The 144,179-nt window shown below is 40.4% G+C and overlaps 2 protein-coding genes and 1 non-coding gene across 6 annotated transcripts in view; all 3 read left to right on the forward strand.

The window, feature by feature from the left end:
• Positions 1 to 22,858, forward strand: part of LOC133610889 (uncharacterized) — a 51,432-nt gene extending 28,574 nt beyond the window's left edge. Inside the window, exons 5-12 of the mRNA XM_061967612.1 lie at positions 1 to 258; positions 3,260 to 3,527; positions 3,593 to 3,785; positions 13,927 to 14,114; positions 16,630 to 16,725; positions 16,820 to 16,984; positions 19,642 to 19,735; positions 19,911 to 22,858. The exon at positions 1 to 258 is cut by the window's left edge and continues 308 nt beyond it. Coding sequence (XP_061823596.1) covers positions 1 to 258; positions 3,260 to 3,527; positions 3,593 to 3,785; positions 13,927 to 14,114; positions 16,630 to 16,725; positions 16,820 to 16,984; positions 19,642 to 19,735; positions 19,911 to 19,974 — 1,326 coding nt within the window. The 3' untranslated portion in view covers positions 19,975 to 22,858. The remainder of the gene's footprint in view (positions 259 to 3,259; positions 3,528 to 3,592; positions 3,786 to 13,926; positions 14,115 to 16,629; positions 16,726 to 16,819; positions 16,985 to 19,641; positions 19,736 to 19,910) is intronic.
• Positions 8,710 to 8,791, forward strand: trnas-gcu (transfer RNA serine (anticodon GCU)). The gene has a single exon. It is a non-coding gene; the product is annotated as a tRNA-Ser (tRNA).
• Positions 22,859 to 29,926: 7,068 nt separating the features above from the next.
• Positions 29,927 to 98,171, forward strand: nlrc3 (NLR family, CARD domain containing 3). 4 transcript variants are annotated; one of them, XM_061967627.1, is made up of 19 exons: positions 29,927 to 30,235; positions 48,298 to 48,492; positions 48,558 to 48,824; positions 58,332 to 60,054; positions 64,158 to 64,244; positions 64,792 to 64,875; positions 67,983 to 68,066; positions 68,160 to 68,243; positions 68,364 to 68,447; positions 71,771 to 71,854; positions 71,988 to 72,071; positions 85,772 to 85,855; positions 88,746 to 88,829; positions 89,033 to 89,116; positions 89,198 to 89,281; positions 94,343 to 94,426; positions 94,570 to 94,653; positions 97,828 to 97,911; positions 98,005 to 98,171. In XM_061967627.1, exons 1-19 carry the CDS (start codon positions 29,929 to 29,931, stop codon positions 98,093 to 98,095), a joined length of 3,762 nt encoding a protein of 1,253 aa, XP_061823611.1. In that variant the 5' UTR covers positions 29,927 to 29,928; the 3' UTR covers positions 98,096 to 98,171. The 4 variants fall into 4 exon arrangements, 3 of the variants coding, with proteins under 3 accessions (XP_061823611.1, XP_061823612.1, XP_061823613.1); XM_061967628.1 differs by having other exon boundaries at positions 48,358 to 48,492; XR_009815933.1 differs by lacking the exons at positions 94,570 to 94,653; positions 97,828 to 97,911; positions 98,005 to 98,171 and adding an exon at positions 93,304 to 93,584 and having other exon boundaries at positions 94,343 to 94,367.
• Positions 98,172 to 144,179: the final 46,008 nt, after the last annotated feature.

Raw genomic sequence — 144,179 nt, forward strand, 5'->3', positions numbered from 1 at the left:
CAGAACGGGCCGGACGCGGTGGCACTCTATCGCAGCCCCTATGGTGCGCCATCGGCACAACATCGAGGGATCCCCACCAAAGGACTCCTGGATGCCGTCGTATACCGACAGAGGGGGTTAGACAAGGACGCACAGGAGTTGAGTAAGGCGCTGACACCAGGACAGCTCCCCCTGCTGGAGGATCCACAAGTACTGCCTGGTGATGAGTCGCTAAGCCGCTGCAGAGGCCTTTACCCCTATGACCTGTCTGCGTTTTCTGTGAGTGTTTTTTGCTTCCCTTTTTTAGGAGTTAGTTTGTTTGTATCAATTAATTATATCAATCAAGTCATTTAAAATTACTTTTCTACAGTATTCTAAATCTCTGCAAATTCCAAAGAGTTAAAAGGAGGCTGAAACTGTCATTTACAGTCAGTTTCACCGTGAGAAGGAGCTAGAGAAGGACCACATTACATACATTCCGGTACATAAATATGTACATTTCAATGTTTGAAAAAAAAATTGTGAGCTGGGGCAGAGCTTGTTATTGCAGCAAGTGATATATTTCATTTCACAGAAAGTCTTCATCTGCCAGAATTTATGTTTAAAGGGGACCATTATCACCAGACTTATGTAAGCGTCAATATATACCTTGATGTTGCAGAAAAAAGACCATATATTTTTTTAACCGATTTCCGAACTCTAAATGGGTGAATTTTGGCGAATTAAACGCCTTTCTAATATTCGCTCTTGGAGCGATGACGTCACAACGTGGCGTCACATCGGGAAACAATCCGCTATTTTCTCAAACACCGAGTCAAATCAGCTCTGTTGTTTTCCGTTTTTTCGACTGTTTTCCGTACCTTGGAGACATCATGCCTCGTCGGTGTGTTGTCGGAGCGTGTAACAACACGAACAGGGACGGATTAAAGTTGCCCCAGTGGCCCAAAGATGCGAAAGTGGCAAGAAATTGGACGTTTGTTCCGCACACTTTACCGACGAAAGCTATGCTACGACAGAGATGGCAAGAATGTGTGGATATCCTGCGACACTCAAAGCAGATGCATTTCCAACGATAAAGTAAAAAAAATCTGCCGCCAGACCCCCATTGAATCTGCCGGAGTGTGTGACCAATTCAGGGACAAAGGACCTCGGTAGCACGGCAAGCAATGGCGGCAGTTTGTTCCCGCAGACGAGCGAGCTAAACCCCCTATCGACCCTAGCTTCCCTGGCCTGCTGACATCAACTCCAAAACTGGACAGATCAGCTTTCAGGAAAAGAGCGCGGATGAGGGTATGTCTACAGAATATATTAATTGATGAAAATTGGGCTGTCTGCACTCTCAAAGTGCATGTTGTTGCCAAATGTATTTCATTTGCTGTAAACCTAGTTCATAGTTGTTAGTTTCCTTTAATGCCAAACAAACACATACCAATTGTTGGTTAGAAGGCGATCGCCGAATTCGTCCTCGCTTTCTCCCGTGTCGCTGGCTGTCGTGTCGTTTTCGTCGGTTTCGCTTGCATACGGTTCAAACCGATATGGCTCAATAGCTTCAGTTTCTTCTTCAATTTCGTTTTCGCTACCTGCCTCCACACTACAACCATCTGTTTCAATACATTCGTAATCTGTTGAATCGCTTAAGCCGCTGAAATCCGAGTCTGAATCCGAGCTAATGTCGCTATAGCTTGCTGTTCTTTCCGCCATGTTTGTTTGTGTTGGCTTCACTATGTGACGTCACAGGAAAATGGACGGGTGTTTATAACGATGGTTAAAATCAGGCACTTTGAAGCTTATTTTAGGGATATTGCGTGATGGGTAAAATTTTGAAAAAAACTTCGAAAAATATATTAAGCCACTGGGAACTGATTTTTAATGGTTTTAACCATTATGAAATTGTGATAATGTTCCCCTTTAATGTTGTTGTTTATAACGAACCAATAAAATTCAATTTAAAAAGAAAAATACACAAAAATATTTGCTGTTGAACAAGCTATTTTTACTTTGACCAATATGATGCATACTTTTCTCTCTGGTTTTCCTTACCCTTGCATGGAAAATATCATTAAGTAAATGCTCCATCATTACTAATATATTTTGATCCCTCGTGTTAATTGGTTGCGGACATAACTGTGATAAACACATTTCTGCAAAGTAGGAATCACTATAAATTGCATATTTTCATAACAAGAGCATAAAAAACTGTTCACGCTTACCGTCTAAATATGTTTTTCAACATTATGAGAGACTTCTAGACCTAAAATAACACCCTTTAGTCACCTGTACACTCACTTACAGCAGTGATTCTCAAACTGTGGTACGGGCTCCATCTTGTGATATACAATGTTTTATTTCCCTATATTCAAGCACAGTGTTATTGTTCAAACTGTGTGTAATGGCACTGAGGCCAAAAATATTATACGTATACACTTGTTAAATAAAACATTGTTCTTGTTTTTAATGAATACTTAGGCCTACTACGCTACTGTATTGTATTAATTCGTCATTATGGTGGTACTTGGAGAGCCCAATTTTTTCTGAGGTGGTATTTGGTGAAAAAGTTTGACAACCACTGCAATATGGTAACGCTGCCTAAAGCTGAGCCAATCAGTGGCTTTGATACTGACTAGCACTCCCTGATTGGTTGGGCAGTACTATCCATTTTTATGCTTGGAAATGCTTAATTTAGGAAAAAAAATGATATAGAATAGCCTATTTTAAATAAAACCAAAAAAATTGGTGATGTCTGCGATGTGGTAATATTTGACTGTACTGTCTGTGACGTATGACAAATGACTCACTTTAGTTGTGTTTTCTAATGTATAATCAGCGGTTTTACACTATGCATTTGTTACCACTATTTGTTACACCTACTCAGTGGCCTAGTGGTTAGAGTGTCCGCCCTGAGATCGGTAGGTTGTGAGTTCAAACCCCGGCCGAGTCATACCAAAGACTATTAAAAATGGGACCCATTACCTCACTGCTTGGCACTCAGCATCAAGGGTTGGAATTGGGGGTTAAATCACCAAAAATGATTCCCGGGCGTGGAACTGCTGCTGCCCACTGCTCCCCTCACCTCCCAGGGGGTGAACAAGGGGATGGGTCAAATGCAGAGGACAAATTTCACCACACCTAGTGTGTGTGTGACAATCATTGGTACTTTAACTTTAACTTTATGAAACCACTCAACAGCCCTTTGAGACACTTGTGATTTAGGGCTATATAAATAAACATTGATTGATTGATTGAATATGGTGGAAAAAATGATATTTTTCAACTGCTACAGGTAACTCCTCCCACTCCTCTGAGGGAAAACAGCTGTCCCCGGCCTCCTCCACCTCCAGAGGGCGTAGTCATCAGCGAGGTGGCTAGTGGCCTCTGGACCAATCACAGCCAGCAGAGGGCCTTCGTGGAGCTGCAGGGGCCCCCGATGACGGAGCTGCGTGGCCTGGTGCTGGTTGTGTTTGACCAGGTGCACAGTGTCATCGCTCTTCCTCTGAAAGGATCTATCGACCAGGATGGATTTTACGTGTTGGGGAACGTCACAGGGGCAGGTGAGAACACAGAGCAGTTGTGTAGTGTCCACCGCTTCGCGTTCTTATCGCTCCTCTCCGCATAGATCAGACCTTCCCAGAAGGCAGTGCGGTGCCGGCAAGAGGCGCAGTGGTTCTGTGCTACGACCTCTTCAGTGTGTGCAGAGCTGGCACCGCTCTGACCAACTCCAGCCTCCGGGACGAGCTGGTGTTCAGTGAGAACCAGCTGCTGCTCCCCCGCTCCACCAGGAGAGGGAGCCATGTGATACCGGCTCTCAGGTAAGCACAATCAGGAACAACAGGGGTCTTCTCATGTACATTTAAAGGCCTACTGAAACCCACTACTACCGACCACGCAGTCTGATAGTTTATATATCAATGATGAAATCTTAACATTGCAACACATGCCAATACGGCCGGGTTAACTTATAAAGTGCAATTTTAAATTTCCCGGGAAACTTCCGGTTGAAAACGTCTAGGTATGATGACATATGCGCGTGACGTCAGTAGTTGAATCAGACATTTTGGAATAGTTCGGTCGCCAGCTTAAATCGTCTTTTTTCATCGCTAAATTCCACAATATTCTGGACATCTGTGTTGGTGAATATTTTGCAATTTGTTTAATGAACAATGGAGACTGCAAAGAAGAAACCTGTAGGTGCGATCGGTGTATTAGCGTCTGGCTACAGCAACGCAACCAGGAGGACTTTGACTTGGATAGCAGACGCGCTATACGACGCTAGCATCGATGATCGGGTGAAGTCCTTCGTCGTGCCTTCGATCGCTGGAACACAGGTGAGCACTGGTGTTGATGAGCAGATGAGAGCTGGCGTAGGTGGAGAGCTAATGGTATTAGCATAGCTCTATCGAGGTCCCGTAGCTAAGTTAGCTTCAATGGCGTCCTTAGCAACAGCATTGCTAGGCTTCGTCAGGCGGTACAGCATTAACCGTGTGGTTACAGGTCCAGAGTTTGGTAGTATTGTTGATATTCTGTCTATCCTTCCAGTCAGGGGCTTATTTATTTTGTTTCTCTCTGCAGTTAAGCACGATGCTATCACGTTAGCTCCGTAGCTAAAGTGCTTTGCTGATGTATTGTCGTGGAGATAAAAGTCACTGTGAATGTCCATTTCGCGTTCTCGACTCTCATTTTCAAGAGGATATAGTATCCGAGGTGGTTTAAAATACAAATCCGTGATCCACAATAGAAAAAGGAGAGAGTGTGGAATCCAATGAGCCCTTGTACCTAAGTTACGGTCAGAGCGAAAAAAGATACGTCCTGCACTGCACTTTAGTCCTTCACTCTCACATTTTTCATCCACAAATCTTTCATCCTCGCTCAAATTAATGGGGTAATCGTCGCTTTCTCGGTCCAAATCGCTCTCGCTGCTGGTGTAATCAATGGGGAAATGTTAGGAAACTTTCAACTTGTGACGTCACGCTACTTCCGGTACAGGCAAGGCTTTTTTTTATCAGCGACCAAAAGTTGCGAACTTTATCGTCGATGTTCTCTACTAAATCCTTTAGCAAAAATATGGCAATATCGCGAAATGATCAAGTATGACACATAGAATGGATCTACTATCCCCGTTTAAATAAAACAATTTAATTTCAGTAGGCCTTTAATATATACTGACCAAGAATATAAACCAACACTTTTGTTTTTGCCCTCATTTTTCATGAGTTAAACTCAAAGATCTAAAACTTTTACTATATACACAAAATACCTGTTCCTTTTAAATATGGTTCACAAGTCTGTTTAAATCTCTGTTAGTGAGCATTTTTTATTTGCCATTATCACAAGATGCCGATTAAACAGCATGATTATTGCACAGGTGTGCCTTAGGCTGCCCACAATTAAAGGCCACTGTGAAATGTGTAATTTTGCTTTATTGGGATCTGGGGGGGGGGTCAGAAAAGTAGTCAGTATCTGGTGTGACTACAATTTGCCCCACGCAGTGCAACACATCTCCTTCGCAGAGTTAATCAGGTTGTTGATTTTGGAATGTTGGTCCACTATATTGTCAGGAACTGGAACACACTGTCGTATACGCCGATCCACAGCATCCCAAACATGCTCAATGGGTGACATGTCCGGTGAGTATGCTGGCCATGCAAGAACTGGGATGTTTTCAGCTTCCAGAAATTGTGTGCAGATCCTTGCAACATGGATTGTTGTTGACGTGCATTGTTATGCTACAACATGAGGTGATGGTCTCGGGTGAATGGCACAACAATGGGCTTCAGGATCTCGTCCCGGTATCTCTGTGCATTTAAAATGCCATCAATAAAAAACACTTGCGTTTGTTGTCCATAACACACACCTGCCCATACTATAACCCCACCCACACCATGGGCCACTTGATTCACAATGTCGACATAAGCAAATAGCTCTTCCACACGACGCCACACATGCTGTCTGCCATCTGCCCTCAACAGTGAGAACTGGGATTCCTCCATGAAGAAAACACCTCTCCAACGTCCCGGACCCTATCGAATGTGAGCATTTGCCCACTCAAGTTGGTTACGACGACGAACTGCAGTCAGGTCGCGACCCTGATGAGGACAACGAGCAGATGAGCTTCTCTGTGACAGTTTCTCACAGTTTGTGCAGAAATTATTTGGTTATGCAAACCAATTGTTGCAGCAGCTGTCTGGGTTGCAGGTCTGAGATGATCATTGAGTTGCACCTGCTGGATGTGGAGGTCCTGGCCTGGTGTGCTTACACGTGGTCTGCGGTTGTGAGGTTGGTTGGATGTACTGCCAAATTCTCTGAAACGCCTTTGGAGACGGCTTATGGTGGAGAAATGAACATTCAATTCACGGGCAACAGCTCTGGTGGACATTCCTGCAGTCAGCATGCCAACTGCACGCTCCCTCAAAACTTGCAACATCTGTAGCATTGTGCTGTGTGATAAAACCGCACCTTTCAGAGTGGCCTTTTGTTGTGGGAAGCCTGTGCAATAATCATGCTGTTTAATCAGCATCTTGATATGTCACACCTGTGAGATGGGATGGATTATCTTGGCAAAGAAAAAATGCTCACTAACACAGACTTAGACCGATTTGTAAACAATATTTGAGTGGAATAGGTATATTGTGTGGATAGTAAAAGTTGGGAGCAAAAACAAAAATGTTGCGTTTATATTTTTGTTCAGTGTAGTTAATACCAGGCAATGCACATTTGTGTCCTTCAGGGTATAGTTTGATTCATCACACAGCCACATGAGCTTGCCTTGTGCTTTTTTTTTTTGATTAGCATGAATAAATATACTTTTTAAGGTATACACACAGCTCCTGATTATAGAGCACAAACGTGTTTCCAGCATTATAGCTACTTACAGTATGTAAGAATCAGACCTTAGAATAACACAATTGTTGGTTACAAATAGAGAGCTTTGTCATTGTCATGGCAACCATACCATAGATCAGCTAGAAACCGATTAGAGTGAACCAGCCAGGGTCATTTTAGCACACGTTTCTTTTCAGAAAGTCTTCAGACTTCGCAACACTAAATTAGTCCTATTTGACTGTGCACCGAGCACTCCTGTCATACAATTCAAATAAATATACATGTATATATGTAGATCTTTATAAACCACAAAACATTTGTATCACACAAAGAGTATCTTTGACTACCGTTTTTGCCATCCATCCATCCATCCATTTTCTACCGCTTCTCCCTTTCGGGGTCGCAGGGGGTGCTGGAGCCTATCTCAGCGGCATTCGGGCCAAAGATTCTAAAAAAACAGCAAGCAGTACTGGTATATAGAGGATCTTTGACTAATGTTTTGCAGTAATGATTAAAGCTCTAGAATCTGAATCTGAATGCAAAAGATCAGATTTGAAGCATTTTGGAGCGTTTAGACAAGCAGAAAACATCAGATCTGTGTCACTAAAGGCCAAAAAAATCAGATTTGGTGTGCAGTGTTAACAGAGCCTTAGAAGATATTTGAGTGATATTTTTTATTAAATCCTTAAATGCAAAGCACTTGTGTCATACACAGAGGATGTTTTTTGCTGTTATTGTTGTTGCTGTAGGTCTTTAAAAACAGAAAAGTACTCTTGGAATTTAGAAAATCTGTGATTACCATTTTTGCTCTCGATCCTTAAAAACAGCACATTGCTTCTGGCATATAGAGGATCTTTGAATAGCATTGTTGTGGTATGTCATTAAAACAGCAAAACTCTGTCCTGACATATAGAAGATGTTTGACTACCATTTTTGCTGTCGATCCTTAAAATCAGCAGATCACTTCTGGCATATAGAGGATCTTTGAATAGCATGGTTGCTGTAAGTCATTAAAACAACAAAGCTTTGTCCTGGCATGTAATGCAAATGTATTTACAGCAGGTCTTCAAAAAACACAGACCACTTCTATCACATATAGAGGGTCTTTAACTACTGTTTTTGCCTAGGTCCTTAAAAAAAGCAAAGCAGTCTGGGCATATAATGTAAATTCAACTAGAGTTTTTGTCGTAGATCTTCAAAAAAACATTTACCACTAGTGTCTTACTAGATCTTTGATTGTTGTTTTTTCTGTCGATGAATCAAAACAGCAAAGCAAATAGTAGTAAATAGATTCTTAAACACAGACCAATTATGTTGTATAGAGAATCTTTGTTTGACGAATGTTTTTGGAGTAGATTGTTTGCATCAGCAGAGTGAAGTTCCTGTCATTGAGGGGATCTTTGTCAAGTGTAAACATATTGCAACTGCTTTAATGTATGTTTTTATTGATGACTATATTATTCATTTGGTGTAAGTAAATCTTCTTTATGGCATGGCAGAGCCTTGCCTTGACACTACATACAAAATGAAAACAGTGAAGTGTATGATTTTTAATCTTCTGAAAATACAATTCCTGGAACAATTGAGTTGAAAAGCCTAAGTAATCAGTCAAAGAAGGGATGTTATTTTGCGGCCCCTGGGCGGTTCCAATCACTCGCATCGGCGCTGCTGGTCCTCCTGGCAGCAGCTTAGTCCAGAACAAGCCTGTTTGAAATGATTCCACTGAATGGATAATGGCAACAATCCAGAAATATTCCCCAGTGCTGATAATAATTACCACCTGTTCGGCGGCAAGCCACATGTCAACTTGAGTCACCTCCAAAGTCCAGCACAAGTTCAATAACATAACCCTTGAATGGTTTTATTACAGTCCGAAATAGGCATCTGATGTGTGCAATCAAACAACATTCACCAGACGAGGTGGCCGAGAGGTTAAGGCGATGGACTGCTAATCCATTGTGCTCTGCACACGTGGGTTCGAATCCCATCCTCGTCGGAACGTTTTGTCAGGCTTGGTTGGTCTTTCCTGACAAATGTGTTTATCATTCAAATACCACAAATAACGAGATAATTATAATTGCAAACACACTTGTTATCAAGTACAGCATGTATACAATAAATTATGCTTACTTATACCGTACACTGTAATGTAATAGTAACTTCTAAAGCTCTGGTAATGTCAGCGAAAGTTATATATAGTCACACTCCTTTTTTTTTTTTTTTTACCTCACGCAGCTCTGGTGCGTTCAAAGACAACCGGACAAAGCGGGACATCACTGAGCTTAGCCAAATAACATTATCAGTGATGCATAAAGACATGTAAGAATTGTGGGATTGTAAAATTGACCTGTATTACCAAATATTTGTAAATTATTATCTAACTAGGGAGAATGAGATCGATAATTTGTTTTATGATAAAAAAATATGTGAATTTGCATGGTAAGATGCTGCAATATACAATAATCCACAGTACTGTACTTACTGTAAATGAATAATAGCATGAGTACTTATTTAAAGAACTGTTTTTTTTAGCTTTAAAAAAAAATAAAAAATTAGAGTACCGTATTTTCCGCACCATTAGCCGCACCTAAAAACCACAAATTTACTCAAAAGCTGACAGTGCGGCTTTTAACCCGGTGCGCTTTATATATGGATAAATATTAAGATTCATTTTCATAAAGTTTCGTTCTCGCAACTTCGGTAAACAGCCGCCATCTTTTTTCCCGGTAGAGCAGGAAGCGCTTCTTCTTCTACGCAAGCAACCGCCAAGGTAAGCACCCGCCCCCATAGAACAGGAAGCGCTTCTTCTTGTACTGTAAGCAACCACCCGCCCCCGGAAGAAGAAGAAGCGCGCGGTGCATGCTGGGATATGTGACGTTTCATTTCCATTTGTGTGTTTATGTAAAGACCCCAAAATGGCTCCTATTAAGTGTGTTGTCTGTCTAATTATAAATAATGCAGACGAGGCGTGTTAACTGAGTTCTCAACGTTTACTCACAGCGTGCTCATAACCACATTCTAACTGCCAGCATACAACGCTTCTCAGGGCTACCGCGCATGCTCGTAACTATCGTTGCATGCTGGGTAGTGTAGTTGTTATATTTGCTAGCTCATAACATCACATTAAGAGACACGCTTACGCGCTTAATTCAATACTCGCCGTCATTCCGGGTGGATTGACAAAAGACCTCCAGCCGCTAGATATTGGTGTCAACAGGGCATTCGAAGCTAGACTGCTAACTGCGTGGGAACAATGGATGACAGAAGGCGAACACACATTCACTAAGACGGAGGCAGCGCCAGACGACGCCAACATCTGCCAGTGGATCGTAAATGCCTGGGCAGATATTTCGGTCACAACTGTGGTCCGAGCTTTCCGGAAGGCAGGATTCACAGAACTGCTGGATAACAGTGACACTGACTCCGATGACTTCGACGAGACGGAACCGTCCATTTTGGATCTCACATTTGCCCAACTTTTCACTTCGGACACCGAAGACGAAGGATTTACGAATGAAGAATAACTTCAGAAAGTGAGCGCTATGTTTATTTTGTGTGTTATGACATTAACGTTCGAGCAACATTATGTTGCTATTGCTCTGCACTATTTTGAATTTTACTATGTTTGTGATTGCACATTTGCGTACATTTTGGGACAGAGTTGTTAGAACGCTGGTTTTCAATATATTATTAAAGTTTGACTGACCTATCGGACTGTTTTTTTGACATTCCCTTTAGCGCAGCGTAGGCGCGGCTTATAGTCCGGGGCGGCTTATTGGTGGACAAAGTTATGAAATATGCCATTCATTGAAGGTGCGGCTAATAATCCGGTGCGCCTTATAGTGCGGAAAATACGGTAGGCCATGAGCTTTAGTTAGACTTAGACTTAGACTTAGACAAACTTTATTGAGCCACAAGGGAAATTGTTCCACACAGTAGCTCAGTTTCAAAGGATGGAAAGGGTAAGGATGGAAAGGATAATGCAGGTATTAAGTAGACTAAAAATGTACCATAGTAGCAATATAAAATATAACATATATGTAATATTTACATAATATATATACAGTATATAATATATACTGATATATTATATGCATATACAATATATAACAAATCCCAATTACCAAGTACAATATTACAGTATATGTAACAGCTGCAGCAAAAAAAAAAAAAGGGCAGCATAAAATAGAGAGTAGAAGCGGTATATCATCTATTGCTGTATGGTGAGTGATTATACAGCTGGATGGAGTGCGGAATGAAGGAGTTCTTGAATCAAACAAAGCCCAAGGACCCTGTTGGAGTATGAGCTCCGCTGTCCCTCAATTGTCTGGTGGAGTGGGTGGGCAGGATTGTCCATGATGGCGAGCAGTTTGTCCAGTGTCCTCCTGTCCCTCACTGACACAAACGCTTCCAACTGCTTGCCAATAATTTAGCCGGCTTTCCGGATCAGTTTGTCAATCCGGTTTAAGTCCCGTTTGCTGGTGCTGCACCCCCAACAAACCACTGCAAAGTACAGGGCACTGGCCACAACAGACTGAAAACAGATCTCCAACAGCTTGCTGCACACATTAAAGGACAACAACACATTTCTTATTAATCTTCATTTTGGGATGTTTCCTACTTTTTGCTTGTAATAATTTGAAAAAAAGGATTATACTTGTATAGCGCTTTTCTACCTTCAAGGTACTCAAAGCGCTTTGACACTACTTTCACATTCACCCATTCACACACACATATTCACACACTAATGGCGGGAGCTGCCATGCAAATGAAACGCCGGACATGACTGAGATGGCGGAAGCTGGGATCGAACCTGGAACCCTCAAGTTGCTCTACCACCTGAGCCACCCTGTCCCCCTGATTGAGGTTAAAGAGGTTAAAAACACACACTCATTGACTCATACCTCCTTTTAACAGGCTGGGTGAGAGATGTTTGCGTTGTGTTGATGATGAAAGGAAGTGAGAAAAAAATGAGAGGGAAAAGTAATTTTTTCCAAAGAGTCGCCATCATAAAACCTTTGAAGCCACCCATGCAGGAACTGAAAGTCTAAATTGAGTTTGTGATTGGACCAGACACAAAGTTACTGTTTCATCCACTAGGGGTGTAAAAAAAAAAGATTTTCGAATGAATCGCAATTCTTAATCAATTTTTAATTTTTTTAATCACTTTTTTTTTCTTCTTCTTTTTTTTTTTTTACTCTGTCCTATCCAGCCACTCGGGTAAATCATATTGTTGATGTAGATGCCCATATCTGCTGTACAGAGTTACATTAGAAAAGAGAAGTGTCGGGATACTTCTCTTGTTGGCTTATTTGTATTTGACTTTATTAAATGTTTGAGTAGGATTTTAGTAAATAAAACCAGTTTTCTTTTAAGTAATGTATACATTTACCAGAGCTGTGTATTAATTTTATAGAGGAATGTAGTTGATCATAGAACTGGCATCCAATGTTATTAAAAAAGTATGAATGCAGCTGAGATAGGCTCCAGCACCCCCCACGACCCCGAAAGGGACAAGTGGTAGAAAATGAATGGATGGATGGAGGATTTTGAATTGAGAATCGTTTTGAATCGAATTGTTATCCTCAAAAATCGAATCGAATCGAATCGTATGATGCGCAAAGATTCACATCCCTAGCATCCACAAATAGTAGCGCATGATACTAATTAATTGACATTAGACATAATAATGGACCCAGGATACTGCCTTGCGGAACTCCCACCTAGTGGTGTTGATGTTACTGAACTGTCTCTCAGATAGGAGCTAATCAGATATACAGTATGTGGAAAGAAATTTCACTTATTTATATAATTTCATGTATTATTATTTGCATTATTTTATGATTTGATTATTTTAGAATTTAATTCATTGTTGATTTAATTCGTTCATGATTTAATGATTCATTTCCATATTTAAAGACACATTTAAGTAATTATTTAATTTATTCAATTTCGGCCCATTTTTCCCTTCATCTTATACTTTTTCAAGTACTTTTCTTTGACTTTAGAATCTGTTTGCTCAGATGGGGTACATTCCTGACGCAGACCAGAAGGCGGGCTCACATTACACCAGTTTTAAAATCTCCGCATTGGCTCCCTGTGTGTTTCAGGATACATTTTAAGGTTCTTCTTATGGTTTATAAATGTTTTTTATGGTAGTGGGCCTTCTTATCTTTCAGATTTGCTTTTACCCTATGGGCCTTCCCGGGCCCTGAGATCCTCCGGCACTCATCTCCTAATTATTCCAAAAATCAGGACACAAAGTCACGGGATGGCATCTTTCCACTATTATGGCCCCCGTCATGGAACAGCTTGCCGGAGGACCTCAGGGCTGCAGAAAACGTTGATGTTTTTAAGAGCAGGCTTAAGATCCACCTTTTTGATTTGGCTTTTAATTATTTTATTGAAGTCATATGTATTTGACTTTTTATCCTATTAGTTATGCAAGATTTTTTTTTGTTATATTTATTTATTTACTGTATATCAATTTTATTTTTTCTATTAATCTTCATATGTCTTGCTTATATTTTATACTTTATCTCTAATCATGGTTCTTACTATTTTACAAGTTTAATTATTTTTATTTTCCAACGTTCTTCAGATGAGCCATCTGCCTCAGGGGTTATCAGCCGTGCTTGTGGGGGCGCTTATGTGTCAGCGTCCTGGTGGCCATGGTCTGATGACCTCCTGGTGCAGATGGCTCCTGTGATAGTGTTTACTCACCTGTCTCCTCTGTACTCAGCCATGCAATCATTTGTCCGTATAGTTGCATATGTGTGTGTGTGTTTGTGTTTGGTATCTGTGTCCGTGCGTACATATGTGATGATGGGGGATCTGGGTCACCGGGGTATTGTTTTTAACTCCGTAAAGCACTTTGCGTTGCATTTCTTTTATGTATCAAAAGTGCTTTATGAATTAAGTTTGATTGATTGATTGATTGATTAGGTTGTACGATATCATGAAAGCAAAATTACTAACCCATTTGAAGATGCATACAGGTGTCACCTAGTAGTTGTGTTGTTCTATGGTTATCATCACACCTGGTTGCAAAACCAGAACTCCAAATAGTCAGACTTGTGTTGTTGTTTTGTGTTAGTATGACGCGTATTATGTGCATATGTATGTATGCAGGTCGGTGGAAGACGGTCTGGTGTCGCTCAGCCGTTGTGTGTGCTGTGAGGCACGAAGCCCCTCTTCCTGGACCACGTCTTCGCCGACGCCTCGCCGCGGCAACATCTGCCCAAGCTCCGCCTTCTCGAGTCAGATCGACATTTGTCTTGGACCGCTGTTCAGCGACTGGCTGACGGCGGAGTCGGGAGGTAGATATATGACACAGCCACTGAAAAGTTATTGGAGGAATTGTACTTTTTATGTTAGTAATGTTTTATTGTTTTTATGTTAATAATGTGTTATTATTCATAACCAGTTCTATTATATAAAAACTATAATATTTAGACAAAAAATATAGCACAATTGAATGGGACAAGTTTGGGGAGATTTCAACAAGGTGGGGGTGCTTGTTATGAATTATAAAATGTTAATAACAAAAACTACAATAGACAAAAACATTTTGTAGCCCAAACGAATTGGACACATTTAGGGGGATTTTGACATGGTTGGGTTTTTTTTTATGAATAATAACACATTATTAATATAAAAAGTATATAACAGTAATAACATAAAAACTCTAACAGTTAGACCAAATATTTTTGCAGCACAAACGATTGATGGGGAGATGGTTATGAATGATCCATCCATCCATCCATTTTCTACCGCTTATTCCCTTTTGGGGTGGCGGGGGGCGCTGGAGCCTATCTCAGCTACAATCGGGCAAAAGGCGGGGTACACCCTGGACAAGTCGCCACCTCATGGCAGGGCGCGTTAATAATACAAAAACAGTAAAATACGAATGCAGCACAAACATTCGGGACAAGTTTGGGAAGATTTTGTAATGGTGGGCAGGGGGGCTGGTTATGAATGATAAAAGGTTGATAACATAAAAACTATAAAAGTTAGACAAAAAATGTTTGCAGCAAATGGGGCAAGTTTGGGAAGTATGGAAGTAGAATTGTCTTACATCAACTTATATATATCAATATGATATGAATACATATGCATATATTAATAAATATACAAATACAAATGTGATATACAAATAAATAAATAATTTGTATAAATAAACGCGTATTTGTAAATATATTTTTGAGATTTGAAAATATATACAAATAAAATTTATAAATATAAAAATGTGACATACAAATAAATAAATTGTATAAATAAACGTGTATTTGTAAATATATTTTTGAGATTTGAATACAAATATGCTTGATTTTGTATTAGTATTTGTATTGAATTTGCATATGTGGATCGCTTTTTTGCTTTTGTGTCGATGAGACATTCCTCCCACAAACCAGATGCATAAATAAATGTGACCTACACACTCCCCTGAACAACCAGCAGAGGGCACTGCAGCCAGAGCGTGCAGACGCTGGCGTGCACACTAGGGAGGGTTATATTACGTCATGACTTTTGGTATGATTTGACACACATTGCACTGATAAGAGATCAGTATCTACATCGGGACAAGGTCATTAAACAACATTGATACAATAAAATAAGCAACTAGCACGGTCTTTCAGATTAACTGGATAAATTAGCATTAGCTAATACAACGCTAACGTTAGCTAGCTCAGGCCCGTTGTGCGTTCTCTTTGTAAAGACGTGGATTGTTTTTGTGCAGAGAACTCCGGGCATTTTTCATATAATGCATATAATGCTCTGGGACCCAGACCGCTCTGGCTGCAGTGCCCTCTGCTGGTTGTTCAGGGGAGTGTGTAGGTCACATTTATTTGTGCATCTGGTTTGTAGGAGGAATGTCTCATCGACACAAAAGCAAAAAAGCGATCCATGTGCAAATTCAATACAAATACAAATACAAAATCAAGCATATTTATATTAAAATTTCAAAAATATATTTACAAATGCACGTTTATTTTTACAAATTCTTGATTTATTTGTATGTCACATTTTTATATTTATACATTTTATTTGTATATATTTTCAAATCTCAAAAATATATTTACAAATACGCATTTATACAAATTATTTTTTTTATTTGTATATCAAATTTGTATTTGTATATTTATTAATATATGCATATGTATTAATATCATATTGATATATATAAGTTGATGTGAGACAATTCTACTTCCATAGGGAAGCTGGGTATGAATAATGATACGTTAATATTATAACAAGTATATAACGTTAATAGCATACAAACTATAATAGTTAGACAAAAAAGAATTGCAGCACAAACGAATAGGACACGTTTAGGAGGATTTTGACATGGTTGGGGGCTGGTTGTGAATAATAACACATTAATAACATAACAAGTACAAAACGTTGATAATATAACATAAAAACGAGAAAATGTTGCAGCGCAAACGTAGCATAAACACAGGACATTTTTGGGGAGATTTTGACATGGTGCGGGGGCTGGATGACATCACTAGTCAGAAAATGTATTTTTGGATATCTTAAAAATGAAAATGTGTACAGCATATACGAATGGAAGTGTTATTTTAACATTTGCAATTATCATCTTCACACATGTGGATTACCAATAATATTCAAGTGTACGGGTGTACCTAATAATGTGCCTAAAGGTCTTATATTATATTATTTATGTATTGTAATTTACAGCTAGCAGATGACATCTAAAAACCGTTTGCATGAAAATAAGACGGGAGTGCTAAGAATGAGTGTATAGCGTACTGTGTGTTATTAAATGAAGTCACCATAGGTGCTAACAGTGTGGCGTGTTTTGTGCAGACTGCAGTGGTCTCATTGAAGGCAGTAGAGTTTCACAGGTGGCAGACTATCTGGAGCAGAAGTGTCTCTGTGGAATCTCTGCTTTATCTCTCCAAGGTGAATTTACAAGCATGTTCTGTCACACAAAACTTAATGAGTGGTAAGAAGAACGCTGCTCAATGTAAGCATTTTCTTGCTGTATTTGTTCAAGGAGCAAATTTCTCCTGTGTGTCTGGCTGGTTGCGCGTGTGGGGTAAGATCCGGGCCTTGTCCGACCATCAGAGGGCCCTCATCATCCAGACGGCCCCCATGAACGTCTCACACGTACAGGCGGATGTTTGCGCTGCCCCCACCACAGATCGCCGCACCAGCACAGGTTAGTAAAGTCACTGTCGACCCTTCATTAGGTACATCTGCAGAATCTCCATGACTTACTGAGACAGCGCTAAAAAACATTGCCATATTTTGTAAACATTTTAACCATATTTTGTAAACTTTGTCAAAACATTTTACATCATTTAAAGAACATTTAACTATATTGAAAAGATTTAACTATATTGAAAAGATTTACCAAAATGTAAATCTTTTGTAAAATTGTCTAACTTAAAACAATATTTTATCAAAAAAAAGAAAGAAAACTTTTACCAATATGTTGCAAATGTAAACATTTTTAAATTAGAAAAAAGATTAAGACATTTCAACAATATGTTGTACACTCCAACAAAATTGTATTGTATTATTAACTATTTTGTAAAATTGTCACAATTTTAACCCTGTTATGTAAAATTAGTTAATCTTTTTGAATTTTTCTACAAGATTATAACAATATTTTAACCATATTTTGTAAAAGAGTTAAACATATATATACATATACATATATATATATATATATATATATATATATATATATATATATATATATATATGTATGTGTGGGAAAAAAAATCACAAGACTATTTCATCTCTACAGGCCTGTTTCATGAGGGGGGGTACCCTCAATCATCAGGAGATTTTAATGGGAGCATTCGCATACCATGGTTTATATAGGGTACAGAGTGGGTGGGTACAGGCTGGCGTAGGGGCGTGGTGATTGGCTCATGTGTTACCTAGGAGGTGTTTCCGTCTATGGCGGCATGCTGTTACAATTTTGCTGCGCTTGTTGAGGGATGACAGGTCTGGACGGTAAATAATAAACAGTTTCTCTTTCAAGCATAGGTTGCATCTTTTATTACCACTATTATAAGGTGAAAGTGACGTCAAGGAAGTTGACGGTTTGCTTGTTGGCTTCAATCGTGATCCGTAGGCCGTTCTCTTTGAAAATTTGGCATATGCGCTTCTTGGTATTCTCGCTGCTCCTTGGCGAGGCGCGACACACTGCCAGTCCGTCATCACGGTAAATACCAAGGTTCAGATTGAGGCTAGCGAGCTGGGAGAGGAGGAAACTCCCAACGAGTTCACACGTTTCTGCTCCGTCAAAACTTCCCATAGTGACGACAAATGTTGCATTGTTCTTTTTTTGCCATGGTGTACTGTTGTGGATGAGAATGGAGTTTTTTGCGTGGATGATGATGTTTCTTTCATTGCCTGTGATTGAACAAAAAAAAGAACAATGCAACATTTGACGTCACTATGGGAAGTTTTGACGGAGCAGAAACGTGTGAACTCGTTGGGAGTTTCCTCCTCTCCCAGCTCGCTAGCCTCAATCTGAACCTTGGTATTTACCGTGATGATGGACTGGCAGTGTGTCGCGCCTCGCCAAGGAGCAGCGAGAATACCAAGAAGCGCATATGCCAAATTTTCAAAGAGAACGGCCTACGGATCACGATTGAAGCCAACAAGCAAACCGTCAACTTCCTTGACGTCACTTTCAACCTGAGAAATAACAGCTACCAACCATTCACCTGCGAAATACCACAGAACTCAGCAAACACATTTGGGACCTCAAAGACAATAATGTTGAATATTCAATAACATGGCAAATTCTTGCATCCAGCACACCTTATAATAGTGGTAATAAAAGATGCAACCTATGCTTGAAAGAGAAACTGTTTATTATTTACCGTCCAGACCTGTCATCCCTCAACAAGCGCAGCGAAATTGTAACAGCATGCCGCCATAGACGGAAACACCTCCTAGGTAACACATGAGCCAATCACCACGCCCCTACGCCAGCCTGTACCCACCCACTCTGTACCCTATATAAACCATGGTATGCGAATGCTCCCATTAAAATCTCCTGATGATTGAGGGTACCCCCCTCATGAAACAGGCCTGTAGAGATGAAATAGTCTTGTGATTTTTTTTCCCACACATACATATATTGCGCTCTACTACGGTATCGAGCACTATTTTTTGGATAACCTTATTAAGACATATATATATAAACTTTATTATTTACTTTTACAATATTTAAAAAAATATTTAACTAAATTGTGTACAATTTTACCAACTATTTTGTAAAATGCTAAACAATATTTTGTACATTATACATATGTTGTACAAATATAATATCATTTTGTAATTTTTTTCAAATATTTTGTAAACTTAATTTTTTTTTAACCATATTTTGTAAACGAAAAATACAGTATTTTGTATAAATGTCACAATTCTTTAGTTTTTTTCACATTTTATGGCATTTTTCCTCATATATTTTATGAGCTGGTGGTTTAATTTGCACTGACTTTATTTGTGCAACGACTTTTATGCCACATACAACAGATAGCTTATAATCAATCATAGGATGCAATGTCATTGTCCACATCAATTGATGTTTATAAGTGAAGATATGACCAAAATGTTTTCAATGAAATGAGACAAGAACTACAAGGGGCCGTTAGGGACATTATTCAGAGTTACCTCTTACAGCCGTGTGTATGAGAGTGTTTCAGTAGTGTGTGTGAGAGAAAAACATTTCAGTTGTTTGTGTGAGAGCATTTCAGTAGTGTATGTAAGAGGTAATTTTGAATAATGTCCCTAACGATGAATATTTATAGTATATAATGAAGAATAAGTGAGTGTCTGTGTGCTACATAGGTTCAACACTGGGCTTACAGATTGGTCTTATAGTAGCAATACTTCTGCTGCTAGCACTTGGAGCTGCTCTATTCACGTATTTCTACAGAAGGAGGTAAGCATTTGTCTTTACAGTTATTTTTACCCTCATTTGCCCAACACACACTTGTATTTTGTGCATTTGTGTGAGTTTGACGATAGATTGTGAAGAAATTAATACCTCATTGATAGTTAGCTCTGCATGCATGTACAGTATGATACATTTTTTTAAAGTGTTACTATGCTCTTAGGCGTCCTTTGGATTATTCCACCATGGAGCTGAGCGAGAATGCAGAGGGACTATCAGATCTATAATCCAGGAATTAGAAGTGATAAGGATGAGGTCATGTCGTGTGTGTGTGTGTGTGTGTGTGTGTGTGTGTGTGATGCTGAAAATGATGACAGTGAATTTTTTTCTAAAGGTCAGTGTGTGCTACTGCTGTGTGAACAGGACTTTGAAGCGTGGTCTTTTGGCACGAAGGTGCAGGGAATTTTGATACTTGAGAGGGAAAAAAAGCTCCTTTTTCTTAATGTGGGAGAAAAACGAGCCGATAGCAGGAAGTTTAATGTCCTTTCTTTCCTGGTGTTGGCGTAAAGATGAACTGTAACCACTGACGTGAAGCAAACTGTTTACATTTTTACTGAAGTAGAAAAGGGATGTGATGTGGAATATAATTTGCATTCTTTATTTGTGGGCTTTGTTTTATGTTGCTTGAGCTTTCTGGCGAAATCCGAGATGAAAAATAGTCCGCTGTGCCTTTTATGAATATAGCTGGGCCCTCACTTGCAAAGGGACCAAGCGCTGCAGCCAGTAGACATCCAAGTCAGTCCTACAAAGGAGTATTAGTGCCACTCTGACTAGAACAATTATTATTTGCATTCATAATAATGTGAGAGTAAAAGTCATCAGATCCTGAGAAGATTTACAGAATTAAAAGTAGCAGTCAAAAGTTTTGAAACAGACACTAATGCTTGTGAATGAGGAAGTGTCTTAAAATCTTTGATCGGCGCTGTATTTTTATTTATTTAAAAAGTTATATCATCAAAAGAAACACTATCAAAATGTACATTTCTAATTAAAAATGTATATTCATAAATATGATACAGTACAGTAGGAAGGGGATTTATATGGCCACATTTGTCACAGTTTACCTGACACATGAAATGTGACTAATTTGGGGCGTGCACTATCCACTTTAGCCACCAGATGGCACTAGAGTGTTAAATATCCTAAAATGGGGTTTAAGATCATTTTGACCACAGCGTTAGTTGCTATGTAGAGTGGCGTTTTCTATCATTTTCAGCAGACTGGATGGCAATAATTTACCCCCGGCCTTTTTCCTCTCATGCGAGATCCACCCAGGAATGGGGCCATATGAATCCCATCCGTATCTTATTCCATTGTTATTATGATGCAGTTTATGTTTTTAAACATCATTATATTTCTTCATTATGATGTATATCGCTTACTATTGTGACTTATGTTGTTCAATTATAATTATTTTCCTCGTGCATTTCTGTTTCCTTGTAATTTAACAAAAAATTACAATGCAGTGGCGTGCATTTACCCTCATAATATTATGATGTTTGAGCTTGAAATTACAAGACTTGCCTCATTAAAATTATAATTATTTTGCCAAACTGTTTTCCTCATAAATTATTATACAGCATATATACTGGTAATTATGTTCTTCTTATTATATTGTTTATTATGATTTGTTACATTATTAAATTTTTTAAATGTACTAATTGGTATTGTTACCTCTTAATATCGTGACTTTGTTGTAATGCAGTAATATTTTGTTATACAACATTGGCCTTGTTTTAATTATGATTATTTTCCTCATGCATTTCTCATATTACGACGTTTTTCTTGTAATATAATAATGTTTTTTGTGTAAAATTACAACATTCTGATTATTACAGCATTACCAATTTGCTCTTGTAATATTATGAGGGTTTTATTTCAGCAATATTATGATGTCATTTCTGCTAAACTACAACATTAACCTCATAGAAATGTTTCATAATTTAACTAGAATATTAAAGAAAAAAATAGTAATATTGTCAAATTATTATTTTTCTGGAAATATGTATTCTTGCAATATTATGATTGACCTAACATAAGCTACGCAAAATTGTGAGTATTTCTCAAAAATTTTATAACAGGACTTTTTTCTCAGGATATTTTGACTTTCCTCTTGTAGTATTGTTGTTTTTCTAAAAAACTAAACAAATAAGAATGGTATATTGCGACCTTATTTTTTTATATTTATTTTCTTTTCATTTCAGTGTGGCTCTAGTCCTTCTTTTTAGTGCCAACACAAAGTGCCAAGAACTGATTTTAAAAGTATTTTTGTTGTATTTTACAATGTCGGCTGTATTTTTTCCCCCACATTTTTTTAAATAATTGCTATTATTATTGATAATAATGATAAACCCTATTGATCTGACCTGGCCACATGGTAGCCAGCATTGCTTGATGTATAATGGCCGTTTTACTGTAAAGTTTTATACTGTATCTTTTATGTTTTAATTTTGTAAAATAGTACCTTTTAAATGTTTTGTGAAATTAGGAAATTGTTGTACAGTCTAAATAATTCATCAACCATTTTAGATTTTGGACAAAAACTTCATTGAGTCCAATTTTTTCACAGAAAAAAAACCCAGCAGAATTAAAAGATTACTTTTGTGTATAAAGTATTCTTGCACTTACACGTAAAACTGGAAAGGCGAGTTCTTGCTTCTTTCTTCCGTCCATTCTAGTCAGGTTTGAAATAAAAAGCTCCATCACACTTATTTCTTATCCTTCATCATTTTTGTTTGGTGTCTGTATTTAGTCGAATCCTTTATTTTCATTTTCCCCTCCTTTATACCTTGCACTTTGTGCTTCCCTTTAGAGGTCTAAATATAGCTTCAAGCTGTGCAGGACAAAGCAAGCTTTCCAGCGGGGATTTACGGGCATCACCATGGCAACATCATACCATAATTGTCACATTATATCCACACTGTGACATTTCAGGTCCTGTGCACGATTATTGCGATGCCCCTAGTGGTCACACAATTGCACTGTACAGTATATGAAATGACCTCTTACAGTATGCCTTCCACCAAAATGATTATATTTTTTTAATAATGGCATTATATTTTATGGTGTTCCTATTGGCGTATGGTGTTAACAGAACATTAGTGGGGTAGCAAAAAATTTGTATTGAGAAACTTACTATTATTATTATTTTTAAGAATCTCTCTCCAAAAAACAAAATATTATTACATTTAGATTATGTCTAATGTTATCCATAATGTTTTTGGGATCATCAAATGTGAGATTGTGCTTTTAAAAAAAAAAAAAAATCATGTGAATTTTTTTTTTTTTTTTTTTTTTTTTTTTGGGGGATTTCAGGCTTTTTTTGTACTAATCCAGTGTCAGATTGTACATTTCTAAAGAAAACATTTTTTTTTTCAAACTGAACATAGTTAAATTTACATGCATATTTAAAATAAAAAAAGGGTCAGAATATTGAACTATTTGTATGATATTGTTTTATTAAAATCTTTGTCAAAGCTTAACCTATTGTGACTATAACAATCTACAAGGTTAATGTAGGTTGCTTCTCTTTCTCCCCCTCCATTTTTCTGCATTCTTTCGTATCTCAAGTTATCATTACGTATATGTATTGTTGCATTTAAACAACTGTATTGTTGATAATAAAGGTAAATTATTGGTATTGTTCATTATCAATAGCGCTATTTCTATTGGTATTTGTATTGATCCATTTGTAGTGTAATAATGCTCATTGTCATTTCTGTATTATTTTTTATTTTTCGCTAACTGCTTATTTGCTATTACTTTTACCATCATATTTGTACATGTCATATTTGCTGATGTTGCTCTATTGTTGTTGTTGTTGTTGTTTTTGTCTCTCTGTCTAATCCCCCTCTTGTCCCCACAATTTCCCCCTCTGTCTTCTTTTTTTTCTCTTTCTATCCCCTCCTGCTCCGGCCCGGCTGCACTAAATGATAATATAAATACATTTGATAAAGTCAAATACAAATAAGGCAACAAGAGAAGTATCCTACACTTCTCTTTTGTAAAGTAAATCTGAACAGCCGACATGGGCATCTACATCAACTATATGATTTGCCTGAGAAGCTGGACAGGACAAAAAAAAAAAAAAAAAAAAAATCTTTGTCAAATTGCACATTTCATTTAATGTTATTATACATTATTATTATTTTGATGTTCTTTTTATTTAACATTGATTTGACTTTTTATATATATTTGGTTTACTGTCAGATACCAGATTGCGAATTTTGTATTCCATTTTTGTTATGTGGGTTTTTGAAAATTGCAAAAAAAATTTATTTCATCAGGTTTTTTTCCCTACTGTCATGTTGTTTATATCATATTTTTCTTAATTTGATTTTTGTCACTATTTAAAGGAGCCAAATGTAAGAATCTGGCCAGAAATGGTACTGCAATCACGGTCCAACTTCTTTAGCCGAATCCAGCTCGACCCAAAACTAAAGAAAAGACATTTTACCAAGGTATGCCTATAGGCTACTGTTTACAACGTTTCAGATTGCCATATAACTTGGTACATGTAGTCCACAATATGCAAACACGAATGAGGAATTCTTTTATCATGTGATTAGGCTGTCGCCAGACATTTCACATTGCCATGACAGCTGTGTTAATGTTGGAACTGGGGATTTCCGATAATGGCTTTTTGCCGATATCCGATATTCCGATATTGTCCAACTCTTTAATAATCGATAACGATATCAACCGATATATACAGTCGTGGAATTAACACATTATTATGCCTAATGTGGACAACCAGGTATGATGAAGATAAGGTACTTTTTAATTTTTTTTATAAAATAAGATAAATTAATTAAAAAAAGTTTCTTGAATAAAAAAGAAAGTAAAACAATATAAAAACAGTTACATAGAAACTAGTAATTAATGAAAATGAGTAAAATTAACTGTTAAAGGTTAGTACTATTAGTGGACCAATCATGTGTGCTTACGGACTGTATCCCTTGCAGACTGTATTGATATATATTGATATATAATGTAGGAACCAGAATATTAATAACAGAAAGAAACAACCCTTTTGTGTGAATGAGTGTGAATGGGGGAGGGAGGTTTTTTGGGTTGGTGCACTAATTGTAAGTGTATCTTGTGTTTTTTATGTTGATTTAATTAAAAAAAAAAACGATTCCGATAATAAAAAAAACTGATACCGATAATTTCCGATATTACATTTTAACGCATTTATCGGCCGATAGTATCGGCAGGCCGATATTATTGGACATCTCTAGTTGGAACCCATTTCCTCAGCATGTCAGCTTATTGAGAAGGAAATAGACATTTACACGACACATATCCACATAGGCTTTATTTGTCCAAAATATATTTTTGCCCTGTCAGTTCGAATACACATCTTTTTGTTTTACAATTTAAAGTTGTATACAATTTGCCAATAAGATTGTTGCTAAAGCCATCATTAATTTAACTTATTCTTTTTTTTCTATGCTGATTTGATTAATTTCTGTTTTTATTTGTATTCTATTCATTCCGGGTTTGAATCGATAACTTTGTCACGTTGAGTATTTTATTGCTTCTATAGAAGAGCAGACGTCTTTGCAGGCTTTCAAAACACCATCATTGCCAAGCTGGCATTTCAGGTGGCTGATAAAGTTTGATGTGTTAAAGCAGCGGTCGGGAACCTTTTTGGCTGAGAGAGCCATGAAAGCCAAATATTTTAAAATGTATTTCCGTGAGAGCCATATCATATTCTTTAACTCTGAATACAACTAAATGTGTGCATTTTTAAGTAAGACCAACATTTTTAGAGTATAATAAGTATTTTTCTTTTTAATAACATTCTTATTCTGAAGGTAACCAATAAAAAAATAAAATACTTCTTACCATTATTGCTGCATGGTTTTTCTGATGGCTTTGTAGTCTGGTTGATACGTGGTTATTTTTAACACTGTGATGACCAGCGGAATTATTCATTACTTATCGTGTTAAAGGCCTACTGAAATGTGATTTTATTATTTAAACGAGGATAGCAGGTCCATTCTATGTGTCATACTTGATCATTTCGCGATATTGCCATACTTTTGCTGAAAGGATTTAGTAGAGAACATCGACGATAAAGTTTGCAACTTTTGGTCGCTGATAAAAAAGCCTTGCCTGTACCGGAAGTAGCAGACGAGTAGCGTGACGTCACAGGTTGTGGAGCTCCTCACATCTGCACATTGTTTACAATCATGGCCACCAGCAGCGAGAGCGATTCGGACCTGAGAAAGCGACGATTTCCCCATTAATTTGAGCGAGGATGAAAGATTTGTGGATGAGGAAAGTGAGAGTGAAGGACTAGAGGGCCGTGGGAGCGATTCAGATAGGGAAGATGCTGTGAGAGGCGGGTGGGGCCTGATATTCAGCCGGGAATGACTAAAACAGTAAATAAACACAAGCTCTATTAGCCACAACACAACCAGGCTTATATTTCATATGCCATCCATCCATCCATCTTCTTCCGCTTATCCGAGGTCGGGTCGCGGGGGCAGCAGCCTAAGCAGGGAAGCCCAGACTTCCCTCTCCCCAGCCACTTCGTCCAGCTCCTCCCGGGGGATCCCGAGGCGTTCCCAGGCCAGCCGGGAGAGATAGTCTTCCCAGCGTGTCCTGGGTCTTCCCCGTGGCCTCCTACCGGTCGGACATGCCCTAAACACCTCCTTAGGGAGGCGCTCGGGTGGCATCCTGACCAGATGCCCGAACCACCTCATCTGGCTCCTCTCAATGTGGAGGAGCAGCGGCTTTACTTTGAGCTCCCCCCGAATGACAGAGCTTCTCACCCTATCTCTAAGGGAGAGCCCCGCCACCCGGCGGAGGAAACTCATTTCGGCCGCTTGTACCCGTGATCTTGTCCTTTCGGTCATAACCCAAACCTCATGACCATAGGTGAGGATGGGAACGTAGATCGACCGGTAAATTGAGAGCTTTGCCTTCCGGCTCAGCTCCTTCTTCACCACAACGGATCGATACAGCGTCCGCATTACTGAAGACGCCGCACCGATCCGCCTGTCGATCTCACGATCCACTCTTCCCCCACTCGTGAACAAGACTCCGAGGTACTTGAACTCCTCCACTTGGGGCAAGATCTCCTCCCCAACCCGGAGATGGCACTCCATCCTTTTCCGGGCGAGAACCATGGACTCGGACTTGGAGGTGCTGATTCTCATCCCAGTCGCTTCACACTCAGCTGCGAACTGATCCAGTGAGAGCTGAAGATCCTGGCCAGATGAAGCCATCAGGACCAAATCATCTGCAAAAAGCAGAGACCTAATCCTGCAGCCACCAAACCGGATCCCCTCAACGCCTTGACTGCGCCTAGAAATTCTGTCCATAAAAGTTATGAACAGAATCGGTGACAAAAGGCAGCCTTGGCGGAGTCCAACCCTCACCGGAAACGTGTCCGACTTACTGCCGGCAATGCGAACCAAGCTCTGACACTGATCATACAGGGAGCGGACCGCCACAATCAGACAGTCCGAAACCCCATACTCTCTGAGCACTCCCCACAGGACTTCCCGAGGGACACGGTCGAATGCCTTCTCCAAGTCCACAAAGCACATGTAGACTGGTTGGGCAAACTCCCATGCACCCTCAAGGACCCTGCCGAGAGTATAGAGCTGGTCCACAGTTCCACGACCAGGACGAAAACCACACTGTTCCTCCTGAATCCGAGGTTCGACTATCCGGCGTAGCCTCCTCTCCAGTACACCTGAATAGACCTTACCGGGAAGGCTGAGGGTTTCATATGCTACAAATTAATCCCACATAACAAACACCTCCCCCCTCCCGTCCATATAACCCGCCAATACAACTCAAACACCTGCACAACACACTCAATCCCACAGCCCAAAGTACCGTTCACCTCCCCAAAGTTCATACAGCACATATATTTCCCCAAAGTCCCCAAAGTTACGTACGTGACATGCACATTGCGGCACGCACGTACGGGCAAGCCATCAAATGTTTGGAAGCCGCAGCTGCATGCGTACTCACGGTACCGCGTCTGCGCATCCAACTCAAAGTCCTCCTGGTAAGAGTCTCTGTTGTCCCAGTTCTCCACAGGCCAATGGTAAAGCTTGACTGTCATCTTCCGGGAATGTAAACAATGAAACACCGGCTGTGTTATCCGGCACAACAGTCAGGGGTTGCATTCTACGGCGGGAATGCGTTATCCAGCACAACACCTGCCGCAACACACCGCTTCCCACCTACAGCTTTCTTCTTTGCTGTCTCCATTGTTCATTGAACAAATTGCAAAAGATTCACCAACACAGATGTCCAGAATACTGTGGAATTTTGCGACGAAAACAGACGACTTAATAGCTGGCCACCATGCTGTCCCAAAATGTCCTCTACAATCCGTGACGTCACGCGCAGACATCATCATACCGAGACATTTTCAGCAGGATATTTCGCGCGAAATTTAAAATTGCACTTTAGTAAGCTAACCCGGCCGTATTGGCATGTGTTGCAATGTTGAGATTTCATCATTGATGTATAAACTATCAGACTGCGTGGTCGGTAGTAGTGGTTTCCAGTAGGCCTTTAAGTAATGTCAGCTAGGATTTATCTGAGAGCCAGTTGCAGTCATCAAAGGAGCCACATCTGCCACATAGGTTCCCTACCCCTGTGTTAAAGTGTGACGTTTTTAGGGCCCGCAATGGCCCATTGCAAAAGGACTCCCACAGGGAGTCCTTATGCAATGGGACATAAGGACCTATTGTTATTGTAACGTTTTATTAGGGCCCGCAGTGGCCCATTGCAAAAGGACTCCCACAGGGAGTCCTTATGCAATGGGACATAAGGACCTATTGTTATTGTAACGTTTTATTATTCTTTATTCTTTCTTTATTCTACCGCCGCCTCTTTGAACACTAATTTGACCCACTTAGCATGCTTCAAAACTCACCAAATTTGACCCACACATCAGGACCTGCGAAAATTGCCTTTTGATAAAAAAAACAAACCCCAAAAATAAAAATTGCGCTCTAGCGCCCCCTAGGAAAAAAAAAAAAAACTAGACTGCCTGTAACTCCCACTAGGAAGGTCGGAAAAACATGAAACAAAATCCTCTATGTAGGTCTGACTTAGACCTAGGTCTCATAATAGTACATCCTCGGGCTAAAATCAACAGGAAGTTGGCAATTCCCCCTTCAAGACAAAAAAGTACTAAAAACAGTCACTTTTGCCTCTTTGAGCTGCAATTTGACCCCCTTAACATGCTTCAAAACTCACAAAACTGAACACACACATCAGGACTGGCAAAAACTGTGATCTATTAAAAAAACCTAACCCTGAATTCAAAAATTGCGCTCTACAGCAATTTTTTAATAAAACGGAGAAAAAACTGCTCCTCGGAAGAAAAAAATTACAAAACTGCCTGTAACTCCCACTGGGAAGGTCGGAGAGACATGAAACAAAAACCTCTCCGTAGGTCTCACTTAGACCTACATTTCATTAATTGACAACCCCCAGCAAAAATCAACAGGAAGTTTGCTATTCCCCCTTCAAAACAATTTTTTAGTAAAAACCGGTCACCTTCCTTCAAAAACTATCTCCTCTGAGGGCGTTTGTCGTTTCGGCTTCAAACTTACACAGGAGAGAGATTAAACCCTTGTGTATAAATTAACAGAACAGTTTTTTAATACCTGCTCCAGTTTTGATTTTATGACCCTTCAAAGACCCGCTTGCGCTGATGCTGCTGCACTGCTGTTTTTTTAAGATGGCTGTTTAAAAGCAGGAAGCACCAACGTGCCCACACAATGCAGACAAGGTAGGTACACTAGACAAAAGTCTTGGGACACTTCAGACTAAAAGTAGACAAAAGTATTGGGACACTTAGGACTAGCACCTGCCAAATACGCGGGCCCGACCAACGCTGCTTGCAGCTTTAATTTTTGTTTGTTTTTTAACCTCCTTGCATAATGTTTACAGAACATTTGGTGCAAATAGCACGCGGAAAGTCTTCCTCTAAAACAGTAAAGAAGTCCCACACAATCGACGCCATTTAACATGCTTATATCTCTCGAGTGTCCTTTAATCTACTTTTATTATGTTATGCTTGTGTAGATATCATCCTATTGCTTGGATCCAGATATGATTCAGATTATAATATCGGTATTTAACTGGCTGAGGAAATAAATGGATGTGTCGCGTTAGTAAATGTACCAAGGAACATAATGGAGACAAATTGGTGCCTGAACACTGAGGCCTTCAACTGCGTGACACTCGGAGCATTGAGCGCCTTTGCAGAGAAACCACAACACAGGAAGAGAACATCAGCGCGCGAGGGGATGCAGCACGACGTGTCATCTGCAGCGATTATTTCAGGCTTTGTTGCTTCTTTTAAGTCCTCGCTCAAGTGGATAGCAAATATAGTGCATTTGAAAGCGTCATCTGCGGTCCACTTTGGAGGACATTATGTGTGTGCGGCAGGGTGCAACCAGAGTGGCAACATCTTCCAAATTTTGAGGACAAAACCCAGCGGTGAGTGTTTTTATGAGCGTGACTGCATGTTCTACAACTTGGCCTTCACACCAAAGCGTTTTTGTTCGGTACATAATACATGTTGCTGTCTCGATTGTTTGCACTGTGATAGTCACTCAAATCAAGCATCACGTGTTGCAAGACTGCGCTTCTGTACATGGCAATTAAGAATACAAATGACTCAGTAGTCACACTGCAGAAAGCCAGTGTTCGAAAACAAGAAGAAAAAAAAAAATACAAAAATTAGGGGTATTTTATTTGAACTAAGCAAAATTATCTGCCAATAGAACAAGAAAAGTTGGCTTGTCGAGACTTTCCAAAACAAGTAAAATTAAAGCTGCAAGCAGCGTTGTTCGGGCCCGCGTATTTGGCAGGTGCTAGTCCTAAGTGTCCCAATAGTTTTGTCTACTTTTAGTCTGAAGTGTCCCAAGACTTTTGTCTAGTGTACCTACCTTGTCTGCATTGTGTGGGCACGTTGGTGCTTCCTGCTTTTAAGCAGCCATGTAGAAAAAACAGCATTGCAGCAGCATCAGCGCTGCGGGTCTTTGAAGGGTCATAAAATCAAAACCGGAGCACTTAATTAAAAAGCGCTTCTGTTGTTGTATTCACAAGGGTTCAATGTCTCTCCTGTGTTACTTTGAAGGCGAAACGACAAACGCGCTCAGAGGAGTACGATTTTGAAGGAAGGTGACCGGTTTTGACCAAAAAATTGTTTTGAAGGGGGAATAGCAAACTTCCTGTTGATATTTGCTGGGGGTTGTCAATTTATGAAATGTAGGTCTAAGTGAGACCCACATAGAAGTTTTTGTTTCATGTCTCTCCGACCTTCCCAGTGGGAGTTACAGGCAGTTTTGTAATTTTTTCCTTCCCAGGAGCAGTTTTTTATCAGTTTTATTCAAAAATTGCTGTAGAGCGCAATTTTTAAATTTGGGGTTAGGTTTTTTCATTAGATCACAGTTTTTGCCAGTCCTGATGTGTGTGTTCAGTTTGGTGAGTTTTGAAGCATGTTAAGGGGGTCAAAGTACAGCTGAAAGAGTCAAAAGTGACTGATTTTACTAAAATTTAGTGTTGAAGGGGGAATAGCAAACTTCCTGTAGATTTTTGCCCGAGAAAATAAATTAATAAAATTTAAGTCTAAGTGAGACCTACATAGAGGTTTTTGTTTCATGTCTCTACGACATTCGTACGGGGAGTTAGAACAAGTTTACTTGGTAGGGGGCGCTAGAGTGCAATTTTGAGTTTTGGGGTTGGGTATTTTTACCAAAGAGTTTTGTTGGAGTTTTTTTATGTGTGCGTCAAATTTGGTGAGTTTTGAAGCATGTTAAGGGGGTGAAAGTAGTGCGCAAAGCTGCGGAACAATAAGAAAGAATAATAATAAAACCTTAGAATAACAATAGGTCCTTATGTCCCATTGCATAAGGACTCCCTGTGGGAGTCCTTTTGCAATGGGCCACTGCGGGCCCTAATAAAACCTTAGAATAACAATAGGTCCTTATGTCCCATTGCATAAGGACTCCCTGTGGGAGTCCTTTTGCAATGGGCCACTGCGGGCCCTAATTAAAGCTGCAAGCAGCGTTGGTCGGGCCCGCGTATTTGGCAGGTGCTAGTCCTAAGTGTCCCAATACTTTTGTCCAGTTTTAGTCCCAAGTGTCCCAATACTTTTGTCAAGTTGTAGTCCCAAGTGTCTCAATACTTTTGTCCAGTTTTCGGCCTAAGTGTCCCAATACTTTTGTCCAGTTTTCGGCCTAAGTGTCCCAATACTTTTGTCCGGTGGTAGTCATAAGTGTCCCAATACTTTAGTCTAGTGTACCTACCTTGTCTGCATTGTGTGGGCACGCTGGTGCTTCCTGCTTTTAAGCAGCCATCTTAAAAAAACAGCAGCGCAGCAGCATCAGCGCAGCGGGTCTTTGAAGGGTCATAAAATCAAAACCGGAGCAGGTATTAAAACGCTGTTCTGTTATTTTATACACAAGGGTTTAATCTCTCTCCTGTGCTAGTTTGAAGCCGAAACGACAAACGCGCTCAGAGGAGATAGTTTTTGAAGGAAGGTGACCGGTTTTTACAAAAATTTGTTTTGAAGGGGGAATAGCAAACTTCCTGTTGATTTTTGCTGGGGGTTGTCAATATATGAAATGTAGGTCTAAGTGAGCCCTACATAGAGGTTTTTGTTTCATGTCTCTCCAACCTTCCCAGTGGGAGTTACAGGCAGTTTTGTCAGTTTTTTCATCCGAGGAGCAGTTTTTTGTGCGTTTCATTAAAAAATTGCGCTAGAGCACAATTTTGAGATTTGGGGTTAGGTTTTTTTATTAGATCGCAATTTTTGCCAGTCCTGATGCGTGTGTTCAGTTCGGTGAGTTTTGAAGCATGTTAAGGGGGTCAAATTACAGCTCAAAGAGGCAAAAGTGACTGTTTTTAGTACTTTTTTGTCTTGAAGGGGGAATTGCCAACTTCCTGTTGATTTTTGCCCGATGATAGACAATTATGAAAACTAGGTCTAAGTCAGACCTACATACAGGTTTTTGTTTCATGTCTCTCCGATCTTCCTAGCGGGAGATATAGGCAGTCTATTTTTTTTTTTCCCTCGGGGGCGCTAGAGCGCAATTTTGACTTTTGTGGGTTTTTTTTTTTTTAAAAAGGTAATTTTTGCAGGTCCTGATGTGTGGGTCAAATATGGTGAGTTTTGAAGCATGTTAAGTGGGTCAAATTACAGTTTAATGTGGCGACGGAAGAATAAAGAATAAAACCTTACAAATTCAATAGGTCCTTATGTCCCATTGCATAAGGACTCCCTTTGGGAGTCCTTATACAATGGGCCATGCGGGCCCTAATTAGCTAACCTCAATGACTCCAAAAATACTTTAACATTTTGAAGGTATTTTTGGGGTCATTGAGGTTACCGTATTTTCCGCACTATAAGGCGCACCGGATTATTAGCCGCACCTTCAATGAATGGCATATTTCAAAACTTTGTCCACCTATAAGCCGCCCCGGACTATAAGCCGCGCCTACGCTGCGCTAAAGGGAATGTCAAAAAAACAGTCAGATAGGTCAGTCAAACTTTAATAATATATTAAAAACCAGCGTTCTAACAACTCTGTCCCAAAATGTACGCAAATGTGCAATCACAAACATAGTAAAATTCAAAATAGTGCAGAGCAATAGCAACATAATGTTGCTCGAACGTTAATGTCACAACACACAAAATAAACATAGCGCTCACCTTCTGAAGTTATTCTTCATTCGTAAATCCTTCGAATTCTTCGTCTTCGGTGTCCGAATTGAAAAGTTGGGCAAATGTGGGATCCAAAATGGCCGGTTCCGTCTCGTCGAAGTCATCGGAGTCAGTGTCACTGTTGTCCAGCAGTTCTGTGAATCCTGCCTTCCGGAAAGCTCGGACCACAGTTGTGACCGAAATATCTGCCCAGGCATTTACGATCCACTGGCAGATGTTGGCGTATGTCGTCCGGCGCTGTCTGCCTGTCTTAGTGAAGGTGTGTTCGCCTTCGGTCATCCATTGTTCCCACGCCGTTCGCAGTCGTGATTTGAATGCCCTGTTGACACCAATATCCAGCGGTTGGAGTTCTTTGGTTAATCCACCCGGAATGACGGCGAGTGTTGTATTTGTGTGCTTCACTTGTTTTTTGACACCATCTGTGATGTGGGCGCGCATAGAGTCGTATATCAACATGGACGGAGCTGTGTGAAAAAAGCCACCCGGCCTCTTCGCGTAAACTTCCCTTAACCACTCGCTCATCTTTTCTTCATCCATCCATCCCTTCGAGTTAGCTTTTATGATGACGCCGGCTGGAAAGGTCTCTTTTGGCAAGGTCTTCCTTTTGAATATCACCATGGGTGGAAGTTTCAGGCCATTAGCATGGCAAGCTAGAACCACAGTGAAGGATGACTTCTCATTCCCTGTGGTGCGAATATTCACCGTACGTGCTCCCGTTGTATCCACAGTGCGGTTCACAGGAATATCAGTTGCTGTGAAATAGTAATCCGTGTGAGGATGGAGAGATTGCGTCTTTTCATGAACCGGATCCTTGTCGCTTAGTAGGAGCCATTTTGTGGTCTTTACAGATGTAAACAGGAAATGAAACGTACGGTAATATCCGCGCGCTTTTTCTTCTTCTACGCGGGCGGGTGGTTGCTTACAGTAGAAGAAGAAGCGCTTCCTGTTCTATGGGGGCGGGTGCTTACCTTGGCGGTTGCTTGCGTAGAAGAAGAAGCGCTTCCTGTTCTACCGGGAAAAAAGATGGCGGCTGTTTACCGTAGTTACGAGACCGAAACTTTATGAAAATGAATCTTAATATTTATCCATATATAAAGCGCACCGGGTTAAAAGCCGCACTGTCAGCTTTTGAGTAAATTTGTGGTTTTTAGGTGCGGCTAATGGTGCGGAAAATACGGTAGCTAATTTTTAAAATACCTTAAAGGGGAACATTATCACCAGACCTATGTAAGCGTCAATATATACCTTGATGTTGCAGAAAAAAGACCTTCTTTTTTTTTAACCGATTTCCGAACTCTAAATGGGTGAATTTTGGCGAATTAAACGCCTTTCTATTATTCGCTCTCGGAGCGATGACGTCACATCGGGAAGCAATCCTTCATTTTCTCACTTTCGTCGGTGTGTTGTCGGAGGGTGTAACAACACGAACAGGGACTGATTCAAGTTGCACCAGCGGCCCAAAGATGCGAAAGTGGCAAGAAATTGGACGAAATTTTTTCAAAATACGAGGGTGTGGGGAAAGCCGACGAAATGGTCAGTCGTTTGTTCCGCACACTTTACAGACGAAAGCTATGCTACGACAGAGATGGCAAGAATGTGTGGATATCCTGCGACACTCAAAGCAGATGCATTCCCAACGATAAAGACCCTAGCTTCCCTGGCCTGCTGACATCAACTCCAAAACTGGACAGATCAGCTTTCAGGAAAAGAGAGCGGATGAGGGTATGTCTACAGAATATATTAATTGATGAAAACTTTATTCATTACTCGCGATTTTACGTACATTATTATACATAAACTGTGTTTACCAATAATTTAGCTTAAAAACATTTATTTTTTTCAATCATTCGAGTAGTCTTGTGTAATGCAGAATTTTGTGTCTATTTAGGTATGGTTAACCTGAGTGCTGAAATCGTGGAAAAATATATGTTCTTAGCGCGCCTGAAATGGGCTGTCTGCACTCTCAAAGTGTATGTTGTTGCCAAATGTATTTCATATGCTGTAAACCTAGTTCATAGTTGTTAGTTTCCTTTAATGCCAAACAAACACATACCAATCGTTGGTTAGAAGGCGATCGCCGAATTCGTCCTCGCTTTCTCCCGTGTCGCTGGCTGTCGTGTCGTTTTCGTCGGTTTCGCTTGCATACGGTTCAAACCGATATGGCTCAATAGCTTCAGTTTCTTCTTCAATTTCGTTTTCGCTACCTGCCTCCACACTACAACCATCCGTTTCAATACATGCGTAATCTGTTGAATCGCTTAAGCCGCTGAAATCCGAGTCTGAATCCGAGCTAATGTGGCTATACCTTGCTGTTCTATCCGCCATGTTTGTTTGTATTGGCATCACTATGTGACGTCACAGGAAAATGGACGGGTGTATATAACGATGGTTAAAATCAGGCACTTTGAAGCTTTTTTTTAGGGATATTGTGTGATGGGTAAAATTTTGAAAACAACTTTGAAAAATAAAATAAGCCACTGGGAACTGATTTTTAATGGTTTTAACCCTTCTGAAATTGTGATAATGTTCCCCTTTAAAAATTTTAAGGTATTTTTGGGGTCATTGAGGTTAGCTAATTTTACTTCTTTTGGAAAGTCTCGACAAGCCAACTTTTCTTGTTCTATTGGCAGATAATTTTGCTTAGTTCAAATAAAATACCTCTAATTTTTGTATTTTTTTTTTCTTGTTTTTGAACACTGGCTTTTTGCAGATATCCGATAATATCGGCCTGTCGATAATATCGGCCGATAAATGCGTTAAAATGTAATATCAGAAATTATCGGTATGGTTTTTTTTTATTATCGGTATCGTTTTATTTATTTTTTTATTATTATTTTTTATTTTTATTAAATCAACATAAAAAAAAACACAAGATATACTTACAATTAGTGCACCAACCCAAAAAAAACCTCCCTCCCCCATTTACACTCATTCACACTCATTCACACAAAAGGGTTGTTTCTTTCTGTTATTAATATTCTGGTTCCTACATTATATATCAATATATTGTCATTGAGGTTAGCTAATTTTACTTCTTTTGGAAAGTCTCGACAAGCCAACTTTTCTTGTTCTATTGGCAGATAATTTTGCTTAGTTCAAATAAAATACCCCTAATTTTTGGATTTTTTTTTCTTGTTTTTGAACACTGACTTTTTGCAGTGTAGTGTGTGTGTGACAATCATTGGTACTTTAACTTTAACTTTAACTTTAATTGGTTCTTAAATAAGGGGCGCAAATCAAAAAAGTTTGTATAGTGAAGCAAATTTCTCCATTAGAAACAATGTAAATATGAATAATGGGTTACAGCTAGAGATGTCCGATAATATCGGCCTGCTGATATTATCGGCCGATAAATGCATTAAAATGTTATATCGGAAATTATCGGTATGGTTTTTTTTAATTATCGGTATGTTTTTTATTTTTTTATTTTATTTTATTATTATTTTTTATTATTAAATCAACATAAAAAAACACAAGATACACTTACAATTAGTGCACCAACCCAAAAAACCTTCCTCCCCCATTTACACTCATTCACACTCATTCACACAAAAGGGTTGTTTCTTTCTGTTATTAATATTCTGGTTCCTACATTATATATCAATATATATCAATACAGTCTGCAAGGGATACAGTCCGTAAGCACACATGATTGTGCGTGCTGCTGGTTCACTAATAGTACTAACCTTTAACAGTTAATTGTACTAATTGTCATGAATTACTAGTTTCTATGTAGCTGTTTTGTATTGTTTTACTTTCTTTTTTATTCAATAAAATGTGTTTAATTTATTTATCTTATTTTATTTTATACATTTTTTTAAGAGTACCTTATCTTCACCATACCTGGTTGTCCAAATTAGGCATAATAATGTGTTAATTCCACGACTGTATATATCGGTTGATATGGGTATCGGTAATTAAAGAGTTGGACAATATCGGATATCGGCAAAAAGCCATTATCGGACATCCCTACTTAAAATAAGTATATTCTCACTAATAACAACTGTACTACTATATGAGTACGTATTTTCTATTGTTTCGTTGAAAATAAACCAGCAAAGTCCATTTGGCTGTCATCTGTTTTAATATGAGACACAATTGTGTCAAAGTCATGATTTTTTTTTTCCATGCCTGAAATAAGAAATTATTACTTTAAAAAGTAGTTTTATACTTGTGAGTGTTGATGACACAGCTTTGCATCAGTTGATATTCTAGTTTCAAGCATGTTTTACTCAATATAGGTCATCAAAATCTCAGCAACAAGCTGTAATATCTTACTGACATAATTTAGGACCAAAACACTTAAAACAAGTAAAACACTTTAACTTAAAATCTGCTCAGTGAGAAGAATGATCTTATCAGACAGAAAATAAGCAAATATCACCCTTATTTGAGATATTTAATCATACTTAGATTTCAGTTTTTGCAGTGCAGTTCCTCCTACATATGCTTGGATATTTGAGTCCTTGTGGAAATTAAGTTAAGAAAACAGCTCGATGGCTTGAACAAGCCTCCTCCTTCTCATGCAGCGGTAAGCCTACAGTACGTCTCCTCTGACAGCCAGCGTCGAACAGATGGAGAAAAAACACATTTTTGAAATTACTTTTGATTTTTATTCTTGTTGCTTGGTTAGAAATGAACCACAACATTAGGGCTGCTGAAAACATCCTGTCGCTACTGGGCTGAGGTTTAAGAACAACATTTTAAAAACAAGACAAAGCCTCTTACAGCTGTTTACTGACGTTTGTCATGTTGGAAATAGACGTCAATTTACCAACCGACGTCACCATCGGGGCAAATTCAAAACGGCTGGATTGGAAGATGTATGATGGAAGAAGGCCTGCAATGAGGTGGCGACTTTGTCCAGGGTGTACCGAAGCAGCTGAGATAGGCTCCATCACCCCCGCGCTAGAAAATGGATTGATGGATGATGCAAAGCAAGATTGTTTTATGAATATCCCGCCATGCTTCTTCCGTTGTTTGAGTTGACATTTTCGGGACTTATGCAGATCCCAAATACACACAAAAAAAGGTACCAAGAGGTAAGAAAAGTTGGTTTTGCACATTCGCGGCCCCTTTAAGCTGAGCAACGTTCCAGTCTGGTGACTACATTTGTTGTATATTAGTGATATGTCATGTGTACTGAACACACATCTTCATTTATTCAATTGAGTTTGTATTTGTTACTGTAGTAGTAGAAAATATCTGCATTGATTCTTATCATAATAATCAGAGGTGGGACCAAGTCATTGTTTTGCAAGTCACAAGTAAGTCTCAAGTCTTTGCCCTCAAGTCCGAGTCAAGTCCCGAGTCAAGACAGGCAAGCCCCGAGTCAAGTCCAAAGTCAAGACTGGAAAGTCTCAAGTCAAGTCCTAAGTCCTGCATTATGAGTTTCGAGTCCTTTCAAGTCCTTTTAACCACAGACTAATATATTAACACAGATTGTGTATGCTTTTCAAATGCTGTATTTATTTATTAAAACAAGTGCATTTTAAATTGCAGGAAAGAAAATTGTGCTGACATTGCACTTTATAATAGCACTATTAACCAGTCATTTTAAACATTAACTCATTCCTTTACAGAACAAACACATTGAAAAATAAAGTTCAAATGTACTTATTTGTACAAAAGTGTTAACATTGAAAAAACATGACATATACGTGAACATAACAAAAAAGTTGTACTTTTTATATGTCAGGGCCCTATGCTGCATTGCATTTGCAAAAGACCAAATTAGCCAAGAGTCTGTCAGTCATTTGTGCACGATGGGGGCGTAGTATGATGCCACCATGGCTGAAAACTCGCTCCACTGGAGCACTGGAGGCAGGCACTGCCAAGACTCTCATGGCCACTCGGAACAGTGAAGGAAGAGTCTTTATGTTCAATGCCCAGAACAAAAGGGGGGAGAGAGTTGTTTTGGGTTGGTGCACTACTTGTAAGTGTATCTTGTGTTTTTTATGTTGATTTAATTAAAAAAAGAAGAAAAAGAAAAATTATTTCTTGTGCGGCCCGATACCAATCGATCCACGGACCAGTACCGGGCCGCGGCCCAGTGGTTGGGGACCACTGAGGTAAACAACCAACAGTATGTCAGAAAGCTAGCTAAAACGGTACACATATTCATAATATAGTATACATTTTAACTGACCTTTATTTTACTATTTTTGTCTTTTTTTAGGTGGCTAAAATACGCGGTGCTGCTGACCGCCGTCTAACGTTACGTGTGATATATTGACTAACGTAACCCTGCTTGAAAAAAATCACTGAACAAAAAGTATGAATAAGGTAGTGAACTGCAACAGATTCCCGTGTTTGCAATAACGTTATAACGTTAGCAGTGAGTTTACAGCCTCACTGATTTAACTACACAGCAAATAAAAGTCACGTTACTTAGCCAATAAACGTTATCTTACATTCAAAACTTACCGTTCTTTGTGCAACTTCAAATGCCGGACGAAGTTGGAAGTTGTTGCCTCTCCATCAGTAATTTTCGAACCGCATGTGTTGCATACTGCAAACCGTTTTGTGTTGACCACCTCGTAATTTTTATACCCAAACAAAATTATTTTAGGTATCATTTTTTGTTCACTGGCGTGTGGTTTGGACATGTCTTCTTCGTTGGTTGTCCTGCAATTTGATTGGATGAATGCTGTGTGATGAAAACAAAGTAGATCTAATTTGATTGGCTGTTGTACTGAGACCACACCAGCTGACACACGCAACGCTGATAGACAAGTACACAATGAAAAATACGGGGCGCTCCCGAATAACTTTTTCATCTTTGGGTTTTGGGGAAAGTAGCAAGTCATGTCAAGTCATGTCAATTCAAAAGGCTCAAGTCCAAGTGAAGTCACAAGTCATTGATGTTAAAGTCTAAGTCGAGTTGCAAGTCTTTTTACATTTTGTCAAGTCGAGTCTAAAGTCATCAAATTCATGACTCGAGTCTGACTCGAGTCCAAGTCATGTGACTCGAGTCCACACCTCTGATAATAATACATTTATGAATAATTTCCGCAATGGGTGTGTCAGGTTTGCACATTTTTTTTCTTATGTTCATGTATTTTATTTTATTCCCTGTCCGACACTCTTGTATTCCATTTCCTGTTCGCCTCTTTTTTGTTCATTTTTTTGTCCAGTCTGGGCGCTGGCTTCTTCACCTGTCACTGATTGGCAATCAGGACACACCTGTCCCTGGTTGCCAATTAGGATGATATAATTGCCAGCTCTGTCCTCTGGTATTGCAACTCAGCAGTGTTTGTTTTCCGTGCACTCCTTCACTGCACTAGTTTTAGGTTTGTTTAGTAGATCAACATATTAACTGCACGCCATATCTTGTCTCTACATCCTGAAGTCATCAACGCCACACCAGGTGCCTTTTTGCTGGCTTGAACCCCCACCCCCCAAAATGCCCACGCACGTGCCTGTTAAGAAGGTTCTTAAGAGCCTTAAATTGAAGAAAAAAAAGGAAGTGGTGTGGTCTTAAACCACAGGTGTCAAACTCAAGGCCCGGGGGCCAATTCTGGTACGCCACTTCATTTTATGTGGCCCCCGAAAGCCTGGAAAAAATGGGTTTCAATAAAATACTTTTTTTATTTTTTATTTTATTTTATTTTTTTAATTAAATGCATTCGTTCTTTCAATTTTGACAGAAAAAAATGCATATTTTAAACTTTAATATTATCTGATCATGCCAATTATATTATTATATACTGTATTGCAAAACTATTTTTGTGAGATAAAAACAAATAGTTACATTCCTGCTTGTCACATTTATTTATGATTTTAAAGCAAGTTATACATATAAAAATCTAATAATCAAATGCAATCAATCAAAAAGCCGCTGCCTGACCAGGGCTCAGAACATCTGCAAAGACTCCTCCCACCCCCACCAAGGACTGTTTTCACTGCTGGACTCTAGAAAGAGGTTCCGCAGCCTCCGAAGCAGAACCTCCAGGTTCTGTAACAGCTTCTTCCCTCAGGCCGTAAGACTCTTGAACGCATCATAATTAAATTATCCCCTCAACTCCCCCCAAAAATGGATTAACTCGCTGGAATAAAAAAGACAATATAACATACATCCATAAACGTGGACGCATGTGAAAAAGTGCAACATATTTATCTGTACAGTAATCTATATATATTTATTTATTTTATATATATATTTATATATTATTTATATATATTTATTATTTATATATGCACCTTATTGCTTTTTTATCCTGCACTACCATGAGCTTATGTAACGAAATTTCGTTCTTATCTGTGCTGTAAAGTTCAAATTTGAATGACATTAAAAAGGAAGTCTAAGTCCAAGTCTAAGTCATGTGCATTTCGATTAATCAGGATTAACCACAGGTTAATGTATATGTATAATGTAAATACATTTTTAGAAAGCGGCCCTCTGAAAGCAGCCATTGCTGTGATGTGGCCCTCGATGACACCCCTGTCTTAAACTTTTGATTTGCTGATCAGCCTATTTCAGTTTAATGCTTGTTTGCAGTAAAATTCTTAAGTTATTTTTTCGTCTCTATTCAAAATTTTAAGATCTAACACCGGAAAAATATAAATTCTTGCAATTTTGAAAGGGTCTTCAAATTTTACTACGGAGTTTATGCAGTAGAGATGCGCGGTTTGCGGACACAACCGCGGAGTCCGCGGATTATCCGCGGATCGGGCGGATGAAATTAAAAACAATAAGATTTTATCCGCTCGCGGGTCGGGTCGGGCGGATTAATTAGATATTTTTTAAATTTTTTTATTTTTTTTGCGGGTGGCAGTTAAACCAATTCGGAAATATATATACATAGTTAAATGTTGTTACCCACATACGAAAAACGAGCAGGCACCTGCTGCATATGCCACAACAGAAGAAAAAAAAAGAAAAGAGATGGACACTTTTACGGAGCGGAGAAGGGACGCCTCGCCGGGGTCCGGGACCGAGGCCCCTTCCCCCGAGAGGGCCCCACCGGGAGCCATAGCTGAGGCGATCCGCGAGAAGGGCCCGACGCACGTCCAGGGTCACTACCGCGCCCACCGCACCGACACCCCGCCTCGTCCGCTTTCGCAGTGCGCTCACGAAAGGGGTGGGGCTCACCCTGGTTGATATAGAGAGCAGGACGGTGGCCATGGAATTTCATTTAAGGTTTGTGATAAACCATCAAACTCATTCGTTAAAAGGACTCTATAGTAATATAAAGCAAATTTTTCTGGACATTATCATGCAAGAAAAGTTTATTTTTGGGATCGCGATCACCGCGTAATGATTTTTAAAGGTTGCATTACATTATTAACTGTCCCATGTGATCAGCCAGTGCGATTGGAAGTCCATGCTCAATTATTGCCTCCGTAAATAAAACTTCGGCATTTATCACATCCAAAGAATCTGTTTGGGCGACGAAAAACGTTGAAAGTTTTCCACTTGTATCGCTAGCAACGGCATTAGACTTGTGTTTTTTTGTCCCAACGTGGTCTTTTACATCGCTAATTCCTCCGTGTCCGATCGAAAAATCTTGTCTGCACAAGGTGCAATTCGCGTAGTTTTCACCCTTTTTTTTTTTTTTTTAATTAATATTAGATATATAACAACGGGCGGATGGCGGGCGGGTGCAGTTCTGATCAAACGTTACATCGGGTGGATGGCGGATGGTTGACGACTTTCTGACGCGGTTGCGGATGAAATAAATTGCCTATCCGCGCATCTCTACTATGCAGTCACTTTTGCATATTGTTTATTATTCATTGTTAGGATTCCTTCAAAATCAACAATGAAAAAGCCGTTGCTACCTGAGTTCTGTTTGTTTGAGGTCATGTTGACATGAGCAACAGACCACACAGGAAGCCATTTGTCTCATGCATCCGTCAAGCGAGTGCATTATATAACTGACAGGCAGCGAAATACTTTGAAAGTGTTTTTATTATTTTCTCTGGTGAGCTGTTTCAAACACTTCGCTGCACCTCATGTGGCGAAATAACTGAACCAAATAAATAGAAACCAGTGCAGTTCTAAAAGTGCTAACAAAAATAAGTGGTCGTATTCGAAGTTCAAATAAAAGTTTCTTTGTGTTGCTCAACCAAAGAACCAGAAATGTCACTAAACATAAGAAAGGCTGCTCGCGCAATATGAATAATACATTAAATACCAATTACATACCAAATAAATCCTAACACAAACATGTATTGTACAAAAAGCAATACCCATTACATATGTCAGCTGTCTTAATCAAAATTAGCTTTTAATTTATTTTAGTAATTTTTTTATGAATAATGATCAAATCTGGCAATTAAGTATGTATTAAAAATGAATCCTGCCTGCATAATTAAGGCACAACAATATGATTTTTGTAAAATGAATACAGTAGGCCTACTGCGATATAATTATATAATCAATTACTATTATGAAAATTTTTGTAATAATAATTTTTGATTAATGTGTATAATTTTACTTTGTATATACTTTACAGCAGAGGTATACAACTGGCAGTCCAGTGGCCAAATCAAGCCAAATGACACCATACGGGCCCCTGAGTTCAAAACTTGGTAGAGGAACATTTTTTTTAGGCATGGTGTTCCTGGGATTAAAGGCCTCACCTTTTCTCCTCCAAAAATATTGCTGGGTATTGTGGCCAAACAGCTACATTTTTGTTTCATCTGACATCACATGGACAAAGATAAGAGCTTCTGGAGGAAAGTTCTGTGGTCAGATGAAACAAAAATTGAGCTGTTTGGCCACAATACCCAGCAATATGTTTGAAGGAGAAAAGGTGAGGCCTTTAATCCCAGGAACACCATACCTACCGTCAAGCATGGTGGTGGTAGTATTATGCTCTGGGCCTGTTTTGCTGCCAATGGAAATGGTGCTTTACAGAGAGTAAATGGGACAATGAAAAAGGAGGATTACCTCCAAATTCTTCAGGACAACCTAAAATCATCAGCCCGGAGGTTGGGTCTTGGGCGCAGATGGGTGTTCCAACAGGACAATGACCCCAAACACACGTCAAAAGTGGTAAAGGAATGGCTAAATCAGGCTAGAATTAAAGGCCTACTGATACCCACTACTACAGACCACGCAGTCTGATAGTTTATATATCAATGATGAAATCTTAACATTGCAACGCATGCCAATACGGCCGGGTTAGCTGACTAAAGTGCAATTTTAAATTTTGCGCGAAATATCCTGCTGAAAACGTCTCGGTATGATGACGTCAGCACGTGACGTCAATGATTGTAGAGGACATTTTGGGACAGCATGGTGGCCAGCTATTAAGTCGTCTGTTTTCATCGCAAAATTCCACAGTATTCTGGACATCTGTGTTGGTGAATCTTTTGCAATTTGTTCAATGAACAATGGAGACAGCAAAGAAGAAAGCTGTAGGTGGGAAGCGGTGTGTTGCGGCCGACTGCAGCAAAAACAAACACAGCCGGTGTTTCATTGTTTACATTACCGAAAGATGACAGTTAAGCTTTACCATTGGCCTGGGGAGAACTGGGACAACAGAGACTCTTACCAGGAGGACTTTGATTTGCATACGCAGACACGGTACCGTGAGTACGCATGCAGCTACGCCTTCCAAACATTTGATCGCTTGCCCGTACGTGCGTGCCGCTATGTGCATGTCACGTATGTAACTTTGGGGAAATATATGTGCTGTATGAACTTTGGGGAGGTGAACGGTACTTTGGGCTGTGGGATTGAGTGTGTTGTGCAGGTGTTTGAGTTGTATTGGCGGGTTATATGGACGGGAGGGGGGAGGTGTTTGTTATGCGGGATTAATTTGTGGCATATTAAATATAAGCCTGGTTGTGTTGTGGCTAATAGAGTATATATATGTCTTGTGTTTATTTACTGTTTTAGTCATTCCCAGCTGAATATCAGGTCCCACCCGCCTCTCACAGCATCTTCCCTATCTGAATCGCTCCCACTGCCCTCTAGTCCTTCACTCTCACTTTCCTCATTCACGAATCTTTCATCCTCGCTCAAATTAATGGGGAAATCGTCGCTTTCTCGGTCCGAATCGCTCTCGCTGCTGGTGGCCATGATTGTAAACAATGTGCGGATGTGAGGAGCTCCACAACCTGTGACGTCACGCTACCCGTCTGCTACTTCCGGTACAGGCAAGGCTTTTTTATCAGCGACCAAAAGTTGCAAACTTTATCGTCGATGTTCTCTACTAAATCCTTTCAGCAAAAATATGGCAATATCGCAAAATGATCAAGTATGACACATAGAATGGACCTGCTATCCCCGTTTGAATAAGAAAATCGCATTTCAGTAGGCCTTTAAGGTTTCAGAATGGCCTTCCCAAAGTCCTGACTTAAAGGGGAACATTATCACCAGACCTATGTAAGCGTCAATATATACCTTGATGTTGCAGAAAAAAGACCATATATTTTTATAACCGATTTCCGAACTCTAAATGGGTGAATTTTGGCGAATTAAACGCCTTTCTGTGACGTCACATCGGGAAGCAATCCGCCATTTTCTCAAACACATTACAAACACGAGTCAAATCAGCTCTGTTATTTTCTGTTTTTTCGACTGTTTTCCGTACCTTGGAGACATCATGCCTCGTCGGTGTGTTGTCGGAGGGTGTAACAACACGAACAGGGACGGATTCAAGTTGCACCAGTGGCCCAAAGATGCGAAAGTGGCAAGAAATTGGACGTTTGTTCCGCACACTTTACCGACGAAAGCTATGCTACGACAGAGATGGCAAGAATGTGTGGATATCCTGCGACACTCAAAGCAGATGCATTTCCAACTGGACTGGACAGATCAGCTTTCAGGAAAAGAGAGCGGATGAGGGTATGTGTCATGTTTGTGTAATCATGTTTTGTTTTAAGTCATGTTTTGTTTAGTTTCTGGCTTTTCACTCCCTTGTCTTGTCACCATAGCAACCATTAGTTTTCACCTGTCACGTCACGCACCTGTTTCACGTCTTGAGTCACGCACCTGTTTTCGTTAATCATGTCTGTAGTATTTAAGTTCAGTGTTTTTCAGTTTGTTTTTCTGACGACCTCGCACCCCATACCGCACCACATTTATGCTCCTGCACACTCTCCACACCCTGATGACCCTTGCTACTCTTTTTTTCATGCCGGTTCCATGCCAAGTAAGTTTTTGTTTGTTAAGCCACAGTTAGTGTTTTGTTTAATTGTTCATAGTTTCTGCCAATGTGCAAGTTTTGTGTTTAAAGTCTAGTTTTATTCTCCGCCACTGTGCGCGCTTTTTGTTTATTCCTTTTTTGATAGTTTAAAATAAATCATGTACCCACCTTCAAGCCTTGACCAGTCCAGTTCATTTGCACCACGGGAGAACAAACCAAGCCATAGTCCAAGTCCTGACAGATGTCGTCAGCAAAAAAGTTTTCCCGCAGATGACATCACGCCGCCGCCTTGTCATGACGTCACCCCACCCACTGGTGATGACGTCAGAGACCAAGATTTTTTTTTAAATTCTGTTAACTTTGTCTATCAGCCACCACCAAAGGACTTTTTTGCCAGAATCAGACACTTTCAGAACATTTTTTCACAGACCCGCTCACTGGGACAGTCCTTGCCCCCCAAGACTCAAGCCCCGCCCCTGTCACAAAATGTTTCTTTTTTTCCGCCCACACAACACCAGGTGGGGGAAAAAGAAATATTTTTTGGACAATTTAGTGGGGAGGATTCTGCCCCCCTCCTGACCTCCCTCCACCCAGCCCTAAAAACGGTTCCAGACCGCGGGGAGCGCATCTGGTATCCGCTCCTTGAGGGGGGGGGGGCTAGGGCTGGGAACTGTACAGGTGGGGTGACTCAGCTTCGCCATGCCAAGCCGCAACCCCCAGCTAGACCACCTCCAAGCCATAGTCCAAGTCCTGACAGTATGTCTACAGAATATATTAATTGATGAAAACTGGGCTGTCTGCACTCTCAAAGTGCATGTTGTTGCCAAATGTATTTCATATGCTGTAAACCTAGTTCATAGTTGTTAGTTTCCTTTAATGCCAAACAAACACATACCAATCGTTGGTTAGAAGGCGATCGCCACATTCGTCCTCGCTTTCTCCCGTGTCGCTGGCTGTCGTGTCGTTTTCGTCGATTTCGCTTGCATACGGTTCAAACCGATATGGCTCAATAGTTTCAGTTTCTTCTTCAATTTTGTTTTCGCTACCTGCCTCCACACTACAACCATCCGTTTCAATACATGCGTAATCTGTTGAATCGCTTAAGCCGCTGAAATCCGAGTCTGAATCCGAGCTAATGTCGCTATACTTTGCTGTTCTATGCGCCATGTTTGTTTGTATTGGCATCACTGTGTGACGTCACAGGAAAATGGACGGGTGTATATAACGATGGTTAAAATCAGGCACTTTGAAGCTTTTTTTAGGGATATTGCGTGATGGGTAAAATTTTGAAAAAAACTTCGAAAAATAAAATAAGCCACTGGGAACTGATTTTTAATGGTTTTAACACTTATGAAATTGTGATAATGTTCCCCTTTAAACGTGTGGACAATGCTGAAGAAACAAGTCCATGTCAGAAAACCAACACATTTAGCTAAACTGCACCAATTTTGTCAAGAGGAGTGGTCAAAAATTCAACCAGAAGCTTGCCAGAAGCTTGTGGATGGCAACCAATGATTTGCCTGAGTGGCTAGGAAACACCGAGTGTAACAAGAAAATGGATTAGAAAGGACAGATTAAAAAAAATTATAATAAAAAAAAAAAATCTATATATATTTTTTTTTTAACTTGGGACTTCCCGCGGGCCGTAATTTGGAGACCCCTGTTTTACAGTCTTGCAACTTTGCTGCATATGCAGATTCGTGCTATCTCTTCTCTTTGACATGCAGACCAGCCCCTGAATGTCCCTTCACGAGAGGACGCTCATGTTGAAGTGTCACTTCTTTCAGAAAAGCTCATCATGGAGCAGAAGGCTCGTTACAATTCCATCCTGGACAGAAGCACAGCCATAACTTGGCAGGGTGACTGCTATGTGTATCTTCAGTCTACTTCCTGCTCGCCACCGTCCAAGACCCAACCCCCAGGTGAGGCTTTCCAATTCAAGACGATATCCAAAATGATTACTTTAATGTTCCCCCCCCCAAACTAGCTCTCGACTGGGTCCAAACCCACCAAGACCATCTGCGGCGCTTCACCAGCGCCCCGTTCCTGCATGGCTTGTTGCTACACTTGAGAAAGACGCACCTGCTGAGTTCCACCGAAGAGAGTCGGATCAAAGAAGCGGGTCGATTGGCTGAACAGGTCAACATGCTCATTACTAACGTCTGCGCCAGAAAAGACTCGCACGCTTCTGAAGCCATCAGAGACTTCACGGAGGGCTCCGATTCTCCAGCGGCACAACTCATCAAGAACTACGGTGAGCAGTTGGACTATTGTAGACAACCACAATGTATCCCGTCTGGTTGTTGATAACATTGCGTATGCACGAGTGCAAAAGAAGATCGTCTTCTTTTTTTAAAAAATATTTATTTATTTATTTGATATGGAAATCATAATACAGGTGCTGAAAAAAACAGGCAATTTTTTTTTCTTTTCCTCTAAATTTAAGAAAAACATGAAGTCCTTAAGCCATACGGAGGCCTTGGGGACAAACCGTGATTTCCACTCCAATCAAATCCTTCTACGAGCTATTAATGATGCAAAGGCGATACTATCCCTAAAAGTCTGTGTGGAGGTTTCTCCCTTCCGGGTTCTTCGGACCACCAAGCACGGACATGACAGTTCCTTTCAGGGTTGAGAACACTGTTTTATTTTGCAATAAATTGTCTCTGGTGTGCTTTTCAGCAATTGTCTCTGCTCGCTCTCGCTCGTGCTCCAACTCCACCTCCTCTCTCCTCCCCGGCTGCTGCCTTTTAACAGAGCGACAGGTGATTAGATAAGCAGGCCCAGGTGGGCCATCTACGCAACTGTCGCTGATCTCGAAGCCGGTCCTGGCGCACCCCGCTTCGCTGCAGGTCCGCAGGCCACGCCCCCCTCCACAGTCTGCTTAATTTGTTGATAGTTGGGTGGAATTCCAAAAATAGTCAGTTCTGCACAAGGCGTCAATTGAAAATTTAGTGCATCTGCAAGATGTTTAAAAAGTTCAAAAATATTAATCCAGTAAGCTTTCATAATTGATTGTCTTCCAATTATATTTTTAGGGATGTCCGATAATGGCTTTTGCCGATATTTCGATGTTGTCCAACTCTTTAATTACCGATACCGATATCAACCGATATCTGCAGTTGTGGAATTAACACATTATTACGCCTAATTTGGACAACCAGGTATGGTGAAGATAAGGTCCTTTTAAAAAAAATTAATTAAATAAGATAAATAAATTAAAAACATTTTCTTGAATAAAAAAAGAAAGTAAAACAATATAAAAACAGTTACATAGAAACTAGTAATTAATGAAAGTTAGTAAAATTAACTGTTAAAAGTTAGTACAATCATGTGTGCTTACGGACTGTATCCCTTGCAGACTGTATTGATATATATTGATATATAATGTAGGAACCAGAATATTAATAACAGAAAGAAACAACCCTTTTGTGTGAATGAGTGTGAATGAGTGTAAATGGGGGAGGGAGGTTTTTTGGGTTGGTGCACTAATTGTAAGTGTATCTTGTGTTTTTTATGTTGATTTAATTAAAAAAAAAAAGAAAAAAAAAAAACCTGAAAAAAAACCCGATATCGATAATAAAAAAACTGATACTGATAATTTCCGATATTACATTTTAACGCATTTATCGGCCGATAGTATCGGCAGGCCGATGTTATCGGACATCCCTAGATATTTTCTTACACTTCTGAGTCTTTTTTGTAAATAGTATATAGCACAATAACAATACATTAACGATATCCTCCTGTCCACTGATTCTGGTAAATATGTTGTCCTGGTGCTTTTAGATCTGTCTGCTGCGTTCGACACCGTCGACCACGCCACCTTAATCACTCGTCTTGAGAACTGTGTGGGCATTAAGGGCGTCGCCCTCAACTGGTTCCGGTCGTACCTAACCGACAGGAGTTTTTGTGTAAAAGTAGACAGTTTTATGTCGTCCACAGCTCCTTTACCACATGGGGTCCCCCAGGGCTCAATCCTTGCCCCAATTTTATTTGCGCTTTACCTTCTCCCCCTTGGTTCTATTTTTAGGAAGTACAGTATTGCATTTCATTTTTATGCCGATGATTGCCAGATTTATTTTCCCATGGCACAAAATAACACGGTTCAACGTCTTATTGACTGCCTGCACGACATCAAAGTCTGGCTTTCAGCTAACTTCCTGAGCCTAAATGAAGATAAAACAGAAGTTATGTTGTTCGGTCCAAGTCGCTCTCCCTCCCCCAACGTTGACCTCGGCACTCTGACCCCGTATCTCAGCGACTCTGTCACAAACCTGGGGGTAAAGTTTGACTCAGATTTTAAATTCGAAAAACAAATCAGCAGCGTCGTTCAAAAAAGCTTTTATCAATTACGCCAAATAGCGAAAGTGAAACCGCTTCTATCAAGACATGATCTTGAGAAATTAATCCACGCTTTTATCTCGACTCGTCTTGATTATTGTAATGCCCTGTATGTTGGCATTAGCCAGGCCTCCCTCGCCCGCCTGCAGCTCGTGCAGAACTCTGCTGCTCGTCTGCTAACACAGACCCGCAGACGTGAGCACATCACCCCTATTTTAGCGTCCCTTCACTGGCTCCCTGTGCGTTACCGAATACATTTTAAACTCCTTTTATTTGTTTTTAAATGTCTAAACAACCTCGCGCCAACCTATCTCTCCGACCTCCTTCAGCCTTACTGCCCCACCCGATCCTTAAGATCAGCCGATCAGCTGCTGTTGACGGTCCCTGACACAAGGCTGAAGCTTAGAGGTGACAGAGCTTTCGCCGTTGCTGCTCCCAAGCTCTGGAACGACCTACCCCTGAGTGTTAGACAAGCCTCCTCTCTTCCTGTTTTTAAATCTCTCTTAAAAACATACTTTTATTCCATGGCTTTTAACACTGAGTGATATCCACCCTGCAATGGCGCCCCATAATACACCTGCTGTGATCCTGTTTTTATGTTTTTATGTTTTTATTAATTCTATTTTAATAATTTATTTTTTATCGTGTTCTGTTTGTGTTGTGTTGTGTTTGCTCGGTACTCGTTTTATCTTTTAACCTGCTCATTGTACAGCACTTTGGCTACCCCTGTGGTAAATTTTAAATGTGCTCTATAAATAAAGTTGATTGATTGATTGAATAAACAGAGGGCCTCTGGGTCCACTTAAATAGTAACACTGTGTAAGTAATCTTACTCTTGATTTTAATCATATTCAACAATTATATCTAACCTACTTACAGTTTATAACCTCGTCAAGTTATATAAAACCATGTGTTAATCACAAAGAATATGACACATACATCTTAGGCTCAGGTCAGGCTGATTAGAAAAATAAGTACTAACCAAATTTACTGTACAAGAAAGGACGGAAAATACATGTACCTACAATTATGTTGTGATACAATTAATAAATTAAAATAACGAATATGTTTCTTAACTAAATTGTCAGTAAAATTAAAGTGCAAATGAAAATACAGCTGCACCGCTTTAGTCATAATTTCTGCGTTTCAGAAACTTCTTTGACTTAAGCTCCAGACTTTGTCTGTTTGTTTGATATCGTCATTACTGCCACAAGTGGTGGAAAAGTGTATTGCTACATTTTCTGACCACTCCTCTTGACATACGGACCATAGCTGAGAAACAGATATTTTTTGGCAGCCTTCTAGGGGGCCAATTTCAGCCTGTCTGCGGTTTTCGCTGGCTGTCACTTCACTCCAAGCACGGGAAAGAAGCACCTCATACTCACTTGTGATTGGACAAAGCGCGCAGTTCTCAGTCACATGTCGACTTTCAATATGATTTGCGTATTTATAAGGGGGCGTGGCCAGGGCGCAGTCTGGGCTTGCCAAGCCAAGCAACCTCCTGCAACAAAGAAATGTGCTTGGATTTGTGCGTACATCTGAATTTTTGCTTGCGTACGCCATTTTCTGGATTTGAACCTATGTCGTTTTTAGTAGGAAAGCTACGCAACTGTTGTTACATGAGGCCCCCAAACTACTAAGATCCAAATATCAAGTGCTAAAGAGCGTGTGCAAACTATAAAATTGCATGTACTAATCGTGGGCATGTTGCATCAAATCAAATCAAATCAAATCAACTTTATTTATAGAGCACATTTAAAATTTACCACAGGGGTAGCCAAAGTGCTGTACAATGAGCAGGTTAAAAGATAAAACGAGTACCGAGCAAACACAACACAACACAAACAGAACACGATAAAAAATAAATAATTAAAATAGAATTAATAAAAACATAAAAACATAAAAACAGGATCACAGCAGGTGTATTATGGGGCGCCATTGCAGGATGGATATCACTCAGTGTTAAAAGCCATGGAATAAAAGTATGTTTTTAAGAGAGATTTAAAAACAGGAAGAGAGGAGGCTTGTCTAACACTCAGGGGTAGGTCGTTCCAGAGCTTGGGAGCAGCAACGGCGAAAGCTCTGTCACCTCTAAGCTTCAGCCTTGTGTCGGGGACCGTCAACAGCAGCTGATCGGCTGATCTTAAGGATCGGGTGGGGCAGTAAGGCTGAAGGAGGTCGGAGAGATAGGTTGGCGCGAGGTTGTTTAGACATTTAAAAACAAATAAAAGGAGTTTAAAATGTATTCGGTAACGCACAGGGAGCCAGTGAAGGGACGCTAAAATAGGGGTGATGTGCTCACGTCTGCGGGTCTGTGTTAGCAGACGAGCAGCAGAGTTCTGCACGAGCTGCAGGCGGGCGAGGGAGGCCTGGCTAATGCCAACATACAGGGCATTACAATAATCAAGACGAGTCGAGATAAAAGCGTGGATTAATTTCTCAAGATCATGTCTTGATAGAAGCGGTTTCACTTTCGCTATTTGGCGTAATTGATAAAAGCTTTTTTGAATGACGCTGCTGATTTGTTTTTCGAATTTAAAATCTGAGTCAAACTTTACCCCCAGGTTTGTGACAGAGTCGCTGAGATACGGGGTCAGAGTGCCGAGGTCAACGTTGGGGGAGGGAGAGCGACTTGGACCGGACAACATAACTTCTGTTTTATCTTCATTTAGGCTCAGGAAGTTAGCTGAAAGCCAGACTTTGATGTCGTGCAGGCAGTCAATAAGACGTTGAACCGTGTTATTTTGTGCCATGGGAAAATAAATCTGGCAATCATCGGCATAAAAATGAAATGCAATACTGTACTTCCTAAAAATAGAACCAAGGGGGAGAAGGTAAAGCGCAAATAAAATTGGGGCAAGGATTGAGCCCTGGGGGACCCCATGTGGTAAAGGAGCTGTGGACGACATAAAACTGTCTACTTTTACACAAAAACTCCTGTCGGTTAGGTATGACCGGAACCAGTTGAGGGCGGCGCCCTTAATGCCCACACAGTTCTCAAGACGAGTGATTAAGGTGGCGTGGTCGACGGTGTCGAACGCAGCAGACAGATCTAAAAGCACCAGGACAACATATTTACCAGAATCAGTGGACAGGAGGATATCGTTAAAAACTTGTGATCTATTAAGACTGCATGAACAAGCAACACACATCTATAATTTGTAACACCTTTTCTGCTATATAACTTTGTGTGTATTATCAGGTTTTAATACATGCAAACTTCAGTAGATAACAAGTGCAAAAGTGGTGCAAACTGCCCTATTTAAATGAGGATTTTGCATGCACTACCGGCATTATGTGCCCATGAAAACACTCATTTCCCTCCACATTATTAGGCTCTCCAACATGTTGGCTTTTGCAATGTTGAACAAGCAGCACACATATATAATTTGCAACACCTTTTCTGCAACATCGAATCAAAATCTATAGACAACAGCAACTATTTTTAGCTCTCTGATACAACACCGCAGCGCATTTATGCGTTTGGAATGATCCAAATGCAAGAAAATGCATATTGCAAGTCTTTTTTCCCACATGTAGATACAGTATCAATACATCCATTTTCTACCGCTTGTCCCTCTCAGGATCGCAAGGGTGCTCGAGCCTATCACAGTTGCACTCTGGCGGAAGGCGGGGTACACTCTGGACAAGTTGGCCCCATTAATCGCAGGGCCAACACAGATAGACATGTTACATCAACTTTACAACTAGTTGAATGACACCTCTGTCATGGTCTGAGGGGATCTGTATTGCTAAGCAACTTTTAGGAGGGTGGCAGGAACCCTGCCACACAAAAACTGACAAACTTTTCCCATTCCCCCTTTTCCAATTCGTTAAAAAGACGCAGGTCGATGCGAACGCCTACGTGCAATTACTGCTATCATGGCAGAAGCTGCAAAACAACAACAACAAAAAGTAAGTTTTGTCTGATGAGACAAAAAAAAGAAAAGGGGAGACGACTCGGAAAAAAGAACAGTCAAGGATCAACATTGGCCCGGCTTTCACACGTTGGCTTGAGCTCAAAGACGGGCAGGGGTTTCAGACCAATACTGCCTTGGCTCTGTTCCTGCTGGACTAGTAAGTAGTTTTTGATGCTCAAATCAACATGCTAATGGTAATGTTTGCATAGTAGCAATAAATAGCCACCAGCTTGATTGTTCGCAGTTCAACTCTCAGTACGTGTGCGTGCACTAAATTAGTCAGATTTCTCAAATAGTTTGGTTCCAAATAAGCATCCTACAACCCATGTTCGGTTTTTGAAAAATCGGACTAAAACACCTGGATTATTTAATTGAAAACCAGATCCCTCGATTGATTGATTGAAACTTTTATTAGTAGATTGCACAGTACAGTACATATTCCGTACAATTGACCACTAAATGGTAACACCCGAATAAGTTTCTCAACTTGTTTAAGTCGGGGTCCACGTTAATCAATTCATGGTACCGCCGGAGGGGACCGTTCGTATGGTGCATGCACCAGTCTCATCGCATGGGATACAACCCGTAGGCAGATACCATTAAAAAAAACATAGGCAACAATTGTAATGAAGATGAAACTGTTTATTTTCTTCACAAATCAAAAGAACAGAACATTTTGAAGTGCATCGATTGGAGGAAAAAAAAAAGCAGATTCATTTAAGATGGTAGCTAAGACAATGTAGAATGTCGTCTTCATTCAGACTCAACGAAATACAAATGAGAGTAAAGAGTATGAAGTACACTGCTAAAAGTCAGTGTTCGAAAACAAGAAAAAAAAAATACAAAAATGAGGGGTATTTTATTTGAACTAAGCAAAATGATCTGCACATAGAACAAGAAAATTCGGCTTGTCAAGACTTTCCAAAACAAGTAAAATTAAAGCTGCAAGCATCGATGGACGGGACCGACTTTGACGGCACATAAAATCCAAACCGGAGCAGTAATTAAAAAAATTTCGTCAACTTTTAATCAGAAAGATTCAATCTCTCTCCTGTGCTGGTTTGAAGCCGACACGACAAACGTGAAAAAAGGTGACCGGTTTTTACAAAACTTTTGTTTTGAAGGGGGAATTGCAAACTTTCTGTTGAGTTTTGCTGGGGGTTGTCAATTTATGAAATAAATAAATAGGTTTTTGTTTCATGTCTCTACGACATTCCTACTGGAAGTTACAGGCAGTTTTGTTTTCTTCCTTAGGAGCAGTTTTGTCTGTGTTTTATTTCTAGGGGGCACTAGAGCGCAATTTTGAGTTTTGGGGTTGGGTTTTTTATTAGATCGCAATTTTTGCCAGTCCTGATGTGTGTGTCCAGTTTGGTGAGTTTTGAAGCATGTTAAGGGGGTAAAATTGTAGCTCAAAGAGGCAAAAGTGACTGTTTTTACAAAACTTTTGTTTTGAAGGGAGAATTACCAACTTCCTGTTGATTTTTGCTGAAGGGTGTCAGTATATGAAATGTAGGTCTAAGTGAGACCTACATAGAGGTTTTTGTTTCATGTCGCTACGACATTTCTACTGGCAGTTATAGGCAGTTTTGTCTGTGTTTTCTTACTAGGGGGCGCTAGAGCGCAATTTTGAGTTTTGGGGTTTGTTTTTTTATTAGGTGGCAATTTTCGCCAGTCCTGATGTGTGTGTCAAATATGGTGAGTTTTGAAGCATTTTAAAAGGGTCAAATTACAGCTCAAAGAGGCGGCGGAATAATAATAATGAAACCTTACAAATACAATAGGGTCCTCTGTCCCAAAGGGACATTGCGGTCCCTAATTAGCTAACCTCAATGAACCCAAAAAATACCTTAAAATAAGTATATTCTCACTAATAACAAGTGCACTTTTCTTGGTAGAAAAAAAAGACACCTTTTTGCTCAATATGTTGAAAAATATTCTTAAATTAAGTAAATGCTAGTGCCCTTATCTTGACATAATGATATGGGCTCGGCATTACATTTCTTGAAACCAGCAAACTTATACTAAAAACTAGTTTATTTTTCTTAATGGAAAGGCAACAAGACAACCGCTCGTTACTCTCGGGGTCTACTAGCCGCTCAGGAAAATCATATGGTCTAAAAATGAATTTTTCCATCGACAACATGACATCATCGCGCCAAGTGCGTGCTCTTTCAGTCATCAGTGTGCATATATACAGCCCGGCCCCCGGCCAAAATATTTTTAATTGTAATTCTGTGGAATTTATCTGAATGTGCATGAACTATTTCTGTTCAAAATTGTTAGAAATGTTAAATGTTTAAATATTAACTGTCCGTTTACTGTACTGTGCCAACTGTGCTACTATACGAGTACGTGTTTTCTATTGTTTCATTGAAAATAAAACAGCAAAGTCCATTTGGCTGTCATCTGTTTTAATTATGAGACACAATTGTGTCAAAATTATGATTTTTTTTTTTTTCATGCTTGAAATAAGGAATAATTACTTTAAAAAAGTAGTTTTATACTTGTGAGTGTTAATGACACAGCTTTGCAACAGTTGATATTCTAGTTTCAATATAGGTCATCAAATCTCAGCAACAAGCTGTAATATCTTACTGAGATCATTTAGGACCAAAACACTTAAAACAAGTAAAATCTGCTTAGTGAGAAGAAATATCTTATCAGACAGAAAATAAGCAAAAATCACCCTTATTTGAGATACTTAATCTTACTTAGATTTCAGTTTTTGCAGTGTAGGTATAATAAAGGCAAATAACAAAGTGTACACAAAGCTGCATTTGGGCATGCCAAACTGATTAACAATAACTCTGTATTTCACACAACTGGCAAGATAGTCCAGAACAATAGCAACTTCATCTGGAACGGTCTTTTACTTCGGATTCAAAACTCCTTCCATCAATCCACAGAGCTATGAATGAGCTTTCTTGCTTCGGACCTGCATCCGCATAGCCATCAGAAACGTAATATTTGTAATCTGTGCCAATATTACAGCAGATTTCAGGTACTAATAATCACCAAAAATGATTCCCGGGCGCGGCACTGCTGCTGCCCACTGCTTCCCTCACCTCCCAGGGGGTGGAACAAGGGGATGGGTCAAATGCTGAGGACAAATTTCACCACACCTAGTGTGTGTGTGTGACAATCATTGGTACTTTAACTTATTGAATGCAGACAAGTCAAACACTGCAGCCAGGCGGAAAAACGGACGCTCAGGCTGAAGCTTGCCCTTTTAGACGGCCCACAAGATTTTCTTTTTGGGGCTGCTACTTTCCAAAAATTATTGACAGCACGCAGCAGCTAACCAACCATCAGTCATATGCGAAGTAAGAGCAAGTGAGCCTCCACACAGCAATATGAACCACGAACAAGAAAGACAAAATAATGTGCTCCATTCAAAAATCGCGATCGACTAGTCGATCTTTGAGACTTTACTGGTAAATCCGTAAAATATTAGGTAAAATAAATTAAATATGACTCAATGTGTTCTTCCTCTGTAGATTCTATGGTGAAGGACCATAAAGAGAACCTTCTGCGATGCTACGAGCATCGGAGAGACAGCAGCCCCAAACGAAACTTCCCCTCCAGAGACTTACTTCTGGTGGAGGGACTTTCCGACTTGCAGCAGAAGGAGCACGACCTGACTCAGGTGGGAGCCACTCGTGGTAGGAAGAGGAACCATCTCAGAGAGCTTAGCCTCAACCGACTCTTGGAACCCCTCACGAGGGTCAGCTTACCTCCGAGGGTCTCCCTCACAATCGGAGTAGGTGGAATCGGCAAGACCACGAGAGTCCGGGACTTCATCCTACAGTGGACTCAAGGATCGATTTGTTCCAATGTCAGCTTTGTCTTGCCTTTCACTTTTTCTGAGCTGAACTTCTTGGAGAAGCTCTCAGCGGAAAGGTTGGTAAGGATGGCATTCCCGCATTTAAGCGACCCTGGTCTAATCCTGAGCAGCTCCTGCCGGACGTTGCTCATATTTGATGGCTTGGATGAGTTCCGCTGCACTTTGAATTTCTCCAATGCTCCCCCCTGTGAGGACCCGAAGAAGGAAGTGCCCATAGAGGACTTGGTGACGAACATTATTCGAGGGAATCTTCTTCCAGGTGTGGCTTTATGGGTGACCTCCAGACCTAAAGCAGCTTCACTTATTCCGGGAGGATTAGTGGACAGGGTGACTGAGGTACCAGGATTTAGCCCAAATGACATCCAGGTTTTCCTAAACCATCACATCCCTGAGTCGGATTTTGCCCATAACATTTGGACACACTTGCAGTGCCATAAAAACTTGATGGTGTTTTGCTACACGCCGTATTTCTGCTGGGTGGTGGCGGACACCATGAAGTATCTCCTCCAAGGTGGTGTGGAGGAACACCTTCCAAGGACTTGCACGGAGCTCTATGCCCACTTTTGTTGCATGAAGGCAGAATCGGGCGAGCCGAGAGGAAGGGAGCCTCTTAAAGTGGAGACGCTGAACGGGAGCAATCGTAAGCTGCTCGGGAATCTTGGGCGCCTTGCCTTTTATGGACTCCTAAAAAATAAATACACTTTCAGCGAGCAGGACCTGAGAGCCTACGGGATAGACCCGCTCTTGACTCCCAATAGCCTCGCCGCCGGACTGATTATTCGAGACGAGGCGGTTTTATGCACAACGTATCGCTTTACTCATTTAACCCTGCAGGAGTTTCTTGCGGCCACCTTTTACTTCGTCTCGTCCAAGCGAGCCATTTTTGACCTGTTTTCCGAGAGCACCATGTCCTGGCCCAAAATTGGTTTTCACAATCACTTCAAAAGTGCCATTCAGCGCTCGCAACAAGCTGAGGATGGCCATCTGGATGTGTTTGCTCGCTTCCTCTCGGGCCTCCTGTGTCCACTCTCGCCTCTGGCTGGGCTTTTGGGCAAAGACGATGGCAGCCAGAGGGCATGGGCAGCAGGCTTTGTACACAACCTCTTGGACGGCGGCCATGCTCTGGTGTCCCAGCGTGCCGTCAACTTGGTGTATTGTTTGCAGGAGATGCAACACGCGGAGATACTGCGGGCCGTGGAAGATGACTTGAGGCTCGGGAGCCTGGCGGGGAAGCTAACGCGCGCTAATTGTGTGGTACTGGGCTACTTGCTGCATGTTTCTCCAGAGTGCGGCGAACAAACAAACCTCACAGCGTCCCTCAACTACACCACTGTCAAATGTTTGTTGCCACAGTTGCTCTACTGCCGCCATCTCAGGTTAGCTCAAACACGCGCGGTGATGGAAGACACCACTACTGTACATCAAATATATAGAATAGAATAGAAAGTACCGTATTTTTCGGACTATAAGTCGCAGTTTTTTTCATAGTTTGGCCGGCGACTTATACTCAGGAGCGACTTATGTGTGAAATTATTAACGCATTACCGTAAAATATCAAATAATATTATTTAGCTCATTCACGTAAGAGACTAGACGTATAAGATTTCATGGGATTTAGCGATTAGGAGTGACAGATTGTTTGGTAAACATATAGCACGTTCTATATGTTATAGTTATTTGAATGACTCTTACCATAATATGTTACGTTAACATACCAGTTGGTTATTTATGCCTCATATAACGTACGCTTATTCAGCCTGTTGTTCACTATTCTTTATTTATTTTAAATTGCCTTTCAAATGTCTATTCTTGGTGTTGGATTTTATCAAATAAATTTCCCCCAAAAATGCGACTTATACTCCAGTGCGACTTATATATGTTTTTTTTCCTTCTTTATTATGCATTTTCGGCAGGTGCGACTTATATTCCGGTGCGACTTATACTCCGAAAAATGCGGTACTTTATTGATCCCTGGGGGAAATTCAGCACCACAGTTTGCTCACAATAGACAATAATAATAATAAATAATATAATATATTATATATAATATATAAATAATATAAATAATATAAATATATTCTACATATATTCTACATTTAAGTGCAGTCAAGGAACATATGCATTATACAGTCTGATGGCTGTATATATAGTCAAGGTTTCTGTAGTTTATCCGTTATACAGGGCTCAATACTGGGGTGGAGTGGAATATATATTAGGTCAGGATAAAACACAAGAGGCTATGTCATCCCTACAAGCCTGTTTCGCAGAAATCCCCTGATGAGCAGGGAAACTTGCGAAACAGGCTTGTAGGGATGATATAGCCTCTTGTGTTTTTTCCTGACTTAATGTGTGTATTTATATATATATATATATATATATATATATATATATATATATATATATATATATATATATGTATATATATATAGATAGTACTTTATTGATTCCTTCAGGAGAGTTCCCTCAGGAAAATTACAATTCCAGCAGCAGTGTACAGAGTTGAGATCGAATTTAAAAAGTAAAAAGTAAATAATGGGGGTATAAATGGAAACAAAATAGAAAAATATTACAATAGAATAAAAATAAAAAGCAACACTGAGAATAAAAATATAACAGTAAAATAAGAATATAACAAGAGAAACTAAACAGTAGTGACCATGTTATGAAAAATTATTGCACTGTTATTGTTTTGCATCCCTTAAAATGAAAAAGCCTTTAGCTTAGCCCCCGCTTTGCAGCCCTAATATATATATATATATATATATATATATATATATATATATATATATATATATATATATATATATATATATATATATATATATATAAATAAAATATAAAAATAGTTATATAATAAATAATTATATAACAATTTTTATATTATATATAAAAAAAAAAAAAAAAAGCTATATATATATATATATATATATATACATATATATATATATATATACATATGTGTATATGTGTATATGTATATATGTATATATGTATATATGTATATATATATATATATATATATATATATATATATATATATATATATATATATATATATATAGCACTGGTTTGGTTTATTCGAAAGATGCGAGCAGCATTAAAATATCTATACACCAATGTCTGGAAAGGAGTGTATAGGAAGATGATAAAACTGATCATTTGGTCACTTTCTGTGTCCAGTAACACTTGTTTAATTATATTAATTACATGTTTTAATGAAATAATTATAATAATGATACAAATGTGTAATTAAGAGTTTTTAGGTGGCTTATTTAGTAACGAAATACAAATCAAAGCAAAAAAGTTGATCGAAAAATATTGTGCTAATGATACCTTAATTCAATAATAAAATCCATAAATGGATAATACAATATAATGATATATAAATATCATTATAAAAATACAACAATATTAAATGATGGATAAATTAAACATGATATCAATATTGAATAATGAAAATGACATGTAAGTACAGCAGTAAAACTCAGAATTATTGTATAATTAATAAAGTAATACCAAGGATATTATAGATTAAACTGGTGTTAACATGGTATAATAGTCAGGAGCATGTATAATAAATGATGAAATAATTAGATCAATTCCTTTTTCATTATATTTAATCTGACATTGAATCACAATTTGCATTAATTATAAAACCTCATGACCAATGTGTTCAAAAATTCATTAAAAAAAAACCCTGAAAGATGTAGAGTATACTTCATATTCTTTAATGCAAGTAAACGTCCCAGCTTTTTATGAGCGATAACTTAACAAATAGTAATGCCTTTCATCTATTTCTTGGACCCTTTTATTTGTCATCTTTTGTAATATTAATAATTAATCATTAATATTAGGGTAGTACCTCAACGGAGCTCTTAACTCAAAACACATGTATCTCAAATTAATGTCTCCAATGAAATTAATAAAATAAATGCAGGTTCCAGCATCCCCCGCGACCCCAAAAGGGACAAGCGGTAGCAAACGGATGGATGGATGGTAGTTTCATTTGTGCTTGCCTCCCCCGCCCAAGTACCATTTTAACATGTAACATGCCTTTTAAAAAGAAAAAAAGAGGAATATTGTATAAAAACACAATAGAATGTACTACTAACAACTACAGTAGCTTTTTGAAGTGATATAATAATAATAATGCACAACACTTACCTTGGAGAGTGGAGTTCTACGGTGTCTTCTCCCAGCTGCTTCTCCTTCAAACACATCATCAGCAGCTTTGTCATATTTTCATGGATTAATATCCGCTGTTTTGATTTTATTTGAATGTCCTTAGCTGGCGTTAGACTCCTTCTGCTTCAGTATGATGCAGACCGGCAGTGCTGAGCTCGAACTGCTCCACCAAGTTACTACCCTTGGTCGGATTTTTGATGATTTGTTTATTTAATTCATTGAATATCATCCACTTCTTCTTCTCGTCACTGTCTTTCACACTCGCTTTCTTCCCTCCCATGTTTGGAAAACAAAGTTATGGCCTTGTGTGACATTTGCTACACCAACTATTGACGGAGATGCTTGTATCTCACATTATTGCTTGTAACTCAAGGCATAACAATGAGCTTTTATTTTCAAACACTCCTAAATTGGGACACTCTTAAGTTGAGGTACCATTGTAGTATAGCAATCTGTGGGCCGCAAATGACCAAACCATGTCGCACTTTGGATACCTCACGACGCAGCTGTTGATTGTTGCTAGGCAGAATGCATTTGTAACCCAAAGACCGATAAAAAAGGCATATGCAGTACGAATTACAAATTATACAGACATTAAGGAGATCCATCATCATACGGCGTGATTTGTTTTGTACACGATCAAACCATTGCTCTGTATTATATTTTAAATATTTATAGGCTATGTTGCGTTTGGACCAGTTGTTCCTCCCAGGGAATTCAAGTTGCTGGTCACTCCCAAGCTCTTTTATGACACGTAAAGCTGAGTAGAAGAACCACCAGAGACAGAATAGGTATTTTGTAATTTTATTTCCAAAGCCTTTGGAAATAAACTTGAGACCAAATCCCGTACAGAAGTGCTCACTCGCACAGCTAAATTGGTCTAACTTTTCATACGGCAAAACTTCTACTTTTATCTCGTCTCTCTTGCCCCCACCCTCCTTGTCCATTTCTCCACAGCTGGGCAAAGGGAAATATAAGAGAAAGAATTTATTACTACTCCCCCTTTCTCCTCGCTTATTCCAGGTCCCTTTTGTTTATTATCTAAAGTCGGTTTTAGACGAGAAACAGAAAAGATCTCCCCCCTTCACATTCTCAAAAGTTGGCACACAGTATTTGCAGACAACCAAAAGATAACAAATAAAGAACACTAGCTGTTTTGTAATATGACTATAGTTTAAAAGAAGTAACACACAAATATGGATATATCTAATTATCTGCCTCCGTCAGCTATTATAAAGAAAGAAAGTAAAATACCTCCCACAACAAAGAAGTAATTTATATTTTGACACAACAGGTTAGAAAGTAATCACTTCAAAGACGATGTCATGGAATTACTGGGAAGCATCCTGAGCGCCAAAGACTGTCACATTCACAAAATAAGGTAAGTCAAGTAAAATTGCAACACTGTTATCACATGTGTGTCAATTACTCAATTAATATGGACATTTGTTGTAAAGGGAATAATATCATTGGAATATCAGTAACGCCTTCCATAGAACACGTACTCTGGTAAACATGACAGGGGTTGCCAACCATCCCTTGAAAAACAAAATAGCAAAAGTAGGTTTCCCTTATTGAACCTAAAAATGTATTTTTTTCCTGTATTACTGTGAAAATGAAAAATAGTCCTTTTTTTGTGTGTCAGTGGAATAAATGAATGATTGTGATCTTGGTAAAGTTAGTTCATTTGTGAACATAATCAATGGGAATCAAATGTACCATTTTCTTTTTTGCCTTTTTTATATAAACCACTACCCATGTATATAATTAATGCTGCTGATTGCGACTGGTCAAAAAAAAAAAAAAGAAACACTTAACAATTACAATCTAGTGGTGAGCCTGATTAGGAGATTGTGAGGGTGAAGGTGCAGCTGCTGTTGATGGATGTTTAAATTATAGAAGGTTTTTTTTCTCTCTCTCTGTAACAGTCTAGCAGACAATGATATCGGCAACAAAGGTGTACGAGCGCTGAGTCGAGGCCTCATGGTGAACCGGACCCTAACGTCTCTCAAGTGAGCCTCCTTGTTGTTAGATAAGCAAACAGTGCTTACAGTTAAGAAACCACATTTTGTGTAATTTTTTAAAAGCCATTTTAGCCGTGTTGAATGAACATTGGTGGAGGATCTTCAATTTTAAAATGTCCGAATGGTCATGTATGTTCATTTAAATTAGCCTAAGGCTGAAGATGAATACAAATCAATCATTTTAACTACAGATGTCCGGTAATATCGGACTGCCGATATTATCGGCCAATAAATGCTTTAAAATGTAATATCGGAAATTATCGGTATCGGTTTCAAAAAGTAAAATGTATGACTTTTTAAAACGTCGCTGTAGGGAGAATTACAGAGCGTCAATAAACCTTAAAGGCACTGCCTTTGCGTGCCGGCCCAATCACATAATATCTACGGCTTTTCACACACACAAGTGAATACATGCATACTTGATCAACAGCCATACAGGTCACACCGAGGGTGGCCGTATAAACAACTTTAACACTGTTACAAATATGCGCCACACTGTGAACCCACGCCAAACAAGAATGACAAACACATTTCGGGAGAACATCCGCACCGTAACACAACATAAACACAACAGGACAAATACCCAGAATCCCTTGCAGCTCTAACTCTTCCGGGATGGTACAATATACACCCCCCGCTACCCAAACCCTGCCCACCTCAACCTCCTCATGCTCTCTCAGGGAGAGCATGTCCCAAATTCCAAGCTGCTGTTTTGAGGCATGTTAAAAAAAAAAATAATGCACTTTGTGACTTCAATAATAAATATGGCAGTGCCATGTTGGCATTTTTTTCAATAACTTGAGTTGATTTATTTTGGAAAACCTTGTTACATTGTTTAATGCATCCAGCGGGGCATCACAACAAAATTAGGCATAATAATGTGTTAATTCCACGACTGTGTATATCGGTATCGGTTGATATCGGAATCGGTAATTAAGAGTAGGACGATATCGGAATATCGTATATCGGCAAAAAAGCCATTATCGGACATCTCTAATTTTAACATAAACTCATGCACTCTTTAAGTTAACTTTTAATTTAGACTAACATCATTTCATTCAATTTTTAAATATTTGTCCACCAGATGATATTTCCCATTCAAACAAAGCATGTAGCAAAATGTCTCACCTTTTACTGTTGTTATGCAAAGGTGCCTTGATACTGAAACGATAAATAAGTCTGTCTATTTATGTTAGATATTGACGTGGGCTTTAAAATTGGGGCGACGTGTCTCAGATGCCGTTTTGCCCTTGGGCAAGACACTTCAATCACCTTGCTCCCCAGGCCACCCACACTGGTGTAAATGTAGCTTAAATGTAGATAATGGGTTTCTCAATGTAAAACACTTTGAGTCATTAGCGAAAAAGCCCTATATCAGGGGTCGGCAACCCAACACGTTGAAAGAGCCATATTGGACCAAAAATAGAAAAAACCTATCTGTCTGGAGCCGCACAAAGTTAAAAGCCTTACGTAAGTGTTATAATGAAGGCAACACATTAAGATAGTGCCTCAGAGGGTGAGATAACGCCTGGAAATGACTGACTTAAAACTGCCAAAGGTGAGTGTCCAAGTTAAAGGATTTATTATGGACAACATGGTAACATTTGCTGTGGTCTGGAACAATATGGCACACAATCAGAATTGCAGCCAATATTACATACAGATAATGTGTCATGAGACATGCAAATATAAATTAAATACACAGAGGACATAAGCAAAGGAAATTAAATGAACTCAAATATATCTACAAACGAGGCATAATGATGTGTCTTTCTGTGGCAGGGTGGGAGAAAGTTGTACACGTAAACCAACTACGGTGAGTTCAAGGACCGCCAAAATTAGTAGGACAAAACGGTGCTGGCCAAATACTCTCATCAGTGAAGCATAAACACAAACATATTAAACAGTGGGTTTTCTAACAATTAGGAAAGTTTGTGTCATGTTTGTCCTCCTATAGTTAAAGTTAAAGTACCAATGATTGTCACACACACACTAGGTGTGGTGAAATTTGACCTCTGCATTTGACCCATCCCCTTGTTCACCCCCTGGGAGGTGAGGGGAGCAGTGGGTAGCAGCGGTGGCGCGCCCGGGAATCATTTTTGGTGATTATTAAAACAACAAATATATTTTCCCCCCATCTTTTTCCATTTTTGAAAAAGCTCCAGGGAGCCTCTAGGGTGGTGCTAAAGAGCTGCATGCGGCTCGAGAGCCACGGGTTGCTGACCCCTGCCCTATATAAATATAAATGACCTCACTTCACTATTGGTGTGTATAACAATCACTATTGGTGTGTATAAAAAAACTATGTTTTTTGGCTGGCGCAATTAAAACATTTTAGTATATTGACCTTCAAAAGGTTAAAATCTCAATAAAATCAAATAAAATAGAATGGGTATATGATATTGTATAGATATTTCCGGCTACAGCAGTTTCAAAATATTAAACCATAATAATTTATAATAAATGGCGTAAGGACCTCAAGTGTAGTTTTTATTTTTTTTGACAATGTAGCAAAAATTGCAAATGAAAATCAATGTTGCTGCAAATAATTGAAACATCTCAAAGCAGAATAATGACAATGATAATATTGATGATATTCATATTAATACTAATCCAATTTCTTAAATTATTTTTTTTAAATTTCAAGTAGAAAATTTAAAATTAAAGCCCTCTCCCCAAAAATAAAAAAATATTTATGTTAACATTTTATATATTAAATTCTTACACATATTTTTGTACATACTACAATAATGTGTATTACAAGGTAAATTGATTTTTTTTTATTTAATATGTGAAAAAATATGCATATTAAGTAACACGTTTACAGCTGTTTTAGGGATTTAAACCTGACATCATATAGAAAACAATGCATGGAAATCTATGTTTCTGCCAATTACTGACCCATCTAAGAAAATACAAATATTAAATATTGATATATAATATTTGTTGGAAAGCTCACATTTTGTGTCATCTGGACTTTATATGTGATTTCAAGACTAGTTTAGCTTGAGTGATTATAGTGCATGTTCATTAACCTGAAAGGTGTGGTGTCCTTATTGTCGTTCTTGTGTGCATGTTGTAATCGTATAATTTAGTCTGAGGAACAACAACATCGGTGCCAGAGGCGCCAAATTCCTGGCAGAGGCCCTCAAAATGAACCAAGTGCTGTTGTCGATCAAGTGAGTATAACTAATGTACATTTTCCAGCTCCTCCCAAAAATTATATGGCACCTCTTGATGGAAGTTGTTGAATTGATGTAACCACCTATCAGCCTCCAGAACAACGCCATTGAGGAGGAAGGTGCACGCGCCCTTGCTGAAGTGTTGGAGTGTAGCCGCAAATTAGTGTCCCTGAAGTAAGTGCACGGTGCAACTGAATGGTCTGAATGTGTGTGGGTGCGTGTTTTTTTATTAGTTTTTTTTAAGAATGGCCAAAGCCGTAATCAGTGTCATTTATTATATGCTCTTTGCTTCAGCATAAGGAAAAATGGCATTGGAGCTAATGGAGCCAAGGAGATCGCAGATGCACTGAAGATGAATCGGACTCTTACCAAACTCACGTACTGTAATGCTTTTGTCTCTCATTAACTCTCGTACATTTTTATGTACACTAATGTGCAAAACTATGACAACATTTACGATTTTTTTTTTTTTTTTTAAAGAACCACTGTTATACCTTTCAACAACTGCACAGTTTATTTATTAGGCACTGAAATAGCAAGTCATTTAAAAAAAAAAAAATATCAAGGGGATGTTTTACTGTTTTGAAGCATCGGGCCCTAGTTTTTTTCTGTCATCTAAATACGCAAGTTGTAAAAATTACGCTATAATTGTTAATACATAAAATATACAGCCTTATTATTGAACAATAAACTTGCTTGAATCAAATTAAGAGCACCTAGGACAAGGGTGTCAAACTCAAATACAGAGTGGGCCAAAATGTAAAACTGAACAAAGCCGCGGGCCAAGGTTGAACAAATTAACCTTTTAATAGGGACCCAAACAAGTTTTGCATTAAATATTGAACAAGCAAGGATTATATAACTTTAAATTGCAATGCAAAATCGAATTTCAAATAATAATAATTAAAAAATATCAATGGCATATCAAATACAATTTAAATACAAATTGAATGCCTCTCTTCTATTTGCAGCCTTCTGAGGTAAATATCAACATTAACTTTTTCCACAGGCTAATACAATTGAAAATAAAATAATGAATAAACCAACCATTCAGGACTTTAAACTGCTCAGTTTGCAACACACTGATCTAATCTGATGTGCCCAAGCCAGATACCTGCCATCTTTTCTAGTTCATTAATGTCGGGGCCCAGGCTTTGAGCTGAGGCAACCCTCATTATCGAACGAAGGTGTTCATCAGTCATTATACCTCGTATTCCACAGTCTTGGGGGTGTGCCTTACAGGCACTGCTTTTAACGTCCTCTACGAGCTGACATCACGTCCGCTTTTCATCCCTTCTAACAACGTGCCCGCCCAGTCACAAGATGTGAGCGGCTTCCGTGCGCACACACGTAAATGCAACGCACACTTCATCAACAGCGATACAGTTTACACTGAGAGTGGCCGTATAAGCAACTTTAACATCGTTAGAAATATACGCCACACTGTGAATCCACACCAAACAAGAATGACAAACACATTTTGGGAGAACATACGCACCTTAACACAACATAAACACAACAGAACAAATACCCAGAACCCTTTGCAGCACTAACTCTTCCGGGACGCTACAATATACACCCCCCCCCCCCCAATTATTTCTTTGATTGCAATAAGAAACATATCTTTAATGCATCATAAGATTTTCTGTTAAAATAAAGCCAATAATGACATTTTTTGTGGTCCCTTTTTATTTTGAAAAGTATCGAACTACATTTTGGAACCAGTACCAAAATATTGGTATCGAGAGAACCATACCAAAGACCTGATGAACTAAAAATCCAAATGCCACACACTGAACAGTGTGTGCAAACTATAAAATTGTGTGTACTATTAGCAGTGTTCGTAAAAACAGCGTTACATAATAACGGCAATACTAATGCCGTTTTCTAGTAACAAATAATTATTTTGTATACTTTGTAAAGACTATTTGCTTGTACTGTTTCTTAAACTAACTCCACTTAGTACTTACAGTTATTTACTAAATCCATTCTACAGGTAAAAGCCAGTAAATTAGAATATTTTGAAAAACTTGATTTATTTCAGTATTTGCATTCAAAAGGTGTAACCTGTACATTATATTTATTCATTGCACACAGACTGATGCATTCAAATGTTTATTTCATTTAATTTTGATGATTTGAAGTGGCAACAAATGAAAATCCAAAATTCCGTGTGTCACAAAATTAGAATATTACTTAAGGCTAATACAAAAAAGGGATTTTTAGAAATGTTGGCCAACTGAAAAGTATGAAAATGAAAAATATGAGCATGTACAATACTCAATACTTGGTTGGAGCTCCTTTTGCCTCAATTACTGCGTTAATGCGGCGTGGCATGGAGTCGATGAGTTTCTGGCACTGCTCAGGTGTTATGAGAGCCCAGGTTGCTCTGATAGTGGCCTTCAACTCTTCTGCGTTTTTGGGTCTGGCATTCTGCATCTTCCTTTTCACAATACCCCACAGATTTTCTATGGGGCTAAGGTCAGGGGAGTTGGCGGGCCAATTTAGAACAGAAATACCATGGTCCGTAAACCAGGCACGGGTAGATTTTGCGCTATGTGCAGGCGCCAAGTCCTGTTGGAACTTGAAATCTCCATCTCCATAGAGCAGGTCAGCAGCAGGAAGCATGAAGTGCTCTAAAACTTGCTGGTAGACGGCTGCGTTGACCCTGGATCTCAGGAAACAGAGTGGACCGACACCAGCAGATGACATAGCACCCCAAACCATCACTGATGGTGGAAACTTTACACTAGACTTCAGGCAACGTGGATCCTGCGCCTCTCCTGTCTTCCTCCAGACTCTGGGACCTCGATTTCCAAAGGAAATGCAAAATTTGCATGGTTGGGTGATGGTTTGGGGTGCCATGTCATCTGCTGGTGTCGGTCCACTCTGTTCTAAATTGGCCCGCCAACTCCCCTGACCTTAGCCCCATAGAAAATCTGTGGGGTATTGTGAAAAGGAAGATGCAGAATGCCAGACCCAAAAACGCAGAAGAGTTGAAGGCCACTATCAGAGCAACCTGGGCTCTCATAACACCTGAGCAGTGCCAGAAACTCATCGATTCCATGCCACGCCGCATTAACGCAGTAATTGAGGCAAAAGGAGCTCCAACCAAGTATTGAGTATTGTACATGCTCATATTTTTCATTTTCATACTTTTCAGTTGGCCAACATTTCTAAAAATCCCTTTTTTGTATTAGCCTTAAGTAATATTCTAATTTTGTGACACACGGAATTTTGGATTTTCATTTGTTGCCACTTCAAATCATCAAAATTAAATGAAATAAACATTTGAATGCATCAGTCTGTGTGCAATGAATAAATATAATGTACAAGTTACACCTTTTGAATGCAAATACTGAAATAAATCAAGTTTTTCAAAATATTCTAATTTACTGGCTTTTACCTGTATAGTTTAATCCCACACACAGAAACACTAAATGCTTTAAAAGTTGTGTGTATATATATAAAAGCTTTATGTTTCCGTTATTCCTAAGATTGTATTTATCTTCTTTCGTTGAGAAGTACTGTTGTATATTTCTGGGCAGTTCGTTATTAGCTTTGTACAGGATTTTTGCAGTTTAAATGTACAAGATCTGTTCATTTCAGTATTTTAGAATCAATGAACAGAGGATTGTCACAAACCAAACAAATCAGGGAGTATTTGTCTTGACACATTGCTGTTGTTTTTCCATCCTCAGCCTGTGCAGTAACCAGCTCGGCGACAAAGGCACGGCATCAGTGGCTGAAGCGTTGACAGTCAACCACACGCTGCTGTCACTCCAGTGAGTACTTAGCTGGCCTTATAAAAGCCTGTCGGCGATGCATTCCCATGTAAAGAAAAAAAATAAACGGCTCAAGTGGTGAACATTAAGCTTGTCAATGCGGTGATATGCTTGTTGGATGTTTTTCTGTCAGGCTGCAGAGTAACTCCATCAGCAACAAAGGGATGACAGCCTTGACAAAAGCACTCCGGCTCAACAGAGGTCTCGTCTCATTGAAGTGAGTCCACTTAAAGTACTTCTTTGCACGGTTGTCATTCATACAAGTAAAACAGTTAGCTTTATCTTGTTTTTTTTTGTCGCAATGCAGCATATACTTTGCAAATACTTTACAAACTGTGGCATTCCTAGTACAGCATTTTTTGTGGCACATAGTCCTGCACAAATGCTAATAGTAGTTCTTACAAGTTTTAGTAAGATTTTGCACGACAAATGAATGCTTTGTATTTACAGTAGTAGTATTGGAAAAATTTGAAGTGGAGGTTGCAACATCTTTCTTTAATTTTAGAATAACAATATGCTCAACCCTGACTGCTTCACTGCTTAAATTTTGCATTTTTCTTTAAAAAAATCTAGTGGTTTGCTGCCGAGCATGTAGAGTTGCCGACCCGCTTTAGAAAAATAGGGACACTTTGTTGGCAGGGCTGGTCGACCTGACCTGCCATTAAAAAGAAGCATTATGTCAAAATGTAACAGTTTAAAAAAATAAAACAAATATTCTGTCATGTCTGTGTTGATCATGTTGTTTGGCCATGTGCTGTTTGGTTTTGGACTGTTTTTAGTTCCTGCTTTTCACTCCCTTGTCTTGTTTCCATGGTTACCCATTAGTTTCACCTGTTCCACGTTTGGACTCATTGTGCACTCTTGTTTGTCACCATAGCAACCCATTAGTTTTCACCTGTCATGTCACGCACCTGTTTTGAGTCACGCACCTGTTGTTAATCATGTCAGTGTTATTTAAGCTTTTCATTTTCTGTTGTTCGTCCTGGTGTCATATCTTTTCTAACCCTACTATCCTCTCGTATCAAGCCATGTTCACAGTCCCATACCACAGTAAGTGTTTTTATTTCGTGTTCACAGTTTCTGCCTTTGTGCAAGTTTTGTTTTCATTCGCCAACTTTTTTACCTACGCCATTGTGCGCGCCTTTTGTTTGCTTCTGTTTTGTAGTTTGTTAGTGTTTAAAATAAATCATGTACCCACCTTCAAGCCATGTCCGATCCAAGTTCACTTGCATCTCGGGAAAACAAAAACTCCACAGTCCAAGTTTTGACATTATGACACCAGCTAATCGCTTTGACCCCCTTTGTTGAATTACTGTATCACACCAGCTGCATGTTGGTGACCCCAGGGGTCTTTATCATAAAGTGTAGTATCACTATCATGAAGTGTAGTGCCACTATCACAGAGTGTAATATCACTATCATAAAGTGTAGTGTCACTATCATAAAGTGTTGTGTCACTATCATACAGTGTAATGTAACTATCATACATCCATCCAGCCATTAATTTTCTACCGCTTGTCCCTCTCGGAGTTGTGGGGGGTGCTGGAGCCTATCTCAGCTGCATACAGTGTAATAAAACTATCATGCAGTGCAGGGGTCACCAACCTTTTTGAAACCAAGAGCTACTTCTTGAGTACTGATTAATGCGAAGGGCTACCAGTTTCCATCCATCCATGTTCTACCGCTTATTCCCTTTGGGGTCGCGGGGGACGCCGGAGCCTATCTCAGCTACAATCGGGCGGAAGGAGGGGTACAACCTGGACAAGTCGGCGCCTCATCGCAGGGGCTACCAGTTTGATACACACTTAAATAAATTGCCAGAAATAGCCAATTTGCTCAATTTACCTTTAACTCTATGTTATTATTGATAACTAATGATATTTATCTTTGTGGAAATACCGATCATCAATAAATATATATATATAGAAACAGATACATATCAATATGCAACACTTTATTTTTATATTTTCTCTAAGTGCACATTTTTCAAATTGAACATTTTCAAATGATCACTTCTAAGACAGTCTTGTGAAATCACAATATCCCATTTTAACTAGCTAGCCACTAACATTTTTGAACAAATCATGAATTACTTTGCACCATGTTTGTACAAATAATAACTCATGTCAAATACAAAAGTCAACTCTCAAATTTTTAAATAAATCATGTCACACTTTGAACTCGACACCAAATCTGTTATCTGTTTCTTTGTCAGTTAGTGAAGACCAAGTCTTTAAAATATTTTCTTGGATTTTCAAATTCTATTTGAGTTTTGTCTCTCTTAGAATTCAAAATGTCGAGCAAAGCGAGACCAGCTTGCTAGTAAATAAATACAATTTAAAAATTAGAGGCAGCTCACTGGTAAGTGCTGCTATTTGAGCTATTTTTAGAGCAGGCCAGCGGACTACTCATCTGGTCCTTACGGGCCACCTGGTGCCCGTGGGCACCGGGTTGGTGACCCCTGATGCAGTGTAATGTCCTTTGTCACTATCACACAGTGTAATGTCATTATTAGGAAGTGTAGTGTAACTATCATGAAGTGTAGTGTAACTATCATGAAGTGTAGTGTCACTATCATACAGTATATTGTAACAATCATAAAGTGAAAGGGTAATTTTACCAAAATCACCAAACTTTAATATTTTTGACTCAACCCTTTATTTATTGAGTCAAAAATATTAAAGTGCGGTGATTTGGTAAAATTGCAAACAGCTAAAATGATGTACAAAGCAAACTACAACCTGCTACCAAAGAATGTACAACAATTCTTCTCAACTAAAGAGGAGAAATTTAACCTTAGAGGAAAAAATTATTTAAAAAACATTTATATGCACGTACAACACTTAGAACTTTTAGCATATCAGTATGTGGCAGAGGTGGGACCAAGTCATTGTTTTGCAAGTCACAAGTAAGTCTCAAGTCTTTGCCCTCAAGTCCGAGTCAAGTCCCGAGTCAAGACAGGCAAGCCCCGAGTCAAGTCCAAAGTCAAGACTGGAAAGTCTCAAGTCAAGTCCTAAGTCCTGCATTTTGAGTTTCGAGTCCTTTCAAGTCCTTTTAACCACAGACTAATATATTAACACAGATTGTGTATGCTTTTCAAACGCTGTATTTATTTATTAAAACAAGTGCATTTTAAATTGCAGGAAAGAAAATTGTGCTGACATTGCACTTTATAATAGCACTATTAACCAGTCATTTTAAACATTAACTCATTCCTTTACAGAACAAACACATTGAAAAATAAAGTGCAAATGTACTTATTTGTACAAAAGTGTTAACATTGAAAAAACATGACATATACGTGAACATAACAAAAAAGTTGTACTTTTTATATGTCAGGGCCCTATGCTGCATTGCATCTGCAAAAGACCAAATTAGCCAAGAGTCTGTCAGTCATTTGTGCACGATGGGGGCGTAGTATGATGCCACCATGGCTGAAAACTCGCTCCACTGGAGCACTGGAGGCAGGCACTGCCAAGACTCTCATGGCCACTCGGAACAGTGAAGGAAGAGTCTTCATGTTCAATGCCCAGAACAAAAGGGGGGAGAGAGTTGTTTTGGGTTGGTGCACTACTTGTAAGTGTATCTTGTGTTTTTTATGTTGATTTAATTAAAAAAAGAAAAAGAAAAAATTATTTCTTGTGCGGCCCGATACCAATCGATCCACGGACCAGTACCGGGCCACGGCCCGGTGTTTGGGGACCACTGAGGTAAACAACCAACAGTATGTCAGAAAGCTAGCTAAAACGGTACACATATTCATAATATAGTATACATTTTAACTGACCTTTATTTGACTATTTTTGTCTTTTTTTAGGTGGCTAAAATACGCGGTGCTGCTGACCGCCGTCTAACGTTACGTGTGATATATTGACTAACGTAACCCTGCTTAAAAAAAATCACTGAACAAAAAGTATGAATAAGGTAGTGAACTGCAACAGATTCCCGTGTTTGCAATAACGTTATAACGTTAGCAGTGAGTTTACAGCCTCTCTGATTTAACTACACAGCAAATAAAAGTCACGTTACTTAGCCAATAAACGTTATCTTACATTCAAAACTTACCGTTCTTTGTGCAACTTCAAATGCCGGACGAAGTTGGAAGTTGTTGCCTCTCCATCAGTAATTTTCGAACCGCATGTGTTGCATACTGCAAACCGTTTTGTGTTGACCACCTCGTAATTTTTATACCCAAACGAAATTATTTTAGGTATCATTTTTTGTTCACTGGCGTGTGGTTTGGACATGTCTTCTTCGTTGGTTGTCCTGCAATTTGATTGGATGAATGCTGTGTGATGAAAACAAAGTAGATCTAATTTGATTGGCTGTTGTACTGAGACCACACCAGCTGACACACGCAACGCTGATAGACAAGTACACAATGAAAAATACGGAGCGCTCCTGAATAACTTTTTCATCTTCGGGTTTTGGGGAAAGTAGCAAGTCATGTCAAGTCATGTCAATTCAAAAGGCTCAAGTCCAAGTGAAGTCACAAGTCATTGATGTTAAAGTCTAAGTCGAGTTGCAAGTCTTTTTACATTTTGTCAAGTCGAGTCTAAAGTCATCAAATTCATGACTCGAGTCTGACTCGAGTCCAAGTCATGTGACTCGAGTCCACACCTCTGGTATGTGGAATTAAATTATGGAATGGATTAATAAGTAAAGAAGTTAAAAATTGTACTCATATGATCCAGTTTAAGAGGTTGTTCAAAATAATAGTGCTTACAAAGTACAAAGAAGAAGAATTATGAGAAATATTTCCAACTTTATTGGAAATAAGATATTCTTCATCTCAGTATGTTAATAATGACTGAATTCATTAATTAAATATTACAAAACTGTTGTGTATACTAATTCATAGATGTTATTTTATCATATAAAAAGGTCAGTAAATGATTCTATATATTTGTAAACGCTCTGAAGTGGGAAAGGGGTAGGATTAAATAAGCTTTGCTTCTTCCTACTCCTTTTCGGGCATGATGTAAAATGAAATGATATGAAATTGTGTGATGTATTATGCTGTTAGTGTGTTCATGTTCGAAATAAACTAAAGAAAGAAGAAAGAAATGTCATAATCATACAGTGTAATTTAACCATCATAAAGTGTAGTATCACTATCATACAGTGAAGTGTCGCTATCATACTGTGTAAAATCTAGTGTCACTATCATAAAATGTAGTGTCACTATCATAAAAAGTAGTGAAACTATGATACATTGAAATGTCACTATCATAAAGTGTACTGTAACTGTCATACAGTGTAATCTCACTATCAAAATGTGTAGTGTCACTATCATACATAATGCTTGGCCCAGACCAGATAGGGCAACACTTGTTTTTAAGGTTTAAATAAATACATTTAAATATGATAGACTTTTCAAAGGAGCAGCTTTATATATTTTTTTACATTTTGTTATTTTCCTCTATAGGCGGATTTTAATATATTCCAAAAGAACATAGTCATATAACACTCTTTTGGGACATCACACTGCTCCTTTTTTTTATATAAATAAAACAAAATTGTGGCTCATTAAATGACTTGATCATTTCATCTTACACTTTTAATTAGTGGTGGCCCAGAGCCGTGAACTACACGAGAGATGTGTTGGCACATCCTAAGACACCAGTACCATGGACCCGAGCTAATGCGGATGGATTTTTTCTTAAAGCTAACAAGGCAGCTCTTGCCAGAGAGTTGGAGAAGATTGTTGCCCTGGTAGAAGTAATCCCCAAACCATCAACAACCATCATTGATGGAATGAGCCTGTTGAACAGCTGGCAGAATCAACCTTCGCCAAGGTTTTGCATGAAGGTGGCAATAGTGAACGGATTGATGTTGTCTTTGATGTTTACCAGGACATGTCAATCAAACATTCACAAAGGGCATAGCTGGTGCAGACATGGGGATCCAGTTTAAAAACATAGTTTTTAAGCAGTGGAATAAACTTCTTTGCAGCGCTACCCACAAAGCCAGTCTCATCAAGTTCTTGGCGGGGGAATGGAAATGGCGTGAGCACAGAGATAAAAACTACAGGGCAAGAAATTGCATGTTACCTGTGAAGAAGTCTGCTTCAAAATCACTAAGGATCAGTCGGAGGAGGTAACACAATTGAGATCTTTTAAGGAGAAAGCTGACATCCGGATGCTAAAGCTAGTATTCGACACGTGACTTCTTCCCAGAAGTGAGAACAGTGGTGGTCAACCAAGCTAAGATGGCTGTTAGACAGCAAGCACCGTGCGAACAAAAGAGGCTTAAATCTTCCTGCAAAAAGCAGATACGTGCAACAAATCAAACTACCGTATTTTTCGGATTATAAGTCGCTCCGGAGTATAAATCGCACCGGCCGAAAATGCATAATAAAGAAGGAAAAAACATATATAAGTCGCACTAGAGTATAAATTGCAATTTTTGGGGAAATGTATTTGATAAAATCCAACACCAAGAATAGACATTTGAAAGGCAATTTAAAATAAATAAATAAAGAATAGTGAACAACAGGCTGAATAAGTGTACGTTATATGACGGTGGTAAGGTATGGTAAGAGTCATTCAAATAACTAGAACATATAGAACATGCTATACGTTTACCAAACAATCTGTCACTCCTAATCGCTAAATCCGGTAAAATCTTATACGTCTAGTCTCTTACGGGAATGAGCTAAATAATATTATTTGATATTTTATGGTAATGTGTTAATAATTTCACACATAAATCGCTCCAGAGTATAAGTCGCACCCCTGGCCAAACTATGAAAAAAACTTTGATTTATAATCCGAAAAATACGGTATGCAATGGAAAAGATCCCTGTACTTTATTAAAAAAGATTTGTCGAGTGATATCAAGGATTATACGTCGGGCGCGTTCTATATACATCGAACTACTGTTACAAATCAAATTATTGTGCTCCAGACACCATTCTACACGACAAAGCAGATAAAAACTTGGAAAAGCATAGAGGTCTACAACTTCTTTGTGTGTGGCTGGGTCAAGGTAATTGGTATCAAGACTCTCCCGGATAAATATGCATCGTTTTTGCTCGGGTAAGGTTGTATTTCATGATTCACGTCTAAGCTGCCATGTTTGTTGTTGTTACATGCGCCGTTTACGAGTAGCGTGTTTTACGTTTATGGATGTATGTTATATTGTCTTTATATTCCAGCGAGTTAATCCATTTTTGGGGGAATTGAGGGGATTATTATGATGCGTTCAAGGGAAGAAGCTGTTACAGAACCTGGAGGTTCTGCTACGGAGGCTGCGGAACCTCTTTCTAGAGTACAGCAGTGAAAACAGTACTTGGTGAGGGTGGGAGGAGTCTCTGCAGATTTTCTGAGCCCTGGTCAGGCAGTGGCTTTTTGCGATCTCCTAGATAGGAGAAAGAGGAGTCCTGATGATCTTTTCCGCCGTCCTCACCACTCTCTGGAGAGACTTCCAGTCTGAGGCACTGCAGGCTCCAGTCCAGACAGAGATGCTGTTGGTCAGTAGGCTCTCTATAGTGCCTCTGTAGAATGTGGTGAGAATGGGGGTAGGGAGCTGTGCTTTTTTCATCTGACGCAAAAAGTGCATGCGCTGCTGAGCTCTTTTTACAAGAGCTCCGGTGTGTAGGGACCAGGTCTTATGGTCAGTTATCTGCACCCCCAGGAACTTGGTGCTGCTTACCATCTCCACCGCTGTGCCGTTGATGAAGAGTGGAGCGTGGCTGGATTGGTGCTTCCTGAAGTCGACGATGATCTCCTTGGTCTTGTCGATGTTCAGGACTAGGTTGTTGGTTCTGCACCAGTCAACTAGATGTTTCACCTCCTCTGTAGTCCATGTCGTTTTGTCACGGATGAGGCCCACTACTGTTGTGTCGTCCGCATACTTCACAATGTGGTTAGTATAGGACCTGGCGCAGCAGTCATGAGTCATCAACGTGAACAGCAGCGGACTCAGGACGCAGCCCTGGGGGGAGCCGGTGCTCAGAGAGATGGCACTGGAGGTGTTGTCGTCCACTCTCACAGATTGGGGTCTGTCTGCGAGGAAGTCAAGCAGCTAGTTGCATAAGGGGGTACTGAATCCAAGGCCAAGGGGGGCCAGTTTGCTCACCAAGTGCTGCGGGATGATGGTGTTGAACGCCGAGCTGAAGTCCAGAAACAACATCTGCACGTGTGTGACCTTTCCTTCCAGATGTTCTAAGCTCAAGTGGAGTGCAGAGGAGATAGCGTCCTCTGTGGAGCGGTTAGGGTGATAAGCAAACTGATATGGGTCGAATGTGGGGGGAAGTCTGGAGACAATGTATTCCTTTACCAGCCTCTCGAAGCACTTCATTGTGATGGAGGTGAGTGCCACGGGGCGATAATCATTGAGGGAGGAGATTGTGGGTTTTTTAGGTTCTGGAATGATTGTGGCCATCTTAAAACATGATGGTACCACAGCCTGGGTCAGCGAGGTGTTGAAGATGTCTGTGAGAACCCGAGCCAGCTGGTCTGCACATCCCTTAAGCACCTTTCCCGGAATCTTGTAATGCTTCCATTGCTCCCTCTGGCCAGGTTCTCACCTGCTTCACTGTAGCTTGCTTCCTGATCAGCAGGGGCTTGTATGCAGGAATTAGCATCACAGATAGATGGTCTGAGAAGCCGAGGTGGGGGCGGGGTGCAGCTTTAAACGCATGTTTAATATTGCTGTTCACCATGTCCAGCGTGCATCAACCCCTGGTTGAAAAAATTCACATATTGATGGAATAGGGGGAACACAGTTTTCATGTTAGCTTGATTAAAGTCCCCTGCCACGATGAAAACTCCCTCTGTATGTGTAGATTGCAGTACATTGATGGAGCAAAACAAAGCATTCAAGCTTCTTTGGTGTTAACACTGGGAGGAATGTACACCGCTGTGAAGATCACAGATAAATAAAATGGCCTGCATTTTATAGTAAATATTTCTACATCGGGAGAGCAGTGACATGAGACCATCTTCCCATTGTTGCACCAGTTGTTGTTGATGTATATGCAAACACCACCGCCTCAGGATTTACCAGTGAGAGTGCTGCTCCTGTCCGACCGAAACATAGTTAGCCCCTCTATGCTAACTGCCTCGTCTGGAACGGATGGTTTCAGACCCGTTTCTGTGAGAAATATGGCGCAGCAGTCCCTCATCTCCCGTCTTGCATATAAATCCAGCTTCAGGTAGTCCAGTTTGTTCTCCAGGGAGCGGACATTTGGAAGCAGGATGGAAGGAAGCGGCGTTCTGTGAGGATTAACTTTTAGCTTTGTTGTTAGCCCCGCTCGGCATCCCCGTTTCTGCTTCCGATCACACCGCTTACGTCTCCTCTGTCGACGGTCCCCGCTGGTACTTGACTCCGCTGCTTCACAGGCCGCTGGATGTAGCCGGCGTAGTATTCCCATGCTACCGATGAGGTCCAACGTATACGCATCTTTTGGCCTTAAACGGTTTGATTTATTTACATCTAAAATTGTCTGGCGGTCGTATGTTACTATGGAGTGACTACGCTAGAAGTTAACTTTGAAATTTACAGAATTTACCAATATATTTGCCAAAAAAGTTCCATTACTACCACGAGCCTCTGCAGCCGCAGCCAAGCAGGGCGCCGCCGTATCACATATCTGGAGATGGTCTTATCAAACCCACTATGACAACAACAAAAGAGAAGAGTTGACACATCTAAAAAAAACGAGGTGAAGTTTGTTTGGATGTTCAACAGACATTCGGACTTTCTGCCATGCTAAATATTTGGCAGTCGGTCCCAAGGATTAGAAGCTTACAAAGCAGCTACACGCAGATGGATGTTCACCTCCCCGATTCCCAAACAGATACTCAAGTTGGACAAACCGACTGTTTGTTAATTCTTCGCCGGCTGTCAGTCAGCGTTGCGGAGTCCTCTTGTAGTGCATCCTGTTTAGGGGGTGTCGTAAAATTCCCTAGTCCATATCACATATAGCTTTTTAGTCATGTGACTTGGAACCCCAAAGTCACTGTCATATTGTTGTTCCTCATTCTTATACTTGGCTTAAATGTTGTTTTTTTCCCATTTTTCATTTCTTTTAATTTCAATTATCAATTGCTCATTGGTCATCTGACCTCGAAGCCATAAACCACTATCATTTTGTGTGTTCCTCATTGTTATACTCAGCTCACACAATGGTATGTTTTATTTGATTTATTTTTTAACTATTTAAAAAAAATCTAATCGTCAATAACTTTGTGGTCACTTGACCTAGAACCCCAAATCCACTTTCATATCGTTTGTTCCTCATTATCCTCCGTTCACACAATGTTTTTTCCAGTTTTTCTTTTATTTATTGTATTTTTTTATTTCAATCACCAATAACTTCATGGTCACGAGACCTAGAACAGCAAAACCATTTTCATAATTGTTTTCCTCATCATTATACTCGGCTTACATATTGTTTTTTACATTGTTTGTTCCTCGTTTCTATCCCCAGCACATGCGTTGGTTTTTCCAGTTTACTTTTTTTTTTTTTTTTTTTTTTTTTTTAATAAATTTTGGAATATTACAATGGTCAATAGCTTTTTGGTCATGGGATCTAGTGTCACAGCCTGTCAGGCAGGCCTGGCTTTTTATCGTTTCCCTATTTTCTGTGTGTTTACTTTCCAGCGCTCTTATTTCAGTTCACTTTCTGTTTGGCTCTATCACCCTGGCTTGAGCGCTGTCTCCCTCACCTGCCTCTGATTAGAGAGAGCTATATATGCCAGCCTCGCCTTCCAGTCGGGGCCAGATCATTGCACGAGTTACACGTGTAAATTGTCATTGCAAGTGTTCTTTGGAAACTGCTGTTATTCTACCCTAATGCTCCTTGCTTTGCTACACATACTGCGTTGAGAATTGAAAGACTCTTTTACCTGCACGTCGCCTTCAGTCTCTGCATCTCGAGGTCACAACCACCGCAACGATGCATGTTGGTAAAATCCAGATCACCAAAACAATTTTCATATTGTTTGTTCCTCTTTATGATACTTGGTAAACGCTTTGGTTTTTTCAGTTTTCTATGTTTTCGTTTTAAATTTTTTTTGAACGTATATGTAACTTTTTGGTCACGTAACCTTGAACCCCAAAACCCCTTTCCTATTTTTGTAATTATACATTATTATTAATATATTTTTATTTTTTTAAAGATTTCAGTAGTCAATTGCTTCTTAGTCATTTGACCCACAGTAGAACCCCAGAACCACGTTCATATTGTTTGTTCCTCGTTACTATCCCCGTCTCATGCTTTGTATTTTCCACTTTTAATTATTTTTTTAATACGATTTTTTAATGATAATGACTGTTTTTCAAAACGACGACAAAGTTAGTACGTACCTTGCAGACCTGACCACCACATTCCCCGTCAGACAAAAACAAGCTTCAAACTACCCCATTGATCCATTTAGAAAAAAAAAGAAAAAAAAGTTAGATTTGCAAATAATTGCACAATAATTATAGCTAGCTGCCGCCAAATTGAGACAGAGTGACAGCCAAGGGAAAGAGATTAAACAAAGTCAAACTGCAATGAGTTTGACAGGTAAACAATCAGACATGCTGACATCGATTGTAAAGCTTTTGTCATCTGATGGAACGCATTGACATTTTACAGACTATTTTTTAATCTCACGGTAATAAAAATCCAGGACAACGTGTGGACTTGTGCCCATAATTTTTTTCAAGGGACGGTTGGCAACATGCTAGTATCATGTCTGCTTGTTCTGCCTGTTGGGTATCAGATTACTGCACTTATGCAAGATCAAACAAGAACTAAACACGAAAGGGAACACACTGGAGAGCTAACTATAGCATTGTCGTTTGTTAATGGCAAAGACAACGAGGTGTTAATTGGAAGCCGGCAATAATTGGAGAGAGGCTGTTATTTTGAAAATGTGAAAACTCAGTCTCATTAAAATAACTTAATCTTCTGAGCTTAAATAATGATTTTGACAGCATGAGAAAGTGGAACTGGAAATAACATTCTCTTTGCCTGCATGGTCATTTTTACTCACAAGCATATTGCGCAACACAACCAGTGTTGTAATAGCGGTAAGCCCAAACTGCTGAGTCAGCATTAATACTGATAATGAGTTCTTTGTAAACAAAAGTGCAAAGTGTAACATGATAAAAACAACGAGGGACGGGTGCTCGGTCAGAAGTAAAGATGCTGAGACTGGAGACAAACAGGAAGTGAACTGAAAAGTAAGAGTGCGAGACAGGAATTCAGTACCAAAACACATGCAGGAAAACAATAAACACAAGTCCAATCTGTCGTGAGGGGTCATGACATTTACCATTTTTTAGGTGGTTTGGGCTATTTAAGCATCCCAATTCTGCAGAGCCCCCTAAAGGGACATGGAGGGAAAAAAATGTTTTGCGAGATCTCGCAATACTTTTTGCGAGATCTCGCAAAAGTGTTTTTTTTCTATGTCAGTGAACCGGACGTGAAACAGACAAACCAATGGAGGAGCCTACCCATCATCCGTGGGAGAAGTTTATTGATTTCTATTTTAGTATTGGCCTAACATATAAAGACATCAAATCGTATTATGGTCCCACAACAGAGCACAGATGAAGGGTAGGCTCCCTCATGCTCCCGCTACTCAATCGCTGTGTCTGTTTTACTTCCGGTTTACTGACATAGGAAAAAAACCTATTGCGAGATCTCGCAAAAAGTTTTGCGAGATCTCGCAAAAGGTATTGCGAGATTTCGCAGAAAGTATTGCGAGATCTGCAGCATCACTGTTTCCTAATAAGGGCACGCTTCCTGTTCCAATCAAAATGCAAGACATCGAACTTCTGCGTCAACAACCTTATTGTTTTTTACACTAAACACTTCGCCAACAAAACATTTTATTTGAAAACACATTTTCAAGTGTCTACAAATGAAAACTTCGACCCAGTTTGTACATTGAAAATAGTAAATAATAATTGCTAAATTAGCAAATTTGTGCAAGACCTCAAAATATATCTCATTATTTTATTTTTACAACATGCCGAGGGTCGCACTGCAGACAAGTACAACAGTCCGAATTTAAAGACTGAATGTAGTAAAGTAAAGTTCAGCCCTTTGAGACACTTGTGATTTAGGGCTATATAAATAAACATTGATTGATTGATTGATTGAGATCTCGCAAAAAGTATTGCGAGATCTCGCAAAAAGTATTGCGAGATCTCGCAAAAAGTATTGCGAGATCTCGCAGAAAGTATTGCGAGATCTCGCAGAAAGTATCGCGAGATTTCGCAGAAAGTATCGCGAGATCTCGCAGAAAGTATCGCGAGATCTCGCAAAAAGTATAGCGAGATCTCGCAGAAAGTATCGCGAGATCTCGCAAAAAGTATCGCGAGATCTCGCAGAAAGTATTGCGAGATCTCGCAAAAAGTATTGCGAGATCTCGCAGAAAGTATTGCGAGATCTCGCAGAAAGTATTGCGAGATCTCGCAGAAAGTATTGCGAGATCTCGCAGAAAGGATTGCGAGATCTCGCAAAAAGTATTGCGAGATCTCGCAAAAAGTATTGCGAGATCTCGCAAAAAGTATTGCGAGATCTCGCAGAAAGTATTGCGAGATCTCGCAGAAAGTATTGCGAGATATCGCAGAAAGTATTGCGAGATCTCGCAGAAAGTATTGCGAGATCTCGCAAAAAGTATTGCGAGATCTCGCAAAAGTATTGCGAGACCTCGCAAAACATCCATGTTCCTTTGGAGGCTCTGTACAATTCTGACAAGAATTAAGTAGAAATATGTTAAAAATTTAAAAAGTATATGCAGCATAATGAAAGGTATGTACGATGTTTGAAAAAAAAAGGTCATAACATTGTGTTAGTGGTTGTTCTCCTTCAGGCCTGTCCACCATTCATTGCTAGAACATTTTGTGATGCATAGATTCCTAGTGGTTTTATTCGAATTTTCATTTTGAATGTATGTTTCTCTGTATCAGCTTGAGAGAGAACTCTATCGGCGTGGAGGGAGCAAAGAACATGGCCCACGCGCTTCATGAGAATCACACATTGCAGGACCTCGAGTGAGTCACCTTTTGGGCGATGGGCCACAGTGAAAATATCCGGCAGCAGCACAGAGAAGCTAACTGTACAATAAATGTTGGACCGTCACCTCACAATCTTTAAAGTGATTTCTTATTTTCCTGTTTGACATTCAACAACCCTTAGAAAAACGTATTCACTCACCAGTTTTGGAAGATGTTCTTTCAGTTTTTTAATGTTGTAGAAAAAAAAAGCAGATAACAGACATGACACAAAACTATTGTAATTTCAAATGGCAATTTCCGGTTCTAAGAGACACTAAAATAAATCAAGAAAATAACTTGTAAATTGTGGTCAATAATTTTGAAAATCAAGTGGAGAGAAAATTATGGAATCACTCCATACGTTTTATGGAATCATTAAAAAACAAGCAAAGAAAAAAAAAAAATCAACACACCACTAGTACTTTGTAACCCTTGCAATCTCGACGATCAGTACTCTTCATCAATCTTGCTCCTACTTTCTCTGATTGCTGTTGTCAGATCAGTTTTGTGGGTTGGAGTCTTGTCATGGAACATTTTCTTTACTTTCCACCACAGATTTTCAATTGGACTGAGATTCGGACTATTTGCAGTCCATGGCATTAACTTTTAGTGTCTTTCTTTAAAAAAAGTTTTTACTCAATGACAAGATGTATTATCATCTTGAAAAATAATGTTGTCATGCCACAGCATCCTATCTATTGACTGTTAGAATAAGAAAAGTGTCCAAAATGTCAGAGTAAACTTGTGCATTTATTGAAGATGTAATGACAGTCATCTCCCCAGTGCCTTCACCTGACCTGCACCCCCATATCATCAATGTGGAAATGTGCATGTTTTCTTCAGGCAGTCGTCTTCATAAATCTCATTGGAACGACACCAAACAAAAGTTCCTCAACAGAAGCTCATTACCTCGCCCAATGCAGTGTTGCTGAATATGATTTACATCCAGTTATCCATAACCCACGAGTGCGTTTTTACTATGCCAATCAGAACCCTGTCTTTTATGTTTAGCTGTTAGTGACTGTTTCGTTTAGCTTTTCCCTATTTGAATTCCATTTCCTTTCGGCACTTTCTTACAGTTTGGTCACAGACGATGACTTCAGTTTCAGCCCATTTGTTCTTCATTTGTTTTGCTGTTCATTTTCTGTTTTCAAGACATATTGACTTAAAGGGGTCATATTCTGTTTTTTTCCCCCCTACATTTAAAACACTTCCTTTTGGTCTACATAACATGTAATGGTGGCTCTTTGGTCAAAGTTTTGCATAAATTATGTTTTACAGACCAACTTCGTCTTTTCAGGATCCTCTGTTTTGTAGGCGGTCTTATTTACGTGTCTCCACTTCGAATGTGCCTTCTCCCCGTCAGCCATGTTGTAGATTTAGCGCTTCCATATGGAGTCTACTGAAAGATATGTTAGAACTATGCATTGCTTTTTATTAGAAAGGGCAACAGCAGAGGATACATCATGTACGAGCCAGTCTGCCCCACAACAAGAGGATAGAAAAAAAGTAGGAACATATTGACTACAACGTCGGACTCGCGCAACTGTTCGGGTAAATTTTTTACCATATATGGCGATATCTGCGGATTATTGTAAAACCGTCACAAGTTGAGCAAATTCCAAACGGCTCGTTTGGAGAAAACGTAACGGAAGGCAAGATTGTTTTATAAATATCTACACAATACCTCCATGGTTTGATTTGAATTTTTGGGGACTTATGCAGATCCCAAATACACAAAAATGCCTACTGATAGTAAGAAAAGTTGGTTATACATAATAAGTTTCCTGTCTTGACGCTTTGATGTTTTCCTTGGTCTACCAGTATGCTTGCCTTTTACAACCTTCCCATGTTGTTTGTACGTGGTCCAGATTTTAGACACAGCGGACTGTGAACAATTCACATCATTTGCAACATTGCGTGGTCATTCACCTTCTCTAGGTTTTATAACCATTTCCTTTTCTGTCAATTGTCGTCTCTTGTGTTGGAGCCACCTGGTGCGACAGCACTCCAAGGTGTCAAGTAGGGATGTCCGATAATGGCTTTTTGCCAATATCCGATATTCCGATATTGTCCAACTCTTTAATTACCGATACCGATATCAACCGATATATGCAGTCGTGGAATTAACACATTATTATGCCTAATTTGGACAACCAGGTATGGTGAAGATAAGGTACTTTTTAAACATTTTTTATAAAATATGATAAATAAATTAAAAACATTTTCTTGAATAAAAAAGAAAGTAAAACAATATAAAAGCAGTTACATAGAAACTAGTAATTAATGAAAATGAGTAAAATTAACTGTTAAAGGTTAGTACTATTAGTGGACCAGCAGCACGCACAATCATGTGTGCTTACGGACTGTATCCCTTGCAGACTGTATTGATATATATTGATATATAATGTAGGAACCAGAATATTAATAACAGAAAGAAACAACCCTTTTGTGTGAATGAGTGTAAATGAGGGAGGGAGGTTTTTTTGGGTTGGTGCACTAATTGTAAGTGTATCTTGTGTTTTTTATGTTGATTTAATTAAAAAAAAGAAAAGAAAAAAAACCCCGATACCGATAATAAGAAAAACGATACCGATAATTTCCGATATTACATTTTAACGCATTTATCGGCCAATAATATCGGCAGGCCGATATTATCGGACATCTCTAGTGTCAAGACTTTAATTGCAGACTACTGAACAGATTTTATCTGATGCAGGTCCATAAAGTTGCCATTTAAAATGACTACAGTTTTGTGTCATGTATGTTATCTGCTTTTTTCTACAAAATTAAACAACTGAATGAACATCCTCCAAGTTTGGTAATTCCGTAATATTTTCCAGGGGTTTATTAGTATGTTTCTTTTGCACTTCTTTTTGCTCCGCAGCCTCACAGCCAACCTGTTACACGATGAAGGGGTTCAAGCAATTGCGGAAGCAGTCAGAGTTAATCAAGGCCTGACCTCTTTGCAGTAAGTAGCACTAAAAAGACGCACTCGAGCATGTACTGTATGAGAGCTCGGCACCACCAAAGGATGCACAAATGTATTCCACATAATACATTAGATCAATGGAGAGCAAGAGGAATAATGTTTTGAGTGCACAGTATGATTTGTGATCTTCTGCCATGTTATGCTTTAATAATAGCAGACCCTTCTTGCTTCATTTTCTTTAGTTTGCAGTGGAATTTCATCAAATGTTCTGCTACCAAAGCGATGGCTGACGCACTCCTCAGTAACACAACCATGCAGCTGTTGGAGTAAGTCGTAGTTTAATGGTCACCTACCTCACATGTCAACCTACCTCACATGTTCCATGTATTCCATGTCTTCTGCTGCAGCCTGCAGGAGAACGCTATTGGCGATGAAGGTGTCATTTGTCTGGCGGAAGCCCTGAAGACAAACACATCATTGCGTACATTATGGTAAAAGTTACCCTTATTCTATTAGTACTTGACGGTTAAAATGTTAACGGTGTTAAAATTAAATAATAGTAATAATACAAATAATAAATACTTTATTATTTGCTAAACTAATGTGTTCCATGCAAGTAATCCATCAAAGGGTACACTGTATAAATGATTTTATTGTGGAAAAGTTAAAGTTAAAGTTAAAGTACCAATGATTGTCACACACACACTAGGTGTGGTGAAATGTGTGCATTTGACCCATCCCCTTGTTCACCCCCTGGGAGGTGAGGGGAGCAGTGGGCAGCAGCAGTGCCACACCCGGGAATCATTTTTGGTGATTTAACCCCCAATTCCAACCCTTGATGCTGAGTGCCAAGCAGGGAGGTAATGGGTCCCATTTTTATAGTCTTTGGTATGACTCGGCCGGGGTTTGAACTCACAACTTACCGATCTCAGGGTGGACACTCTAACCACTAGGCCACCGAGTAGGTATAAAACTTGTAGGAAACTCGTAGCTCAGTCGACAGAATTTTACCGTAAAATAAAAATAAAAAACTGTGGTACCGTTTTTTGTTTACCGTAATACATTGAAAAAGCAACCATAGATTTTACCGTAAAAAAAACAGTTCCATGTACAGTAATATGCTAAATACGTTAAAACAGTCGTCATTTTTACGGTAAAATTCTGGCTACCGTAAAATGTAAAAAACAATCGTGTGTGCACTGTTCAGTTTTGTGTCCACTGATTGGCTCAGCCTCAGTCAGAATTACTGTATTGCATTGAAATAGTGTAAAGTTGACTAAAGGGTGTTATTTCATGTCTGGAGGTCTCTCATAATGTTGTAAAACCACAGCCCTTTTAAGGAGTGTGACAGAGGGACACAAATGTTACCAATGCTAGCATAGCTACGTTAGCTACACTACTAACATATACACTCACATTTTAACAGCAACATCATGCTAGGTTAGCCTATCCTATTAGCTGAAAAACAACAACTTGATGAAACTTACAGTTGCCACGTCTGTAACTGCCTGGTAGTTGGTGGAGCTCCAGGCTTTATTTTATAGTGTGTAGCGACAGGCTGCTTTTTTCAAAGCTGTCCTTGGCGAAGTGAGGTAGCGTTTTAGCTAATTAGCCTCCGGCTTGCGGCACCTTCAGTTCAAGGATTTATCAGCGAAGACGGTTTTGGCCTTCAACAAGTCATTCATTGTGATGAGACCCACTACTGCTCATTTATCACTCTGAAACTCCCTCAGGGTTCATCAATGCCACACAAATTTGCAGACACAAAGTAAAATTATTTTCCGTTTTTTTGGTTTTGAAGCTCACAAACAAGATTTGTATTGACTTGACTTGATGATGTGTGTGTTTACATATAATAATATAATGGATATATAATTACCGTAATATTTTTTGTAATTGAATATTAAGAGTATGTGAAATTTCAACTCCTACCTTGTTTACTTCCGTGACGACCTCTTTAAAGCTTTGTAATCAATCAGATATATCAAGCAGATTAAAGTCCATCCATCCATCCATCCATTTTCTACCGCTTATTCCCTTTGGGGTCGCGGGGGGCGCTGGAGCCTATCTCAGCTACAATCGGGCGGAAGGCGGTGTACACCTTGGACAAGTCGCCAACTCATCGCAGGGCCAACACAGATAGACAGACAACATTCACACTCACATCCACACACTAGGGCCAATTTTAGTCAAACATGGATAAGTGTGGAGGGAGGGTTTTGCATTTTCCCCATCATGCCTTGCAATGCCTAACCGTAATCCACATCTGCGGTCCCTTCCAAGGTTTCTCGTTGTTCCCAATGGGTTGAGTTTTTTCTTGCCCTGATGTGGGATCTGAGCCGAGGATATTGATTGATTGATTGATTGATTGATTGATTCAAACTTGTATTAGTAGATTCCACAGTACAGTACATATTCCGTACAATTGACCACTAAATGGTAACACCCGATTAAGTTTTTCAACTTGTTTAAGTCTGGGTCCACGTTAATCAATTCATGCTACAAATATATACTATCGTTGTGACTTGTGCAGCCCTTTGAGACATTTTGTGATTAAGGGCTATATAAGTCAACTTTGACTGATTGATTTATTTAAATGGGTGTAATTTAGCATTTTTTTATGGTGATGGGATGTTTTCTTTTATATAATATCCACAAAATTCAGTGAGCAGGTTGTGTTACGTGTGACCATGTGTGTTGACATTTTTTGCTGGTTTAATTTTTCTTCTGCACCATGACTAGGAAGGGTTGTTTGGATTGGGTCATATAGTTAATTTATTGATTTTAAAGTAGAATGTGAAGGCAAGTTAGAGACAAAAGTTACACTAATGAAGTAATACTGACATGAAAATGACCATGCAATTGATGGAATGTATTATTTTGTGTATGCATTTTGATATGCATCTGTATTTTTATTCTTAGTATCATGGATAATAATATTGTATTATCATAACATAATCCGTATTTCATGAGTGTTTAACATCAACATTTCAGTGAACCGGTTCATTTTCATGTCAGTAATACTTGATTGGTGTAACTTTTTTCTCTACGGTAACTTGCAATCACATTCTAAATTAAAATTAATAAAGTTGCATTTAATTTAAGTTAGAACAATGAAACTGCTAACTAGATTCTTAAAATTAATTCTAATGAAGATGAAGTGTTCTTATGCTAGTTTTTCTATTCAAGGCATCGATTTTGTCGATTTATTTACATAATGCACCAAATTATTAAATTAAGTAAATAAGTAAGTGCATTTTATTAATTAACGCTTTTCACAGATAAAATCAGAATGCACTGTACGAAACATAGGTGAAGTAAAACAACAATTCAATTAAAACAACAGGGGCAACATCATAAAAATAATAAAGAATAAAAAGCAGATTAAAATGATAGTTAAAAGGTTCATTAACTAAAAGCTTTACTAAAAAGAGAAGTCTACAAATGTTTTTTTTTTAAAGTGTCAACAAAGCTCACGAGGGACTTTTGCAAGTTATTCCAGAGTCTTGGATTGATTGATTGAAACTTTTATTAGTAGATTGCACAGTACAGTACATATTCTGTACAATTGACCACTAAATGGTAACACCCGAATAAGTTTTTCAACTTGTTTAAGTTGGGGTCCATGTTAATCAATTCGTGGTCTGGGGGCTACAGCCTGGAATGCCAGATTTTAAAATGGATTTTTTCAATATTTAAGAGACCCTGGCCTGAAGACCGGAGGCTGTGCACTGAAGTGTAGAGGCACAACAAATCAGTAATTTACTGAGGCGCCCCACCATGCAACACACGAAAAGTTAGAACTAAAACCTTAAACTCAATGCAGAATATGACTGAAAGCCAATGAAGACGGGATACAACGGTAATGTAATGTGGGCTGTGCATTCTGTACAGTCTGAAGTCTTTATAGTGTTGACTTGTCAAATTGTATCCAAAAAAACCGCGTCATCCACAGTTTGCAAGAACTTTTGCAAAATGTAGTAAGTTACTACATGACATCGACCTTATGGGAAAAAGTGAGGCTGAACTCCAGGAACTGACCACCAGACTGGAGGAGGCGGTGAGAGCTTATGGAATGGAGATAAGTGTAGAGAAGAGCAAGATCCTGGTCAACAGTCACAATCACTTACCACCACCGAACATCACATTGAATGGACAAACCCTGGAGGAAGTAAAGGACTTTAAGTACCTCGGGTCCTTTGTGAGTGAAGATTGCAGCTCCACAAAAAAGATCAGAGCAAGAATCGGCATAGCAACGTCAGCCATGACAAGACTGACCAGTATCTGGAAAAGCAATACCATCAACTTCCAGGTGAGGGTCAGACTCTACAAGTCACTTGTTCTTTCCACCCTACTCTATGGTTGTGAGAGCTGGACGCTCACAGCGGACACGGAGCGCAGGATACAGTCCTTTGAAAGCAAGTGTTACAGAAGAATGCTGCATATATCATACAGTGAACACCGGACAAATGATTATGTTAGACAGCTAGTTACCACCCATGCTGGCGAACAGGAACCTCTACTCTCAACAGTTAAACGTCGCAAGCTGACCTGGTTTGGTCATGTCACAAGGCACACCTCCCTGTCAAAGACCATCCTGTAGGGAACAGTAGAGGGGAAGCGGAGACGAGGCAGGCAGAGAAAGGCCTGGATGGACAACATGAAAGAATGGACTGGCTGCAGCTTCCAAACCCTGCTACGAACAGCAGAAGATCGTGAGCGCTGGAGATCCCTGACTGCCCAAGCATCCACCATGACACCCCTATGGCCTCCTAGGCCATGGGATGAGTGAAAGTGAGTGAGTGAGTGAGTAAGTTACTACAAATGCGTCAGTTTACTATAAAATGCCTTCAAGAATTGTATGGCAAAACGCAGTGGATTATTACAAAATGTGGCATTATTGCATAAGGATGTGTAAATGTATTACATTATTACATATTGCGCCATTATTACATAACATATATTAAGAATAAAAAAATAAAATCCACTTGTCAGTTAATCTTTCGTTGTGCAGCAGAGGGGGGGGGACAGGGTGGGTCGGGAGTATCGACAACACTGTGGATACTTCCTGAAAGTGTCAAACCACACATCCCTTTTCCATTGCTTTCTTTGAACTCATAGAGTTACTTGTATAGAAAAATGCTGTAAAAAAATCCCCAAAACACTTAAAAGCCCACAAAGTAGCACAGTAGCTAACGACAGCACTGCTCTGCTGACTGAATGGGCACCGGAAATCGATCAGCTCGCCGACAATGCATGTGCTGCCGGCCACAAAATGGCTGCACTGCGTGGCACACAATGGGTGAATCAAATGTCTGTACACGGAAACAAGATTTGTACACCAAAGCATATTTGTATTAGGTAAAAAAAGAAAAACATCGAAAATGTTGTACGTTTAAGTTAAAGTTAAAGTACCAATGATTGTCACATACACACTAGGTGTGGCGAAATTATTCTCTGCATTTGACCATGTACGTGGGGGGTCGTAAATCGAGTTTCCAATGTGAATGCTTTGAAGTGCACAAAGCGAGTGTTTTAACTACTCTACATAGTCTGCAGGGTGTGTCTGTGGGCTCCAGTGGTGCAGTAGTGATGGCAGAGGCTCTCATGACCAACCAAAGCCTGCAAACATTAGAGTAAGTGTGAGCTCTCTCCTTCCATCTTTTCTTTTAGAATCCAAAGAAAACGTGGAGTTGCTTCTTCTTCATACAGTCATTACAATACAGTGTCAGGTTTTACCTCATTCCTTGACGTACAAATTGCGTTGTGTGTTTTGCAGCCTGCGTGGAAACAGTGTCGGGATGAAGGGAGCCAAGGCCTTAGCCAATTCCTTAAAAATCAACAGAAGTCTCAAATCATTGAAGTAAGCAAGTAGCAGCCAGGGACTGCAAGCACAGCGATTTGGATTTTAAACTCATTAGTTTGGTTCCAGTTGAGTGTTTTGTCAATTACATCTCTTGATTATGAGGGAATTATGTATCAAGAAAAAACCTCTCAGGACAGGAGAAAACATTATATGATGATTAATGATTGATTGAAGTTTATTGGTCAGGACCTCATGTTCGGTGCGTGGCAAAGCCGATGCAGCGTTGGATAATTCTTGCCAAAAATAATACAATCTGGAAAAATATTCAGCAAAAGTCTAACAAAACCTGACGTCGGAACCATCACCATGTTAGACCCAGTCAGGATCCAAAGAACTGACTCCACAAAAGAACAGTGGTACCTCCGTTTTCCAGTAGGTCTGATGAAGACTGAATCTAATGAATTCACAATTAATCCGTTCCTGACCCCGAACAATATTAACACAAAACGCATTTTATAGAAAGAAATCATGTGAAATAAACATTTAACGTCGCTTTTACCACCACCACTCTGTCCCTTGCCTCGTCTGCACGGACCAGAGCTTCTTATGGTTACAGTAGTAACCGGTATGTCACTCAAAAGTGCCGATTCTAACCATTGGAATAATTTCTATATCCATCCATCCATCTTCTTCCGCTTATCCGAGGTCGGGTCGCGGGGGCAGCAGCCTAAGCAGGGAAGCCCAGACTTCCCTCTCCCCAGCCACTTCGTCCAGCTCCTCCCGGGGGATCCCGAGGCGTTCCCAGGCCAGCCGGGAGACATAGTCTTCCCAACGTGTCCTGGGTCTTCCTCGTGGCCTCCTACCGGTCGGACATGCCCTAAACACCTCCTTAGGGAGGCGCTCGGGTGGCATCCTGACCAGATGCCCGAACCACCTCATCTGGCTCCTCTCGATGTGGAGGAGCAGCGGCTTTACTTCTTTATAAATAAAGTTGATTTGATTTGATTTGATTTGAGCTCCCCCCGGATGACAGAGCTTCTCACCCTATCTCTAAGGGAGAGCCCCGCCACCCGGCGGAGGAAACTCATTTCGGCCGCTTGTACCCGTGATCTTGTCCTTTCGGTCATAACCCAAAGCTCATGACCATAGGTGAGGATGGGAACGTAGATCGACCGGTAAATTGAGAGCTTTGCCTTCCGGCTCAGCTCCTTCTTCACCACAACGGATCGATACAGCGTCCGCATTACTGAAGACGCCGCACCGATCCGCCTGTCGATCTCACGATCCACTCTTCCCTCACTCGTGAACAAGACTCCAAGGTACTTGAACTCCTCCACTTGGGGCAAGATCTCCTCCCCAACCCGGAGATGGCACTCCACCCTTTTCCGGGCGAGAACCATGGACTCTGACTTGGAGGTGCTGATTCTCATCCCAGTCGCTTCACACTCAGCTGCGAACCGATCCAGTCCAATTTCTATATTTCGCTTTGAAATGTTTGTTGTTTTGTAAGACTCGTGTCACGTGACTTCAAACTTGACACCTCATTGGCTGGTTTTGAGACAGGCTCGATTGCTTCATTCTTATTTTACCGGTAGTGAGTCTTGCTTTTTGAAGCAGCAAATTTTTCTACACTGAAATTTTCAACACTGAATTTTTACACACTGATTTTTTTATTTTTATACTGGGGCAGTGTGGTTCGGTTGCTAGAGCCGTCGTACCCGGAACTTGAGGTTTCCAGGTTCAATACCCGCTTACACCATCCTCGTCATAGCCGGTGTGTCCTTGGGCAAGGCACTTTACCAACCTGCTCCCAGTACCACCCACACTGGTTTAAATGTAGGTTAAAGGATGTACATAATGGGTTTCACTATGTAAATTGATTTTTTGATTGAGAAGTTTATTGACATCTTAAAGAATTGAATCCATGTAATGCTTTAAAAAGGCAAATGGATGGCACAAAAAGCCAAAAGGCTTGTTTCCATTGTGGTCCATTAAATATTTATCACATTTGATACATTCACTAATAAAACATATATAATAGGGATGTCCGATAATGGCTTTTTGCCAATATCCAATATTCCGATATTGTCCAACTCTTTAATTACCGATACCGATATCAACCGATACTGATATATACAGTCATGGAATTAACACATTATTATGCCTAATTTGGACAACCAGGTATGGTGAAGATAAGGTCCTTTTTTTAAATATTAATAAAATAAAATAAGATAAATAAATTAAAAACATTTTCTTGAATAAAAAAGAAAGTAAAACAATATAAAAACAGTAAACTAGTAATTAATGAAAATGAGTAAAATTAACTGTTAAAGGTTAGTACTATTAGTGGACCAGCAGCACGCACAATCACGTGTGCTTACGGACTGTATCCCTCGCAGACTGTATTGATATATATTGATATATGATGTAGGAACCAGAATATTAATAACAGAAAGAAACAACCCTTTTGTGTGAATGGGGGAGGGAGGTTTTTTGGGTTGGTGCACTAATTGTAAGTGTATCTTGTGTTTTTTATGTTGATTTAATAAAAAGAAATTAAAGATATCGATAATAAAAAAAACGATACCGATAATTTCCGATATTACATTTTAAAGCATTTATCGGCCGATAATATCGGCAGGCCGATATTATCGGACATCTCTAATATATAACCTGTAACATGTAAATAAAAAAAACCCGTTACATTTTTTTAAATAAATTATGTACATATACACAGTATAGATGTCAGGTGATTTGAAAAACAATTAATACAAAAAATGCTTTGAATGCTTTGAGTCTCTAGGGAAAAAGCGCTATATAAATATAATTCACTTCACCAATTGTTTTACACTGGATTTTGATACACTGAATTTTTTTCACACTGAATTTTCAAACCCACACATTTTGCCAACTGTTTTTCAATGAAATTGTCAATTTGATGTAAAAAAAAAAAAAATGTTGTTCCCAAAATTCAAACACAAACAATGTGGTTACATACATTAGACACAAATAATGAATACACAAATTAACCTCCATGGTGCAGCAAAACAAGGAATCCAACAGGATGTACAACCGAAACAGGAGCACCAGGACATGAAATGATACAAAACACTGGAAATTAGCAAACAAAGTCAAAATCTTCATGTGGGATCATGACAATGTGTTTTATAATGTGAACAACACCTCAGAAGTCAACAAGGATCTGACACCAACTTTGCTGGTGTGTTTCAGTCTGCAGGAGAATCTTCTGGGAATGGATGGAGCCATTTTCATTGCCACAGCCCTGAAAGGAAACCACCACGTGACATACATAAAGTATAGAGCATTACTGTCTTGTGTGTTTGTCTTCTGTGACTTGTGCTTGCCATGCGTCACGAAATAACACAAATATTGTATTTTGCACTTTAGTTTGCAAGGAAACGGTCTTGGGGAATCAGGAGCCAAAGTCATATCCGATGCCATCCGAGCCGACGCGCCTGCTTGCGTGGTGGACATCTGAACGGCTCAGAGAAAGCAAAGAAGGAAGTTTTTGTTGTACAGTAGCATGCTGGACCTGGCTGCAAGGAATAAACATGTTTTCCACTGACACCGGGCCTCATCAATCAATCAATCAATCAATCAATGTTTATGTATATAGCCCTAAATCACAAGTGTCTCAAAGAGCTGCACAAGCCACAACGACATCCGCGGTACAGAGCCCACATAAGTGCAAGGAAAAACTCACAACCCCAGTGGGACATCGATGTGAATGACTATGAGAAACCTTGGAGAGGACCGCATATGTGGGTGACCCCCCCCCCCCCCCCCCTCTAGGGGAGATCGGATGCAATGGACGTCGAATGGGTCTGACATAGTATTGTGAAAGTCCAGTCCATAGTAGATCTAACATAATAGTGAGAGTCCAGTCCATAGTGGGGCCAGCAGGAGACGGGTCAGCAGCGCAGAGATGTTCCCAACCGATGCACAGGCGAGCGGTCCACCCCGGGTCCCGACTCTGGACAGCCAACACGTCATCCATGGCCACCTGACCTGTGTCCCCCCTCCCTCTCTCTCAACAATGGAGAGGGGGGCAGAGGAGAAAAGAAAAGAAACAGCAGATCAACTGGTCTAAAAGGGGGGTCTATTTAAAGGCTAGAGTATACAAAGGAGTTTTAAGATGGGACTTAAATGCTTCTACTGAGGTAGCATCTGTAACTGTTACCGGGAGGGCATTCCAGAGTACTGGAGCCCGAATAGAAAACGCTCTACAGCCCGCAGACTTTTTTTGGGCTCTTGGAATCACTAATAAGCCAGAGTTCTTTGAACGCAGATTTCTTGCCAGGACATATGGTACAATACAATCGGCAAGATAGGCTGGAGCTAGACCGTTCAGTATTTATATGTAAGTAGTAAAACCTTAAAGTCACATCTTAAGTGCACAGGAAGCCAGTGCAGGTGAGCCAGTGTTGGAATAATGTTTGTAAGTTATCACAAAAGAAATGTTGTATTATGAATGCTGTATTTCGAGGCCTAACAAAAGGATGAAGGCTCGTGAAACGCCACTGTGATTTCAGCACGGACAGATGGCAGGATGTGCTCAACTCCTGGAGGAACTTTCTTTGAAGTAATTCACAAACTCTCTTCCAACTATTTGGTCAACGCTATTTACGACACGCTGCCCTCTTGAAGTCACTGTGGACAGGAGACGGGAGGGGTTGTCCATTGTCCTCCAACACCTGCCCCAGCTGGATCCAGGAAGAGCCAAGCCCGAGAAGTCCTCTTCTTGGACTTCAAAGCGACTGAAAACAATGACTGTTTTACATACCTCCCTATTCCTATTGTGACATATGTTGGTGCGTGAACATGGAACATCTGAATTAAAAGAGGAGACGAGAACCTTCTTCGTCAGAGCGTGCTAAGACACTGTAAGAGGTTACAGGTTGAAGCCGTCTCTCCTCAATTGAGTCCAAATTGAATTCTGTCTCTGTTTGATTCCTTGCCTTTTGTCTTGTGTAACAGATGTCCTGTGTTTGAACCTGACAGCCAGTATAGGCGTAATATGATCAAACTTTCTTGTTCTCGTCAAAAGTCTAGCAGCCGCATTTTGTACCAACTGTAATCTTTTAATGCTAGACATAGGGAGACCCGAAAATAATAGGTTACAGTAATCGAGACGAGACGTAACGAATGCATGAATAATGATCTCAGCGTCGCTAGTGGATAAAATGGAACGAATTTTAGCGATATTACGGAGATGAAAGAAGGCTGTTTTAGAAACACTCTTAATGTGTGACTCAAACGAGAGAGTTGGGTCGAAGATAATACCCAGATTCTTTACCGAGTCGCCTTGTGTAATTGTTTGGTTGTCAAATGTTAAGGTATTACATCACAAGGTATTAAGTGTAATCATGTGGAGTTGAGTGGTGTATTTCTGCACGCTCTGCTGGAGCGCAATTAACAATTATTAGGTTTATAGGCAATGAGGACCAAATTATGCTTCCCAGAGTACAGCAAAAAAGGCACTCTGGGAAGTTTACAGGCATTTTGTACCTGGTCCTTCAGTGGGGACTTTGACAGTAGACCGTATTTTTGCTTTCATGCTGATTCCAACAAGAATGTACAGCAGTAGGATTATTGCCAACATTTTGGGATACTAATTTAGCATGTTGTTGGCGATATTGTGTGTTTTAGTCTAGCATGTTTGCCACGTTTGTGGGGTGTGCATGAGTTAACAATTATATTTGTCTGCCTCTTGTATATGATATTGTTGTGAAGTGTATTTCTGGTCTTGTCATCCTCGTTCAGACAGAAGGATGACACGGCAGTGCAGCTGGATCAAAAGAGACGTCAGAGACGCTTTATTGAACCAAAAGTTGCTTTATTTCAAGCCAGCGTCTTTAAAGAGGTCTGCAGTACCCGGAGGAGCCTTGGTCAAAAAATGAAGGACTTCTGCCTTAGAGAAGCCAAACCATCAGTTTTATATTCCTACCCCCTGTCTGTGTGTGTGCTGGGTCAGGAGTGTGCATCCTGACCATAAGGGGTGCGGGGGGTTTGTGTGTAAGTGACTGAAAAACAATAGATGCTGATCGTAGCCTAGACGTTTACGTCAAGCTAAACATGTAGTCTCTTCTCACGGATAGGGCCATCACCTTTCAATTCCAATTTTTTTGCCTTTTCTTCTGCGAGAACTAATCCAATCAATACACAAATGTCAAACAGTACTAAAGGGTCCTATGTTATTATGTGGCCCAAGTGAAATACCTACTAGTTAACTTGGTGGTTTGCTTTCTCCAAAATTAATATAAACATTCACCATATGTAGAACATAATATGAGTTAAATAATTCACTTCAGTTGTTTGAATGTTAATTCCAACGTTACAACAAGCATGGTACAATTCTTGCCAACATTAAGGGACACTAATTTAGTATTTTGTTGGCAACATTTTTGCGTGGTTTTTTTTGTGGAGGGTGCATGAGCTAACTATTTAGTTTTTCCGCCTCTTGTAATCATATTTTTGCATTGATGCCAATCCTAACAAAAATGGAGTAGTATTTTGGTCAAATTTGGGCAGACTACTATAGCATTTTGTGAGACATATTTTTAGCCATGCATTTGTGTTTTAGCCTACGTATGTCCAACATGTCATGTTTGTAGAGTGTGCAGCGGCAGAATTGTTTTTCTATTTTTTCGGCTTATTCTCAGATTTAATGCCTTTTAAAAAAAATTATAAAATAAATAATAATAATAATAATAAATAAAAATAAAAATAAATGCATATATATATATATATATATATATATATATATATATATATATATACATATATATATATATATATATATATATATATATATATATATATATATATATATATATATATATATTGAGTATCTTGGCGGTGAAACAAATTATATTTTCATATCATTTGTTTCACTGTCAAGATACTATATGAAATTATATGAAAATACTGCCATTTTTTTTGTTGCCACATTAACAACAATATGACATAGTTTTGTTTGCTTGTGTTCAAATCAATTTAGGATTTTGCCGTCTAATTATTCATGCAGGATAAGTACCTGAGACAAGAGACAAGAGACAAGACCATCAGCACTGTTGCATCGCCCCTATTAACTGGGCGGAGGTGGACACCATTCAATGCGGTGCAGCAAGCTACAGCAGCCCTGAGGCACAAAGACATTGTGGGAAAGGTCCAACAGGTAAGAGGAGGCTTCGGCCTGACTGCAAGAGAACCATCCTGGAAAAATGCTACAACATCAGAGCGGAGGACGCTGGTGGTGGAGGAGGTGCGTCGCCAGGAGGAGGTCTTGAGGAGTGCGAAGGCTGTCTCTTTTGCCAAACAGGGCCAATGGATGCAGTGGGAAAGAGTGGAGAGGAGAAAGATAAGCTGGAAGAAGCTATGGCAGATAAATAAATGATAAATGGGTTATACTTGTGTAGCGCTTTTCTATCTTCAAGGTACTCAAAGCGCTTTGACAGTATTTCCACATTCACCCATTCACACACACATTCACACACTGATGGCGGGAGCTGCCATGCAAGGCGCTAACCAGCAGCCATCAGGAGCAAGGGGTGAAGTGTCTTGCCCAAGGACACAACGGACATGACTAGGATGGTAGAAGGTGGGGATTGAACCCCAGTAACAAGCAACCCTCCGATTGCTGGCACAGCCTTTCTACCAACTTCGTTACGCCGTCCCCAGTAGTAAAATCAGCTTTATCATCAGAGCAGTGTATGATGTGCTCCCATCACCAAATAATCTCCATCAGAGGATCCAATCTGTGCCCTCTGCCTAACCCCAGCAACCCTCAGACACATCATGACAGGATGTAAGACGAGCCTCACGCAGGGGAGATACACAAGGCGGCACAACCAGGTCTTCAAGAGCTTGGCATCAGCCCTGGAGAGCATGTGTAGTGCCGACTCCTTGCCACCAAGAGCATCTAATCCCTTGAAGACAACAATGTTTGTCTGAGAGGGCGGGAAAACACCCAAACAGCTTTCCACCAAACCAGAAGCAGGACACCTATGCATGGCCCGCGACTGAAAGATGCTGGCAGACGTCGGCAAACAGCTAGTTTTCCCACCTGAGATTGCCTCTACCAACCTCAGGCCAGACTTGGTGCTCTGGTCCCCTTCGGTGAAGACTGCTTACATCATAGAGCTCACAGTCCCATGGGAGAACTCTGTGGAGGAGGCCTATGAACGTAAGAAGCTGCGCTACTCAGAGCTAGCAGAAGAAGCGAGGCGGCGTGGCTGGAACACCAAAGTCTATCCAGTTGAAGTGGGATGCAGAGGATTTGTGACGTCGTCTACCATCAGACTGCTGAGGGAACTCGGCAGCCATGGTCAGGCTCTGCGGAGCACCATCAGAGCAGTCTCAGAGGCAGCTGAAAGAAGCAGCCAGTGGATTTGGCTCAAGTGGAAGGACCACGGTTGGGCCTCGAAAACAGTAGTATAACAGGGTGAATTTCAGGAACAGTTGACCACGGGACACAAACTGAGGATTGATCATCCTTTGGCGGGCCACCTTTGTGGAGGGTGTATAGTGTTTGAAGGCCGAAACACCCAATGATGCAAGGGCCAGTGTTGGGTTAGTTACTGAAAACCAGTAACTAGTTACAGTTACTAGTTACTTCATTTCAAAAGTAACTCAGTTACTAACTCAGTTACTTACACCAAAAAGTAATGCGTTACTGTGAAAAGTAACTATTTAGCTACTTCTTTTCTTTTTGTAAAGCTCCCATTAATGCCCTTCTAGCCTTCATTTCAGTACTGTTATTGCACTGGAGAATAATACAATCTGTTGATCAACTTGACATACATTTGCATCACTGAACTCTGCTAAGCAATGTGGTCTACATACAACACACAAAGACAAAGATATGTTACAAAGGCCAATTTGTTTCTGGCCAGAACAAATTGACAAAACTATTTTAAATAGCTGCAACATAACATACATAAGTAACAAACAGCATAATAACAGCATAGCTGTAAAGCAAGAAAGGCACACACTACATACACAAAGCCTAACCAGGCATTTTTTCCTCAAGAAATTCTGACACAAAATCATGTCTGAAGCCCAGAACACTCTACACATTTCCCCAGTTTTAGTTTAGAGATAAGGAAAAATTGGCCTGGCCCACTAGGATCCCTCTTTATGTTTGTGAACTTTATAGTCAGTGTTGGGTTAGTTACTGAAAACCAGTAACTAGTTACAGTTACTAGTTACTTTATTTCAAAAGTAACTCAGTTACTAACTCAGTTACTTACACCAAAAAGTAATGTGTTACTGTGAAAAGTAACTATTTAGTTACTTCTTCTACTTTTTGTTTTTAAAGCTCCCATTATCAATATCATTTCAGTACTGTTATTGCACTGGAGAATAATACAATCTGTTGATCAACTTGACATACATTTGCATCACTGAACTCTGCTAAGCAATGTGGTCTACATACAACACACAAAGACAAAGATATGTTTCAAAGGGCCAATTTATTTCAGGCCAGAACAAACTGACAAAACTATTTTAAATAGCTGCAACATAACATACATAAGTAACAAACAGCATAATAACACTAACACTAACACTAACCACGTTAAACCCAGATTCCAAACTAACAAAGGTCTTAACTCATTCTCTTTCTATGCCACTTCAATATGGAATCCACTCCCAACAGGTGTAAAATAAAGGGCATCTCTATCCTCCTTCAAAACCGCACTAAAAGAACACCTCCAGGCAACTACAACCCTAAACTAACACCCTCCTTTCCACATAATACCTCTTCGGATTGTAAATTATCAAATATAGACATTTTTTCTTATACTTTCTGATCTCTCTCTCTGTGTCCACTACTTGCTATACATATCCTACCAAGTCAGTCCTACACTGTTTCAATGTCCATTTCTCTGATGATGCAATTGTTGATGCTGATTGTTGATGACAGAAGTGTTGATACCAACCAAGTAAGTAAAGTAGCCACAGAACACTATATATACCCTATAGTCGTATAGTGTTCTGTGGTTACTTTTTGGTTGGCCAACGGTTTACGTTGTATTGCGCACCCCCCTTCCCTCCCCTCCCCTCCCCACACCCACACACACACACAGAGAGCGCAGAGGAAGAATCAGAAGCAAGTCATTGCTTCGCTGCCATAAAACACGATCAGATCCTCAGTTTCTAGCTGATACTACATAAAAAATAACGTAAAATAACGCAGTAACGCATCATGTAGTAACGGTAACTGAGTTACTGAATATAAAAAACAACGCGTTAGATTACTAGTTACCGCCGAAACTAACGGCGTTACACTAACGCGTTACTTTGTAACGCGTTAGTCCCAACACTGTTTATAGTCTATACATTTAGAGTGATGTGATAATCAAACACTCTAGAAGTCTAGAATGAAAGAGTATATAAGAGAATTGACAGCAACGTTCCCTCTAAGGAGCGCGCCTGTGCAATTGCGCACTGCTCAAGCGTCCTGTGCGCACGGCAAATCTATGCCATGCACAAAATCAAATAAAAAAATAAGCGCATAACAATTTTCGACACAACACGAACACGACAGAGAAAACCGTTTTCGTCATCATTGTTCAAATATAATAATACGTCTGTCGAGACGCTTTGAGGACATGAATTCCATCCATCACTTTACTGAGCAAAACTCATTATTGTCGGCCATAAACACATCACTGTTATATCAACAGCAGCCGCTCGCTCTTTCTCACTTGCGCCAACACATGCACATATGGCACTTAGCCAGTGATGCGTTTACAGCCACACAAAAAGTCGGACAACTCCAACACCACACATAAAGTGTAATTCCAGGTTGTTACTCTATGATTTACCAATCAAATGTGTGCTTATTCTAGTGTCATTTATTAGGAATCTTAATTTATAAATATTAATCATTAAATGCTCTTCGTATATTAAATACATACTAATGAAAATATATTTTTTACAAACAGGAAGTTGCAGGAAAGTACACATGATCCCCTGCTTACATCTCATTGTGCAACATGTGAATGTTTTAATGGGAACTAAATGCAATGTCTGAAAGGGGTACAAACTATTTCCAAAGCAGGACATCCACCCAGACAAACAATACAAGTACACAGTTCATGAAAAACAATATTTTTTGTTATTGTCATTGTAAGTGGGCCTAAACACTTATATTAGAAATGGAAATGACTGCTGTCATTTGGTTATAATAATAAGAGAATGTTGTCTGTCTATCTGTGTTGGCCCTGCGATGAGGTGGGGACTTGTCCAGGGTGTACACAGCCTTCCGCCCGAATGCAGCTGAGATAGGCTCCAGCGACCCCGAAAGGGACAAGCGGTAAAAAATGGATGGATGGATGGAGATTGAACTTGTTATTTAGTCAGGTTTGGGACAGGTGTGCTGCTGGTGTAGCCACAGTGTGCACGTCTGATGTTGCTCACATGGGCTCCACAGAATGCTCAGGGAGTTTTTGCGTTTGCTCACACACATGAACAATTAGAGGGAACATTGATTGACAGAGTGTGTGTACCTTCAGTGGTGAATGATGAGCAGAGGCAGACTTAATCCTTAAGTGGTGGAGGTGAAGTGGCATTGGAGTCTCTATCTCTCTTTACTAGCTTCGTCGAAGCATGTTGCTTATGTAGCTTGTTTCAGCAGATTTGAATTGCTGTTTTGGGCAGTAGATGGGATCTTTGATCCAAAGCACAATTTACATTGAACTAAAATGTTATTTTCTTTGTGCTCGACAAAAGAAAAGTAGTGAAAATATCTCCATGTTAGCAAACTCGACTTCTGGCTCCGCCATGATCAGACAACACCCCCCACCCCCCCTCCTCCCTCCCCACACTCACACTCACACCCAGACACACACACAAAGCGCATGTCTCTCTCTCTTCTCCGGCTTGTGACACAAGAAGAATCAGAACGATGACACAGCAGCGCTCCGATAAAACACACTTTATACTACATAAAAAGTAACGTAAAATAACGCAGTAACGCATCATGTAGTAACGGTAACTGAGTTCCTGAATATAAAAAATAACGCGTAGATTACTAGTTACCGCCGAAACTAACGGCGTTACAGTAACGCGTTACTTTGTAACGCGTTAGTCCCAACACTGGCAAGGGTACACTACTGAAGATGTGTCGCTTGTCCAATTGTCCTGGAATTTAACCCTGACCAAGTCTCATATCCCACACAACTCACAAGAACACCCCACCCCCCCACATCCCCACGTTGTCTGTCTACCACTCTCAACAACAAGGACATCTCGAGTGAGTACTCTCCACATTTGGCACAAGGGACTGTTCAACATCTCGTCCTGTGTTTTTTGATCCCTTAGTAAGAACAAAACCCATTTTTATTTTGATGGTTTATTTTGCTGTTTGGGAAATAGTACAATAAACTCCGAAAAATGTGTTTCGGCTGATATTATGCACACAGTGTATTTTGCCGTATTAAGTTGACCATGTCTTTTTTTTTTTTGTTTCCACAAGGGAAATTGTTCCACACAGTAGCAGAAGTGTTGAGACAAAAAACGGAGGTTGCAGGGAGACTGAAAAAGAAAAATTGGTGTAAACTAACTTAGATTATTTTTCAGTTTATTGGAAAAACAACCCTCTGCCACAGCATGGTGGGAGAGAGGGTTTAGTAAGTCTGCCTCACAATACGAAGGTCCTGGGTTCGATCCTGCGCTCGGGATCTTTCTGGGTGGAGTTAGCTTGTTCTCCCCGTGACTGCATGGGTTCCCTCCGGGTACTCTGGCTTCCTCCCACCTCCGAAGACATGCACCTGGGGATAGGTTGATTGGCAACACTAAATTGGCCCTAGTGTGTGAATGTTGTCTGTCTATCTGTGTTGGCCCTGTGATGAGGTGGCGACTTGTCCAGGGTGTACCCAGCCTTCCTCCCGAATGCAGCTGAGATAGGCTCCAGCACCGCCCGCGACCCCGAAAGGGATAAGTGGTAGAAGATGGATGGATGGAAAAACTTATGCACGAGTGCATAGTTCTATAGCCAGGGCAAAGAGTTTGAGAATGTGACAGAGCATATTGCACATTTTAAATCAGGTTGATGTGAGTGTTTGATAGTGTTTTTTCATGCATCCTTTTGTTGAAAACTTGAAAGGGGCTTCATTCTGTCTGCTGCCTGTACCAACATCTTTATGCATGCTTCTAAACAGGTTCCCATTTCCATCCATTTCCATTTGCTGATGACACTTCTGTTGAAATAACCTCGCAATCAGTCGCCCCTATTGCATGTGTGTGTAACATAGTCCTCTGTAAACACCTTGTCTTGAACAACAGTCAGGCGTCACAGTTCAATGAATGTGATCACCGCCATTCTTTTGTTCTGAGGTAGCCTTCAATTATTGACCAACACCTGTCAATGATTCCAGATTCGGGCACTTTTCCACAGCGCTGATGGAATTACACGGTTGGCTCAAGCTATACACATGCTCTGAGGGGCCTTGAACATTTTTGTTCAGAGTACATTCCCTCTTGGATGAGGGGATGAAGTGGAAAGCCTGCCCTTCTTACAGATTTGACAGCTAAAGGCAGCCTTGCAGTCCCCCAGAAGGCCCTTTCACTCAATAACTGATATTGAGTCGCACAATAGGTCACTTTTGACCTGCGCAAGCTAGAGTAAGACATGCATGTATGAATTCGTGGCTGCAGAACTGGATATTTAATGAGGCGCACACATTATCTGACATTTTGCATTGTCGAGATAAAGCTTGTATTCATCAGTGTTGTTTACAACGAAACTCATCGCACGATAGCAGCGCAATCTTGCCTTGCAAAAAATGAAAGGAGCTGCTCTGTGCTTTGCTTTTGGCATTTTCACATTATTCAGTTTGCATAGCGAGATGCACACAATACCTTCAGATTGTACTCTCTTATGAGATGGGCCAACAGTTTGTCTATTCTTGTTGTCGACATGGATGTGCTTTATTCGTTTGCTGTGTTTCATTTAATTGGGCAGCTTAGATTAATAAGAAAGAAAACAGGCAATACACTGATTACCAGGGGTGTCATCATCCGATATTGATATTGATCCAAAATCAGCAAAAAAACAAATATTGGATGGTATCAGCTTGGATCTAAAACAGGGGTGTCAAACTCATTTTAGGTGGGGTGGGGGCCACATGGAGAAAAATCTACTCCCAAGTGGGCCGGACTGGTAAAATCACGGCAGGATAACTTAAAAATAAAGACAACTTCAGATTGTTTTCTTTGTTTAAAAATAGAACAAGCTTATTCTGAAAATGTACAAATGATAATGTTGTTGTTGGTTTTTTTTACACTTACATGTTTCAGTTAATAGTATTCTATCTTTATTTCTCGTCTCGACTATTGTAACGTATTATTTTCGGGGCTCCCTATGTCTAGCATTAAAAAATTACAGTTGGTACAAAATGCGGCTGCTAGACTTTTGACAAGAACAAGAAAGTTTGATCATATTACGCCTATACTGGCTCACCTGCACTGGCTTCCTGTGCACTTAAGATGTGACTTTAAGGTTTTACTACTTACGTATAAAATACTGCACGGTCTAGCTCCGTCCTATCTTGTCGATTGCATTGTACCATATGTCCCGGCAAGAAATCTGCGTTCAAAGAACTCCGGCTTATTAGTGATTCCCAGAGCCCAAAAAAAGTCTGCGGGCTATAGAGCGTTTTCTATTCGGGCTCCAGTACTATGGAATGCCCTCCCGGTAACAATTAGAGATGCTACCTCAGTAGAAGCATTTAAGTCCCATCTTAAAACTCATTTGTATACTCTAGCCTTTAAATAGCCCCCCTGTTAGACCAGTTGATCTGCCGTTTCTTTTCTTTTCTCCTCTACTCCCCTTTTCCTTGAGGGGGGGGGGGCACAGGTCCGGTGGCCATGGATGAAGTGCTGGCTGTCCAGAGTCGGGACCCGGGGTGGACCGCTCGCCTGTGCATTGGCAGGGAACATCTCTGCGCTGCTGACCCGTCTCCGCTCGGGATGGTGTCCTGCTGGCCCCACTATGGACTGGACTCTTTCTATTATGTTGGATCCACTATGGACTGGACTCTCACAATATTATGTCAGACCCACTCGACATCCATTGCTTTCGGTCTCCCCTAGAGGGGGGGGGGGTTACCCACATATGCGGTCCTCTCCAAGGTTTCTCATAGTCATTCACATCGACGTCCCACTGGGGTGAGTTTTTCCTTGCCCGTATGTGGGCTTTGTACCGAGGATGTCGTTGTGGCTTGTGCAGCCCTTTGAGACACTTGTGATTTAGGGCTATATAAATAAAGATTGATTGATTGATTGATTTGTCGTTATTTGTACTTTCTGAATAAATTATGTGATAATGTTCACGTCAACTCATTGGTGTTAAAAAAATAATATCAAAATCAAATTACAGGATGATATTTATTTAGTTTGCTCATTTTCCTCAACTGGTGCACTAACATCATGTGTTTTTTTTTTTTTTTTTTTTTTTACATATGTAGCATCATCTACAAATATACAAATAATTTCTATTGCAGCATCTAGTGGACACATTTAGAACAGCAGTTTATTCAATTCAAAAATGTTGGCTAATTTTTATACTTACAAAACTCATACCGCGGGCCAGATAAAACCTGGGCCGTACGTTTGACACCCCTGATCTAAAATCTCCGATATGAGCGCTTATACAAGCATTCCTGCAGTGTGTTTACTTTTGAAAAACTAGAAAGGCAGTTAACATCTAAATGTCCTCTAGTGAACACAGAAGGTTGGTCGTTTCTTGTATTTCAGTCAAGTCATTTACAAAAGGTAAACAAAATTGCACACAAGCTAGACACACAATGTAAGTTCAGTTTCAGTTTATTTCCAACATGCTTACGATACAATGTAATGCATCACATATTTCCAGTTGTTTCATTACAGCACAGGAGTAGGAAGAAGCACAGCTTAGTCAATCCTACCCCTTTTCATATCATATAAATGTTATCCCATTTTCTTGTTCTCTGTGACAGAACAGTGAATAAATAAATAATTAATACACCATAGTAAGTAAACAAATATTAATTACCGTATTTTTCGGAGTATAAGTCACACCTGCCGAAAATGCATAATAAAGAAGGGAAAAAACATATATAAGTCGCACTGGAGTATAAGTCGCATTTATGGGGGAAATTTATTTGATAAAACCCAACACTAAGAATAGACATTTGAAAGGCAATTTAAAATAAATAAAGAATAGTGAACAACAGGCTGAATAAGTGTACGTTATATGACGCATAAATAACCAACTGAGAACGTGTTTGTTAGTTAACGTAACATATTATGGTAAGAGTCATTCAAATAACTATAACATATAGAACATGCTATACGTTTACCAAACAATCTGTCACTCCTAATCGCTAAATCCCATGAAATCTTATACGTCTAGTCTCTTACGTGAATGAGCTAAATAATATTATTTGATATTTTACGGTAAGGTCTATTCAGGTGTACTGGAGAGGAGGCTACGCCGGATAGTCGAACCTCGGATTCAGGAGGAACAGTGTGGTTTTCGTCCTGGTCGTGGAACTGTGGACCAGCTCTATACTCTCGGCAGGGTCCTTGAGGGTGCATGGGAGTTTGCCCAACCAGTCTACATGTGCTTTGTGGACTTGGAGAAGGCATTCGACCGTGTACCCCGGGAAGTCCTGTGGGGAGTGCTCAGAGAGTATGGGGTAACGGACTGTCTTATTGTGGCGGTTCGCTCCCTGTATAATCGGTGTCAGAGCTTGGTCCGCATTGCCGGCAGTAAGTCGGACACGTTTCCAGTGAGGGTTGGACTCCGCCAGGGCTGCCCTTTGTCACCGATTCTGTTCATAACCTTTATGGACAGAATTTCTAGGCGCAGTCAGGGCGTTGAGGGTATCTGGTTTGGTGGCTGCAGGATTAGGTCTCTGCTTTTTGCAGATGATGTGGTCCTGATGGCTTCATCTGGCCAAGATCTTCAGCTCTCACTGGATCGGTTCGCAGCCGAGTGTGAAGCGACTGGGATGAGAATCAGCACCTCCAAATCCGAGTCCATGGTTCTCGCCCGGAAAAGGGTGGAGTGCCATCTCCGGGTTGGGGAGGAGATCTTGCCCCAAGTGGAGGAGTTCAAGTACCTCGGAGTCTTGTTCACGAGTGAGGGAAGAGTGGATCGTGAGATCGACAGGCGGATCGGTGCGGCATCTTCAGTAATGCGGACGCTGTATCGATCCGTTGTGGTGAAGAAGGAGCTGAGCCAGAAGGCAAAGCTCTCGATTTACCGGTCGATCTACGTTCCCATCCTCACCTATGGTCATGAGCTTTGGGTCATGACCGAAAGGACAAGATCACGGGTACAAGCGGCCGAAATGAGTTTCCTCCGCCGGGTGGCGGGGCTCTCCCTTAGAGATAGGGTGAGAAGCTCTGCCATCCGGGGGGAGCTCAAAGTAAAGCCGCTGCTCCTCCATATCGAGAGGAGCCAGATGAGGTGGTTCGGGCATCTGGTCAGGATGCCACCCGAACGCCTCCCTCGGGAGGTGTTTCGGGCACGTCCGACCGGTAGGAGGCCACGGGGAAGACCCAGGACACGTTGGGAAGACTATGTCTCCCGGCTGGCCTGGGAACGCCTCGGGATCCACCGGGAGGAGCTGGACGAAGTGGCTGGGGAGAGGGAAGTCTGGGCTTCCCTGCTTAGGCTGCTGCCCCCGCGACCCGACCTCGGATAAGCGGAAGAAGATGGATGGATGGATGGATTTTACGGTAATGCGTTAATAATTTCACACATAAGTCGCTCCTGAGTATAAGTCGCTCCCCCGGCCAAACTATGAAAAAAAACTGCGACTTATAGTCCAAAAAATACGGTACATAAATAATCTTTATCTCAAAAATCGTGTGTCCCTAATTGAACAGTATTGTAGACAAAAACACAACCTTTGTCAGTAAAAACATGTATCAATGAATTCTAGTTGAATATTACTTACAGAAGTCTCCAGCGTATTAGAAAGTATCTACCAGAGGTGTGGACTCGAGTCACATGACTTGGACTCGAGTCAGACTCGAGTCATGAATTTGATGACTTTAGACTCGACTTGACAAAATGTAAAAAGACTTGCAACTCGACTTAGACTTTAACATCAATGACTTGTGACTTCACTTGGACTTGAGCCTTTTGAATTGACATGACTTGACATGACTTGCTACTTTCCCCAAAACCCAAAGATGAAAAAGTTATTCGGGAGCGCTCCGTATTTTTCATTGTGTACTTGTCTATCAGCGTTGCATGTGTCAGCTGGTGTGGTCTCAGTACAACAGCCAATCAAATTAGATCTACTTTGTTTTCATCACACAGCATTCATCCAATCAAATTGCAGGACAACCAACGAAGAAGACATGTCCAAACCACACGCCAGTGAACAAAAAATGATACCTAAAATAATTTTGTTTGGGTATAAAAATTACGAGGTGGTCAACACAAAACGGTTTGCAGTATGCAACACATGCGGTTCGAAAATTACTGATGGAGAGGAAACAACTTCCAACTACGTCCGGCATTTGAAGTTGCACAAAGAACGGTAAGTTTTGAATTTAAGATAACGTTTATTGGCTAAGTAACGTGACTTTTATTTGCTGTGTAGTTAAATCAGTGAGGCTGTAAACTCACTGCTAACGTTATAACGTTATTGCAAACATGGGAATCTGTTGCAGTTCACTACCTTATTCATACTTTTTGTTCAGTGATTTTTTTCAAGCAGGGTTACGTTAGTCAATATATCACACGTAACGTTAGACGGCGGTCAGCAGCACCGCGTATTTTAGCCACCTAAAAAAAGACAAAAATAGTCAAATAAATGTCAGTTAAAATGTATACTATATTATGAATATGTGTACCGTTTTAGCTAGCTTTCTGACATACTGTTGGTTGTTTACCTCAGTGGTCCCCAACCACCGGGCCGCGGCCCGGTACTGGTCCGTGGATCGATTGGTATCGGGCCGCACAAGAAATAATTTTTTTTTTCTTCTCTTTTTTTAATTAAATCAACATAAAAAACACAAGATACACTTACAAGTAGTGCACCAACCCAAAACAACTCTCTCCCCCCTTTTGTTCTGGGCATTGAACATGAAGACTCTTCCTTCACTGTTCCAAGTGGCCATGAGAGTCTTGGCAGTGCCTGCCTCCAGTGCTCCAGTGGAGCGAGTTTTCAGCCATGGTGGCATCATACTACGCCCCCATCGTGCACAAATGACTGACAGACTCTTGGCTAATTTGGTCTTTTGCAAATGCAATGCAGCATAGGGCCCTGACATATAAAAAGTACAACTTTTTTGTTATGTTCACGTATATGTCATGTTTTTTCAATGTTAACACTTTTGTACAAATAAGTACATTTGCACTTTATTTTTCAATGTGTTTGTTCTGTAAAGGAATGAGTTAATGTTTAAAATGACTGGTTAATAGTGCTATTATAAAGTGCAATGTCAGCACAATTTTCTTTCCTGCAATTTAAAATGCACTTGTTTTAATAAATAAATACAGTGTTTGAAAAGCATACACAATCTGTGTTAATATATTAGTCTGTGGTTAAAAGGACTTGAAAGGACTCGAAACTCAAAATGCAGGACTTAGGACTTGACTTGAGACTTTCCAGTCTTGACTTTGGACTTGACTCGGGGCTTGCCTGTCTTGACTCGGGACTTGACTCGGACTTGAGGGCAAAGACTTGAGACTTACTTGTGACTTGCAAAACAATGACTTGGTCCCACCTCTGGTATCTACTAACAAACGTGTCCGCGTCATTTAACCTACTGCATCATGAGCTTAGTTTAATGAATGATTGTGTTAAGTGGCGGGCCGTGCATTTCCCACCGAGGCCTTCAGTGATGTCTTACTTAGTTCGACTTCGATAAATACCTCTCAAAATACAATCATTTATGTCGCCACATGACCACGGCTTGAAAAATACTATACAGAAACACACTGCCGGGCACTCAATCACCCCAATTTGTCACCAATGTACAAAACGGGTAATTTTTTTGGCACATTTAAAAATCAATAAACCTGCATGGGACGTGATATTGTCAAAACAAAAATTATTGTAAAAAAAACGTTTTGAATGTGAAAAAATATATTTTAACTCACAATTTGTAACAGCCATTTGATGCCGTATAAGCCGTTCGTAGTTGGTTGATTTGAGTGGAGGTGGCAGGCAAACCATTTCACCGCAAGGGCAGTTTAACTCGTTTCCGGGTCGGCCGACCTCATCTCACAAAATCTAGTTTCTTGCAAATATATATCTGCCACCTAATCAACGTTTTGCTCTGCTTCTTTGTTGGTTAAAAAAGTGAGTACCGCTGATTTCTCCGCTGGCCGGGTATGACACCGGTGCCACTTTCTGCTGTTGTAAATCACAACTTGTGATTGGATGCTCATTTTGAAGGGACAAGTGAGTATCCAATCAAAGTCACGTTCAACGTAAGGCTACTGTCAACAACTTGTGATCTGATCGGCTATCGCAACTGTCTGTTAACTGAATGTCTTCCGTCCGTCTAATGTTGGTTCAGAAGGCCTACGGTAGAATTTATACAGCGCTGGCAACAAGCTAGCTGAATTCTGATTGGATAAAAGCTCTAACTTAAAAAAGCAACACTGGAGCCTAATGACATGAAGAGAATATGATGAATACTTTTATATAGTTATGGAAAGTCAATTGAAAATACAATTAACTTTTATCAATTTATGATCATGATTTATGGTAGGCCAGCAGAGAAGGCCTTGCTGGCCCTGACGTCCCACCACTGATTGTGGTTACTTGGTGTAGCCAAAATTTAAAGACAGCATACGTCATCCATCCATCCATCTTCTTCCGCTTATCCAAGGTCGGGTCGCGGGGGCAGCAGCCTAAGCAGGGAAGCCCAGACTTCCCTCTCCCCAGCCGCTTCGTCCAGCTCTTCTTGTGGGATCCCGAGGCGTTCCCAGGCCAGCCGGGAGACATAGTCTTCCCAACAAGTCCTGGGTCTTCCCTGTGGCCTCCTACCGGTCGGACGTGCCCTAAACACCTCCCTAGGGAGGCGTTCGGGTGGCATCCTGACCAGATGCCCGAACCACCTCATCTGGCTCCTCTCGATGTGGAGGAGCAGCGGCTTTACTTTGAGCTCCCCCCGGATGGCAGAGCTTCTCACCCTATCTCTAAGGGAGAGCCTCGCCACCCAACGGAGGAAACTCATTTCGGCCGCTTGTACCCGTGATCTTGTCCTTTTGGTCATAACCCAAAGCTCATGGCCACAGGTGAGGATGGGAACGTAGATCGACCGATAAATTGAGAGCTTTGCCTTCCGGCTCAGCTCCTTCTTCACCACAACGGATCGATACAGCGTCCGCATTACTGAAGACGCCGCACCGATCCGCCTGTCGATCTCACGATCCACTCTTCCTTCACTCGTGAACAAGACTCCGAGGTACTTGAACTCCTCCACTTGGGGCAAGATCTCCTCCCCAACCCGGAGATGGCACTCCACCCTTTTCCGGGCGAGAACCATGGACTCGGACTTGGAGGTGCTGATTCTCATCCCAGTCGCTTCACACTCAGCTGCGAACCGATCCAGTGAGAGCTGAAGATCCTGGCCAGATGAAGCCATCAGGACCACATCATCTGCAAAAAGCAGAGACCTAATCCTGCAGCCACCAAACCAGATACCCTCAACGCCTTGACTGCGCCTAGAAATTCTGTCCATAAAAGTTATGAACAGAATTGGTGACAAAGGGCAGCCTTGGCGGAGTCCAACCCTCACTGGAAACGTGTCCGACTTACTGCCGGCAATGCGGACCAAGCTCTGGCACTGATCATACAGGGAGCGGACTGCCACAATCAGACAGTCCGATACCCCATACTCTCTAACACTCCCCACAGAACTTCCCGAGGGACACGGTCGAATGCCTTCTCCAAGTCCACAAAACACATGTAGGCTGGTTGGGCAAACTCCCATGCACCCTCAAGGACCCTGCCGAGAGTATAGAGCTGGTCCACAGTTCCACGACCAGGACGAAAACCACACTGTTCCTCCTGAATCCGAGGTTCGACTATCCGGCGTAGCCTCCTCTCCAGTACAGCTGAATAGACCTTACCCGGAAGGCTGAGGAGTGTGATCCCACGATAGTTAGAACACACCCTCCGGTTCCCCTTCTTAAAGAGAGGAACCACCACTCCGGTCTGCCAATCCAGAGGTACCGCCCCCGATGTCCACGCGATGCTGCAGAGTCTTGTCAACCAAGAGAGCCCCACAGCATCCAGAGCTTTAAGGAACTCCGGGCAGATCTCATCTACCCCCGGGACCTTGCCACCAAGGAGCTTAGGTGCATTCCTGAAATGTTTGAATACATTGGTTTCGTTATTGCTTTTTATACCACATTCATTACTCACAGAGTAATTTCACTAGATCAAACCATTTCCAACATTCTACTCAACAAAATGATAAAAGTTTGAGCAATTTGTGCAAATATTGCATAGAATAAATATCGATATTGTCCAATACCCAAGGCTCCATTATCGATGTCATGTCGGAAGCCCTGCTGATTACTCTGATCTGTGTGAAGTGTGAATTATATTTATATAGCGCTTTTCTCTAGTGACTCAAAGCGCTTTACATTGTGAAACCCAATATCTAAGTTACATTTAAACAAGTGTGGGTGGCACTGGGAGCAGGTGGGTAAAGTGTCTTGCCCAAGGACACAACGGCAGGGACTAGGTTGGCAGAAGCGGGGATCGAACCTGGAACCCTCAAGTTTCTGGCACGGCCACTCTACCAACCGAGCTATACCGCCCCTGTGTAATGGTTTTATGTTTTTGTTTGTGTAAGCTAACTCTTCTGCCTCAACTGCTGCACACAAAAAGTGAGAATTTGCCAAAACTTGCATCACTACTGTGTTGCCTATGCTATTATTTTTCTGGCAAATTCACCACACGGCGGAGCTGTTATTAACCCTGATAAGTAATCTTCACTTTAAATTTCTAACACAGATGAATGACAAAATACCCACTGTAACTTCAGCACCTCCAAGTCCGAGTCCATGGTACTCGCCCGGAAAAGGGTGGAGTGCCATCTCCGGGTTGGGGAGGAGATCTTGCCCCAAGTGGAGGAGTTCAAGTACCTCGGAGTCTTGTTCACGAGTGAGGGAAGAGTGGATCGTGAGATCGACAGGCGGATCGGTGCGGCGTCTTCAGTAATGCGGACGCTGTATCGATCCGTTGTGGTGAAGAAGGAGCTGAGCCGGAAGGCAAAGCTCTCAATTTACCGGTCGATCTACGTTCCCATCCTCACCTATGGTCATGAGCTTTGGGTTATGACTGAAAGGACAAGATCACGGGTACAAGCGGCCGAAATGAGTTTCCTCCGCCGGGTGGCGGGGCTCTCCCTTAGAGATAGGGTGAGAGGTTCTGCCGTCCGGGAGGAGCTCAAAGTAAAGCCGCTGCTCCTCCACATCGAGAGGAGCCAGATGAGGTGGTTAGGGCATCTGGTCAGGATGCCACCCGAACGCCTCCCTAGGAAGGTGTTTAGGGCACGTCCGACCGGTAGGAGGCCACAGGGAAGACCCAGGACTTGTTGGGAAGACTATGTCTCCCGGCTGGCCTGGGAACGCCTCGGGATCCCCCGGGAAGAGCTGGACGGGTTAGGGTTAGGGTTCTCAATAATTTAAGACTCAATACAGATTATAAAATAATTTCAGGCGCTATTGCTTGTAGATTAAAAAAAAATAATTTCAAGTGTTATTGAGGAAACACAGTCCGGTTTCCTAAAAAGGACGTTCGATAAACAATAACATCAGGCTAATTTTAGATTTGGTGGATCATAAAGATAGGTCTCATGCTGTTTTTAGACTACTATAAAGCATTTGACTGTGTTGAACATCCATTTATTTTACAAACCTCGAAACATTTTGGATTTGGACACAAATTTGTTGCCACAATTCAAATGTTGTACACCAATATTAATAGTTCGGTAGCTCTAGACCAAGGGACATGTCCAAGATTTGACGTCAAAAGAGGAATAAGACAAGGCTGTGGAAGTTCACCTTTACTATTTATAATGATGGCAGAAATGTTAGCTATTTTCATTAAGAACTCTTTTATACCAGGCATTCAAGTGATGGGAAATGAGATATTGATAAGTCAACTGGCTGACAACACCACAATTTAAAAAAAAAAAAAAAAAATCATCATCAAATCCCTTTGGCCTTACAAGCTATTGATTTGTTTTCTAAAGCTTCTGGAGTCTACTTAAACACGGACAAGTGTGAAATCCTAACCTTGCATGATTGTCCAAGCACAACATTGCATAATATCAAAGTGAAAGATGAGGTGACATATTTAGGCATTCTTATATGTAATAATAGGATCGGAACAGATAAGGTCAACTTTGAAAACCGTCAATCCGTTGATCACTGTAAATCAATCCTAAACAGGTGGCTTCAGCGGGACTTGTCCATCTTTGGAAAATTAGGCTCACTAAAATGGATAGCATATTATGTTCCCTACTTACTACAACCAAGATTGTTAAAACTATTAATGATATCAGCCTAAAATGTATTTGGAAAAATAGAAGAGATCAAATTTGGCATATGGTAACATAGAAATGTTTGTCACCATTTTATGCTCCAAGCAAAAGAATTTCTACATAAATGTCGATTTCTGAAAGTAGATCCTACATTTTCTAATTGGCTTAATGGTTTAGAATGATCTATTAAATCTTGGAAAATGATTCAAAATACAAAAGCCCTTAAATTTATAACTTTATTGAAATTTTTTTAAGTGATTTAAATTAGCCCTTTTTTTTGTCTTTTTGAATTTTGTATTTTATCATATTCATTATTTTTTATTATTCTATTTGTATTTGCTTTTATTTTCTTTCCTTGACATGTTTTGTTAAAATCATAATTTGCTCAACCTGATGTGTAAAATTGTTGAATATGTTGAAAGGGCCTTGACTTTTATGTACATGATTGTTGTTCAATAAAAAAAACCAAAAAAAAAACCAACGATGTGCCACCAGAAAAGAAGCAGAAGAACACATATGTGCAATTACTGCTATCGTGGCCGAAGCTCCAAAACAACCAAAGAAATGAAAAGTTTTCTCTGAGAAGACAAAAAAATAAAAACAGAGCTTACCAGAATAAGAGGACTGTCACGACCAGAACAGGACTCTGAACACAGATGCATGATTTTAAGACAATTTATTTGGACAAGGGAAGGGGTCCAAAACAGGAGAAATAAACAGGCTATAAAAACACAACTGACCTGAGCTCTAAACTAACAAAAATATCAATAACTCAAAAACGCTCCGTCTACGGAGGGAAAAAGGGGCTATGAACAAAAAACTACTAAGTATAACAAAAACCGCTCCAATGGAGGTGATGCTAGGAAGCTATTCTTACCTGAGAAAACTTACAAATCAAAATACTCCCATGGATCCAAAAAAGATACAAGAAACGTGGCTGTGGCTGTGGCTGTGGACAATGCTATGGCAAGGGAACGCTGGAGGTACGCACACGAAGTAACGAGACACTCTGGCACAAGACAAGAGGAGGACGAGACATTTATACACATGAGGAAGTGTGACACAGGTGGGAACAATCAGGCAATCAGGAGAGACATCAGACCAGTGAAACAGGAGGAAGGGCAAGTGACCTGAAACGAGAGGGAGAGTTAACCTTTCAAAATAAAACAGGAAATGGCACGACAACATGACAACAGACAAAACCCAGACAAGACTTCACCCAGGTGTGACAGGACAGTCAGGATCAACATTGGCCCGGCTTTCACTCGTTGGCTTGAGCTCAAAGAGGAGGGATTTTGGCCGATGCTAAATTCCTGCTAAACTAGTAAGTGAATTTCGATGCTCTAATCAAAATTGATAATGCTAATATTAGCTGTCAGAAATGTTTGTGGTCGCAATAAATAGCCACCAGCGTGATAGTTTGCAGTTCCACACTACTTCCTTCGAAAAAACTCTCCCGCCATTCTTTTCTTTGCTATGATACATTCTTGATAGTAGCGTCATGTTTGTAGCACAATCCACGATAATTTCTTAATAGTGTCTGCTATTTAACATCAGCATCAGGACATGTAATATTTGTGCCAATATATATATATATTATTCTTATTATTATTTATTTATTTTTTAATCTATGATATAAAGTTTCAAGTTTATTCACAATACCATAGAACAATTACAATAGTAGTTAATATCATTTAAGGATGGTGGTAAGTGAAAGGGTCCCCCAAATAAGCTCGAAGAAGCTTTTGGCAGGGGGTCCAGAGGACAGTATATGCATGGAATGCTGAAACATGATGGCAAGCACAAAAAACACTGTATGATAAACACAAAATAATAGTACTAAAGCAGGCATACACATACATACTGTACATTTATTCAACCATGCAAAAACCCAATAGTAGTCTACCTCACATGAGGCATTAGAGATAGGTGGTTCATAGGTAAGTTTTCAGTTTCTTTTTGAAGTTGGAGAATGAACACAGCATCTTGAGGCTCTCATCAAGCCGGTTCCAAATCTTTGGTACCCTACATACAACACTTCGAGCAGTACAAGTCAGTAGACGATGTTTACTTGATATCAGATCTAAGTTACAAGTGTTGTGGGCATGCTGGGGATGATAGGTAGGAACCAAGCTACAGAGCCTAGGATTCAGCCTGTGGATGACTTGATAGGTACCGTTAGACAAGCATTGTGATAAATATTGGACTCTGTCAGTCTTAAGAGATGATAATTATGGAATAGATGTCGAGTGGGGGCATTGAACTTGGACCATGACAGGGCCCGTATGATTTTCTTTTGCATGGATTTTAATTTGTGAAGGTAGGTAGGGAAGGTGTTACACCAGATGACATTACAGTAGTTTAGATGTGGTTCAAAGAGAGTTTTATATAGAGTAAGTAGAGCATAAAGAGGAAGATAATGACGAAGGTGAAAGAACAGGCCAACATATTTGGATAATTTGTTTAACAGATGGCTAATGTGATATTTGAAATTGAGGTATTCGTCAATGATGACCCCCATATTACAGCGGACATGTTAATTTTAAACTATATGCGCTAGTCCTCATGGGAAATGTGGTCTTCTTCCTGCAAAACACTATTGCTTTGGTCCACTGGCGCCGCCAAAACCAACCAAAACCGAAAGTTCTTAAGTCTTATTTCAAGAAATCTTACCAAGTCAATTTTGACTTGTTTCATTGGCAGATTTTTTTTGCTAATTGCAATAAATTGTTTTTTTTTACTCTTTTTAAGAGACGCAAAAGTGTACAAGTGTACTGTACATAATTGTTACATTACTTCATTAAATACTATAGCGTTCTCCTGAAGGCAATCCCACCAACAGGAGGACAATCATACTCGTTTCGAGTGATCGCCGACGACTATAATTGTTGCTAGTAGATTATATTGTATTGTTTAATATCAATCAATCAATCAATCAATCTTTATTTATATAGCCCTAAATCACAAGTGTCTCAAAGGGCTGCACAAGCCACAACGACATCCTCGGTACAAAGCCCACATACGGGCAAGGAAAAACTCACCCCAGTGGGACGTCGATGTGAATGACTATGAGAAACCTTGGAGAGGACCGCATATGTGGGTAACCCCCCCCCTCTAGGGGAGACCGAAAGCAATGGATGTCGAGTGGGTCTGACATAATATTGTGAGAGTCCAGTCCATAGTGGATCCAACATAATAGTAAGAGTCCAGTCCATAGTGGGGCCAGCAGGACACCATCCCGAGCGGAGACGGGTCAGCAGCGTAGAGATGTTCCCAGCCGATGCACAGGCGAGCGGTCCACCCCGGGTCCCGACTCTGGACAGCCAGCACTTCATCCATGGCCACCGGACCTGTGCCCCCCCCCCCTCAAGGAAAAGGGGAGCAGAGGAGAAAAGAAAAGAAACGGCAGATCAACTGGTCCAACAGGGGGGCTATTTAAAGGCTAGAGTATACAAATGAGTTTTAAGATGGGACTTAAATGCTTCTACTGAGGTAGCATCTCTAATTGTTACCGGGAGGGCATTCCATAGTACTGGAGCCCGAATAGAAAACGCTCTATAGCCCGCAGACTTTTTTTGGGCTCTGGGAATCACTAATAAGCCGGAGTTCTTTGAACGCAGATTTCTTGCCGGGACATATGGTACAATACAATCGACAAGATAGGACGGAGCTAGACCGTGTAGTATTTTATACGTAAGTAGTAAAACCTTAAAGTCACTTCTTAAGTGCACAGGAAGCCAGTGCAGGTGAGCCAGTATAGGCGTAATATGATCAAACTTTCTTGTTCTTGTCAAAAGTCTAGCAGCCGCATTTTGTACCAACTGTAATTTTTTAATGCTAGACATAGGGAGACCCGAAAATAATACGTTACAGTAGTCGAGACGAGACGTAACGAACGCATGAATAATGATCTCAGCGTCGCTAGTGGATAAAATAGAACGAATTTTAGCGATATTACGGAGATGAAAGAAGGCCGTTTTAGTAACACTCTTAATGTGTGATTCAAACGAGAGAGTTGGGTCGAAGATAATACCCAGATTCTTTACTGATTCGCCTTGTGTAATTGTTTGGTTGTCAAATGTTAAGGTGGTATTATTAAATAAATGTCGGTGTTTAGCAGGACCGATAATCAGCATTTCCGTTTTCTTGGCGTTGAGTTGCAAGAAGTTAGCGGACATCCAATGTTTAATTTCATTAAGACACGCCTCCAGCTGACTACAATCCGGCGTGTTGGTCAGCTTTAGGGGCATGTAGAGTTGGGTGTCATCAGCATAGCAATGAAAGCTAACACCGTATTTGCGTATGATGTCGCCTAGCGGCAGCATGTAAATACTAAAGAGTGCAGGGCCAAGAACCGAACCCTGAGGAACTCCGCACGTTACCTTAACATAGTCAGAGGTCACATTATTATGGGAGACGCATTGCATCCTGTCAGTAAGATAAGAGTTAAACCACGACAAGGCTAAGTCTGACATACCAATACGTGTTTTGATACGCTCTAATAAAATATTATGATCGACGGTATCGAAAGCAGCGCTAAGATCAAGAAGCAGCAACATAGATGACGCATCAGAATCCATCGTCAGCAGTAGATCATTAGTCATTTTTGCGAGGGCTGTCTCCGTAGAGTGATTTGCCCTGAAACCGGATTGAAAAGGTTCACAGAGATTGTTAGACACTAAGTGTTCATTTAGCTGCTGTGCGACAATTTTTTCGAGGATTTTCGAAATAAAGGGAAGGTGGGACACCGGTCGGTAGTTTACCATGAGGTCAGGATCAAGGTTAGGTCTTTTGAGCAGAGGATGAATAACCGCTTTCTTGAATGCTAGGGGAACAGTGCCAGAGGAAAGTGATAAGTTTATAATATTTAGCACTGATGGACCTAATAATACAAAAAGCTCCTTGATAAGTTTCCCAGGAAGTGGGTCAAGTAAACATGTTGTTTGTTTTATCCCACGTACACGCTGTAATAGTTCCTCTAATGTTATTTCATCAAAAAGAGAGAGACTATTTTGTATTGCAGTATCCGTCGTAGATACAGTTGTATCTGTGTTCATAGAACCCAGTTGTAGCTGGGATGCGTTGTCTTTAATCTCCTTTTTAATGAGTTCAATTTTCTTATTAAAGAAATTCATAAAGTCATATATAAAATATAAAAAATAAAAATAAAAATTTAAATTTGTGCTGTTTTGAGGGGGCCAAGAATCAATTAAATTGATTTCAATTAATTTCAATGGGAGGCTATTTAAAATACAAGTGTTTTTAGGTATATCAACGTTCATCACTTAAGCTCGTAAGTTGAGGTACTACTATACATGTTTTACACTGGAACCTATTAGACCAGGGCTAGGGAACCTATGGCTCTAGAGCCAGATGTGGCTCTTTTGATGACTGCATCTGGCTCTCAGATCAATCTTAGCTGACACTGCTTAACACGATAAGTAATGAATAATTCCGCTGGTAATCACAGTGTTAAAAATAACCAAGTATCAACCAGACTACAAAGCCATCAGCAAAACCATGCAGGACCAGAAGTCGAATTAATGGTAAGATAAGAGACTTAACATACTCTAAAAATGTTGGTCTTACTTAAAAATGCACGCATTTAGTTGTAATTATTGTTAAAAAATATTATACGGCTCTCACGGAAATACTTTTTAAAATATTTGGCTTTCATGGCTCTCTCAGCCAAAAAGGTTCCCGACCCCTGTATTAGACGATGACATTACTATTTATTATAATGTCATGTGAACATGTCAAAAATGGCGACACGTCGTGACCTGAGTGTCGCTTTTACCCACTAGGATTTTGGCACTGTTTTGACGCTATTAACAAAACTTATTTGCAGGGGATTTAGAAATAAATTGCCACAAGTTATTGACAATTTGTCTAATGATTATAAACATCTGTATAACTCATTTAAAATTTGCTGATGAGGGAATGATGTGTACTTTGCCCTCTGGAATGCATGCTGTCCACATGCATTCGTTCATTAAAATATATTTGCTGTAAATACATCAGCGGTGTGGCAGAGTCTCTTTGTCGGGGATAGATTGTGTTCCAGCCCAGAACGGAAGCAACTAACATTGTGACAGTCTCAAATGAAAGCTAAGATGGAACAATTAGAAACCCAAACAGCCTCAGATGGGTTGTGCTCGGACCCTCCTCTGTGTCATTAATCTCAACGTGTCTGGCAAGGCAATCGTTACCCAAGTAAGACCGTAAACCGAGCCAGAGAATGAATCTCTTGACATCATTACGACTGCAAACTTTGCTCTTCCTCTACAGGCATGGATACTTCAGTATGGATCTTTCTCGACAAAGGTGTCAGTCTCTGCATTTGGTATTAAGCAAATGCTTTGAAATTGATTCACCTCCTCACAAGAGGCTGGGGCGGACTATTTTCTTCACCCACCTGTTGCAAGAGCATGCTTTGGATGCGATAAAAATGTCAAAGGATTGGACTGCGGCTGCCATTCAAGGATCAAAACGCGGTTTGTTGTGGCCAATTAGCAGACGATGAGTTGACGTCAAGATGATGCAGTCACACACAAGCAGATTGCATGTGGCTGTCGTGTCGAGCAGGCCGCAAGATTCGCTCCATTTGGGAGCTTTTTTCATTCACTTCTGCTGTTTGTACTGAGACAATACAGATTCGTCTTCAACAACAAGACAATTTATGTTTATAAACTTAATGTCAGCTCATACATTTCACTAAATACTATCCAGTATGGCTATTACACCATACTGGCTCCTGTAGTTCAGTTCAAAACTTGGGAGACAAACATTTTTGCAGAAAATTCCTAAAAACACCTGAGTGCTCCTGTTGTACAGGGGAACTTGGAACACTGTGAACACATTGGAAGATCCTTGCATTGACATTTTAACCTTGCTGGCAAACATACAACACTGGGGTCCAAAATGGTGATTAACATAACTGAGGAGTTCCTCAATGCAACCCTTTAAGTACTCTGCTTTTGGCAGTTACACATTTTTTTAATAATATGATTTATGTAAATAAGGTGTTGCCGTAGCTTGTTTACGTCAGATGCAGTCAGTAGTTCAACTTCTTTAATTATGCTAGTGGTGTTCCTCAAGGTTCCATTTTAGGTCCTCTCTTTTAATCATTCGGGCTATTCAACCAGTGGCCTGCAAGTTCAGTTAAAAACACCTATGAGAGACTCACATTTTTGCAGTACATTCTTAAAAACACTAGCGTGCTGTCATAGAGATGATCTTTGACTAGATTTTTGGCAGAATGTCCTTAAAAACAGCAAAGTCGTCCTGTAACTCTGACAAAATAAATAGACCAAAGTCAAATGTCTACTGTAGAGAACGCTGGTTCTGCAGATATTACCAAATAAGACTAATAGTGACGAGAGAAGTCTGGCCACACCGTCATTTTAACTTTATTTATGCATTTATTTTTCTATTCAAAAGGTTATTTCCATAGAGTCCTTGCTTCAACTCTACAACCTAGTATGCAACCATACAGTACAGTGGAACCCCAACTTAAGAGTGTTTTAAGATAAGAGCTGTCTGTCGGTTAATTGTTATACTTTAAGCTGCAAGCAAAAATTTGAGTTTCACGCATCCCCGCCATTAATTGGCCGAGCAAATGTGACAGTGAACCCTCTAAGATCTGACCAAAACATCTGGTCTTACTCCCTAACATTAACTTATAGCTAGAGTTCAACATAACGTATTGTTTTTCCAACCATTGGAACAAAGAAAGTGAGTGAAGGACAATGCAGAGGAGTAGTGGATGATCTTCAGTGACTTAAAGAAATAAATAATCCAAAACATGTCAAATTATCACTGCTAGTCTGCACCATACTAAAGCAGAATGTATCTAATGACCATTTAGCTTTTTACATAAACCCATCTAAAGTTATAGTCTTAAACCACATCGGGTTGATTTCAGTGTGTTAGATCAGTGATTCTGAGCCTGTGATACATGTACCACTAGACAGAGTCTTGTATAAAGAGAATATGGCCAACTTGGTTTCAGGCCATCTCTTCAATGATTGGTCAAAAGGCACTCACGTGACTACAGGGCGCCATGACTGCTACCAACTTTGAGCTGATGCTATGTGTTTGCGGTGCTTCCTTGTTAGTTTTTTCAAAGAGTAAAAATGCCCTGTTGTGCAGCATGGGGCTGCTCCACTTGAGAATTGTGGGAAAGATTTTACATTGCTTTCCCAACACCCTGGAAAGAAGACAAGTATGGGAAGTGAAGGTTCGCCATCAACACCGGAGAGCCACCAACTACAATGTCTTGTGCCAGGTAAACACACGACACAACGTTGGCATTCTGTTCAGGAGAGAACACACAGAAGTGGTTGCTGGTGGGGCGGGGGCGGTCTTCCCATCTGGTTGCTGGGAGTCTCTGGGCCCCTCGGGGCGGGGCGTCCCGCCTTTATGCCCGCGTGGGGTGTGGTCTCTTGCTGGCTTGGGGGCTGGCTGTCCCCTGCTTCTCCCGTGCCTTGTCCTCTGCTGGGTGCATCTGTCTACGGCCTGATGCTGGCCCTTCCGGGCGGCACAGTGGGCCAACCTCTGGTGTTGCTGTCGCTGGCCGGCCTGGCTGCGTGGGGCCGGTGGTCCCTTGTTCTTTGGGCGCCACACCTGCTGTTTTGGGTTGGGCTCCCTGGGTGGCTGGGACCGTACTCTGGCTCCCACACACACTGGGAGTCAAATATATTGTACATACAAATACACATGTATACTCACATACACACAATTATTCATATATACGCGCACACAGAGGTACCTACGCTCCCACATACATACACAAATACGAAACATACATCCACACGCACATTCACTGTACAAACATACAGTACATATACACATACTGTACATGTACAAGTACATATACATACATACAGTCACGCATATAATCACGTTTCATCAAACATATTAACGTTGTTGCCCCAGGGAAAACTGGGTAACACACGACACACTGACAAAGCTTAACCTTCTTACTATAACAATCTACAAGGTTAATACAGTTTGCTTCTTTCTTCCTCTCCATTTATCTGCTTTCTTTTGTATTTGAAGTTATCATTACACATATGCATTTGAACAATTGTATCGTTGATAATAGAGGTACTTATTGTTATTATTTATTATCAATCGTGCTATTGCTATTGATATGTGTATTGCTCCAATTGTAGTGTAATAATGTTCATTGTCATTTCTGTAATTATTTACTTCACTAACTGCTTCTCTGCTTTCACTTTTACTATCATATTTGTACATATCCTATTTGCTAATTCTGTTCTATTGTTGTTGTTGCTGTTGTTGTTGTTGTCTCTCTGTGTTATCCCCCTCTTGTCCCCACAATTTCCCCCTCTGTCTTCCTTTTTTTATCTTTCTGTCCCCTCTTGCTCCGGCCCGGCTGCACCAAATAATAATATAAATCCATTTAGTATATATGGGCATCTACATCAACAATATGATTTACCTGAGTAGCTGGACAGGACAAAAAAAAAAACAGATGCATCAACGTGAATGGCCTGCAGACCCTCCAATTAGTTTTTGTGCAACTCTCTGTGGAAAAAGTTTTGAACACCCTTTGCAAAATATGCATATTGATAACTTGTACAGCTTTATGACTCATGCCACCAAATGTCTCGTGGTTTGCCGCTACATTGAGCGTGGCCACTCACTTTATGATCACTAGTGGGGTTGAAGTGATATGCATTATGCAACTCCAGAATGTAATCAACACAGCGTCATATTATTTTAATCCACTCAGCGTCAGGTGCTTAAAACTGTTGCACCTGGCCAAAACATTAGGTACGTCTGCATGGCAAAGCGTGTGGTGTGAAACTTCATTGCACAATACTAGAACAAAAAAAAAAATCATGCAAGAAATATGAATGAACACCAAGAGTGTGTAGATACTAACTTGACTGTTCTGCAAGTGCACACTTCTGCACCTATGTGTGCCCGGAGAGGGAACATGTCATAAAAATGTGACATCATCATCATCATCATCATCATCACCACCCGCAGCTCATTGAACGGTCTGCCAGTAGAGGTGCAGCAGGACGCAGGGAAGACGCGCGGAAGATCCAGCTCTGCAAGCTGAATTAAATGCATTGGCGAGCGGGGAAAGCATGCAAGCTGCAAGGTGATTGATTATAGGAGCACGTGCATTGCCTTGCGTGGCAGTCATCCTCACCTCGGGACGGAAGGCGAACAACGACGCATTCCTGCATTTCTTCCTTTTACCTGCGCAGTAAGTGCAAATATTTCCGTTTTTTTTTTTTTTTTTTAAATGACACTTTGACTGCGCATCACACCTTTAAAAAGCCACGTGCTCAATTGCATGCATTCACTTCATGATGGTCTGCAAAAATAGTTGTCTTAAAAGTTTTTACATTTGGTGGTTGATTTATTTCCTCCCGCGACCTATAAGTGTCACCTTTTTTCACTTTTAATCATGACGATGCTGTGATTTAATGCATGCACTGCGGCAGAAAAAAAATGGCACATACTGTAATTTCCAATGACTAATAAGCAACACCATCATCTCCATGACAGCACCACTTAACCATGTCTGCACTCTTCTATTGCCACTACTTCATCCTGGTTCTTTTTGTTCCCCTCTGTTGGACTTTTCTCACTTCTGACTCACCTGATTTAAATCCTTTTGCGCATTCCAAAGCATGTGGAAAAAAGAGTTTGCATAAGGTGCATTCCAAGTTGATCCTGCTGCGGTGTTGAGGTTTATTCATCAGTTATCATGATTGCTGCCGGGCTGTCAAGCAGAGTTGGAAGAGACCGCCAGGACATATATGAAGCCAAATAATATTGCAGTTTCACACCTTAAGGGCGCCACAGCCTGCCGTGCCTGTCAAACGCCAATGGCAGGAGATCAGATCAGTGCTGTGACACACTCCACTGCACCCTAAGGTGGGACCCCTGTAGACGGTTGTCATGATGGGGACCTCTGTGCCTGCTCTAAGTGTAGGGCCCACCCCCAGCAACATGTTCCTGTTACAATTGACTGCACAATTATACACCATACTCTATATAGTTATAACAAAAAACTGGAAATAGGCTATTTTTCTATAAATGTGTGCTGTACTGTATATTGGCGTGACCTTTTAACTTTTAGGATGTTATCCCTCCAAAGTTCGTTAGACCAAAGAGTCTAATGTTATGTTTCAGGAGGGAGTGAGATGGCACAGACACCAGGGGGCAGTAAAGCTCTATGATTTATTATATATTAAACAATATAATATATATGATAATGAAACAATACTATGCTAAACTAAATGGTGTGTGACAAAACCCAAGGGGTGTATGGTGTGAGACTATGTGTATGAATAATTAGCTGTTGAGTGTTACCAAGAAAGAAAACAGACAAGTCCAAAGGTGTCATGTCTGTGTAATCATGTTTTGTTTTAGTCATGTTTTGTTTAGTTTAGTTATTGGACTCTTTAGTTTCTGGCTTTTCACTCCCTTGTCTTGTTTCCATGGTTACCCATTAGTTTCACCTGTTCCACGTTACTCATTGTGCACTCTTGTTTGTCACCATAGCAACCCATTAGTTTTCACCTGTCACGTCACGCACCTGTTTCACGTTTTGAGTCACGCACCTGTTTTCGTTAATCATGTCTGTAGTATTTAAGTTCATTGTTTTCAGTTTGTCTTTCTGGTGACATCCCGCATTTATGCTTCTGCACACTCTCCACACACCCTTATGACCCTTGCTGCTCTTTTTTCATGCCGGTTTCTCGTCCAAGTAAGTTTTCTTTATTCATGCCATAGTTTGCAAGTTTTGTTTAATTGTTCATAGTTTTCTGCCTTTGTGCAAGTTTTGTGTTTATAGTCAAGTTTTGTACTTCCGCCCTTGTGCGCACCTTTAGTTTGTTCCTTTTGTTATAGTAAAATTAAATATGTATTCACCTTCACGCCATGTCTGGTCCAAATCACTTGCATCTCGGGAGAACAAACCACGCCATAGTCCAAGTCCTGACAAAAGGGACTAGGCCAGTGGTTCTTAACCTGGGTTCGATCGAACCCTAGGGGTTCGGTGGGTCGGCCTCAGGGGTTCGGCGGAGATCAAAACACACCCGACTCATCGTGTAAATACAAACTTCTCCTTATCGGCGTATTACGGATACGGCAACAGCTGACTGATTTGCAGGTGTGTAATTTGTTGTGAGTCTATGCACTGTGTTGGTTTTGTTGTTTGAACAAGGTGATGTTCATGCACGGTTAATTTTGTGCACCAGTAAAAAAAACATGGTAACACTTTAGTATGGGGAACATATTCACCATTAGTTAGTTGCTTATTAACATGCAAATTAGTAACATATTGGCTCTCAACTAGTCATTATTAAGTACTTAACAATGCCTTATTCGGCATGGCCTTATTATAACCCTAACCCTCTAACCCTGACCCTAACCCTCTAACTCTAACCCTAACCAAATAACTCTAAATTAAGTCTTTATTACTTAGAATATGTTCCCCTAGTGTCCAAATAACTCTAAATTCAGTCTTTGTTACTTAGAATATGTTCCCCTAGTGTCCAAATAACTCTAAATTAAGTATTTGTTACTTAGAATATGTTCCCTTAGTGTCCAAATAACTCTAAATTAAGTCTTTGTTACTTAGAATATGTTCCCCATACTAAAGTGTTACCAAAAACATAACTTTGTCTTGAATTTGAAAAAAAAAAACATTTTATTTTTCACTAAAGAAGGGTTCAGTGAATGCGCATATGAAACTGGTGGGGTTCAGTACCTCCAACAACGTTAAGAACCACTGGACTAGGCAGAAGAGGGTCCGTATCACAAGCAGGAGGTCCGTGGGGCTGGAGAGAGATGACAAGTGGTCTGTGTCCAAAGCGGGGGTCGAGGATCAAGGGAGGCAGTTGAGATCCACGAGGAGTCCAAGAAAGCGAGGCGCACAGCTCGAATCCAAGGCGACGGAAGGAAAACACTGCGGGCAGAAGGGAGAGGACAGGGGACAAATCAAACACGGGGAAGAAAACACGGAGAGCAAAGAGCTAGGTTGCATTGAGCTAATGATCGCTTACAGGACATCAACAGAAGATTACGTTCTCGTGCCGGATAGCAGGTTGAGCAGGCTTTTGAAGGCAGGACCTCTCATTAGCGCCAGGTGCGAGATTGCCTGTGAATGATTGCAGCTGCCGGCTGCCGCAGGGCAAACACGCACCTGGCGCGCCCCTGGAAGTGCGCGGCCGTGGCCGCATCCCGAGGCATTGGAATGCGCCCTGGCTGTGACATCTAAAGTCAATCAATCAATCAATCAATGTTTATTTATATAGCCCTAAATCACAAGTGTCTCAAAGGGCTGCACAAGCCACAACGACATCCTCGGTATAGCCCACATAAGGGCAAGGAAAAACTCACCCCAGTGGGACGTCGATGTGAATGACTATGAGAAACCTTGGAGAGGACCGCATATGTGGGTAACCCCCCCCCCTCTAGGGAGACCGAATGCAATGGATGTCAAGTGGGTCTGACATAATATTGTGAGAGTCCAGTCCATAGTGGATCCAGCATAACAGTAAGAGTCCAGTCCACAGTGGGGTCAGCAGGAAACCATCCCGAACGGAGACGGGTCAGCAGCGCAGAGATGTTCCCAACCGATATACAGGCGAGCGGTCCACCCCGGGTCCCGACCCCAGACAGCCAGCACCCCATCCATGGCCACCGGATCTGTGTGTCTCCCTTTCCACAAGGGATAGGGGGGAGCAGAGGAGAAAAGAAAAGAAACGGCAGATCAACTGGTCTACAAAAAGGGGGGCTATTCAAAGGCTAGAGTATACAAATGAGTTTTGAGATGGGACTTAAATGCTTCTACTGAGGTAGCATCTCTAATTGTTACCGGGAGTGCATTCCATAGTACTGGAGCCCGAATAGAAAACGCTCTACAGCCCGCAGACTTTTTTTGGGCTCTGGGAATCACTAATAAGCCGGAGTTCTTTGAACGCAGATTTCTTGCCGGGACATATGGTACAATACAATCGGCAAGATAGGCTGGAGCTAGACCGTGTAGTATTTTGTACGTAAGTAGTAAAACCTTAAAGTCGCATCTTAAGTGCACAGGAAGCCAGTGCAGGTGAGCCAGTATAGGCGTAATATGATCAAACTTTCTTGTTCTTGTCAAAAGTCTAGCAGCCGCATTTTGTACCAACTGTAATCTTTTAATGCTAGACATAGGGAGACCCGAAAATAATACGTTACAGTAATCGAGACGAGACGTAACGAACGCATGAATAATGATCTCAGCGTCGCTAGTGGACAAAATGGAACGAATTTTAGCGATATTACGGAGATGAAAGAAGGCCGTTTTAGTAACACTCTTAATGTGTGATTCAAAGGAAAGAGTTGGGTCGAAGATAATACCCAGATTCTTTACTGAGTCGCTTTGTGTAATTGTTTGGTTGTCAAATGTTAAGGTGGTATTATCAAATAAATGTCGGTGTTTAGCAGGACCGATAATCAGCATTTCCGTTTTCTTAGTGTTGAGTTGCAAGAAGTTAGCGGACATCCATTGTTTAATTTCATTAAGACACGCCTCCAGCTGACTACAATCCGGCGTGTTGGTCAGCTTTAGGGGCATGTAGAGTTGGGTGTCATCAGCATAGCAATGAAAGCTAACACCGTATTTGCGTATGATGTCGCCTAGCGGCAACATGTAAATACTAAAGAGTGCAGGGCCAAGAACCGAACCTTGGGGGACTCCGCACGTTACCTTAACATAGTCCGAGGTCACATTGTTATGGGAGACGCACTGCATCCTGTCAGTAAGATAAGAGTTAAACCACGACAAGGCTAAGTCTGACATACCAATACGTGTTTTGATGCGCTCTAATAAAATGTTATGATCGACGGTATCGAAAGCAGCGCTAAGATCAAGAAGCAGCAACATAGATGACGCATCAGAATCCATCGTTAGCAGTAGATCATTAGTCATTTTTGCGAGGGCTGTCTCCGTAGAGTGATTTGCCCTGAAACCGGATTGAAAAGGTTCACAGAGATTGTTAGACATTAAGTGTTCATTTAGCTGCTGTGCGACAATTTTTTCGGGGAACATATTCACCATTAGTTAGTTGCTTATTAACATGCAAATTAAAGTAGTAATATTCAACAAATAATTTTGGGGGCCACACTTCCAGAAAGCTAAGGCCCGGTGTTCCGGACTTCTTGTTACGGCGCGTGCACAGTCAGCTGCTCCTTCGTCAGCACGCGCCGCAGGATACGCCCATACACGCCCATACACGCTCTGCTTCTGCTGCCACGCGCCAGCACAGCTGTGCGCAATCGTCAATCGACACACCTGCTGCTGATGACATCGCTCCCCATAAAAGCCAGCGTGTCCAGAGAACCAACGCTGGAACGTAGTCTCTGCTTGCAGTAAGCTTTCGTCTCTGGCTCCTCACCTTTTGTTTGCTCGCTCCAAGTGACCTTCTGCCCGTGTGCTTATTTGTCCTTGTCGCTTCTCTTGTTTTCCCCAGAATTCCCTCCGTCACCTTGGAAGTGAGCTGTGCGCCTCACTTCTCTGGACCCCTCTGGATTCTGACTGCCTCCCTCGATCCTCGACCCCCACTTTGGACTCGGACCTCTTGACGCCTTTCTCAGCCCCACGGACCCCCGCTTGTATCACGGATTCTCCTACCTGCCTCGCCCTACTGAACTGGTCGCATTCCCACTCAACACGCACTTACAACAACCACTGGTAAATAATCATTGTAACGCTTCACATACTCCTGCAAAACATACACAGTAGCATACACATTCCACCGCATCATCAAGCGCAAAATAAACTGTTGAGCTTTATTCTTGTGGCTGTGTCGTCTCCTTCCCCGCCAATCATAACACTTCTTCCTTCACTATTTGTCATGATACTTTGCCTGGGTCATGTTTTGTATGGTGTGATTCAACTCTCTCGTTTGAATCACACATTAAGAGTGTTACTAAAACGGCCTTCTTTCATCTCCGTAATATCGCTAAAATTCGTTCTATTTTATCCACTAGCGACGCTGAGATCATTATTCATGCGTTCGTTACGTCTCGTCTCGACTACTGTAACGTATTATTTTCGGGTCTCCCTATGTCTAGCATTAAAAAATTACAGTTGGTACAAAATGCGGCTGCTAGACTTTTGACAAGAACAAGAAAGTTTGATCATATTACGCCTATACTGGCTCACCTGCACTGGCTTCCTGTGCACTTAAGAAGTGACTTTAAGGTTTTACTACTTACGTATAAAATACTACACGGTCTAGCTCCGTCCTATCTTGTCGATTGCATTGTACCATATGTCCCGGCAAGAAATCTGCGTTCAAAGAACTCCGGCTTATTAGTGATTCCCAGAGCCCAAAAAAAGTCTGCGGGCTATAGAGCGTTTTCTATTCGGGCTCCAGTACTATGGAATGCCCTCCCGGTAACAATTAGAGATGCTACCTCAGTAGAAGCATTTAAGTCCCATCTTAAAACTCATTTGTATACTCTAGCCTTTAAATAGCCCCCCTGTTAGACCAGTTGATCTGCCGTTTCTTTTCTTTTCTCCTCTGCTCCCCTTTTCCTTGAGGGGGGGGGGCACAGGTCCGGTGGCCATGGATGAAGTGCTGGCTGTCCAGAGTCGGGACCCGGGGTGGACCGCTCGCCTGTGCATCGGCTGGGAACATCTCTACGCTGCTGACCCGTCTCCGCTCGGGATGGTGTCCTGCTGGCCCCACTATGGACTGGACTCTTACTATTATGTTGGATCCACTATGGACTGGACTCTCACAATATTATGTCAGACCCACTCGACATCCATTGCTTTCGGTCTCCCCTAGAGGGGGGGGGTTACCCACATATGCGGTCCTCTCCAAGGTTTCTCATAGTCATTCACATCGACGTCCCACTGGGGTGAGTTTTTCCTTGCCCGTATGTGGGCTTTGTACCGAGGATGTCGTTGTGGCTTGTGCAGCCCTTTGAGACACTTGTGATTTAGGGCTATATAAATAAAGATTGATTGATTGATTGATTGATTGATATTTCCTTAGTTGGTGATTAGTTTTGTTTCAGCACCCTTGTTTGTTTTCTTTGTTGCCATGGGTGCTGATTTTTGTCACCTGCCTCCGATTAGTGGTCGAGACGCTAACCTGCTCCCGGTCACTAATCAGAGAGCTATTTATTCCTTTATTCCCCACACGTGACAGTCACGTTGGTACTACTTGATTCTTGCTCTTTTTGTTGGCTAGTCTTTTGCTAAGCCTTTGCCGTAGCTTCCTGTGCCATTCATATTTTCGTAAATTTTGCCTGATTATTGGAATAAATCATCTTTCTTACCTGCATGCTGCTTCCTGACGTTCATCCGCATCTTGGGGAAATGACCACCGCGAAACTATGCAACCTCGACGTGACACTATTAGTCTTATTTTCTATATTCCAAAGAACCACCGTCGTCTACAGTAGACATTTGATTTTGGTCTATTTGGTCCGAGTTACAAAAGCGCTGTTTTTAAGGACCTTCTGCAAAAATGTGTCCTGCACAAGTTTTTTTAACTGAAATACCAGTGAATAGCCCAAACGATAAATGATAAAAAATATAAAAAAGAGAGGACCTAAAACGAAACCTTGGGGAAGACAATTAGTACAACCAAATAGACGTTTAACAAATGACTACTGACTGCATCTGACATAAACAAATTACAGCAACACCTTACTCATATAAATCAATTGTGAAAAAAATGTGTAACTGACAAAAAAGAAGAGGACTTAAGGGGTGCCTTGAGGAACACATTCGTTATGTTTTTACAAGTTTGGACCTCAGTTTTCTAGCAAGGTTAAAATCCAGATGCAGAATCCACCCATGTTTCCTCTATACCAGTGGTTCTCAAACATTTTTCAGCAAGTACGACATCAAATAATCTTGGCTCCCCAAGTACCACCATAATGTCCAACATTAAAATACAGTAGCGTAGTAGGCCCAAATATTCATTTAAAACAAGGCAGACGTTGTATTTAAGTACAAACCCTGTTTCCATATGCGTTGGGAAATTGTGTTAGATGTAAATATAAACGGAATACAATGATTTGCAAATCCTTTTCAACCCATATTCAGTTGAATGCACTCCAAAGACAAGATATTTGATGTTCAAACTCATAAACTTTATTTTATTTTTTTGCAAATAATAATTAACTTAGAATTTCATGGCTGCAACACGTGCCAAAGTAGCTGGGAAAGGGCATGTTCACCACTGTGTTACATGGCCTTTCCTTTTAACAACACTCAGTAAACGTTTGTGAACTGAGGAGACACATGTTTTAAGCTTCTCAGGTGGAATTCTTTCCCATTCTTGCTTGATGTACAGCTTAAGTTGTTCAACAGTCCGGGGGTCTCCGTTGTGGTATTTTAGGCTTCATAATGCGCCACACATTTTCAATGGGAGACAGGTCTGGACTACAGGCAGGCCAGTCTAGTACCCGCACTCTTTTACTATGAAGCCACGTTGATGTAACACGTGGCTTGGCATTGTCTTGCTGAAATAAGCAGGGGCGTCCATGGTAACATTGCTTGGATGGCAACATATGTTGCTCCAAAACCTGTATGTACCTTTCAGCATTAATGGCGCCTTCACAGATGTGTAAGTTACCAATGTCTTGGGCACTAATGCACCCCCAAACCATCACAGATGCTGGCTTTTCAATTTTGCGCCTATAACAATTTGGATGGTTCTTTTCCTCTTTGGTCCGGAGGACACGACGTCCATAGTTTCCAAAAACAATTTGAAATGTGGACTCGTCAGACCACAGAACACTTTTCCACTTTGTATCAGTCCATCTTAGATGAACTCAGGCCTAGCGAAGCCGACAGCATTTCTGGGTGTTGTTGATAAACGGTTTTCGCCTTGCATAGGAGAGTTTTAACTTGCACTTACAGATGTAGCAACCAACTGTAGTTACTGACAGTGGGTTTCTGAAGTGTTCCTGAGCCCATGTGGTGATATCATTTACACACTGATGTCGCTTGTTGATGCAGTACAGCCTGAGGGATCGAAGGTCACAGGCATAGCTGCTTACGTGCAGTGATTTCTCCAGATTCTCTGAACCCTTTGATGATATTACGGACCGTAGATGGTGAAATCCCTAAATTCCTTGCAATAGCTGGTTGAGAAATGTTTTTCTTAAACTGTTCAACAATTTGCTCACGCATTTGTTGACAAAGTGGTGACCCTCGCCCCATCCTTGTTTGTGAATGACTGAGCATTTCATGGAATCTACTTTTATACCCAATCATGGCACCCACCTGTTCCCAATTAGCCTGCACACCTGTGGGATGTTCCAAATAAGTGTTTGATGAGCATTCCTCAACTTCATCAGTATTTATTGCCACCTTTCCCAACTTCTTTGTCACGTGTTGCTGGCATCAAATTCTAAAGTTAATGATTATTTGCAAAAAAATAATGTTTATCAGTTTGAACATCAAATATGTTGTCTTTGTAGCATATTCAACTGAATATGGGTTGAAAATGATTTGCAAATCATTGTATTCCGTTTATATTTACATCTAACACAATTTACCAACTCATATGGAAACAGGGTTTGTATATTTATTATTTTTGGCCACTGTAACAATACACACAGTTTGAACCTAACACTGTTTGAAAATGGAAAAAAAAAACACTGTACTCTTTTCTTTTTCTTGTAAACATTTGTTTATTGGATTTTAAACATATACAGTCCAGAACTACAATCAAACACATGTCAAATTGTTTTCTCCTTAAACAAGTAGCCCACAAAAATATATATGTAAAAATATAATAAATTAATTAAAAACATGAATCAGTCAAATAAGAACAGGCAAATATTAACATGAAGCCACACTCGACTACTACATTCAGCCCCAACATGTTGCAGCAATACACAAAAGCAGACCTTTGTGCATTCACGCACAGCATACAACGTTTGGTGGACAAAATGAGACAAAGAAAGAGTGGCATAAAACACATCTTTCTGTGGGAGCATCAGAGAAAGTTGTACATGTAAACAAACTACGGTGAGTTCAAGGATCGCTGAAATTAGTAGGACAAAACGGTGCTTGCCAAATACTCTAATCAGTGAAGCATGTATAACATAAACAGTGAGATTTCTAACAATTAGGACGGTTTGTGCCATGTTTGTTCTCCAACAGAAAATATATTAAAAATATATATATATGTTTTTTTCATCTTTTTCCATTTTCACTACTGCATTTATTATATTCTTATTTTTATTGTTGTATTTGTATTCTTATTGTTGCTTTTTTTAAATTATTCTTATTGTTATATTTTCTATTTTATTTCCATTTATACCCCCATTATTTACTTTTTATTATTGAAATTCGATCTCAATTCTGTACACTGCTGCTAGAATTTTTTACTTTCCTGAGGGAACTCTCCTAAAGGAATCAATAAAGTACTATCTACCTATCTATCTATCTATCTATCTATCTATCTATCTATCTATTTTCACACATGGAAGCCACTAGGGCGGCGCCAAAGAGCTGACCACCGGCTTAGAGGATTCGGTCAGATCTTTTCGCCAATTACAAAAGACAAAAGTATTACAAATGTCAGTCCAATAACCGCACAGGATGGGCAAAGCCAAAACATATGCATTAAGTAAGCTGGGGACCGTTGACACTGATCACATAATACCAATATTCCCTCATACATCTTAGCCGGTCGGATCTTGGTATAATAAGTATGGTGTATGAACTTGCATTGCATAAGGCTGTGTCGAGCACAAATAGAAGATGTATTATATTCAACATCAATCCAACACATTGCAGTGAACAGATAAAGGGAGGCAGAAAGATTTATTTCAATCCGGATCTCTTTCTTTCACTTTGTTCACCTGCCCACCCCCCATGTCACAGCTGTGCCATTCATGAGGCTCTGTCAGGTCCCCCGTGCTAGGCTGAGAGCCCATTGCAGACAGTTTATGTTTCAGGGTTTGAATCGGAAAAAAACACAAGAAAGAAAGCTAAGCCGAACCTCCATCTCAGGAACTGAGAGCCACTTTTAACAGTGAATATACCGTATTTTCCGCACTATAAGGCGCACCGGATTATTTGCCGCACCTTCAATGAATGGCATATTTCATAACTTTGTCCACCAATAAGCCGCCCCGGACTATAAGCCGCGCCTACGCTGCACTAAAGGGAATGTCAAAAAAACAGTCAGATAGGTCAGTCAAACTTTAATAATATATTAAAAACCAGCGTTCTAACAACTCTGTTCACTCCCAAAATGTACGCAAATGTGCAATCACAAACATAGTAAAATTCAAAATAGTGCAGAGCAATAGCAACATAATGTTGCTCGAACGTTAATGTCACAACACACAAAATAAACATAGCGCTCACTTTCTGAAGTTATTCTTCATTCGTAAATCCTTAGTCTTCGGTGTCCGAAGTGAAAAGTTGGGCAAATGTGAGATCCAAAATGGCCGGTTCCGTCTCGTCAAAGTCATCGGAGTCAGTGTCACTGTTATCCAGCAGTTCTGTGAATCCTGCCTTCCGGAAAGCTCGGACCACAGTTGTGACCGAAATATCTGCCCAGGCATTTACGATCCACTGGCAGATGTTGGCGTCGTCTGGCGCTGCCTCCCTGTCTTAGTGAATGTGTGTTCGCCTTCTGTCATCCATTGTTCCCACGCAGTTAGCAGTCTAGCTTCGAATGCCCTGTTGACACCAATATCTAGCGGCTGGAGGTCTTTTGTCAATCCACCCGGAATGACGGCGAGTATTGAATTAAGCGCGTAAGCGTGTCTCTTAATGTGATGTTATGAGCTAGCAAATATAACAACTACACTACCCAGCATGCAACGATAGTTACGAGCATGCGCGGTAGCCCTGAGAAGCGTTGTTGTATGCTGGGAGTTAGAATGTGGTTATGAGCACGCTGTGAGTAAACGTTGAGAACTCATTTAACACGCCTCGTCTGCATTATTTATAATTAGACAGACAACACACTTAATAGGAGCCATTTTGGGGTCTTTACATAAACACACAAATGGAAATGAAACGTCACATATCCCAGCATGCACCGCGCGCTTCTTCTTCTTCCGGGGGGCGGGTGGTTGCTTACAGTACAAGAAGAAGCGCTTCCTGTTCTATGGGGGCGGGTGCTTACCTTGGCGGTTGCTTGCGTAGAAGAAGAAGCGCTTCCTGCTCTACCGGGAAAAAAGATGGCGGCTGTTTACCGAAGTTGCGAGAACGAAACTTTATGAAAATGAATCTTAATATTTATCCATATATAAAGCGCACCGGGTTAAAAGCCGCACTGTCAGCTTTTGAGTAAATTTGTGGTTTTTAGGTGCGGCTAATGGTGCGGAAAATACGGTATATGAATTTGCACTTTTAATCGCACCAAAATAATATAGTAACATTTTCTAAGGATTTGATGTTTATATTTTGACTAATACATTGATGGATAAGTGATCTGATAATCAGGTATTTTTGATAGCAAAAATGCTTGGAATATATTTTTTCATGTTTAAATAATAGTAAAGGGGAAGTGCTGTCGAAGTCAGTTTTAAGTTGGACCCAAGATGCAGTGAAGAGGCGTGATAGCAGTCAAAACAAGTCTTTAATGTCTGTCACTACACAAATACTTTAGGCAGTACTCTACAGACGTTAATTCCGGAAATCTTTTATTTATAGTTCTGTATCGCTCTGGAATAACCTGCCTCGAATTCTCACCGACAGGTTTTTAAAAGGAAACTATTATTTTATCTGAGTGTGTAAATTAATTTGCTTGTTGATGATTTTTGTTTGGTTTTTTATTGTGTAGTTATATTTATATGGTAATTAATATTCTGAGACTGTAAATTGTTTGCTTGTTGATGATTTGTATTCGTTTCTGTATTGTGCAGTTATATTTATATGGTAATTAATATTCTGAGACTGTATATTGTTTGCTTGATGATTTTTATTTGTTTCTGTATTGTGCAGTTATAATTATATGCTTTTACTGGTAATTGTATTGAGTTTGTGGACCCCAGGGTTGACTAGTGGGTTGTTGTGGCAACCAGCTAATGGGGATCCTTAATTTTAAAAAAAGAGAGAAAAACACCAAGATAACCTGGACGAAGCCAAGAGGCTAAATAATAAAGCTTCCATTTACTACAGGAGATACTTGCAAGGTTATCAAGGGGGTGGCGGAAAAATGCCAGAACGGACTCTTAACACAGCAAACGATGCAACATTTTCCTGTCACCCGCCTCCACTTTAAATAAGGGGTGATGGGAAGCAGGTGTGGGTTGTTACTCCGCCCATCTCCAGTAACTAAGACGACAGAGAGAACAAATTAGCATCATAAAATAAGGATACCAGGAGTGAGTGGCATGCAAAGCAAGACAAGTGCACTATTTTGGAAAAGTGTTGCCAATCATTACCAATCCTTATAAGACAAGGACACATGTTTTTATTTTTGTTCTAAATCGTAAAATACAGCAAGTACGAGGTCGCTAACAATGCAGCTAAAATGCCCATAAAGCCCTCTAAAAAAACATCCAAACATGGCTAACATTACTCCATTTACATCTTGTGACCTGAATATTAACCAAGTATTAACAATATTGTTATAAGAAAGCGTTAACACTAACAAACTATTTTTTGCAGCGCCATAATCTCAGAGAGGTGACATACTGAGCTGGTAAACTGCTCCATCGCCTCTGAGCTGGTAAAAGTTAATTCTAGAATATAAATCATGCCTCTCACTTTTATAGTCGAAGGTTATTATTGCTATAACCCGAGAAGTTGGTTAAACTTTGACATCCAACTTAGACCTGGAGATGATGAGAAAGACAGTTTGTGGCACCCTTTTTTTTTTTTTTTTAACTTGTGTAAGGATTATGATTAATTCTTCATCTAAACAGGACGATATAAACACCCCATTAGTCGGCATCCCAGTGAGAGCAGACATTGTACAGCAAGTGATTGTATTATTATGTTCGTAGTTTGTATTTCTCGTTCAGCACTTAGCAATACTGCTACAAGATGCTTAGTGTTTCACTAAATCTGGATCTGTTTAGCTTTTTAGCTTTTAGCTTCTAAAACTTGTAGCTCATCCTCCATATATTCAGCCTCAAAACTAATGTTTGATCATCGTTTTGGATCATCATTTGTCCCAAAGTACTCTTTGTTGTCACTCACAAAGTCTGCCATCAGTTGTAGTGTTGTTGTTGTAAAAAGTAGAAGCGAATGTTGTGATGTGTCTGTGAAATTGATACGCCGCCACATGCTTAAAGGGGAACATTACCACCAGACCTATGTAAGCGTCAATATATACCTTGATGTTGCAGAAAAAAGACCATATATTTTTTTAACCGATTTCCGAACTCTAAATGGGTGAATTTTGGCGAATTAAACGCCTTTCTATTATTCGCTCTCGGAGGGATGATGTCACGTTGTGACGTCACATCGGGAAGCAATCCGCCATTTTCTCAAACGCCGAATCAAATCAGCTCTGTTATTTTCCGTTTTTTTCGACTGTTTTCCGAACCTTGGAGACATCATTCCTCGTCGGTGTGTTGTCGGAGGGTGTAACAACACGAACAGGGAAGGATTCAAGTTGCACCAGTGGCCCAAAGATGCGAAAGTGGCAAGAAATTGGACGAAATTTGTTCAAAATACGAGGGTGTGGGGAAAGCCGACGAAAATGGTCAGTTGTTTGTTCCGCACACTTTACCGACGAAAGCTATGCTACGACAGAGATGGCAAGAATGTGTGGATATCCTGCGACACTCAAAGCAGATGCATTTCCAACGATAAAGTCAAAGAAATCTGCCGCCAGACCCCCATTGAATCTGCCGGAGTGTGTGAGCAATTCAGGGACAAAGGACCTCGGTAGCACGGCATCAATGGCGGCAGTTTGTTCCCGCAGACGAGCGAGCTAAACCCCCTGGATGTCTTGGCTCACACCGCTTCTACCGTCCCTTATGCCACCGAAGATGATCAAGAGAAGAATATCGACCCTAGCTTCCCTGGCCTGCTGACATCAACTCCAAAACTG

This window comes from Nerophis lumbriciformis, linkage group LG11, assembly GCF_033978685.3.
Source record: "Nerophis lumbriciformis linkage group LG11, RoL_Nlum_v2.1, whole genome shotgun sequence".
Lineage (NCBI taxonomy): Eukaryota > Metazoa > Chordata > Actinopteri > Syngnathiformes > Syngnathidae > Nerophis > Nerophis lumbriciformis.

Excerpts from the sequence above, each read along its gene's own strand:
- nlrc3 (XM_061967627.1), top strand. The coding sequence starts at position 29,929 with ATGGAGACAAATTGGTGCCTGAACACTGAGGCCTTCAACTGCGTGACA. Across the intron at positions 68,244-68,363 it reads CGCAAATTAGTGTCCCTGAA|CATAAGGAAAAATGGCATTG; the intron begins GTAAGTGCACGG and ends TCTTTGCTTCAG. Across the intron at positions 72,072-85,771 it reads AGAGGTCTCGTCTCATTGAA|CTTGAGAGAGAACTCTATCG; the intron begins GTGAGTCCACTT and ends TCTCTGTATCAG.